Here is a 144,179-nt window from a genome sequence, read left to right on the forward strand (position 1 = left end):
TTCAGTTTTGATCACGCATCATGAACTATGAACAATCAGGTCAAATATGAATATTCGTTTGATTTTTATACTTGATTTATATGTGAATCCCACATTTCTCCCTTATTATTATTATTTTTTTTTTCCTATTTATCTCTGTGAGGGGCATCCGTGCTCCCTGCTGCCCAAGGGGTTAGAGTGCCCAGAGTTCCCCAGATTCCCTGCTGATTGACTAAGTGTCCCAGGACGCTTCCATCTGGCAGTGGGGTCCCTGTCCCTTTAAGACTTCCAAAAAGCACTTGCTTTTCTTTGTCCCCAGGATGCCAGCTGCGGGGACCCACTCACAGGTCTTACTGTCCTGTTTCCCTAGTATCCAGGACCCCACGCATGCACTGTGTCTGCGCTCTGGTGCGGACGGCTAGGGCTGGCTATTTAGCAGTCCTGGGCTCCGTCTCCCTCCCGCTCTGACTCCTCTCCTCCTGCCCGGAGCTCGGGTGTGGGGCACTCGGGTCCCGCCAGGCTGGGGCTTGTATCTTACCCCCTTCACAAGGCGCTGGGTTCTTGCAGGTGTGGATGTGGTCTGGATGTTGTCCTGTGTCTTCTGGTCTCTCTTTTAGGAAGAGTTGTCTTTGTTGTATTTTCAAAAATATATGTGGTTTTGGGAGGAGATTTCCACTGCTCTATTCACGCTGCCATCTTGGCTCCACCTTTCTTTTTGATGATTTTATAAAATAAATCCCATGAAAAAGGCCCAAGGAATTTTGAATCTCTAATGATAACTATTTTTAAATGGCTGGTATTTATTGAGACCTAACAACACTAAAACAATTTACAATGATCATCATATTTATTCTTCGTGCCCCTAAAAGTCAGTGCAACAAAGTAAGTCTTCCAGATGTTAAGTAATTTACTTTATGTCACACAGCTAAAAATTGATGGAACTGCAATGAATATGAAAGATAACTTGTTTTGACTTAAGATTTTAATAAGTATTACTTGGAACACTTGTTTTTTAAAAAAGCAGTTTCAGTCCAAGTTTTCCTACACAAAAATGAAAATGATAATAACAAATCAGCTATGTACTACAGGGATCAAATGAGACCATTTATGTTATAATAATTCATTCTGTTAACAGAAAAGCATGATAAGTGGGTAAGATCTCGCCCTCACTGTCATCATCACCATCACCATTCTTTGACCACCTGCTGACTTTGATTATGTCTTTTGATATGTTGCTGTTTGTAAAAAGGGGGTGATAATACTTCCCATCTTGTTGATATGACATATATTAAGCCCAGGAGAGTATCTGGCACTGGATAACCACTCAGTACAGAGCTATTGTTACTGCTACTGCCCTTGGCTTGTTCACACCATGGTTCTTTTCATTCCTGGACAACTTGCTACTCCCTGGTAGGCAGGAAGGCTCCTAACCAGGCCTTCAGAGTCTCCCTCTCTCAGCCATACCAAAGCTTTGGCCAAAGCCCCCAGTGGCAATGTCCTTGAGAGAAGGGCCTGGTGTCAATGACTTCAGGTTCCAGCAATGAGTCAACATATTTGCAACCTCAGCTTGCTCTCTCAAGGAATCTCTGAAGTCTTGAAGCATCGCAGCTCTGACTTCACTAATGTGAATAAAGTGAACCATGTATTTAAGGTGATGATCAATTTTTCTAAACACACAGTGCCTCACTGAGAGCCATATTCATTTTTATATAAACCAAGGGATATAACTTTAACTTTGTTTAGCTATTTTTGGTTATCTTTTGAGCCTTGAAACATTGAAATTATATTATCCTAACTAACAGCATCATTTTCACAGGAGATTTGGAAGCTACAAGGCCTCTCTAAATCACAGGCCATGGTCCTAAACACACACAGCACTTCTGAGCTCATATCAGCCGAAAGGGGCTGGCTGCCAGGCAGATTCTGCTGTGCCATCGACACACAGCCCTTGTTCCCAGCCAAGCCTATGCCTCAAAGGAAAGTGGCCTTCCAGACATAGTCCCCTGGCCATGCTCCACCTGCTCCTATGCCGAGGGAAGGGTGGACCATTACTCCTCAGGGCAATGGGATCCTTCAGCACAGATATGGCCCTGAGCGTAGCCAGGCTGGGGCAGCCCCATCCTGTCTGGGTGTCACCCCTGTCTACTCTGGGCCTGATGCCAGAAAGGCTGGAGGGCCTGCTTCCTGTCCCTGTGCCTCCCCTGCAGCACCTGCTTTTACAAAACACCATTGTCACTTGGCCGCTGGCTTCCTGGTGTACTCACCATTTCTGTTCCAAGGTTGCTCTATTTATTCACTTTAACAGCGTTCTCTATTGTGGTGACATTGGCAGCTTTTTCTCTATTTGGGAACTTGAATGAAGTCCCCAGGTCATTATCTTGGGGAAGCTGTTCAGCAAAGCACCATGCAGCAGCCCAGTCCTCTTCCTCCCACCATGTCGTCTGGGTTCTAAGGAGATGGTGTGCCCTCTGTAGGCTTCCAGCCCCAGCCAGGCCTTCTGCTTCACCAGAGCTCTTTTGCCAGGCAACCTCAGTTTCCCTCACTGGAGGCAAATGTGGTGAGTGGAGAAAGTCCTGGTTATAGTCTTTTTCCTTGAAATGCGGAGGTTTGACTGAATGCAGGACCCCCAGAGCCCCACTGACCATACATGGGTAAATTGACCCAATGGCCTTGGGTTCAGATAGTCAAAACACACAGATCTGCTATCAGGTGCTCACAAACTTGTTACAATCTCAAAACCCCAACAAGTAAATCTAAGAGCATAGTTGCAAGGACTGAGCATGGTTAGCGGCCCAAACTCCACCCCTCTTTCCCAGTGGAACCCCAAGGCCCCTGAAATGGCTCCATGAATGCAGTGGGGTTTATGGGTGTTTTTTAGAAAACTACCCTCTGCAATCACTTATTTTCAAAGATGATGCTTTCATTCATTCCCCATTCTGTCGGTGGCAGGAATGCAAGGGGTCTGTGAAGATATGTACAAACTTTGTTCATTGCAGGTGAGATATGAATCCTAGAGGTGATTTTGAACCAACTGGAGCATATGTTATCAAGATGCAAGCCCATTCTGAAGAAAACAGACATCTTTCCTAAAGACCTTTATAGTGAGAGACACTTGTTTACTAGGTGGTTTAAGACAAGTAGAGATTGCTTCATTTGACCTTCCAGTTTGACTGAACACAAATCCTTTAAGCTAATCAAACTCCCCCAAATCCTAGTAAATGGTCCCTCTTTGCATCCCTAAATATTCTCACTCAGTTTTTTGATAATGGTCTCTTTATTCACCACAGGCTTATGTATTGTTTCCCTTTATTTATTAGAATAAAGACACATTTACTAATTAGGATATCTGCATGCAGAATGACACCAAGAATTATAATAGCTCAGAGAGGACCTAAGGTCACATATATGAACCTTAGGAAAAGTGAAAGCAGGGAAACAATTAAACTAGTGCATTACATTTATCGTATATGTCACCATTTACAGGGCACTTTTCCATGTATGATCTATAATAATCCTAGTTCTTGGTGGCAAATAACAGAAGCTATTTCTGGCTAATTACAGCAGACAAGAACCAAGGGGAGCTGGTTCCATATGGCACAAGTCATGCCACAGTCACATCTGTCTGAAAGCTGTTGCAGGCTCTCCGAACACTGGCATTGTTCTCTGGGGCTGACCTCTAGTAGTTCCTGAATCATTGTGTCCATCCCTGGACTCAGAGTTCTAGGTGGACATATCTGATTGGCTACACCTATGCTTTAGCTGTGGTAGCGGGTGGGTGAGAAGAGAGAACATCCTCTTCCCTCCCCCCTCACCTCTTGGTGTTCAAGACTGAGTAAATGTATTAGTTTTTATTGCACATAATTAATTATCACAGTCTTAGCAGTTTAAAATAATATCAACTTATTGTCTCACAGTTTCTATAGGCCAGAAATCTGGCACAGCCTCAGCTGGGCTTTTGCTCAGCATCTCACAGGCTGTAATTAGATGTTGGTTGGACTGCATTCTCATCTGAAGGCTCAAATGGAAAAAGGATCTATTTATAAGATCCCTCAGGTGATGGGAGAGTTTTTCATTTGCAGCTGTGTGTCTGAGGTCCCTACTTTCTTGGTAGCTGTCAGCTAGGGACTGTTCTCAGCTCCTGGAGGCCACATTCAAGTTCTTGCCAGGTCCATAGGCTCATCCCTGCTCAGGCAGCTCACAGCAAAGCTGTTGGCTTCTTCACAGCCAGCAGAAGAATCTCTGTGTTCATAGCCCTCTACAGGTGGGCTCCAGTTCCTCTTTTAAGAGTTCACTTGACTAGGTCAGGCCTACCCAATATAATCTCCCTTTTGACTAACTACTAGTCAACTGATTAATAACCCATTCATAGGAGTGAAATCCCATCATATTCACAGGTCTCACCCACATTCAAGGGGAGGGAATTACACAAGGTATATAGACCAGGGGGTGGGAATCTTGAGGCCCATCTTTGAATTATGCCTATCACACTTACCAGAGAATGAGAAAAACCACACACTTTACCTAACTGGAGTAGCAAATCAGGTAGGAATTTCCCAGCTTTACAGAGTAAAAAAAACACAACTCCTGAGAAGTCAGGTAATTTGGTTGCAGCCAGAGTTAAGAAGTGGCTGTGCTAGAACTTGACATCAGTTTAACAGTACTCTTTCCAAAGGTAAATGGAAATAATAGCAAAAAACACAAACATTCATGAAAATAAATGATTTGACAATTGCTGCTATAGGTTCTGATGGAAATAGGAAAGGAAGAGTGAAGATGGAAAATTATGGCCAGTGAGCCCATGGCCTTCTGTGGGAGGCTCTTCCTGAGCTAAGGAGACAATTTCCCCAGAGCAACGAGGCTGTCTGCTCGATGTTGGACAGAATGACATGCATCTATGACATGACTGCTATTTTTTTTTCAGAAAGCATGTTATTTAAAGTCAGAACAAATATATATTAAGGCACAACAATATATCAATTTTTTTCAAACAAAAATCTTTGACATAGTATTGTTCTATATTTAAAGCAACTCCTTGCAAATTACATAATAATTTAACTTTCTTCAATAGAAAAATAAAACTTCTTAAGCCTCTAAACTCTTTCCCTGAACAAATGAAGGTTTTCCTGGTTCTAAAGAGGCTTCTCAAAGCAGTACTGAACTCCTGTATTATAATGTACATTTCCTTAAAAATCTAGTTTCCTCACTTACACACGTTTATTATGTTTAGAACATTAACCAATGTTAAACTTCCTTTGTAAGCAGAAGGCCTGGTCTTTGGTGTTCATATTGCTTAATGCATGCTGTAGATCATATAAAGACACAAGTACCAAAACTAGTGATTTATAAATCTAGTGTAACATTTATCAATTTTAAACTAGTCAGGATAGCCTAAGGCAACAGATTCAAAAACCCCTTTTTAAAAAGGATATAAAGATCACCCATGTATGTACATTTATGTACACTTTTTATACTTTCAATCTTGACATTATAGTAGTGCAAACAATGTACTGTATTACAGAGGAATAGTTGGTATTCTCTACAGGATATGTAAGATATTAATATTGTTTTCTTTCCAGGGAAAGTATGGGAACATCATCTTTAGGGCTTAAAAAATTCACATATTCATCTATTTCCCCCTATTTATGAAATAAACTATCTTTTAAATGAGGTATTTAAATACTAATCTAACCAAAATCATAAAAATTCCATTAAGCAAGCTTCATGCATCATATAAATCATGAACTGCATAAGTAAGAACACTTGAGCACTTTGCCTAGAAACACACAAAACTGGACTCCTACCCTCAGATTTCTTCATTCATATGGAGACCCATCGTCATGGTATCCTTGGCATCAATGATCTGACAGCCTCAGAAGCTCTGATGAATGGTTTATGGGACTGTGCAGAAGCACCGCTAAACTGCACAATGGTCCTGGATTAATTTTTCTCCACCCTTCTTATGAGCTACAGCTTCTGCCCCAGGGTGCCTTCTTCTGCTCAGACGAAGGAGCTAAGGTGCCCCCCCACAGGAATACTCAACTCAGGTCATGAGACATCAAGAGACAGTGCCACAGATGTGGATTAAAGATGGTGGCATGAGAGTAGAGACAGAGGCTTCCTCCTAAAACAAGATACAATTAGAAAATTTAATTGGTGCAACTAATCCTGAGAGAGCAACAGGAAAGAGGATGGCATCAGACTGCACACACCTGGAGAAAAGAGCAGACCTCACCGAATGGGGTAACGCACCAGAGCTGTGGCCTGGCAGAACCCGAGCCCCTCCCCCACCCCAGCTTACCGGCAGGAGGAAGAGAAAAGGAGCAGGGAGGGAGTGGAAGGCCTGGGACTGCTGAATACCTAGCTCTGGAGATCTGCTCTGGGAGCACAAACCTACATTTCATGGTGCTTTCATGAGACTCGTGTGACTACTGGGTTGGAAAGTTAATACAGGCAGAGTTCCTGGGAAGATGGGGATTCCGGCTGCTTGTGGAAAGCAGGGATCCATATCTGGCTGCTCTGGGACAAAAGCTTATACCTGTGTGCTGGGCCCACAGGCTCAGGCAGTGGAGACAGGCATGGGAGCCAGGAGGCGGGGAACAGCTCTTTCCTCCCACCAGGCACCAATACCGCTCCCCTGTGGCCCCCGACATTACTTCAGGGGATGAGCAGCTGCAGAGAGTAGAGCTTTTGGACACTAGAGGGCGCCATATACAAATATGAAATGCCAAAGGAACCTGGTCCAGAGTAAAATTAATATAACTCCGGAGAAAGATTTAAATGACATGGACCTTATGACTCTTCCTTGAAAGGGAGTTCAAAATAAAAATCATCAACATGCTAATGGAGGTACAGAGAGACACCCAAGAACTCAGGAATGAATTCAGGTCAGAGATCCAGTCATTGAAGAGCACAATGGAGGATATTAAAAGCAGATTGGATACGGTGGAGGAGACGTTAAATGAAATAGAAACTAGAGAAGAGTAATACAAAGAAGCTGAGGCACAGAGAGAAAAAAGGATCTCTAAGAATGAAAGAATATTGAGAGAACTGTGTGACCAATCCAAACAGAACTATATTCGCACTATAGGGATACCAGAAGAAGAGAGAGAGAAAAGGATGGAAAGTGTCTTTGAGGAGGTAATTGCTGAAAACTTCCCCAATCTGAGGAAGGAGATAGTCTCTCAGGCCATGGAGATCCACAGATCTCCCAGCACAAGAGACCCAAGGAAGACAACACCAAGACATACAGTAATAAAACTGGCAAAAATCAAGGATAAGGACAAACTATTAAAAGCAGCCAGAGAAAGAAATAAGATCACATACAAAGGAAAGCCCATCAGGCTATCATCAGACTTCTCAGAAGAAACCTTACAGGCCAGAAGGGAGCGGCATGATGTATTTAATGCAATGAAGCAGAAGGGCCTGGAACCAAGATTACTTTATCTGGCAATATTATCATTTAAATTTGAAGGAGGGATTAAACAATTTCCAGATAAACAAAAGCTGAGAGAATTTACCTCCCACAAACCATCTCTACAGTCTATTTTGGAGGGACTGCAATAGATGGAAGTGTTCCTAAGGTTTAATAGTTGTCACCAGAGGTAATGAAACCACAGTAAAGAAAGTAGAACAGCTAATTACTAATCAAATGTAAAATTAAATTAACTATCCCCAAAGTCAATCAAGGGATAGACAAAGAATACAGAATATGATACCTAATACATAAAGAATGGAGGAGGAAGGAAAAGGAGGAGAAAAAGAAAAGAACCTTTAGATTGTGTTTGCAATAGCATATTAAAGTGAGTTAAGTTAGACTCTTAGATAGTAAGGAAATTAACCTTGAGCCTTTGGTAACCACGAATCTAAAGCCTGCAATGGCAGTAAGTACATACCTATAGATAATCACCCTAAATGTTAATGGACTGAATGCACCAATCAAAAGACATAGAGTGACTGAATGGATAAAAACACAAGACCCATCTATATGCTGCCTACAAGAGACTCACTTTAAACCCAAAGACATACAAAGACTAAAAGTGAAGGGATGAAAAAAGATATTTCATGCAACTAACAGAGAGAAAAAAAGCAGGAGTTGCAGTACTAGTATCAGACAAAATAGACTTCAAAACATAGAAAGTAGCAAGAGACAATGAAGGACATCATATAATGATAAAGGGGTCAATACAACAAGAAGATATAACCATTATAAATATCTATGCTCTCAACACAGGAGCACCCACATATGTGAAACAAATACTAACAGAATTAAAATGGGAAATAGAATGCAATGCATTCATTATAGGACTGCCACACTCCACTCACTCTGAAGGACAGGTCAACCAGACAGAAGATAAGTAAGGAGACAGAGGCACTGAACAACACATTAGAACAGATGGAACTAACAGACATCTACAGAGCTCTACACCCAAAAGCAAGAGAATACACATTCTTCTCAAGTGCACATGGAACATTTTCAAGAATAGATCATATACTAGGCCACAAAAAGAGCCTCAGTAAATTCAAAAATATTGAAATTGTACCAACCAGTTTCTCAGATCACAAAGGTATGAAACTATAAATAAATTATGCAAAGAAAATGAAAAATCCCACAAACACATGGAGGCTTCACAACATGCTCCTAAATAATCAATGGATCAATGACCAAATACAAACAGAGATAAAGCAATATATGGAGACAAATGAAAATAATAATTCAACACCACAAAATCTGTGGGATGCAGACAAGGCGGTGCTAAGAGGAAAGTATATAGCAATACTAGCCTACTTCAAGAAAGAAGAACAATCCCATATAAGCAGTCTGAACTCACAATTAATGAAACTAGAAAAAGAACAACAAATGAGGCCCAAAGTCAGTAGAAGGAGGGACATAATAAAGATTAGAGCAGAAACAAATAAAATTGAGAAGAATAAAACAATACAAAGAATCAATGAAAGCAAGAGCTGATTCATCGAGAAAATAAACAAAATAGATAAACCCTTAGCCAGACTTATCAAGAAAAAACGAGAGTCTACACACATAAACAAAATCAGAAAAGAGAAAGGAAAAATCACTACAGACACCACAGAAATACAAAGAATTATTGGAGAATACTATGAAAAATTATATGCTAACAAACTGGATAACCTAGAAGAAATGGACAACTTTCTAGAAAAATACCACCTTTCAAGGCTGACCAAGGATGAAACAGAAAATCTGAGCAGACCAATTATTAGCAAAGAAATTGAACTGGTAATCAAAAACCTACCTAAGAACAAAACCCCTGGACCAGATGGCTTCACTGCTGAATTTTATCAAAAGTTTAGTGAAGACCTAATTCCCATTCTCCTTAAAGTTTTCCAAAAAGTAGAAGAGGAGGGAGTACTTCCAAACTCATTCTATGATGCTAGCATCACTCCAATACCAAAACCAGGCAAAGAAACCACAAAAAAAGAAAATTATTGACCAATATCCTTGATGAACATAGATGCAAAAATACTCAACAAAATATTAGCAAACCAAATTCAAAAATACATCAAAAAGATTATCCATCATGATCAACAAGGATTTTTCCAAGGATGCAAGGATGGTACAACATTTGAAAATCCATCAACATCATCCACCACATCAACAAAAAGGACAGAAACCACATAATCATCCCCATAGATGCTGAAAAAGCATTTGAAAAAATTCAACATCCATACATGATAAAAAATATCAACAAAATGGGTATAGAGGACAAGTACCTCAACATAATAAAGGCCATATATGACAAACCCACAGCCAACATTATACTTAACAGCAAGAAGCTGAAAGCTTTTCCTTTAAAACTGGGAACAAGACAAGAATGCCCACTCTCCCCACTTCTATTCAACTTAGTTCTGGAGGTCCTAGCGACGGCAATCAGACAACACAAAGAAATAAAAGGCATCCAGACTGGCAAGGAAGAAGTTAAACTCTCCCTGTTTGCAGATGACATGATATTGTACATAAAAAACCCTAAAGAATCCACTCCAAAACTACTAGATCTAATATCTGAATTCAGCAAAGTTGCAGGATACAAAATTAATACACAGAAATCTGTGGCATTCTTATACACTAACAATGAACTAGCAGAAAAACAATGAACTAACAATGATCCATTCACAATTTCATCAAAAAGAATAAAACACCTAGGAATAAACATAACCAAGGAAGTGAAAGACCTATACTCTGAAACTACAAGACACTCATGAGAGAAATTAAAGAAGATACCAATAAATGGAAACACATCCCATGCTCATGGATAGGAAGAATCAATATTGTCAAAATGGTCATCCTGCCCAAAGCAATCTATAGATTCAATGCAATTCCTGTCAAAATACCAACAGTATTCTTCAACGAACTAGAGAAAATCATCCTAAAATTCATATGGAACCACAAAAGACCTCAAATAGCCAAAACAATCCTAAGAAGGAAGAATGAAGCAGGGGGAATTACACTCCCCAACTTCAAGCTCTACTACAAAGCCACAGTAATCAAGACAATGTGTCACTGGCACAAGAACAGACCCATAGACCAATGGAACAGACTAGAGAGGAGCCCTGATATAAACCCAAACATTTTGGTCAATTAATATACGATAAAGGAGCCATGGACATACAATGGGAAAATGACAGCCACTTCAACAGCTGGTGTTGGCAAAACCGGACAGCTACATGCAAGAGAATGAAAGTGGACCATTGTCTAACCCCACACACAAAAGTAAATTCAAAATGGATTAAAGACTTGAATGTAAGTCATGAAACCATAAAACTCTTAGAAGACAACATAGGCAAACATCTCCTGAATATAAGCATGAGCAACTTCTTCCTGAACCCATCTCCTCAAGAAAGGGAAATGAAAGCAAAAATGGACTCATGGGACTACATCAAACTAAAAAGTTTTTGTACAGCAAAGGGCACCATCAACAAAACAAAAAGGCATCCTACAGTATGGGGGAATATATTTGTAAATGATGTATCTGACAAGGGGTTAACATCCAAAATATATAAAGAACTTACACACCTCAACACCCACAAAGTAAATAACCCAATTAACAAATGGGCAGAGGAGCTGAATAGACAGTTCTCCAAAGAAGAAATCCAGATGGCCAACAGGCACATGAAAAGATGCTCCACATCACTAATCATCAGAGAATTGCAAATTAAAACCACAATGAGATATCACCTCACACCAGTAAGGATGGCCAGCATCGAAAAGACAAACAACAACAAATGCTGGTGAGGATGTGGAGAAAGGGGAACCCTCCTACACTGCTGGTGGGAACGTAAGCTAGTTCAACCATTGTGGAAAGCAATATAGAAGTTCCTCAAAAAACTAAAAATAGAAATACAATTTGACCCTGGAATCCCACTTCTTGGAATATACCCAAAGAATACAACTTCTCAGATTCAAAAAGACATGTGCACCCCTATGTTCATCGCAGCACTTTTTACAATAGCCAAGATATGGAAGCAACCTAAGTGTCCATCAGAAGATGAATGGATAAAGAATATGTGGTACATATACACAATGGAATACTATTCAGCCATAAGAAGAAAACAAATCCTACCATTTACAACAACATGGATGGAGCTGGATGGCATTATGCTCAGTGAAATAATCCAGATGGAGAAAGACAAATGCTAAATGATTTCTCTCATTTGTGGAGAATAACAATGAAGCAAAACTGAAGGAACAAAATGGCAGCAGACTCAGAGAATCCAAGAATGAACTAAAACTAGTGGTTACCAAAGGGGAGGGGTGTGGGAGGGCGGTGGGGAGGGAGGGAAAAGGGGATTGAGGGGTACTATGTTTAGTACACATGGTGTTGGGGATCACGGGGAGAACAGTGTATCACAGAGAAGGGTCATAATGGATCTCTGGCAACTTGCTGGACAGTGACTGCATTGGGGTGTGGGTGGGATGGGCCTTGATAATATGCATAAATGTAGTAACCACACTGTTTTTTCATGTGAAACCTTCATAAGAATGTATATCAATCATAACTTAATAAAAAATTTTTAAAAAGAAAAAAGAGACAATGCCACTGTCACTGCAAGTGACACAGTATATGCACTTTGAAAACTGTTTCTGACTAGGCTCTCAGGAGGGAATCCTGCTCTCATGGGTTCAAATCACATTATGTTTTCTGAAGAGAACATTTTTTTCTGCCATTTCAGATCTGGACATGATTTACTCATCTGAATGCACTAATACTAGAAAAGCTACATCTGTGAATGAAGAGGGAATATTCTCTTCCACCCACTTCAAATCTTCATCAAAATTATCAGAAGTATCAGGTTTAGCTCTTCCATTGGAAACTGTTTTTGAAGCTCTTAATTTTATTCCTTCAGTTAAATTTTCAGACGTTACCATGAATTCCTCAATTTTATCATCAGAATCATCTATTAAGGGCATAAAGGCATACCTCTGATTATTTGCTGATGGTCTCCAATGTCTTAGTTGTTCATACCATAAACACTACAGAAGCCACTACAGCAAAGATCAGAGTATTTGTAAAGTGCCTGTATAACAAAAATTTCACTGTGTTCTTTCTTTGCCTTAGAGACTTCATATTTTGTGCCAAACTTATAAAACTCCACCAGCACAAGCCAGAGTCAAGGAGAGAGAGAGGGAGGCTGGCCAGAAGCACAAGATCAGAGTCATTTGCTCCAATGACTCTCATCACACCTTCAACAGCTGCAAAGAGGAAGTAAAGCACAGCCAGTCCAATCATGTGATGCATGACTGTTCCTCAACGAGGCTTCACGATATCGTAACCCAAGCTCACAATGATCACAAGCAGGCAGACCAAGGTCCTCTTAATCGCAGATATCAACTCCATGAATATCAATAAACCTCAAGTTGATAGCCCAGTGCTATTGATGTTTTGATATTCACTATAAAAAACTGCTTTTTCAAGCATTCCCAGGAAAATAACAGCTGCAATCCAGAACTGGATTCTTAATATATCTTTCCAATAACAGGCAGACCATGTCAGCCAGAGTATGGCATATAAAATATAGACGATACACATCACCATGTAAAAAATCATTAGAGGCCAAACTGATGCAGAAATATATCCAAGAGGCCCCATCATGGAAAGAGAAAACATTCAAATTACATCTTGCATTTGTTTTTTCTGTTCTAACAGTAAAGATATGAAACCCATCTATCTGTGTTATGGCTACAACATCCATTGATCCTGCCTGGTTTGAAATATTTCCGGTATCAGTAATTAGTACCTTACTATTCAATGGGGGAAACAGCTGTAAATCAGTGCTGAAAACTAAATTTTCGTTTTTTGTTGTCCAACACTTGGTGTTCTTGAAATAGTGGTCACAAAGGTCTTCAGCAACACTAAGTTCATGGTTTTGTGACAGCTCCTTTTCCAGCCTAGAATATTCATTTTGACAGGTATGATGTTTTAAATACCACTCTATGGTAAACTTCACAGGCCCGGAACAACTGAATGACTTAACAGAAAACTTGATCTCAGTAGAATTAAACATAGTTTTCCTAAATATCAAAGGCCCTGATCTCAAAGCCGTGATCTGGCAGGACCCAAACCCCCACCCCCACAGCACCCAGCCCATGGAGGAAGAGAAACTGAGCTGGGGGGCCAGTGGGGTGGAAGCCTGGGACTGCTGAATTCACATCCCAAAGGAGATCTGCTTTGGGAGCACAAACCTACATTGCATGGTGCTCTGAAGATAAGTGGGGTTGGAAAGCTGAGACAGGCAGAACACCTGGAGAGACTGAGATTCCACCTATTTGTGGAGGGCAGGTATCCACATCTGGCCACTGACATGACTGCTATTTTTAAAAGAAGCAATTCAGAGCAAGTCTCAATGGTGAATCTGCAAATTAGCAAATGTCTCCAGAAGGGGCCATGAAGGGATCAGAGAGATTGCCACTGAGGCCCTACAGTTTCCTCCAGCTCTATCCCTGTGCCTCCTGTTCACCGCTTCATGTCTCAGAGATCACCCTCTCTCCCAAGGAATCGGTCCTTTGGCAGGGCTGCTAAAGAGGACTTGAGCTTATGTCAAGCCAATCATATTATTTCCTTCATCATCATCCTGAAAATTCCCCAAAGAAGCTTGTGAAAAGCAGGATATAGAAAGATAAAAAGGGTAGGTTCTCAATGATAAAGTTTGATATTCTACAAATAACAAAATTTCCTTGTCTAGAACATGAAGTAAGGCTTACTAAGTCTTTGAACCTATGTCTGTACATGATAAACCTAAGTGTGCAGTAGAGAGAGCAGAATTTCACAAAATACATTCAGATGTGTCTGAACACATAATAATCTATTTCACTTCTATTCACATGCATGTCATACCTAGTAAGTAACAATAAAGTTACTGGAAACCCCTTGTGCCATTTCTGGCCCTGCTACCATCCAGCAATGTGACTTTGGAGATATAATGTAGCCTATCTAGCCCTTGATTTTCACATCCGTGAAACTAAGAAGTTAGAAAATTTGACTTCCCAAACTCTCCCACTTTTAAAATTTGGTAATTCCTCAGTGGAAGATAATATGCAATAGTCAATATTAAGGGAAGACCATTGTCCTTTCTCATCTTTAGATGGGAGGGCATTAGATTGCATTAATCACAGGCAACCATGAAGTTGATTGCCATTTGCCTCTGCCAGGCATTTGGAGGCCCTACCCCTCTGTAACCAATTCAAATTAAAGTCGTGGCTTCAAGTTTTCTAAGCCACTCCTAAGTTTTAAATTTAAGCTATACTTTTCCAGGACGCTGGTCTCTGTGTAGAACTGCTCGGGGACAGCTTGCATGTATGCACGTATGTGCATGTGTTTCCCTTCTTTTGTTCTGCTCAGCATTAGGACATCTCTGTTTTGGAACTGTTAGTTGAGGGGAGAGTGGCAGGTGGTTTTCCTTCTGCTTTACCTGCATCCTCAAGCTTCTTCCTTTGGGATTCTGTGTTAACACAGATGGATGTCTAATATTAGCAGGTCAACCCGGGGGCCTCTAAGCTTTGGCTGTGGAGCGTCCTACTCTGTGAGGTCTTCAAAACAGTAACACGAGTCCTTCCAATATGTGCTCAGGGCAAAAGGCTTTGGTTGCTTTTCTTGCCCTTATGGGCTGCTGCAGTCTCTTAGAACTTGGTCTGGTTATTCCTTATTACCTTGTCATTTCTTTGATGATTTTAAGGAAATTATGTTAATTCATTACTTTCAGTCAATTTCAAGAGGAATTGGATCAAATGGCCAAGCTCCTTGAAATAGAGGAAAATGAAATTAGGAATATTTTTTAACAATGTCCTCTCTATCATTTCTAAGTATAAAGGTAATCCCCTAAATTAGTAAGTTAAACTGTGTAAAAATTTTAAAAATCTGTATAACAAGAAAGTAAGGAAGGGAAATAAAAAAGAAAGCAATCATGAAGAAGACCCAACAAATAGGAAGGTATTTGGAATTCATATAAAGAAGCTGAATCTCAAGAGAAAGGGCTTATTTTCTTAATATATTTAGAGCTCCATACTATTATTGATTGATGCATAACAAACTACCCCAAAATTTAGCAGCTCAGAAAAACAAGCATTTATTATCTCAGTTTTGGAGGGTCAGGAACCTGGGAACAGCTTAGCCAGGTGGTTCTGGCTCAGAGTCTCTTGTGAGATAGAAGTCAAACTTTGAAGTTTGAAGGCTTAACAGGTCCTCTCTGGCCACTTGCTGGGGGCCTCAATTCCTTGCCACCTAGCCGCCTCCATCTGCATCTGGCTCACATGGCAACCGGTTTCCTCCAAACCAAGTGACTCAAGAGAGAAAGCTACCAAGAGGGAAGTCAAGTGATTTTACAAGGTAATCTCGAAAATGATGTGCTATCACTTCCACCATATACTATTGGTCACTCAGACCCATAGTACAACGTGGGAGGGGATCACAAATGGATGTGAGTTCCAGAAGCTAAGGGTCATCTGGCATATCTTGAAGGTTGCCTGCTATAAACTCCTACAGTTCAATAAGAAATAATAAAAAAAATCCAAAAATCGATAAAAGATATAAAAGCCTATTCACAGAAAATACATAGGAATAAGACATAGGAAGACACATTTAAACACGCAAAGGTGTTCAACTTAATTCATAATAAGAATAATGTAAATTAAAACTATATGACAGAGGATCAAAGCCTAAATTGGCTACACAGAGAATGAATTAAGATATGATATGAAGAAGAACTTCCAACATCAACATTCTCTGGAAGAGTCATTCCAGAAGATGGTCATCAAAAAACTTCAACAAGGATCCAGGTGATGCTGCAGTTGTAGCTGCATTCATCCCACCGGTTCCTGTACTTGCCATGGGAATGAGGAAGGAGATATCTAAGCTGGCCTGTGCATACAGTAAAACAACAAATTTGACTGGATCTTTACTGTTGGAACTCAACCAAGAATTAGGAGAAGTGCAAGTTGCAGTGCTTCAAAATCGTGTGACTATAGACTATCTACTGTTAAAAGAACATATGGGATGTGAACAGTTTCCAGGAATGTGTTGTTTTAATTTGTCTGATTTTTCTCAAACTATTCAAATTCAGTTAGAGAATATCCATCATATCATTGATAAGTTTTCACAAATGCCTAGGGTGCCTAACTGGTTTTCTTGGTTTCACTGGATATGGCTGGTCATTTTAGGTCTGCTTTTGTTATGTAGCTGTATTCCTATAATGTTAATGTCTGTATGCAATTTAATTAGTAGTTTAAAACCTATACACGCTTATGTTACTCTACAAGAAGATATGTCAAAGAAATAATCAATCTTCCCATGTTTTCTTCTGTCTGCTACTTCTATAGCTTTTCTTCTTCCTTCCTAATTATGACCCTTTAGTAGAATTCATGCCTCATATCGAAATTACCGAGTATCATAATTCTTCCAAGTGGTAAAGATACCTCAGGACAAATGCTGGACATAGAAGCCACAGGGCATAAATCTGCAAAGAAGTAAAAAGCTAACCTTTTCAAAGAATATTTCTTCTCTCTCACTTACCAACTTTACATTTCCCTGTATGGCCCCGGAAGATGACTGGTTAGCCAGAGACGGGTAAGATTCCTCAAGGGAGGAACAACCTAAGACAGGCACAGTCGCAGGGAGGCCATCAGGTGAAAAATTGGGGATCAACAGAGGTGAGGCTTAGAACCTCACCCCCCCTGTTCTGAGAGAAATCTTCTGCATCCGTGGATGTTTTGTTGCCCTTGTCTAGCTTGGATTAATACTTAGCCTATAGGCACACACCTGATCATCTACATTTGCCCTCTTACAGCACTAAACTATGTTTTCTACCTTTATCTTGCATCTACCTACCACCTCAGCATTTTATTTAAAATAATAATAATAATAATAATAAGGGAGAAATGTGGGATTCACATATTAACCAAGTATAAAAATCAAACTAATAATCATATTTGACCTGATTGTTTATAGTTCATGATGCGTGATCAAAACCGAAAGTCTCTGTGATGGCTGCCCTTGCACTGTTCACCATGTATGAACTTATTCACTATGTAAGAACCTGTTCACCATGTAAGAACTTGTTCTTTATGCTTCAGAAGATTGGAGACTGTTGAGAATTAGACTTGGGGTTGATTAATGATTGTGCATTGATTCCCCTATACAGAATTTTATTGTTGTTAACATCCATTTGATCAATAAATATGAGAGATGGCCTCTCAAAAAAAAACTATATGGAGATAACATTTCTATACATGAAATCTATAGCCCACTGTATTGTTGAGTATTTGGGAAAATAGGGTTTCACATTTTGTTAGTGAGCGTAGACACTGGAAAAACCTCTGTGAAGAGTAATTTGGCAATAACTATCAAAAGTAAAAATATGCATTTCCTTTGATCCAACAATTCCACTTCTAGGAATTTATCCCAAGTATATCCTGGCACATGTGCAAAATGATGTCTGTATGAAGATCTTTATTGCAGCATTGACTTATAATAGAAAAGATTGGAAACAATCTGAATCTCCATCAACACAGAACTGATTACATGAATTATGGTAATGTACATATAATAGAATTCTATGAATCTCTCGAAAGAGAATAAGGCAGCACTCTTTATGTGATTTAGGATTTCTCACCAAGGTGTACTAAGAGATGGGAAACCAAGGTATAGAACAGTGTGTCATCATTTGTGAAAGAAATATATTATAAATATACGATATACATATATGCTTGTACAGTACCTCTAGAAGCATATGCAAAAGACTGGAACTGTAGTTGCTTTTGTAGAGGGGAACTGAGAGGCTAGGGAATGCATTCACTATTGTACATTTTGAATTTTATAGCACATGCAGGTATTAACTACTCAGAAATAAATTTAAAAATATTTTTTAAAAAGCATATTGTGATAACCTGAAATGATGGTACTTTAAGCTAAGCTGGTCAACAGAAAGCAGCAGAAGTAGAATTGGCAGGATGCAGTGAATAACTGGATGGGTGGGTGGGAGAAGGAACAGTCCAGAATGGTGCTCAGATTCCCACTGCAGGCACCTGAGTGCATGAAGATAGAGAACCTAAGGGCCTATCTCTCAGAACAAAACTTACGTATTTGATAAAATAATTAAGATTTATAGAAAACCACATTTTTAGAAATTCAAGATTATTGCTTTTTACAATTAGGGAATGTATGTTATATTTCTGAAAAATGTGTTTTATCCTTTCAGAACGTGGGTTAAATATTTGCCCAGATATTTGCAGAGTGTGCGGATCAAAGAAATTGAAAATAAAATATCTTTTTGACTCTTTTTGTGAGGGTGAAGGGGCACAGGTGAAGAAGAGATGAAGCTCACATAGCGACTTGCTCACTGGATGGAACAAGGCGCAGGATTTCCCAAAACACAAGAGAGTATCTCTAAAAATAGGGAAGAGTCCATTTAGCCACCAGGGGGCGCTCATCATTCCATTTTACGGCAGGCCTAGAATTACTCATGACAGGAAGGAAAATGCGGCTGAAGACCAGGAGAGAGTGTGTTTCTCCCGCACCCCACTGCATTTATACCACCGTGGTGAGGACACCCTGCCAAGTCATCTTATCACAAGGCGCGAGAACTGAAACTCAGCAGATGTGCTTTAAATGCTGCTCCCCCGGAATGTCAGGGATGGCCTCCTTGTCTTTTGTGAATTGAAACACGAATTTCTGTCTCCTGCCCTGTAATGCAAGGACTGCTCAGGGGGTGTCTCCACAGTTGGGTGGCAAAGGGGAAGAAGATGGCATGTGCTGCTTCCCTTAATGTAAGCCTACCTAAAGTGGTGATGGTTTTGGAAATGTTAGCATTTTATGAAGACTTGGAGGGTTCTAAAAACTAGAATTAGCAGAGTCCATGGCATTTGCCATTTTTCATTGCCTTCTCCCATTTTCATTCTGTTGGGTCATATGCAATGCTCTCTTGTTTGTACTTCAAGCTAGGGAATAATTGGAACCCTCTAGTTGATTTTGTGAAGTCATGAAGACTGTAAGTTAGTGTCCCTCCCCTTAAAGTGTTCTGACCCCTTGTGCCCCAATCAGTGGTTCCATCCTCTGTGATTTAACACTAAATCTACCAAGATCACAAAGGATAACTTGTAAGTACCCCTCACTGGACTACTAGAGCTTCTGAGTTATGAGAACAGAGGAGCAAATAGAAGTTCATCAAGTGCCAGACCCTGGGCTGTGTTCTAGGTCCATTATATCTCACCCAAACACTGCAGTAACCCTAACACAAGGTAAGTATTGGACCCCCAATTTGTATAAGGGGGAAACCCGGCTCTGAAAGGCTGAATGAGTCATCCAAGATGGTAAATGCTGTGGAAATAGGACTAACTGAACTTTGCCTGCCTGCCATATCCTGTGGGCCTTCTTTACTCCCTGGCTACCAGCCTTTTCAGGAACTGTAGCTCATTGGTGGAGCTTTAAGGCAGTTCTATTGCCCCTGCAATGCCTACTGCAAGTGTGGCGCGTGGTTTAACAATGGTTACAGCCACATCACGAGGCCCCTCGCGAGGTGCGATAGGAAGGGGCGGGTAGGGAACCCCTGACCCTCCATCAACCACAGCGCAGGGGGCAGTAACGAGACCCTGGCTGACCTTTTGCAGTAACTGCCATGCTTTGGCCATGGCTGCTCTTCCCATTTCAGCTACTAATGGTCTCTGAGCCTGGAGCCGCCTGCAGGTAAATGCAGGTGAGGTTAATGGGCCACCAGACCCGTGACTGTGCTCCTTGCCACGGACGTTATATATTGATCATGTGCGTTGAGCTTGTACAGTGATGGGTCTTGTTCCCAGAAGGAGCAAGAGGTCAGGAGGGCATAAGCTCACGGATTTTCCCAGACGCCTTCACACCTCACCCAGGTGACATGAGGTTGGTCATAAAATCTCTAACCATGGGGCAGTGGCCTTCAGCACCCTGATTTGGAAGCCATGCCCAAGACCGTAGCCTCGGGAGCATCATTAACACCTGTGAAGGTGTGCCGCACACGAATCTGTGCTGTACAGACCCAGTCCTCCACAGAGCCTCGGTCTCTAAGGCAGAGCATTTCGAAACACCACGTCCCCTTCCAGTCATGTGTGGAACCATCTCAGAAGTTAATATTCAAAGCAACACTCATATATTAAGTTTCTTTCTGAAATCTGTTCCACTGAATGGGCTCATCCGTAAGAGGACAGACTGTTGTTTCCTTGATTGGATGATGTGGGATTTTGGGAGACTCTTGAATGAATGAAAGGAAGCAAGAGAGTTTGGCAAACGGAAGCAGAGGGTTTATTATAGGCCTGTGAGTCACAGGGGCTGCAGGCAAAGGATCTGGAGGGGGCGAGTGAGCGAAGGCAGGCGTGAAACAGCGCTGGGAGGCAGCCCCGGAGAAGGGAAGTGAGGCCCGGAAGAGGAAAATAGAGGAGTGTATTAGGGTTTTCGAGAGAAATAGAGCCAAGAGTGTGTGTGTGTGTGTGTGTGTGTGTGTGTGTGTGTGTGTGTGTGTGTGTGTGTGTGTGTGCAGATAGGTAAAGAGAGATTTTAAACAGTCTGGACCTTTCACCGCTATGGCGGTGCACTGAGGTGTGTAGGGAGATGTGACAACACCCAGCCAGAAAGCTCTGCAGAGGCCTCTGAACCGTTCCTGGAGCCCAGCCCTGCACTCTTCCTCAAAGTCACCTCGGGTGCTGTGTCCAAGGGGAGCAGGGAGTCAGTCATGCCACCAAATTTGCTGAGCAGTGGAATGCTGGACTCCAGAAGGCTGTTAGGAAAGAAGGCAACAGCTCTCCCGGGTGATGTTTAAAACGACCTGATATGCATTATATTTCATCACACTTTAGCTGCTGTGATATCCAAGGAAATTTCAAGGAGAATTCCCATGTATCAGTGTTTCCAACTTCAGCTGCCCGTTGGCATGACCTAGAGGTGCTTTTGCAACTCCCAATATCTCACGCATATCCCAGCCCAGTTCAGTGTCTGGAGGAGGGATCTGGGCATAAGTACCATGCAAAGCCCAGGGCTCCAAATGTGCAGGAAGGCGGCCTAACTGCCCCAGGCCCCGGCAGCGGCCCTTCAGCTTTCCTTGCTCTCCAGCTCACAGGGTCCCCTCAGTGTGTTCACTTGGCCCATTTCTAAGGCCATTCAAACTGCTAGGGTTCAGGAAAGAGAGTTTCCCCAATAATTTGGTGTTCTAAGACCTGTATCCTTCCTACATTGCTGAAGAAGGCTTAAAATGAAAATGCTTAAGCTTTGACTCCAAGGAACCAGAAGGAAGTCTTGATCTTGTAGACATCATGAAGAAAACAGAAGCAGACATTGGTAGAAATCAGACAGCATAAATCTGAGCTGACCAGGCTGGGCTCAGACTCCATTCTCAGATAATTCTTACTTGGGGAAATCCATCCAACTCACTGAGTTTCTATGTCCTTAACATGGGGATAATAATGTCACCTTTCAGGGACAGAGCGTGGAGTAGAGATTATGAATAGCGAATAAGTGTCTCTAGTAGGCATGCAATGAATGGTATAAACTATTGCTTGAGTTAGGACAGACAAATGAGAAGAATTAACAGCTGGAATTTGATATCCAATGACCTCTGACCCTGAAGTCCCCTCATTTGTAAAATAGAGATAATGTGTTAGATGAAACAGCATCCTCCAATATTTACATCCACCTGGAACATGAGAATGTGACCTTATTTGGAAATAGGATCTGTGCAGATGTGTTTAGCTAATTAGTCATCTTCAAAGTAACATAAATGAGAAACGATCATCGCCTCTAGTCTTGTAAACCAAGGGGTATACAACGAAAAGGGACTCAAGGCATCATGGAGGCCAGGAAACAGGTGGGCTTATGTGGCCCTGAGTTCCTGCCCTGGTTAGGGGCTGGTTTCCAGGCTGCCAGCGTGTCCTGGGAACAAACCTTCTTTTTGTTCCTCCAGCTGAGGAACCTGGTACAGAAAGCCATCCTTTCTCCTGCTTCCCTCATTGTGGGGGGAGGACTGGTGGCCCATCTACCTGCCAGGCAGGAAAAGGGATTATGTCCTTCGACCTCAGGTGCACAAGCACAGCACCTTGTCTCATACACACACAGACACATTCATGCTCAGATAGCTTAGTGCTCTTCTGGCTCTCATCCTGGAAGACCCTCCCTGGAGCTGTGCTTTCAGTCGCCTTCCCAACAGGCAACCAGAGAACCAAGATGCATGTGCCCATGGCATTTTCATTAAACCCACTGGAAGGCACAGCAAAGTCTCCCTTTATCACTGTTCATAGTCAGTAATTCCTGTGTTCCATGCCCAGGGTCTAATATGGCCCCCAGGTGAGGCTGTGAGTTGAGAGGACATTTTGCAACAGGTCCTTTCTCTCTCTTGATGTGAGGTTTACCCACAAGTACACACCACTGAGCAGGGAGCCTGTGACAGAATCACTTGCAGGCAGGTCTCCTGGCCTCTTCCTCTTAGTTTGGTGACATATGAGGACACTCAAAAGTCTTGATGGCAGGAAGCCTAGCAGAGGAGAATACAGGCAAGGCCAGTGTGATCTAACTTAAAATAAAAGTAATTTTATTGAACCACATGACTTTAAAACTTGGCCAAGTCGAGAGAATGCATATACAGAATATGACAACCTGGGTGCATTTCAGAAGGTAATTAGAAAAATCTTCAAATGGAATTAAACACACCTAAGTTGAGAGTTTTCAGAACCATGTGCCGGATTCCTGGCAAGGTCAAAATCATACAGTATTTTTGCCCAACTGTACATCATCTAACTTTATAATTTACATCTTAATAAAATTAAGTGTGGAGTGAAAACATATCCCTAAATTATAATCAAATGTATGTGCTCAGGCCAGACTTCAGCCTCAGTGGAAGGTTCTGTAAGATTTTGTAAGTGCTCGAGGCACCAGCACCTTTCCTCTTCTTCCTGTCAGCACCTCAGAGGAGCTGAGTCTCGCAGCACAGCTGCCCACGCACTGATATGGAGAAACAAGGCTTGGTTCTACATTTCCCGAAGGCGCTGCAGGATCAAAGGGTGCAAATCCCTGACGCCCGTGCAAATGGCCCAAGCCATGACCCTCATGCTCCATCACGCCTGATGATCATCATGACCTCAGGCCACCGCTTGCATGTGGCCAGCACCACACACATAGTAGGAAGTTTATAATTCCTTGTTCAGTGAATGAATGAATTCTTTAGTACAGTGGACTGTAATGTCATTCAACTTATTGGTTGTAGCCCCATTTTTGAATTAAGAAGTCAATTAACTGATCATAATATAGTTCACATAATAGAAAATGATCAGAAAATAAAGCAGTCTATTGCACATATTAAGAATGTAGGTGTGTTTGTTGTGTGTTTCTACTGGGTCATGATGTAAAATGTATTTCTGAAGGTATCAATCAGGAAAGATTAAAAGCCATGGTGGAGTGGAAATGATTGCAACATCTGGTCAGGTAGGTCTGGATTTGAGTCTTAATGCCACCATGAGATGCTGAACAAGCTGTGTCAATCCGCGGTCACATGTGTATTGACAGTCTGCTGTGTATTGTGCACTCTGCTCTGTGGCGGATGCAGTGGTGTGTAAGTCCTGCCTCCTTGCCCTCAGAGCAGCACACGGTGTGCCCTTAATGCATGTCGCCTCTTGTCAGCACTTCAGGGCCTCTGGGACTGACTGCTGTTTGGATAAGGAGGAATCTTGGGCAAGTTCAACCCTGGCTGAAGTTCTTCAGGAGCCAATGGACTCCAGATGTTTTCTTTGGTCTGTCTCTTCTCAAGATGGTGCTAACCCAACCACAACCTCTCTCCCCAGCCGTAAAGTGAGTTTCAGTTCCCCTAGTGCCAGCCAGACCATCAGGAAAGAGACACAAAGAGTGACACGTCCCAGCTGTGCCTCCTCTTTCCACTCCTCCAAAGGCGTGCAGAACTGCATTGGCCATTCAATGGCTGACGTCACTTCCCACTCTATGTGGGGGCCCGCTAACCATGGCTGAGCTCTCTGGAGGTGGGGTGGCAAGCCACGGCACACACCCAGTCACCTCTTGGCAATTCGCATGGTAAAACATTGGGAAGTAGGCCAGGTCTGTCCCCAGAGTAAGCAGCTGCCCTTTCTGTACCTGGTCCTTTTCTCACAACATCCCCCTTTTCCCTCTGCCAGGTGTGCCCCCTCCCATTAAAGCTGACTTTCAATCATCAAATACCTGTCATTAATAAGTGAACATGAATAAATGTAAGTCAATGGGTCAGCTCTCGCACATCCATATTAAATTTGTCTCAAATGAAATGCTTTTTCTGTGGTGAAGGATTGTTTTTTGTCCATTAGGAAGAGATCCTTGGGGTGCCGTTAGAGCAGAGAGCCTTCTCGAAGTGCCTGGGGCATCTCACCACAGGAGTGGCTGAAGCAGGGAGAGTCAGACTAAGCCAGGCCTTTGGGGCAAGCAGACACCATCTGTAAGGCAGGGGTGAGCACGGGCCAGAAGGAGAATAAATTTGTCTTTGGAGCCCCCCTGCCCCCACTTCTCTTATAAAGGTCAGTGTCCCTGACTTGGAGCCCAGTACCCCTAGGCTCTCTGGGGGTAGCCAGGGCGATCCAACCATCCTATCCGGAGCTCACCTGCACGCAGTCTTTATTCTCCAGGCCATTCCCCATCTCCTTTTCCTCTTTACAAGTTTATTCGTCCCTCGTCCCATTCTGTCAGTGTGCTTTCCACCAGCAGGTCACATGAAACTATAACCTGGGCACCACAGTTAATAGGATTCAGCATTAAAATGGAGAGCGTATTTCAAATGAAACAGGGAGCCTGATGTTAGGAATCTCAGCTTCTGGGCGAGGAGGAAGACATTTGGTGGTGAAGCCTATAGGATTAAGAAACAGTAATGAATCCTCAAGTCAGTCTGTATTTTCAGTGCTTTCTCATAGTGCAGTTCGGTCTCTTTGTGGATCCGGACACTGAGACCTGGCCCCTGGCCTCAGGGAGTCTGCAGCCAAGCAGAGTGGGATGAGCAATCCTGGATGGCTGACACTTGCACCCTCCACTTCAAATAATCATACTGAATCATGCTAAGTATTATCATATGACTGTAAGGAACCAAGGTGAGGGAAGGAAGTTATTTCCCCCAGGTTCTATATAAACAGTGAGTCAGGATCAGAATTCAGACCTGCTCTGGTTCTGAAGCTTATCCAGCATCACATACTGTCATGGGAGCAGAACCCAGTAGGTCAGATCAAGGAGAGAGGAAGGGATGTGCGTGGGGCTGGGGTGGTTGCTACAATGAGCCCAGTGCCCCCACAGAACTAAGGGAAAGCTATTTAGGAGGATGGGTGAGGGGCCCTGCAGGCAGGCCTGGAGCCATGAGAGACTGTGGCTGGAGGAAGAAGAAGGGTCTTCCCAATTAGCATGACCAGCTTAAGGAAAGGCTTGGGTGTAGGAACAACAGTGTAGGGAACCCGGAGGCGGGGACTTGGGTGGGGGGTACAGCAATACCTGACGGGCGGCCCTCTCCTTGACCTTGATTCAGCTGAGGGAGGACAGCCAACACAGGAGGTCTCCCTCCAAGGGCAGGAACTCAGCTCACCCAGCCTCCGCCCCTCCGCCGTTTCCCTCCCCACGGCCTTAACTGGAGCTCCTGCCTCCGAGGAGGATGTTCAGGGTCCCCAAGGCAAGGGGCCTCTTCTCAGAAGTCCCTGATGATGCAGGTTGCAGGCTTCTGGGGAGGAAGGATGGGGAAGCCAGGAGGTTCTGGAATCCTGGCCAGTTTCAATGCAACTACCGCAGCTTAATCTACAGAAACAGGAGGCAGGAGGCAGGTTCTTTCTCTTTTTTTTCTCTCCAAGACATGGAAACCTTTATTTTCTCCCTATACCACAAACTGGTGCTGTTAAATAATATTGGATAATTGCACCTGTCGCACTCCCCATATTGTGCTGAGGAAAAATAATTGCTGGTTTTCTGCTTTGCAGTTCAGCTGTGACTTCGTCATTTGACTCGGAGCATGTCATTTTCTCCCGTTTTAGACTGTGTACAGTCAAACCGTGTGAAAGGACTCACGGTTAGCAGCCCTGCGTGTGTGAGTAGGCGTGGGCCTCATTCAGTAACGATTTCTAATTTATACTGCATTGAAAATCCACAGCTATAAATAAACAGTTCTGTCTGGCTTTGCTGCTTACTCAAATGCTTTATCAAAAAAAGAAAAAAGAAAAAGAGCCACCCACTGCTTGAGGAAAGAAAACAACGTCGTGTATGGATTCTGGCCTCTGACACTTGGGTCTGGGAGTGGGGGACGCCAGACTTGGGATGGGTTCAGAGCTCTGCCACGGAGGCCCGGCCTCCCTGCTCCACCTTCAGCGCCTCCCGCTCCCCGCATGCAGGCGCAGTGTGTTTGGGGTTACGGTGCATAGAACTGACTTCCAGTTAAGGTGTTTCTCATGAGCAGGTGCAGAGGAGCTGAAAGTAGCCTGAGGAAGATGTGACCCTTTTTGGGGGAGGATGGGGCTATGGATTGTTTAGACAAACAATATAAGTCTTCTCCCACAATTCACAACTGGTGTCACATGCGAGTTAGCAACTCCAGAGCATTAGCTCAGGTGTGGACCAGTGCGTGAGCTGTGGCGTTACTCTTCCCTCTGCTTATATGGATGAGACTTCACCAGGTGGGGTCCCCTGACCACCTTCTTTTGTCCATATGTACAGCCATATTTTGCTTTTTAAAATGGATGGCTAATCTTTGGATGGCTAATTACTGCTTTGCTCTGTAATACAGAGGAAGGAAGGAGGGCTCAGGAATCAACCATCTGTGTCACTGTGGACCAGTCACTTCCCTCCTGTGAACCCAGTGGTGTGCTGGGTCCAGATTGTACAGGTTCCCGAGGGTCAAGTGGTTGTGCGTATCTCTTCCCAACTCTGCACTCAGGGGCATGTTGGTAGCTTGAAAAAGGTCACAGTGGGGTGTTAACACCATAGAAATGCGCACACACTATAAATCATGGCCCTAAATTATCTTCTTCTCCAGAAAGTTGGTTTTTAGACATTTATCAGTACACCAGTATCAGAAACTCATATTGCTCATTTCTAAAACGAGGACATAATACATTTTCTAGTGATAAGAGTTTTGTAGAAATAAAATAAGATCATGGAGGTGAACGTGGTTGTAAATTACATGACACTATGCAAATGTTATTGCTGGTTATCTCATCATTTGGCTTGTATTGTTGTTTTCTAACCATTAAAGACTTAACACAGCCTGCGTAGGCAGCAAATACCATATATCTTTTAATAAATGTTTAATCAGTGTTGATCACAGGTGTTTTGTAAGCCTCTGCAGCTTTCTTAAGAGACAGCAGCCCCAAGGAAGTGCTATGTGCTTAGGTATGTACTCAGAGGGAAATGGTGCTGAGGTGTTTCTGGGCTTGGAATAGATCCTGCCTGGTGACCAGTTATGCGACAATCAAGGTTTAATTTGGTCCCAGGTACAGTGAAGCCACAAATAGAAATCTGCAAGTCATCCCAGCCAAGAGCTAACTATGACTCTGAGAAGTATGCAGCCCGAGTCATCTCTGGGGTGTGGAAACTTGAGGCGATCCCACAGGCTTTATGTTCGGGGAATTTCCACTGTGACAACGGCTCTGGCCTCCTGCTGAGACCAGGCATGCAGAGCAGTCCAGAAGCGGCAGGTATAGGAAAAGAGGTGGTGTTCCCAGCTCGGTCCAAAAGGGCCGGAGGCTCATGTCTAGATACCAGTAGAGAGGAGGAGAGACAGGTGAGGTTTCTTGGTGTCTGTCCCTCTCTTCTCTTGGACTGCCTGCCCTACCGGGCTATTCTGCCTTTTTCCTTAACACTTCAAGATGGCTCTTGGTTTTTCTGATGTGGGGTAGTTATTTCACAGCAGCCCGTCATGCAGCAACCAAGGTCTAATTAGGTCTCAGGAACAGTTTTTACCAAATTTTACCCATTTTCACCAAATTGCTCCTGTACAATGTTAAGTTGGGAAGCCCAAGTACAATTAGTCCAGTGCCCATCACTCCCACACACTGACCCCCAGGGACCCAGTGACACACCAACAGACACCAATATGTTTGCCCACCACTAGACACCTGTCATTTGTGTTCTTTACAAAATGTGCCTGTAATTAAAGACCCAGGAAAATCTACCATGAAAATCAAAGCAGGGTTCCTTGTTAATCACCTGACAATCAGCTTTGTTAAACCATAAATTAACTTGACAAAGTTCTTTGTGCCAAAGCAATCTCAGCAGCCTCATGATCGTATCACTTTCCATGAAAAATATATATTTATTTGATGAATTAATCAATATTTGAACAGAAGAGATTTTGACAATATCACTATGTTCAATGTTTATACCTCCCTCAAATGCTTGCTCACAATAATTCTTACAGCTTACTCTCTCATTGTCCCAATTAATTTGTTCTTATACCAGGTAGACAACTTCAGCTGAAGCTATCTAGGTCAAGAGGAAAAAAATGGATGAGCGAGTCACTAAAATAACTAGTTTATGAAAATGCTTGTTTGGAAGAAATTTGGGATTATTCAAGAATAGCACAGGACTGGGAGTTGGAAGATCTGGGAGACAAAAGCTGTTGCCTTGGTTACGCACTACCTCTCTGGCTGTCTGCACGTGACTTCTCACCTGGGCCTTCAGCATCTTCGTCGGTCACATGAAGTGCTGAGATGACCATGAGTTCTCTTCGCTCTCAGACATTCTCTCACACCCAGTTTATGTGAGTTTCTTTGGCCTTTGGCCAGATTTTGACCAAAGGTAAAAAATTCTGAGACAGCAGGAGGTGTTAAATGCACGTCCAGTAAACCTCTCAAAAAACCACGAGTCCTCAAATTAAGCTACCTTCATCACCATATTATTAAATTTAAATAGCACTCCCAGTCCTTTCTACCTTCCTATGTCGCACCACCACGAATCTGCACCAGAAAGGAAGGAAGGAAGGAAGGAAGGAAGGAAGAAGAAAAACAGGAAGGAAGGAAGGAAGGAAGAAACTCTCTTCTTTTCTTCATCTTTAGCCTTTGGAAGACAGCATATAATTAGTTCCTCTTCTCCCTCAGCTGCTTCTTGTCACCTGTACAAACAAGAGCAGAGAGAGAGGTATCAGACTTCAGGGTTTCCCTAACAGATATTTTTGTGTGGCTAGACGTTCACCCTGACTTGAGTCAGTGGAAAGTCAAGGACACTTTTCCCAAGGCAAGAAGACGCACTTGAAGGGGTTCTGAAGGCTTATGACCACTGCTGCAGGGCGAGAAGCAACTCTGTTGTCTCCCATGGTACCTGCTCACAGTAGCCAGTTGACCGCCAGTGCCACTCGCCTTCACGTGGCTCTGCACACCTAACAGGATTACCATTGCTTTTGGCCACATGTTTGCCGGCTGCACACAATCCATCAACAAACTTTAAGACTTTGCAGATGGAGGTGAAGAGACCACCGCAAACAGAGGAAACAGAAGACCGAAGTTCACCTAATTAGGGGTCATTCCAGGAATCTCACAGAATCAGCTTACAGCCTGGATGGAAAAGTATTAGCATATTGATTCAGTGTTAGTAAGCTCATAGACGGGCTTTATTCTATTCAAATTATAGTATTAGATTCTGACTTGGATCAGCCAATGGGTTGGTAACTCCATACAGTCTGATCATGAATTTTTGCATAAGTTTTATATTTACTAAAACTTCATTAATGCATCATCCTTCCTGCCTGTTGTTAAATGTTATCAATCTTACTTTGAAAACTCTTCTCAAATCAGCCTTTTCTGGTCCATTCTAGAAGTGAGAGCCTAGTTAGCTTTGTGGCAGTATTGCCATCGCACTTTCGTTCCCCTAGTTCCATGTGTCACCCTTCAAACCCTGCCTCCTCCATCCGTTATGTCCTTAGCAGTAAACACTGAATATCTTCAACTCCCTATATTTTGCTAGAAGTCCCCTTCTCAGAGGCCTTAGTGACTGATGGCTTGAAGCCTCCCTTATCACACTGATTTTCTGGGATAGCCAGCTCCTCACCACACAGCCTTTGTGGCCATCTTTGTATTCATGTCTCTCAACACTTAAAGGACAGTCTTCTCCCTTTTTCTTCTTCTCCTCATCCATCCAGACTGCCCCCAGTCACTCCAGCAAAGCCTTGCTAGTTTATCCAGCTTGATAGACTTCAGATTGTTTTTCATTTATGCTTCCACTTATTTTTCATTTTTGATGTGAATTTTCTCCTCCCCACTTGGCCTTCTCTATATTAGGTCTATTGGTACAAACACAATACCTTCTCTTTTCTGACACATGCAGTTTGGGCCTTTAATGAAACATTTTTCAGCTAAATAACACATTAATCCCTCATGTCCAAGAGCATGTTCAGTACAAACTTCTCAGATTTGTTTCCCTGCAATCACTCTGAAGGGTCCTAAAACTTTCTTTATCATTGCTGTTTACCAGCCCCCAGCCCCTCGAGTCTGACTGTAGTCATAACCTCCCTCCATCAACCCCAGGTGCTGAGGACTAGAGACCCCTCCATTTCAGGAGCACAGCAGAACATGAAGGCTGAGAGAGAAGCAGCCTAGGAGCAGAGGAGTGGCAGGAAGATCATTTGGGGGAGGACAGCAGGTGGCTTCTTCTGCCGGATCCATCTCCCCACAACCAAAATCAAGCAGCCGGATGGAGCACTAAGAAATTCCCACCTGCCTAGCAATGCTTTAGAGAAGGCGCTGTCTGTAGGTTGGTCTGTGTGGAGCACCAACGGTCATTTCATTCTGTAGGTACTTACCTGGTATGAGCAGCACAGAAATCATATTTGTCTTTTTGTGTCTAGCAGGTGCTGGTCCGTCCTATGTCCTGAGCTCTCACAGAGCTGAACACTCTCTAGGTTCTCTGAGTCTTCAGAATTTATCTCTGACCATGCTCCCATAGGGCATGGCTGGAGATAAGGGGGCTGTTGACTCACTAATAGATCAAATTATCTTACCCAAACAAAATTCACAAAAAGGATTTCAAACTCTGATTGGGAAAAGGGGTTATTTGTTATCACTCTTTTCTCCATTCAAGGGAGTTTTGCCCAGTGGAATGTCTTCTAGTTGGCACTTAGGAAGTTAGGTCCACCCCGACTCATTTCTGTCCTTTCCTTGTCTGCTAGATTGTACCAAGGAGATATTTTAGGCTGAACATCAAATGTTCATCTTGTGAAAGATCCAAATGTTGTCTGCAGGCATGGTAAAGGAACCAATCTTTGAATCAACATCACTATGGATACCATAGGTAATTATATACCTTACTATTCCAATAGTCAGAGCACAGCATGAGTAAAACCCACTATTAACAAAGATTTACACCTATGTATCTACGATGACAGAAGCTCCTGCTAGACTCCGAAATGCAAATATGAAGAACATTTGCCTGGTTTCAGCAGATTGGCTTGGAAAAAGGTGAGAAGGCAGATGGCTGGGGGGTAGCAGGTGTGAGAAGAATGAGGCTTAAGCCCTGATAAGTGTGAGTCTCAGTGTAGAAGCCGCAGGAAGGAGATGGAGCTGAGGTTCTGGTGGAGAAACCCTGAGGGCAGAGAGACCTAGAAAGAGGGAGAGGCAGTGATGCAGAGTGTGCGCTATGCGGGCTGAGGGAGAGGCGGTCAGGCCAAGCACGGAGACGTGGTTTGTTGAGGACTAAGTGCTGCCCCAGTGGACCTGCTTCAGTCATACATGGGGGGTCATCTCAAGATTCTTTCATTCAGAAATGATCAGCGTCAATAAGCAAGACAGAAGGAACATAATAAATGTTTTCATGGACAAAACCCAAGAGGGAGGTTAGATGACTGCTACGCAGCTTTCAACAATAAAATCACCTTTTAAAAAAATCTGGTCTACAGAAAACAGTATTAAAGGAAGGTTTCAATGTCATTCTTTCCAAGGCACAGACACCAGGTCTCTTGGTTAGACTGGAACTTTTAGCTTATGAACTCTCCTTAGAAGAAAAGGACTTACGGTCTTGGAATCTGACAAAGGACAGCCAGACTCCCAGCATGTGTCCCTCGGGAACGTGAGGAGGGGGGTCGTGGGACATGGGCAAGCTGACTGCCTCTCCAGCCACACCTACATACAGGACGTCCTGCCACTTTGGCTTGGAGGCGCTTAGCCCTTTCTTTGCCTGATATATCTCGTGGGCTGGGTTTCTCTTCCTGATGGACTTGTGTCCATTGTGTCCTAATGTGTGAATCCTTGTGTGTTATCAAGAAAAGGAAAAAGAAAAGAAAAGAAAACTGAGGACTTAAATGACAGATAAGGGAGCCTCTCCTAGGTCTCTGACGGCTCCCTCTCCCACTCAGGGTGGGAGCCTTCTGTCTGGGGCATCCCTGCAGATTCAGACATGGTGGCCACGCTTACCATGATCTGCCACAGGCTGCTTCCCCTTGCCTGCTTCGACCACTTTTTGAAGTCACTGTCCCACCTAAGTGTGCCCAAAAAGTAGAATTGGAATCTCCCAGTGGGTGTCTGGTTCCAATGGCTGACTCCGTGTTCATCAGCCCTCTGTCCCATGACACTTAAAAGCCCACAGAGGGCACGGGGTAAGACAGTGACAGGAAGTCAGACAGGGTGGTGCTCTGGAACCTCCTGAGAGCTTCGTGAGCCACACCATCTTCTTAAACCAGCAGGCCTTCCTGAGGCTGCCAGCATTTGTCTTCCTGGTACATAGGCCAGCTCGCTGCATCTCCGCACTCCTGGAGAACGTCACATACTCTCCATTTTAGATTTGATTACTGGTTTCACTTCCTATTCCTGACCTCCTCTCTCTTCTTCATGTTCACCCGTTGACAGGGCACACAAGGAGGTAGAAAGCAGAAGACATTCAGCAGCTGTGGCCATCACTACTGACACCCTTCTCAGCCAGCAGCCACCTAGGGAGAGCGCCATGCTGGACAAGGACGCCTGCAGGCGTAACTGTCAAACCTGCTGGAGCCCAGGGTCCTGCAGCTTATAAGGCCTTGTGCCCACACCAGCAGCCTCACTGTTCCTGGGGCACACACTAGAAAGGCAGAATCCCAAGCTGTCCCCCAAATCTACTGAGTGACAATCTGCAATTTAACAAGATCCTCATTTTAACAAGATTTGGAGGCACATGTCAGTTTGAGAAGCGCTACTCTGTAACAGTGGCACTTGACCCTGACTGTAAACTGAAATACCTGTTGAGCTTTAAAAAATTCCCATTCCATGTACCTATCCCCTGAGGTATGTATTTAATTGGTCTGGGTGAGCGTGGGAATTATAATTTTTTAAACTCTCCATTCAAGGTTGAGAACTAGTTCCTAGAGAAATACCTGCTTAACAGGTGGGTCTTGGCTGATATTTGTCAAGCATTCGGTACTTGGCTGGTGACTCCCCAACAGGTCACACCATGTCTCAGGATTTCAGAAGCAGAGATTCCAATTAATTCTAGCCTCCATTAGCCTGACATCCTATTTCCCTCTATATATTGTTGAGGGACCACACCATCTCTGTCCATTTACATGTGATTAGGTGGTTGCTAATTTTAATTGCCTTCAGCTGGGGAAAGTAGAAACTAAGGCATCAAATCGAACAGAGGGATTGGAAAGCCCACATGGAAAAGGAGGTTACTGGGTTTTGCCTGGGGAGTATGAAATTAACAGCAAGAATAACTAACCCATGTGCCATGTCCCATTCCAGGCACTGAATACTTTGCAAGTGATTTAGGATCCTGGGAGGAGGACAGTATTGTTTCCATGTTGTGTAGGAGAAACTGGACCACAAAGACACTGTGTCCTGCCTGGTGTCACAGGTCTGGTAGGACCGAGGTAGGAAGCCCGGCAGTGCGGCACAGACCTTTCCTCCTGAGCGCTGCCTTCCTCTGCATCACCAGAGCCCTCCTTTGCATTTCTGCTCTCATCCAAGGAAGCTCCGGCTGCAGCAGGAGGTGGGAGGCTAGGGCGAGCCTGGATTTGGACGGATGGATGGCTACTTGCACGCTTCCACAGTTCCAGAACAGAAGGTTTGGAGAGGTGCTCACAGATAGTGGGACCACTCAATTGATTGTTCAAGTCTTAAGGAGGCTGAACTGTCTGCACACTGGCATAGCAGGCACTAACCAGGACTGTCCTAGGCAAATGGATGTATGTGGCCACCCTGTTTAGAGGTTATGGAATCACTAAAGCGTTGAAGTGTATTGACAGGAATTACAAGGTTGTTTTGTGGCCAGGTGAGGAACATCCCTTAGTTTCCTTGATTCCTCTTCCAATGTCCATCTCCCTGTTCCACTTGGCCTGCCCTAAAATGTGTCTCGTTTTCAAAAACTCTCCAACTAGTATACCATAGCATCGCCCTCCAGTGCACCTTGAACTCCCCGTCTAATACTTCAACCTCCAACCTTAGCTGATTATCTCCAGAACCATTTTATACCAAGTTGTGTTTAATGCCTAGAGCGAGGAGCCCTTGGATATCCTCTCTGCCTTGATTGATCCTTGGGTAAGCTCATGGAAATCGGGAATTCAAAGGTGCATATGACACACTCATAACCCTCACCAAACTCAGGGTGTAATGGAAAACCAAATCTCTGGGCAGACCCGGGAAGGCTTCCTGGGAGAAGTGTGTTGAAATGGATGAGTGGGTGTGAGACAGCCAAGGACGGGGTGTGAGAGCCAGAGGCCATGACAGAGCAACACCAACGTGTAGGGAAAACGAGCAGTCTGCCGCGGGGCGCACCTTCAGAAGGACAGCAAACGCCAGGGCAGGCCTGGGGCACCGAGACCCGTGTGTCATTCCAGGGATTGCGTTTTCATCTGTAAATCAGGGTGGGCTTAGTGTTTTAAGTGAAGTAGGACACGGGAGAGCGTGTTCACTAGCTCAGCTTAGTTTTAGGCAGTCTGAAAGTGTACACTGTCATTGGAATTTTAAGTGATCTAACTTCTTTTTTAATGTTATTAGACCATTTAGGATTAAGACCTGTTCAGAACTGAACACATTCATGATCCTATTCTGATGCTGTATGGGTCCTTTTCCCCATTGTCTTCTTAGGGAGTTAAAACTCTAGACAGAGGAGAGAGACATGTAGCCACTGAGAGTGGCCTCTCAGAACTCACATGAACATTTACGTATGTACGATGGAAATGAGGCCCCACATGTGGACGCCAGCCGATTTCCTCATTGGGACCTAATCATAGAGAAAAACTGCATATAGTGCTTAACTAATGAAGCTGGTTAGGCAGCTTTGTGTTGAAAATAGTAATCTCAATAATATTAAATGTAGGTAAAATTTTTTCTATTTTTCAATGGATGTTGAAAAGTCACCGCAGAGTAACAATGTAGACATTATTCAGTTTTGAACTTGATACAGTTGACTTAAAACATTATTGTTCTCTAATCTCTGAGTATTTAAGCTTTTCTCTGCGTGTGCCACCTCTGCCAAATTTCAAGTGGATTAGTTTGCTCCTTTTCTTCCTTTCTTGTTTTTTTTTTTTTTGTTTTTACATATAGATTTGGGGAAGGCATCAAAAATCTTCAAGGGAACTTCAAGGGGCCAAAACTAGTTTGAATTAAATATCAACACATCTGAAATGTCAACACATTATTTTTCCTGGATAATTTCCTGTGATTTGGAGTCCTGATTTGGGGAGTAATTTTTAGTATTCCATTTTTTAAGTGTTTGCTATCAAGGAGGCTATTGCCTTTGAGACTTTCTCACCCAGTTAAATTGTTCAAAAGTAGAAAACATGCAAAAACGCCACATTGCACAATTATTTCTGCAGGATCTCAATCCCTTCTCAGAAATATACACTGTTGGTTTTTTTCTTATACACAGGCTCATGTTTTCACACCAGTTCATAGACTGGGCAGAAGATGCCACTTCGGCCATTTCTATTTTGACAGAACAGAATGGCATGTGGGCGTGTGATGTGGGGGCTGAAGGTGGCTCTTGCTTTTTCTTATTTACAAAATCAGGGTGGAGCTCCTGTACTTCTGAGGTAGGATAAAAATCATGGGTGTTTTGATTTTGGGGGCAAACCTGATTTTTTGGTGGTTCCTTTTCCAACACCATAATATTTTGAGGCTGGGGAGGGTGGGGACAGCAAGGAAGAGAATACAGTCCTTCATTTTAAAATGATCAAAGTTAAGATAATTTTTTCTTATAAAGGCTCAACATGCTTCCACCCACCTATAATTAGAAAGCTTACTTTACTGACATATTTGCATTTTCCAACACCCTGTCCAAATGGGAGCTCTAATCTCAAGTATAGGATGTGATTTTCTCCAGTAAATGTTTTACTAAAGGTTGGGAAGGAACCTAAGAGGAGAAGGTGGGAACTCGTCGGGGAGGGCACTGCTGGGGAGGGCAGTGCCGGGGAAGGAAGGCACTGCTGGGTAAGGTGCTGCTGGGGAGGGCAGTGATGGGGAGGGCACTGCTGGGGAGGGCACTGCTAGGGAGGGCACAGCCGGGGAGGGCAGTGCCGGGGAAGGAAGGCACTGCTGGGTAAGGTGCTGCTGGGGAGGGCAGTGATGGGGAGGGCACTGCTGGGGAGGGCACTGCTAGGGAGGGCACAGCCGGGGAGGGCACTGCCGGGGAAGGAAGGCACTGCTGGGGAAGGTGCTGCTGGGGAGGGCAGTGATGGGGAGGGCACTGCTGGGGAGGGCACTGCCAGGGAGGGCACTGCCAGCGTTGGCACTGCCGGGGAAGGCACTGATGAGGAAGGCCCTGCTGGGGAGGGCACAGCTGGGGAGGGCACAGCCGGGGAGGGCACTGCCAGGGAGGTACAGCTGGGGAGGGCACTGATGGGGAGGGCATAAGAGGTCATCTAGACCCACATCCTTCAAAGGAAACCTGGGCAGTTACGGCTGGTGTCCTTCAATGTATCAGTGAAAAGAGGGGGGCCCTGAGTCCACGTTTTTCATGCTGGGGAAGGCGACACTTTGCTTTCTGTGTCCTGAGCTCTCTAAAGAGATTATATTCAGCCTTAAAGTTAAATGAGGTGCTGTTTGGAGGAGGAGGGGAGATAATTTGATGCAGTCCTTTGAAAAAGTGCAAACTTCCCCCAGACGTTCCCTCTGCCTACTTTGGTAGCAACTGCTTGAGTCCCTCGGACAGAGACATTAAGCATCACTGACCTGCTTGAGAGCCATTCCTCCCGTTACCAGGAGGAGTGGAGAGAAGGAAAGGAAGACATGGCTCTGTAGGTAAAAGGGAAATGAACTGACCCCATTTCCAGTGGTTGAGCTTCTCTCCAAGTAGGTAGCTGCCAGCAGCGACGGGGTAGATGAGGGAGAAGAAGACTGCGAGACCCGCCGGGCTGAGTTTGGCAAACACGGGATACGCCCAGGTACCCGTCTCAGAGTAGATCCATAGGACCCTGTGGAAAATGACAAGCCACAGTGATTAGGACAGCTGGGGATCGTGGGGGAGGCCGTGTTATCCTTAAGATCAGTGGGGTCCTGGAGCCCAAGCAGATGAAAAGGAGCAATGGGGGATGCCTGTGGACAGCTGAGGTATTCCACACACAGGAGGGAGTCTTGCCTGGATGAATGGACTTGATTCAATGAGACATCCTATTCCATGGGCTGGGCTTCGCTGTTTTACCTAATCCATTAAAATTCAATGTTGGTGAAAGAATATGGGAGAAATTCAACACAACTTCAGCCAAAGACAGTGTGTGCAAACATGAATTACTCCTACCCCCGAGAGGTGGGGTTTGCTTTTCTGTACCTAAGAGTCAGGTGTGGCTTTTCATCAGCTCTCCCAAGTCCCTTGTGGTAAGAGGGGCAGATATCAAGCATTAATGCTCCAATACAGTACCCCTGGGGTTTGCCTTTCGGCCTGATTTCAGCTCCCAGATGCTGCATGGCTAGGGTGGGAAGGAGGAACGGCCTGGTTGACAGGAAGCTCAGATCTAGCTCGTGGGAGGATGGAGTACAAGCCCCTTCTGTAAGCTGGGGGGAGGAGAAGGCGTGCCAGGAGAGAGCTGTGGTGTCTAAGTGAGGCCTAAAAATGCAGTTTGTGGGAAACCAACTACTCTGAAAGATGCCAAAATCTGAAATAACTTTTAACATTAAATAAGGGGAAGATGACCAATCAGCTACAGTTTATAACTGGTTGACAGGACAAAACCTGGAACCAGGCATTTGTGATTCAAATCCTAGTTCTGTCACCTGTTCACCATGTTACCTTCAGAAATTTATTCTACGTTTCTGTCCCCTGCCCTCATGTGTAACGTGGGGGTGCAAATAGCATACATCTTCTAAAGCTGTTGTCAGGATTAAGGGTGATGCAAAATAGAACAGTGCTTGGAATATTGTAATGACTTAAGTTCATTTTTGCTTATTTACGAGTAAGAGTTAAGAAGCGTCTCTCTTCAGAGGGATGGCGCAGTGGGAGTTTTCTCAGCAACCTTTCTCAGAGGCTCCTCGTCTCTTGTAACAGTTAGGATAGACTAGGTTATGCTTCAGAAGCAGCATTCAAATTTGATACCCCAGGTTATAAAGAGAATTCAGATGGAAGAATGAAATTCTGTGTTTAATTAAAAGCCTTCAGAAACCCAAGTGTGATCTTGGTTGCTTCAAAGACATTAAGTTCAAGCTAATGCTTGTGCAAAATCAGGGCCAGGCCTAGGGGTGAGGCAAGGGAGGCGTCTGTGGTGTGAAATGTAAGGGGCCATCACTGTACATCAAAGGACACAATCAGTGGAGTGAGGGGCAACCTGGGGGTATGGGAAGAACATTAGCAAATCATATATCTGATAAGGGATTTATGCCTAGAATACGTAAATACTGCAAGTCAAAAAGGCAAGCAACCCAATTAAAAATGAACAAAGAACTTGAACTGCTATTTCTCCAAAGAAGACATATAAATGGACAACAAAAACTTGAAGAGATATTAAACATCTCTAATTATTACGGAAATGCAAATCAGAACTACAATAAGATACCACCTCACACCTATTAGGATGGCTCCTAATAAAATGAAAAACAGAAAATGTCAAGTGTTGGAGAAGATGGGGAGCAATTGGAACTCCTGGGTACTATTGATGGGTATGTAAAATAATACAATTTCTATGAAAAACAGTGTGTCAGTTGCTCAAAAAATTAAACATAGAATTATGATATGATCCAGCAATTGCACTTCTAGGCATATACACAAAAGCATCAAAAGTAAGGACTTAAAAAGATATACCTATATTCATAGCAGCATTATTCATAATAGCTCAAACATGGAAGCAACTCCAGTGTCTGTCTATGGATGAACAGATGAGTAAAATGTGGTATACACACAGAATGGAATATTATTCAGCTTCAAAAAGAACATTCTGACACATGGCTCCAACATGAATAAACATTGGGGATATTATGTTAAGTGAAATTAGCCAGTCACAAAAGGACAGATGTCATATGATTCCGTTTAGATGAGGTCCCTAGGGCCATAGAATCGTAGAGACACAAAGTAGAATTGTGGCTGTCAGAGCCCTGGGACGGGGGGAATAGGGACTTCATGCTTGATGGGGACAGAGTTTCAGCAGTGTGAATGTACCTGATGCCATAGAATTGTACAATTAAAAATGGTTGAAATGGTAACTTTTGTTATGTTTTTTTTTGCCAAAATAAAGAAATATTTTAAAGCGGCATCACTCTGAGGCTCAGACAAATGTAGGTTTGGCCATTGGCCGCCCTACTGGCCCCTAGTGTCAATCCGCTGTCTCAGACTTGTCTAGATGCTCTTCTCATGTAACCAAAACTTTACTAGACTGAAAAAAAATAATAAAAATTTTTCTTGAGGAGGAATTTTCCTCTACCCTTCAAGGATCTTTAGGCAGGTCTAAGACTTAAATTGACATGAGGCAGACAGGAGAAAATCACATTTAGTTATACACGTAAAGGGGCTCCCGAAGAATCTGAGACCCAAGGGCAGTCAGGCAGTTGAGACTTAGATGCTCTCAAGAGCTAAGGAGAAGTGGGTAGGGGTCTAGCCCTTCAAAGGAAAGGAAGACCATTCACAGGAAGAGGAGAAGGAATAAATGTTTAGTAAACAAATGCTTGCTAGGCCACAGAGACACCACAGAACAGTGAGAGGAATTCCCACCCACAGACTACTAGGTTCCTTCCCATCTACCACCCCTAGTTCATATTACAGTATAGTTATCTATGGAGATAGCTCCCTTCCTGGAGCAGGGCCTGTATTTAAGTTCCTTTTAGGAACTTAGGGGGAAGGTCAAAGTTTATTAAGGTCTCAGCCTTCTGTGTCTTGAAAATAATCAGCTTAAAGTAATCCACATGCCAAAGAGACACATTTGGGGTGGCAAATTTTACTGCCCTGCATTATCACTGTTACCAATACTTGGTTCTTTGAGATGCTGGATGGGTCATTAGAAGGATACACACGGCACTGCTTTCCTGCCTGGCTGCTCCTGGTGACAGGCCAGAGAGGGTGTAAGGCACAGAGAGTAGATGCCCCCAAGCAGCTCAGCCTAGGAGTCTGGAGTCAACAAAGAGCTCTCCGAACACACGCCAGATGAGCTGCTGCATTTAGTTCACTTTGTTTACTGACATCCTTGAAATCAGGGCTTCCCAGTTCCCATGCACATTATGTAAGATAGTCCACAAATAAGGACATTCCCCCAGAGGCTTGGAAAATTTCCATTTATTGGCTTCACTTTTGTTTCAGTGCAAGGCTTCATAAAGGGAAGTTCCTGAGTAAGCGAATGAATCTGTACTTTCCCAGAGAAAGTACAAAGAAAGGCAGAGGTGTGCTGACAGTGAGAAAAGAAATGAAAATACAAATAGAGTCTCAGGCAAGGTTGCGTGTATGGTATGGAGGGCAGTCACCAGGCCTGAGCGAGGAGATGGTCAGACCCAGTTGGCGTCACTTCCTTATGGCTTCGTAGGTATATGTTAAAGAGAGAGAGAAAAGGAAGGAAAGACGCAGCAGGCCCATGACTGAATCTGTCGGTGTCCTCCGCCCCAGTCAGCGGCAGCGCGTCCCTGACCCCCACGTCAGAGCCCAGCGCCCGGGAAGTCCTAGGTAATGCTTCCCAGGTCCTTGCGCTCATTTCCTGAGCTCAGTCCAGGCTCCTTCGCCTTGTCTGGGCTTTTGCTCCCTGCAATCAGCTTTCCACACCAGAGGACCCCGTCCGTCTTTCTAAAACTGAAATCTGTCCATGGGCTCCCTCCCTGCCTCCAGTGATCCCTAATGCTTTAGGAAATACCCCAGCTCCTTCACCCCACCTTGCACTGTCCCCCACAGCCCAGCCCCCTCAAGTCTGCAGTCCATCCATGTGGACCCTTTGCTGCTCCTTGAATGAAGCAGGCTTGGAGTTTCTGGGCCTTCACCCATGATGTGTCTCTGCTAGGAACACCCATGACCTGTTTGTTTCCTGGGCCACACTTATCCCTGCTCTGTTCCTGGCTGAATTGTACTCATCTTCAAGTCTCAGCTTAAGAGTCAGTTTCTCTAGAAGAGACCTCCTTGATGTCCTGTAACCGTTTGGTTAGGTTCTCAGGCCGTATGCTGCCCTTACCATTCACTTACTCTTGTTGCTCATCTGACAATCGTTCTCACTATCCTGGAATGGGAGAGGGATGGTATCTATCATGCACTTCCATTTTGCACATGGTGGGAACATAGCAAGTTCCTTATTTTCATGAGTGAATGCAGCCCCTGCAGTTGTCTTTCACTGCTATTCTCTGCAGCCGCTGTAGGTAACAATCTGCTTCCTGGCCCACCAAGAACTTGGCAGCCTCTGAAAACCGAAAAATGTACCCAGTGGCCTTCCAAACTGTAGTCAATCTAATGCCCACATTATTAACACTTTGAAGAGGCCAGTAATTCTGACTGTCAGTTCACAGCACAAAACTGTGTTCTCTGGAACTGCCTACTATGTGAATCTACGTGAGTCAGGCTGGCCAGGCACAAACTGGTAAACAAGAATTCATTTCTTATCATCTCTTCATCCTAAATCTTGTAGTATCCAATGATTATCATGAAATTTTTATTTTTTGCATCTTATCAGTAGGGAAATAAATAGTGGAAGTCTGTGAGTTAGAGATTAGAAGATAACCAGGGCTTTTGTGCACTTTAGGCATATACCTCTTAAAGTGTTAACTCTCATGACATAACTTTCTACACCAGCAGAATAAATAGAATAAAAGGATCCTCTGGCCCCGTATTTTCATACCACCTTCGTACATAGACATGTGAGAGGGTGACGGTAGCATCTGATACCAGGAGGCAAGCACAACCTGTGTTTATATTCTGCAAAGGAATCCAAGAAGTTAGCAGGAGACTTCCTATAAGGAAAATGTCCCTGAGAGGGGATGGGACCTGGTGATTCCTTAGGTGGGATATTAGCTTTCGCTGCCTTTGAAACCCACCCCCTAGTCACACCCAGTTCACCTGCCTTCTCAGGCTTCCTACTAATCAAGTATGAATGATGACTTATTAAAAACATCCTCTGGCTTTAACAAGCTACAGAAATTAAATCCGCTTTTTAATATTAAGTTGTGAATCTCTACTATCCTTTAAAAAATTCCTATTATGATTTACTTACAAATAAATTTTAGGTAAAGCAGTGAATAAGAAAGTAAATAAATAAATAAATAGACTGAAGAGAAATTGTGAAGGTGAAGTCTTAGGTAAATAGTTTGCCAAGATGTTGGAAAAATCAGCAATAACCAGAGCTGTTGGGATGGCAACCTCTTCATGGCATTTAAACTGCTGCCCACCCCTCCCTGGAAAACCCCCTCTGGCTCAGAACTTCGTCCCCACTTCAGGGACCATAGGGTTCTGGGACATGCCTGGCTTTCTACTATCCGACCAGTCTTTGCAGCTTTGCTGACCCCTTTTCCTTCCTGTCCCTCAGATGAGGCTTTTCCCCAGCACACACTTCCCACTTCTCTCCTCTTTCTCTCTATAGCCGTCTCATCCCACCTGGATGGCTCACTCCCTGGGTGTCCAAGGTCCCACCTCTCTTGAAAAGGCCAGGTCTGAATTTCCAAATGGAAGCTCTTCTAGGTGAGTGATTCTCAACCTTGGCTGAAGATTAGAATTGTCCTGAGGGCTTTAAAAATTCTGGTGCTCAGGATATATCCTAAACCAATTAAACCAGAAGTTTTTGGAATGAGATGCAGATATGAGATTTTAAACTGAACATTTTACTTATACCTAAAATAATTTCTTTCCTCCCTTCTCTGCAACTGTAGTGGAATCCCTGTTTTCCTCATCAATGGCCTTAAATTCTTAGAGTTACCCTTGGGTTTTCCTTCTCATTTGCCTGCTACATGCCAATTAATCCACAGTACCCATTCTGTTACTGTAATAATGTAGCTCAGGTATGTCCCTGACTGCACAGATTCTGGCTGTTAATATTTCTAATTTCTGTGAACAGGTATTTTGGCTGAGCAGGAGCTGGGGTTGGGCAGGAAGGATGGGAAGTATAGATAACCATTTCCTCTCCTAGTTCTCCTCCTCCAGCCCTTTTCAGTTTGCATCCTGGCAGGCCTGGACTCCATATGTTGACAATAAGGGGAGTTGTGAGGCATCTTAATATTTCTTTTCAGATGTTAATTTACATGTGGGCTAAGGAGTCCTTCTGTGGAAAATGGGGCTGAGATTCTGGTCCTAAGATTCAGGGTTATAAAACTATGGTGCATCTAGAAGTTTCCAGAAAGAGGTCATATTTCAGGAAAGGATATTGGTGCCCCTGGGAGGGAATTCACCGTAATGCACTCGTGGCAGTAAGGGCACACTTTTTTTTTTTTTTAATCTGTTTAGTAATCAACAAGTTGTCCACTTGAGACTGGATGAAGAGTGAAGTCAGATGTTGTACTTATAAAGCTGATCATTACCATGAATCACTGCATTATATACCCTTGACTTTCAAATATGCCTTACAAAAAGCCTAAATGCAGAACACACAAGTGCTCCCTTTTGCAAGGTACTGTTCAGGAGCAGTGTGTCAAAAGCAGTCCATGCAGCTGCCAGACAGCAAATGGAATACAGCTCCACCATGTGCTGATGTGGGTTCACCACATCTTTAACCTCTACAGCACTGTCCCCTGTCCACAAAGTGTAGATAGTAGTGATATCTACCTCAAAAAGGGTCTGAATCAACGAGATAATGTTTGCAAAGCTCTTGACACAGAACTTGGCATGTCACAAGCACTCAACAAATAAGAGCTGTTACTATTTTTCAGTTTATTAAATGGCTCCTTTAAAGACTCAAAACTCTTTATGAATGTTTTTTTTTTTGTAAAAGAGGACCCAGTTAGGGTGCTATTTATTTACAAACTCTAAGGAAGATTAGGAAAAGTTACATGTAAAACAGTACTTTTTATTTGGGCCATTGGTGTTTTCCCACATTGGAGGAGTTATATTTTAGTATATGTGGGACTTTCACAAAATGTCCTCATTTTTTTTTTTTTCCCATGCAAGAGACTTTATTATCTGAAGGAGAGAGTGGCTGCCCCAGAGGGGGGTGGGGGTGGGAGAGAGAGGGAGCAGCAGAGAGAGCAGCAGAAAAGAGAGACAGAGACAAAGAGAGGGCATTGAGAGAGAGAGACAGAGACACAGAGAGAGAGAGAGCAGCAGAGTGAGAGAGACAGAGAGGGAGAGCAGTGAATCTTTTTTTTTTTTTTTTTGAGAGGGCATCTTTCATATTTATTGATCAAATGGTTGTTAACAACAATAAAATTCTGTTTAGGGGAGTCAATGCTCAATGTACAATCATTAATTCACCCCAAGCCTAATTTTCATCAGTCTCCAATCTTCTGAAGCATAACGAACAAGTTCTTATATGGTGAACAAATTCTTACATAGTGAATATGTTCTTACATGGTGAACAGTACAAGGGCAGCCATCACAGAAACTTTCAGTTTTGATCACACATTATGAACTATAAATAATCAGTTCAAATATGAATATTCATTTGATTTTTATACTTGATTTATATGTGGATACCACATTTCTCCCTTTATTATTATTATTTTTTTAAATAAAATGCTGAAGTGGTAGGTAGATGCAAGATAAAGGTAGAAAACATAGTTTAGTGTTGTAAGAGAGCAAATGTAGATGATCAGGTGTGTGCCTGTAGACTATGTGTTAATCCAAGCTAGACAACGGCAATAAAACATCCACGTATGCAGAAGATTTCTCTCAGAAGGTGGGGGTGAGGTTCTAAGCCTCACCTCTGTTGATCCCCAATTTCTCACCTGATGGCCCCCCTGCGACTGTGCCTGTCTTAGGTTGTTCCTCCCTTGAGGAATCTTACCCGTCTCTGGCTAACCAGTCATCTTCCGGGGCCATACAGGGAAATGTAAAGTTGGTAAGTGAGAGAGAAGCAATATTGTTTGAAAAGGTTAGCTTTTTACTTTGCAGATTTATGCCCTGTGGCTTCTATGCCCAGCATTTGTCTTGAGGTATCTTTACCACTTGGAGGAATTAGGATACTCGGTAAATTCGATATGAGGCACCAATTCTATTTAAAGGTTGTAATTAGGAAGGAAGAAGAAAAGCTATAGAAGTAGCAGGCGAAGAAAACATGGGAAGATTATTTCTTTGACATATCTTCTTGTAGAGTAACTTAAGCATGTATAGGTTTTAAACTACTAATTAAATTGCACACACACATTAACCTAATAGGAATACAGTTATATAACCAAAGCAGATCTATAATTACCAGCCATCTCCACTGAAACCAAGAAAACCAGTTAGGCACCCTAGGCATTTGTGAAAATTTATCTATGATATGATGGATATTGTCCAACTGTACTTGAACAGTCTGAGAGAAATCAGACAAATTAAAACAACCCATTCCTGGGAACTGTTCACATCCCCTATGTTCTTTTAACAGTAAATAGTCTGTAGTTGTAAGATTTTGGAGCACTACAACTTGCACTTCTCCTAATTCTTGGTTGAGTTCCAACAGTATAGATCCAGTCCAATTTGTTGTTTTACTGTATGCACAGGCCAGCTTAGATATCTCCTTCCTCATTCCCACGGCAAGTCCAGGAACTGGTGGGATGAGTGCATCTACAGCTGTAGCAGTGCGTGGATCTTTGTTGGGGTTTTTGATGATCATCTTCTGGCATGAGTCTTCCAGAGAGTGCTGATGTTGGAAGTTCTTCTTCATATCGTATCTTAGTTCATTTTCTCGGTAGCCCAATTAGGCTTTGATCCTCTGTATAAACACAAACAGACCCTTTGCCTATACTTTGACATGTAAGGGCACACTTTTGATGCGGGAATAGCAAGGTAACTGAGCTCGGAGCTCAGCGTAGGGCAGCGCTCTGCAGGTTTTTATTGTGTTCCAGGGGTAAGATGTCTATATGTGTGAGAGTGTGTAAATGGGTGCAAGAGTTAAGAGGAGGAAATTTAGAATTTCCCAGCAGGATCAGGCAGTTTTGCTGTAAGACCTCACCTGAGTGAGTCTAGCACAGAAAAAAGGAGTCCTCTCTCTTGCCTCATTGGAGCTGCTATTGAGAAACGACTTTACAAATATCTCCCCCAAGGCTGGGTTATAGCTGTATGTGTGTACAATGCCTGCACTGAGCATGCAAGAGCTAACACACTTGCAGAAACACTTATGGCATCAGCAGATTTCTGGTCTACCAAGAGCAAGGAGGTGGTGTGCTCCAGGCCAGCCAGGACTGTCGCCATGGCTAGCAGCACAGGGGAAGATGGGCAACAGCAGGTTGGCACTGCCAGTGGTGGGATCGGCATGCTAACCTTAAAGCTGAGCCAGGTGGAGATGTCAGGGCCAAGAGGCTAGACATTGCACCTTTACGATCTCTGGGGGAGATGCACTTGGGGGGTAAGTGTACAGCAGGGGCATGTGTGTGCACTCATTGGATTATTAGGACTCTTCAGAGATGGAGGTCGTGGAGAACTGCATCGCCTGCAGCTGGAAGGAGAGTGCTCTGAGTGCTGGAACCATGGCATAGCCGTGGTGAAGAACAAGACATTGTGATGAAATCAGATGCCAAGAAATTCTGGCAAACTTTTATTTGCATTTGTTTTTATTCTGTTTTGCTTCCTAGGCCATGCCACTCTAATCCATATTAAGCATGATTGGCAAGAAAGTCTTTTTAAAATGTAATTCTCTGGCTGTGTTACTAATTCTTCCCACCTTTGTGCCATGGAAGGAAATAAACAGCAGCAGCACGCAAATCTCACACTGTCTACACTGTATCCGACTTCCTCTCATCTCCCATCTGCAAGCCTTCATGGGCGGGCATCTCCAGAAAGCGTTCCTATTAGTCTCTTTCAGTAGTAAATCCAGCTGCAGCGAGCTGCTGGCCATTGCTCCCACTTGTTCTGACCCCTTTTGGCCTTTGCATCCTGCCATGTCGTTCAGTTTCTCCCATTTTTGGGGATTCCAATCCAGCTGTTCTTCAGAGCCCAGCCCCAGCCCACTGTTCATGCAGCCCTTCCCGCACTGCCCAGCCAGACATACCTGCTTCCCCTGTGTTCCCAGGCTCCTCGGACTTGCCCTGGCCCTTTATCACTTTCCACCTTGTGTTCTTATGATTTGTGATCACAGTTCATCTCCACTAGTTAAGTGCAAAGCCCCTGCAGGCTGGGGCTCGGCCTTGTCTAACTGTGCCTTTCCCAGCAGGATCAGCCCTCTGTTGAGGGAAATATTTGTTCGATAAAGGAATGAATAGGAGCCAGCGGCAGGGACGTCTCTGTTTTTCTGATCCTCGCCCCTGCCTCGCAGAGTGAGCGAGCCAGCCAAGTGAGCTGTTTCCGAGTGGGAGAGAAGCAGGATTTTATGAGCTACCGTATTTGCAGGTGACTAATGCAATCCAAAGGAAATGAAAGATTTATAGTTGTTACTACTTTGCAAAGCTTTATTTTCCCACTTACAGGCCAGCCCTCCAATTTTGCAATCTGAAAAATAACGAAAAGCCAGTGCCACATAGGACGCAGTCCCCACAGTCTGAGAGGCTATTTTTAGGTCATTGTAACATGACTTCAGCAGTGAAATGCCTCTCCAGCTCAGCATTATTGCCATTTTTCTGACTCATGTGTGTTTCTCACGCTCTCTCTGGCCTGAGCCCACATCCTCTGGCTCATTCTTGCTTTGCCATTTCCCTATTTGACCATCCAAACTATCACACCTAACAGCTGGCCCACAGCCACTTCCCGGAAACATCTCCATGGATAGCCACAGCTTGTGGACCTTGCTGGTGGCCTCTGCGGCCACGAGAGCCACGGACTCTAGAGCACTGAGCTAGGGTCGGTCCATAAGCAGCAGAGTGTGTGCTCCCCTGTGGGGGTAGAGGGAGAGGTGGGGAAGCTCGGTCAGAGGACCCGCATGAAAGGCCTGCGTGCAGGTGGATCTGCTTCATTCTCGCAGCAATGGGTCCTAATGGGACAAATGCTGACTTGGTACTTCATTAATGAGAAGGAAGTCTGAAACCAGAACACGTCAGCTCCTGCTGGGCCACCCAGTCACAGTCCTGCTGGTGATGGCCCCAGGCCTTCCTCCACTTGCTCCACTGCATCACCCCAACGTCCAATCCCAGCGCAGAGCTGGGAACAAGGACAGCACAGCAGCTGCTCCACTGCCGGAACAAGGGGAGGCTTTTCTGCCTGCCCACCCCTCCAGCATTTAGCAGAGCATTCTGCACAAACAGGGAGCTGACCAAACACCTGGCCATGTGAATACAGTGGAGAAAGGACTGGGTTTGGAAATCAGAGACTTCGGTTTAGGTCCCAGCCATGTGATCCTGGGCATGTCATTTAACCCACCGAGGCTTCAGGTCCTCACTGCTGGCTGGTGTCCAAGTCACCTTCCACCACCCACTCTCTCTGATACTATTTGAAGATTGACTGATACTGTCATTAGCTGGATAATATCAATTCTCCTGAGTTACCACAAATGCCAGCAACTGGTCTCCCCATCTTCTTCCTCTTTAATTTCCACACAGAAGGCAGAGTCACCTTTCTTACATGAGCTGTACCACTGCACTCCTCTGCTTAAAACTTTTCTGTGGGAAATCCCTCGGTTGAGAAGTCCAGGCTGATCAATGTGACTCAGGATCTAGTTTTTTCGCCATCAAGCCATACCTCAGCTCCTCCAGCCCTTCACAGATGCTCTTCCCTCTGCGCAAAAGTCTTTTCCATGTTTCTTTTGACTTGGTCCTGCTCATTCTTTGGGTCTCAGCTTAGACATCAATTCCCTTAAGAAGCCAGCCCTCAGCATCCATGCCTGGTGCCCACAGAGCCTGTGTGTACCCGGTTAAAGTCTCATCACCCTGTCTTCCCGCTCTCTTGCACTATGCTTTCCCCGACACAGCCCCTACAGGCAGCGTGGTGTCTTGTGTATTGGTGTATCCTCACGTCAGAGCGCAGTGCCTGGCACTGGTGAATAATTGAATGGACAGATAGGTGCTCACACCTGGCCCCCATTCTATTGCACCTCGTTCGCCAAACCCCAATTACCTGCATGGTCTGAACATATGGCTGGGCCCCAACAAGCCAAGCCCTTTTTACCACTGCTTCTTATCTCTCCATCAACCAGTGGCCTTAGGTGCCCTTCTACCTTCTTGGTCTCTGAAGATAAAAGAGCAAGGGTTAGATGTGAGGACTCGTCAACTTCTAAGTTGCTGGGTAGGAAAAGTTAATAGTTCAGAAGTGCTACCTTATATATGAACTCCAAAAGTGACACTTGGCAAGAAAGACTTAACCAGATTTAAGCCTAACAACAGCAAAAGGGGATGGAAGTTCATGTGCAGAATTGGACAGCTCACCCTGGTTCTCCACGCGATACAGCAGAGAAAAGTGCCTTGATGTGTATATTGTCTTACCCCACCTCAGGTGCCAGATATTCCATCTTTAGGGATTTATCCCTTTGGGTTAAGCCAGAGATGGCGAATACACAGCACACACCCTACTACTCGCCGGTCCATGCTATTGGTAATATTTCTAAATGATACCAAAACTCATTTTTTGTGGGTCTCAGAATCCATCTCAACACAATGCCCAAGACCTCACCTACCAGTAGGCCCCAACTTAAGCCCTATTCTCTAAAAGTATCCTTTGTTAGATGCAAAGGCCCCAGGCTGGAGAACAGCACAGAACCCAGTGGAGTCTCGGGGTAGATTTATGGACAAAGTGCTTTTTGGAGCCATGAGAAGCAAGAAAGACTTTGAGCATTCAGGGAAGAGGGTTGCAGAGAGGTTAAGAGGACCATACTTTGATAAAAGGGAGGGAAAGCTGGGAGGGAAGCTCGCCTGAGTTCTGGGCACTAAGGTTCCTGGCTGTAAGACAAAGGTGGGAGAAGCCCAGGAAACAGGCACTTCTAGAGCCCCAGTCCGTTGCAGTGGGCTCTCTTTCTGGCCTCTTGTCTGGCAGATCACTGCACTGAATTAACGTCCCCCACATAGGGATGGGGGGCATTACTCCGATTGTCAGACAGGAGGAGCTCATGTGAGCCTATACCAGAGGAAGAACATTGTAGTGAGCTTCCAATCTGCGGGTAATATGCGTGGCAAGCCCCTTTCAGTAGGGCAAAAGCATGGCAATGGGTGAGAAGCCACCAGAACAGGAAGGAGGTTTTCTAGTCACTGCGTTGAAGGCCAAGCACTTTCCCTTGATTACAGATCACTGGGCAGCACTTCGGAGACTGAGTGTTGCCAAGTGGTTGAATGATGAAATCTAGACCAACTATTTATCTCCCTTGCCTCCAGCTAGGCCCTTCTGCAACCCTGGGGCAATCGCCCCAATGCCCTCTAGGAGCCCTTGTGCCAGATGTTGAAGCAAATAAGCCCATCATTATGTAGGCAGCAGGAATGGACTAGACCTAGCGTGCTCAATCCATTAAATGCCTGTTTAGATGGAATATAGTTAAATGCCTTGAATCATTCAGTCATACAAACATTTTAAATGCCAGTGGAACCAAAAATCAACATTTTCTTGGGGAAAGTAACGCATAGCTTTGAGATGATGAATTCTTTGTAACAGAGAGAAATTCATAACTTGCTGCCTGTGTTTACCCACACCTGTGCATCTATGTGGTACCAAGACTATTAAAACTGAACAAGAAGAATCTTTCTTACCTGAAAATGTAAAGATGGTTAAGTCCCTGCTAACCCAAGATGAAGGCATTGCTACAGAACAATATGCTTCTGTTGGAATGTCCCTCAGAGTCTTGAATGACAAGGCGAAGTGATTTTCTTTCTGCAATTCTTACCGGCCGAGATATGCAATGCTGAAAGCAGTCAGTATGGTGAGTCCTGTCTTCCTCAGCGGGTAGCTGTGCGGCCCGAGGGTGACTTCAGTCAGTGAGAGGGGAAACACAACTGTGTGCTGTAGGAGAGAAGACGACAGACCACAATGCCGCGGCGCACTGGCTGCCCACAGTGCCCCTGATCCTTTCGTCCCCCTACTATCTACCTTCTTCTGTAACTAGCAGATGAAAGTTTCCAAAACATGGCTTAGATTATGCTCCTTAGCTGCCAAACACCTACAGAGGCTCCCTATTACCTACCATACTGGCCCAAACACTCATCTGGCTATCAAGGCTTTTGGTAATGTTCTGTCATCCTCTCTGGTTCTGCTTATGACCTGCTATTCCCCTGTCCAAACACATACACAAACTCACACACATACACGTGCACACCATGCACAATCTCTCTCTCACACTCACACACACACACACACACACACACACACACACACACACACACACACACCTCCACTAGAACAAAGCCGTTTCCTTCCTTCTCCTTTGCCCTCCTCCTGCTTGCTCTCACCCTCACGCCTGGTTCATGGCCCTGCATTCCCCATTGCACTTGGCACCATGGCAGCGTCCTGTTGGTGGGTGGTGGTGGGCACCCCCCCAAAACTCTATGCTCTCCCACTCCTCCCAGCTTCACCCTCTTCTTCATAACTATGTTTCTTCACATCTTTCAAACCTTAACTCTAGATATTTTTAGCGACACAATCAAGTAAACAGCCTTTAGGCATAGTGGTGTTTCTAGGTGTGAAAACTCCTGAGTCCTCCTCTCTTGGTGACAGGGACCGATGTGGAAAGGGTGACTGGGTCTGTGTGCAGTTTCCTTTCATATGTATTCCTCAGCCGTGCTCTGTGCTTCCATCCCACCACTTGGAAGCACCCAATAGTGCTCGGATTTTATGCTTTTTATCTTTACAGCTCTCTCCTCCCTGCTCCCTGACTGCCTCAGCTCCTGGCAGCCTCTGGCATCCGTGGCCACTGTCTGCAAGCTCCACTCCATCCCGTTCCTGAGCCCTGAGGCAACGGCGGCAGCCCCTCTGTTGCAATAGTCCCTGGAGCTTGGGCATGTCTCGTTGCCCATGTCTCCATGCTCCCATGCCCAGCCAACCTGCTGAAGCCCTGGGCACTGTTCTCTTGTGCTTGAAGGCATCCCCAGGAGGCAGTAGCTTCTTCTTGCTCTACCTGAGCTAGCTAGGGTGCAATCAGGAGGCCAAGCCCTCTGATGACAAGAAATGTGACAAGGATTGAAGGGGCAGCAGTGGGGTGAGAAGGAACAAGTCCTCAGAGGAGGGTGTCCCCTGATGGGGTCCCAGCAAGATCACATTTGGGTGGCACAGAGGAAAGGCCCTGGGTTCTCACACCTGAATAGCAAAGCCTAGAGGAACAGCACTGGAGCCAAAGCACAGCTTTTACAGGCTTTTCCAGGGCTCGTTCTGAACATGCTGACTGGTGGGCTGGACTGATGGAAAACCTTCTAGGCCCACTGCCAGGCCCTGCATCTTTCATCGGCTGATTTTAGGCTATCGCTTCTGTGTCTCTCCTCTGATAGGGGAGCATGGTGTTCACGGGCACACGCCTTCAAATCTGACCTTGGGCTGGTTACTGAATCTGACCAAACTTTAACTTCCTCAGTTATAAAATGGGCAACAAATAGTGCGCATTATAGGTAGAAGTGCTGCTGTGAGGACTGGGAAAAGCACATGTCAAGCAAGGGCTTAGTCCATGGCTCACAAGAGCGTCCAGTGAGCATGAACGGTGACCATCACTATTAACGTTGTGATTGTCATCCTCTGTCTCAGTGGTGGCCCAGTGTGCAGTGGGGTGGCAAGTTCTGGGCTATCTACCCCACCAGCACTTGGATGCACCCTGGCTTGTGGCATGCAAGCAACTGGCGGTAGCAGAGCCACCCTGTGGCCACCCTGTGCTCCCTCTGCAGCCCAGAGCTGGTGCTGATGCTCCCAGTCGTGGCCACGCAGCAGCCCTGGCAATGCTGTTTCTGACCAGGATGCTCTTTTCACCAAGGGACTGCCTCGGGAGGCAGGAGATGGGGCTGTCTGCCCAGCACAGCCACCTGCCTATCTGTCCGACTTTCCTCTGCCACAGCCAGGAAGATCCAACTTTTATTAGGAACCATTAACAGTTCCATTATGCCGGCCATTGATCTGACAGATTTTATTAACCTTGCCCACAGTCATCAGCTTCCATTCTCTACATTAAGGATCATTTGGAACAGAATTCCTGTGGAACAATGTGGTGCATTTGCATTAGGAGCAAATGAGTTCACAGTGATTAACGCTTACACAACAAATAACTCAGGAATGCATGACATTCTAGTAGCCTGCCCTTTGCAAGTGACAGTCAATTGGATTTCCAAATGAGTTCTTCCTGATGACTTCTGGGAAGTTTACTTCAGTGATGTCATTAGTGACGGGCCATATACTGTGGCTTAATACCAGCTAAAAGGTCTTTCAAAGAATCACATTTTTTGGTCAAGGCTGGGGGTGGGAATGAGGAAAGGAAGAACGCTGCATTCTGTGAGCTTTCTAAATACTGAGCTACTGTGAAGAGCCAAGTGTGACACAATAAACCTCCTGGTATTGCAAAAGTACGGGTATTTCACCTCATGTTGATATAAATTATATAACGTTTGTCAGGCAGCACATACATATTAAAAAAAGGAAGAAAAAATTCAGTAAGAGAAAAATCAAATATGCTCTCTTCTTCCAAAAAATCTAATCATTAGGCTGGGATTGACACAAATTAGAATGCTGCCAAAACCTACTGAAAACAGTGACTCATTCTGTATTTCAATTAACAGTTTCTCAGTTTCCCTTATAAACGGCAAAGCTGACAAAAATTAATTATCTCAGAGGAGGTAAATATTTCCTTCCAGAATAAACAAAACATCATAGACTGAAACAATAGTATGTGTAAACAGAGAGGATGGAGTGAAGTTAACTTTCCTTGTCAATTAAGCCATCATTTTGGTAGATTTTCCTTTAAATATCTCATTCCAGAAGCATTGGTTAAAAGGACAGTATTGCTCTTTCGCCACCCTTGTCTACTAACTTCTGCCTTTTCCTCTTCCTTGGTGTAGTACCTACTTCCATCTGAATAACTTGGAGACAGAACTATAAGCATTAAGTACCGATTTAAGTTTAGTATAATAATTCGAATTTAGATTCTCTGGTTGCAAAATAGCCTTGTAGATAAACATGGACATTTGCCAGCCCACAGAGAATTTTTACAAGGTTACATGAGTGGCAAATGGAAAACAAGCACTGATTTTTACTCACTTCATGCCAGTAGATAAGTAGCTGTTTTAAACAGTTTCCCTGCATATGAGGTTAAAAGTGCACTAGGATTCATCTGCCTGACTTGCAGAAAAGGCAAGCCTTCATCAGTGAGATAACCCATGCAGCCCACAGTCCTTCATCACTGCCCTGCAGGCTCCAAAGATGCATCCCGAAGGCTGGGACAGTCACACACTTAACTCCAAGATTCTTGGGAGACCAAGAGCACTTAATGTTCTCCAGTGACAGAAATTCAGGGATCCTACACATTTTAAAAATCAGTTAATAACGTTTTAAAATATGATCTCTGCCTCTTTCCTTGATTTCATTTTCTTGTTTGACTAGCTCTTGTGTTGAGTTGAGTTGACCAAAGAAAACAAGCCAGTTTCTACTTTCTCAGACAGGTCATTCAGTGACTTTCTCTTACAGAGGCTGTTTTTAATGATGAGCTGATGTAATATTGCATGCTTCCCATGAGCCTCCATCTTCTCCTCCCTCCCACTGTTCAGGCAACACTTGGATCCACGAACTAATTGCTGACATTAACTCTTCCTCAGCGGAGGTCCTTTCCCCCAAGTCTCCAAGATCATGTCTTCAGTTGGCTTATGATGCTAATGGATAGATATTTTTCAGGGAAGTTTTATTGCACTGACAAGATCTCATTTCAGGGTGCATTTAAGAGGATATGTTTGCTTACTGTATATTAAATAATTTCTTTAAATGAAAGCCTTCAAAAAAATCTTGTCAGGGACAAACACGTGGCCAAAACATCAGTTAAACCTTAAGTCTAAATACAATGAACATAGAAATAGAGGCAAAACAGAACCATAATAGAATGCCAGCATACCCATGCTTGTTATTACACTGCTGGATCATGTTATTTAAGCTTGAAAACTACGTGCAGTAAAAACACACAGTATTAATTGTTTTGTAAATCCTGGTAAGGCAATCTCCGATTTTGATGATACCATCCATTTGCCATTTAAAAGCTTTTACCTCATTCCTTACCAATTTTCCTACTGCAGTTTCTCCTTTAACTTCTGGAGATTGGAACAAAGGCAGTGGTCTTTCTGGGAATATTTTATATGGAAAAGCAGTGACCGTATGTATACTCTATGGAACCTATGTTTCTAATGGTGTAATTTTGCTTTAAGTTGATGTGATAGACAGAAATCTGAAAACATTGACATAGGCTTTATTGATTGCATCCCTAAGGAATAACTTGTTTCTTTTCTTATTTTTAACTTCTCCACCTACACCACCTGCAGGAGTCTTTTCAGTCTCAATAGTAGAGTTTAGAAGATAATTGAATTTGTAAATATTCCCTTTTCTACTTTCTAGAAACTCAAGTACACAGGTGAGGCACCACTGTAATTAAAGAGTTGGTGTTCAAATGCCTTGGGAGGAGGGACCCGGAAGATACACCACCCAGAGAAAGAGCCACAGGCTTCCCTTTGGTCTCCACAGGCTACCTAGGTGGGCTGACCCAGGCTTGCCTGGTGAAAAATCAGAAAACAGAAGTTAAAAATGAAGTCTTATTTACAGTGGAATAGTAGTAATGTTTGCAATTCACTCTGAAATGCACCAAAAAAAATGAATTGACAGATGGATAGATGCACAGATTTGAGATAAAGCAAATACAGTAAACTATTAATAGTCGAATCTAAGTGGCAGGTAATACAGGTGTTCCCTGTAAAACTCTTTCAACTCTGCTTTATGTTTCAAAATTCTCATAATAAGATGGTGGGAGAAATGCAAATGGTCCTCACTGATGTGGGAAAAGAAACAGATGCTCCATGGGGCCAAGGGAGAGAAGCCTGTCATTGTTTAGGAACTCCCATGTGAACTGAACAGGTGGTTCAGGGATAACTTCCTGAATCCTCTAAGGAGGGTTTCTGATTCTTTTTTTTTTTACTTACTGCATTGTTGTCCTTTGGGTTAATAGATAGTTTGGCCAACATCTAAAAGTAGACGCTTCTGCAAGAAAGCCAGTGGGCTTTGACGGTGTCCAGCATGCTAAAGAAGTGTCCATGTAGGTTCTCCCCAGTTAAGGGGAAGACAAAGAAAGACCTGGGATTCTAGGACCCTACAATCAGGAATATATCTGCCTCCTTCTGTTCTTCTCCTCTCTCTCCTTTCCTCTCCAAGGCACCCAATCCATTCCTCTAATGTAACTCTGGCAAATGATAACACCCCAGATGCCTGTTTGTAATCACTGGTTCCTTCTTTACTTCTCAGAGCCAAACTTGATTCATTTTCCCCCTCAAATGCTTCCTATAGCTGCCGACTTTTTATCATCCCCAGTGTCACCTCCCTAGCTTCCCCCTGCTTTGGCACATACTCAGAATTGCAGTCAGACCAACCGTCCTGCAGTAACTTCCTGCTCAAAAACCTCCTGTGGCTCACTTGTGCCTGGGCCCCTGTCCACTCCTTCCCTGATCTCATCTGTCATTTTCTACAGTATTTCAACAGGCTCCCTTCCTTCCACTCAAACCTGTCTCCTCATTATCCTTATGTTTGATTCAGTTTGCTTCCCTGGAGTTCCTCCTGCTTTATTTACTGAACTATATATTCTCTTTAGTTCTTGTCTCCTAACCCGCCCTACATGTCTTTGAGATGCATTACAACCAAAAGCACACACATCCATGTCACAAGAGGAAATCAGGACCCAGGAGAACACTGACACAGGAATGCACCAACCAGAGGCTTGCTGGGATGTGATGACGGAGATTCAAATTTAGCAATAGGATTCCAGAGTAAAAAGAGAGAGATGGGATGTATAGTTTCCTTTTCTTTTTTTAAGAGGAAATTACACTTTCCCACTTGCATACAGCTCCAAAGAATGTCTACTTTTACATTTAATTTAGGGGCACTGAGCAATGGTAGGCAGTGCTGAAGACAGTGTCCCCAAAGCAAACAGCTCAAAGATCTGGGTTCCATAACCTGATGAAGTCTGAAGGCAAAATAATAAAACATAATCTACAGAAGGGGATTCTGCCAGTAAGGAGACAATGTAGTATAATTAGTTAGCCTTCTGATGGTCAGAGAGGTAGATGGAGTCCAGAAATCCCACTTCCCTTACAGGTGTTTTTATTTATTTTTGTTCCAATTATGAGTCAGACAACAGCCAGTATTTTATTCTGTTTAGAGCCTGGAGTGTAGGTATCATACGCTGTTGATGACAAAGAGCTCTAAGTGCGTGGAGGAATTCAGAGAGTCAATGGCAATGCTGACACCCTTTTATTACAAATAAAGAACCTCACCAAGGACACGATCCCACCTCTGGAGCTGAGCACCCCACGTTTCACTGGCTGCTTGGATCTGAGGCTGGGCCAGGCAGGAGCACCAGGTTTTGTAAAACATCTTCTGTATAGTGCCCTCCTCTGCAACAATCTTCAGCCCGCCCTTCCTCCCATGCCTCTGTGCCTGGCTCGTAGAACACACATGGAGACTTGCTTTTAAGACATAGACAGATGGGCTGCTCTCTAGAAATCTGCTTCAAGTTGGAGGAAGGGGACTGTTCTCTTCCAGAAAGAGAACATTTCAGAAGCATGCAGATCCTGTCTTGTTGTAAGGTCTCTGTCTCTCGGGGCACCATCCCTGCCTCTCAGCTATCTCATCATGGTGCCAATAAAGGACTCAGAATGTGTAGGCAGCTGGTTTCCCTGGGAGATGACAGTGATTCCGAAAAGTACCCTGTACGCACAAGCGCAGGGGCAAACTTCCAAAGTCCCCGCGTGAATGATCCCATGATGGACCCACTTCCCCCGTTTCCCCTTCCTGCCTCCAGCTTTCCCTCACTGGCATATCAGGGTCTTCCTAACAGGACGCCCCAGCTGTTCTGCAAGAACAGCAGTTATTTCACTGTTGACTCTCCCAAACACAAGCAAGCAGTTCATTCAGGGTTCATCTGTATGTGGTGAGGAGGGACACGTAAGCTCCCTGAGGGAGGCAGGGAGTCTTAACAGTAGAGGAGGGCGTAGCTGAGAGTGGGCATAGAGGCAAAAGAAAAAGGGAAGTTTACTTGGGAAATGCCCACATTCAGTATCCTTTAAATATCTCATGGGGAGCAGTTATGATTCAGCACTAGGCAATTGAAAGGTTTATAAGATATCTTTGAAATCAAAGAAATCATAATGCGTTTCAAGTTATATTTACTGTAACCCTACAGCATCATGCTAGGACTAGGCTAGTTCTAAAGTATTATGCAGTGGAGTTTGTGAACGTGTTAGACGATGGTAGGTAGCACTGGGTTGAGCCCTTAGAGTCCTCAATGAAAGAGAATGAGTCCAAGTTAAAAGCAAAAACTTCATTCTCTTTTGCAACGCTCACCAGGTAAAAATCTATCTCTTCCTAAAAGGCTAAAGGGTTTCCCTTCAACACCATTTGTAGCATCCAAACTGCATTTTATTATTTCATGAAGGGTCACTAAGTTGTGTTTTGTTGTTTCAAAATAACAGTTCATTGTAATTCCCTTTTATTAAAAACAGATAACTATGTATCACAGACTAATTTTTCACTTAGGAACATTTTTTTCTTCCTGAGATTGAAAAAAGGCAAACCAAAACAGAAACCAAAGGGCTGTCTGTAGGTTAGCAAACTGAAAATGTTCAGTCAGGTGGTGATATATGAGTTTAGTGCTCAAAAGAGAAATCTAGCTGGAGACAAAGATTCGAGAACCATCAGAACGTTTATATATTTATCTTCGTGGCAGCAGATGAGATGACCCAAAGACCAAAGAGATGACCCCAAGAGAGTATATGAGTGAGAGGAATAAAGGATCTAGAAGTAAACACCATGGAACAGCAGTAATTAAGCCAGGGTTTCCCAACCACTGTGTGGCTGAGATTGTAGAACAGAGAATTGTTGCAGAGGGTTGCCTGCGAATTGTGGGGTCTTTAGAAGCATCCTTGGCTTCTACTCCTGAGGTGCCAGGAGCACTCGGCCATCCCCAGTTGTGACAAAGCTGTCTCCAGACATTGTCAAGTGTCCCCTGGAGAGCATAATCAATGACAGGTGAGAATCCCTGATGTAAGTGGTGAGCAAAGGAGGAGCATCTTGCAAAGGCAGTTGACAACGAGTTGTCAGAAGGTCTGGAAGTAAGGTAAGGAAGGAGAGACAATATTGAGATAAAGGTGCGGTCAAATGTGTCAAACGTGGAAGAAGCTACGAGAACATGAGCCCCGCTCCCCGTGGCTCAGGGGCATGGAGGCTGCAGTGAGCGTGGGAGAACGTGCTCTTCGCGCCCCCACCTGGCTCCTGCTCCCTCCCGGGCTTCCTCCAGGTCCCTCACCCAGTCTCTGTGCCTTTGGGTTGCAGCCCCCTGCTCATACATTCTTGGCTATGGACCTTGGAGCCCCTGAAGGAAAGGTTAGCATGGAGACGTCTCCGCTGCGGTCATTGCCGTCTGCTCTACAAACCCCGAGGGTGGGTGGAAATCTGGACAAGTTTGTAAATGTAAAATTTGAGAACCCACATGCGGGACAAATTGACGATCAAGTCGGGCTGCTCAGAACCCTCTGGCCCCTGGGAACACAAGCCTGGGGCATTGAGGCAATCTTCCAACTGCCAAGAAATTTGGCTCACTTCCTTATCATGGTCTTCTTAGAAAAAACAAAACATTTCTCAAAAAGTCATAAAATTCCTTCTCACCACAGAATAGAAAATGTGGTTCTTATGAATTCCTAGATATATTCAGAGAGAGATGCCCAAACTACACAAGCCTGTATTCCTAACCAGTTTGTGCCAGGAGAGTATCCCCCTGAAATGATCATGTACTTTTTGGTTTACAAACTCAGAGAAAAAAAGCATGAGGGTTTTTGCTTTGTTTTCTTTTGTTTATCTTTCAAATATGCATTTTCACTGATAAACTCTGTTCCTATGAAGGGAAATGACATGTGAACTTTCCCCTCCCTATAGGCTTTTTTTTTTTAATTTCCTTTCAAAATTAAAAGACTCTTACTTTCTATTGAGATGTTAGAAGCTTAGGTTCCACAGCAGCCACCAAAGACTTTGTCCTATGCCTGTTGGTGGGGCACCACATACTGCCAGCACTCCACTACCAGCCTCTTTGCCCATCAGGAGAAAACCTTGGTTGGCTGCTGTCAAGAATGTCTGTCAGGGCCAGTGCCAGCCCTGCAGTACAGAGAATGGGGATATTGGCCCACTTTCACAGGGACAGAAAGAGGCTGTTTTTCAACCCACTCTCCTCCTTTCTCCTCTGACTACCTTTTTTCACCTGGTCACCTCCGTGGTCTTGTCTTCATTTCTCCTCTTAATTGCAGCCTCTGCCTCTTTTCCTTCCTGATTAAATGGCTTCTTCCAACTCAGTTACCTAGTTCACATCAGCGAATGGTGGTCGCAGAGGGGAGTGTAAGCCTGAAGATGGCTCTCCGGGAGAACCCATCTGTGAGCCACAGTCCTAATCGGAGCAGGCGTCATCTCAGCTCTCATTCAATAACATACACGCAGGACTATGACTCTGTGCATCCCTGAACATAGATCAGTCATTAATATACCATATATCTCAGAAACAATAACCAAAACCCTATAGGTATTTCAAGGTACCAGTAATCTCACTAGAATTTTGCTAACAATTTTCTGTACAAACAAACAAAAAATACCTCCAAGTTTTGAAGTCTAAAGGCAGGGCTACTAAAAACTGCCTTTCTTTCTCAAATGCCCCTGATTCCCAGCACACCCCGCTCCGTCCCTAAGGGAGAATTCTGGGGCTTGTCAAGGGCATGAAGAGGCTACCAGAGGAAGAAGTGAAGACTTCATGCATTCTTTCATGCAACAACCTTCATTAAGTGCCCACTCCATATGGGCACTTTGTGAGGTGCTGGCAATCAAATGGTAAATGAATATGGTCCTTGCCTTTGGAGATCTTACAGTCTAATGAGCAATATTTTCCATACACAAGTAAAAGAACATGTAGATACCAATCACAATTTGTGCTATGAAGGAGACAAAAACTAGTCTATGCATCAGAAGAAAGAAATGACCACAAAGGTAATCAGATGAAAAAGGTGATCAAGGGATTTGATCCCCAAAAGTGGAGAATTGATCTCCAAAAGTGGAGAATTGCCTCTAATGGCAGGAAAAAAGGTGAAGAGATGTGCTCTAAATAAGGTAGTCAGGGAAGACCATCCTGAGAAGGTCATTTTAAAGCTGGGGCTTAAATTGTAAAAGGGAAAAGTAAATGGAGAACATTTCAGGAAAGAGGGATAGCATGTGCAAAGGTCCTGGTGCAGGAGAGCTCCAAGGGTTGCAGGGCCAGAGTTCAGTGGAAAGTCACTGAAGAGTATCAGGAAGAGGGATGCTATTTTCCAACCTATGTTGCTGCTGTGTGGAGAAGGTTGGGAATGGAAGCAGGAAGAGCACTTTGGGGGTACTATGTGGTTCAGATGAAAGTGAAGGTGGACACCACACCACAAGGTATTGGCAGTGGAGCTAGAAAGTGAATGGATTTGCTATATATTTTGCAAGTAGCTGGATCAGATCAGCTAGTGGATTGGACATGAGGGTGGCAGGATGGAGGGAGGTGGCAAGGTCAGTGCTGGTTTCCATCTTCAGCAAATGGGAGCATGCGGCTCTGTTTCCTGAGTTGGAGGAGCCCAGGACAGGTCAGGCAATATAATATGCATAACATGTCCTCCTCAGGGTGCATTGACTCAGAGACATCTGTGCCAAACCTACAGGTGCATCTGTAGCTGCAACATCAGGTGGACAGTTAGAAATGTGAAAGTCTGAGCTGGAGACTCAGCCCGTGGGAAGAATTAAAGCCGTGGGGATGGATGTGGTTACTAGGGAAAGGGTTCTGGCAGAGAGCAGGGCCCGGGGCAAGCTGGAAGATCACCATCATTTAGAGGCCAGGGGTTGGGGGGACACCAGCAGAGACTTAGGAGGCAGGAGGAAAACTAGTCCATGTGGTGTCAACAGAGCCAAAAAAAAAGCAGTTTCCAGGAGGGAGAAGCTTACTGTGCCGACCGCTGTTGAGAAGTAAGCTGGGGGCAAATGCAGTTGCCTGGATCTGGCGGCGTGGAGAGGGCTGGAGACGGAACGAGAAGAGTGAGCAGAACAAGTATGGACGACCCCTCTTAGGGGTCTGGGCAAGTCTTCTCGGCTCTGTTCCATTTGGAGAGACATACCAGCTTCTCTTCTATGTGGCTCTAATGGCGATGTCTGTCCTGAAAGAAGCTCCTGGTTTGCCGACCCCACCACAGCACAGATCCTGGTGAAAATCATGGTGGGGCCCAGGAAAATGAAGCTCTAACTTGAGGTTTGTTCTGTTTCAGGTGGAAGGAAGAGGGGATGTTCTTCTCCAGGTCTGTACTTTTATCTTCTCATAGAGGGGACAGTTTGAAAGAGGACACAGGGAACAGGTGTCAGAAAAAGAAATGGCAGAGCAGCAGGCCACCACCCCACTTTCAGTGAAGCCTAAAGCTGAAAGGACTAGATGGCCCGATCTTGCAAGAATAGAAGGGAATATTGAGAAATTGGAGAAGAGGCCAGTGTGGTGTTGGTAGTCTTCATGAGGAGGCACTAGGCAGCAGAGGAGGTGTGAGTGCTGGGAGGGAGGTTCAATCGCTCAGTGGGGTACCCGGCTTACAGAAAGTTCCTGCATTTCACCCCTCTCCTGGTGGGTAGGCCTAAGTTCTGTAGGTGTGTGTGCAGAACTTCCATACTGATGCTAACGAGAAAAGAAGCCAAGTCATCCGGAGGACATTAAAAACCAACCCTGCAACTTTAATTATACGCAAACTAAACAAACAGCATCCACCAGAACATAAAGACAAACCTGTGCTTCATTGTTACACTGCCTAGCATGGAAGGCAGGCAATCTGATCACCTCCAGAGATCACTTTACGATCAAGAGCTTTTTCTTAATTGCCAGAAAACCCCAAGGGCCTTCCCTCCAGGGAGAGTTGCCAAGATTAGAAAGACTTCACCACATGCATCTATAATCAGAATTTAGTATTATTAAATAGCAGCCTGTGGAATAAGCCTTAGGGAGCTGAGCTCTGATCTCTGATAGAGGGATGAACAATGGATTACTTAATCATTAGCTCCTTTTCTTGTTTATGCTTCCCCTTTAAAAGGAGGACTTTAGAAACTGCATTTTCCTCTCAAATGTATTTGGACCTCCCCATTTTGCCACCCGACTCCCCATGTCAGACCATATGATTAACTGGAATGGCTCAGTTAGGGGCTAGTTGCATAAATCAGAGATTTGTGCCTTGAAGAACAGTAGAAATGCTTCGGGGGGAGGTAAGTTAATCTGCACTAAAGGCCTTGCCCCCATAAGCCACTTCCTGTATTGCAGTGTTCATGGTTTGGGGCTACCCCACACCGAGTCCTGTTCCCTCTCTTTTCTCTACACCTCAGAACAGCCTCTGACCATGGATTCAAATTCTCATCAGTGTATTTATTTTCCTATTCAGTTTTCCCGTTCTACTGACACAGAAGTCAGACACTCCACCTCTATGTGGATATTTTAGGCATTTAACACACTTATTAACATAGTAATGGCTAATATAAGTCTTTCTCTCTAGCCCCTTTCCACCAGCCATTCAAGGAGGCCTTAGAATGCCTTAAGTCCAATCATCTCTCTCCAAACTTACATTCTGTTTTCATCCAGTATTTTAAGTCATCTTTCACCCAGTATTTAAGTCATTATTTCTTAAAATCACCATAAGCTGACCAAAATTGCTTAACCTTGTGTTTGGTATCTTGGACATCCCTTCTGAGATCACTTTCCTGCTTCCTGAAGTACATACTTATCATTTCTCCTTACCGAGGGCCTGGGTGATACAATCTGATTTGGTGTATCTGAAAATATCTTTAGTTTGCCTCTGTTTGGGAAGATACTTTCAGTGAGTAGAGGCTGGCAGGTTCTTCTTCAGCACTTATCAGCACTTATTCCACAGTTTACTGGCTTCTTTGCTGCAGTTGAGAAATCTGTTATCAGTCTAACATATTTGTTTTTGGGAAATTCATCTTATTGATCTGGCTGCTTCTAGGATCTTCTTTTGGTCTGGGGTGTCTGCAGTGTTGTGCAAGTGACTAGATGTCTGTCCTTTGTGCTGTGACATACTTTTGCTGCTTCTTGAGTCCGAGGATTAATTTTTCATAAATTCCAGGAAATATCTAATGACTCTCTCTTCAAATATTGCCTGCACCTCATTCTCTTTGTTAGCTCCTTTTCTGTTTTATTCTAGCTTTGTGGAAATTCCATGATTTTTTGGGCCATAAGACAAACATTTAAAAATATTTTAAAACATATTTTGTTCAATATTTTTGGCATCCTGTAATGTCTGTTTGAGGCTCCTGTTATACTCTACACCCAGGACTTTCTTTCCCTTGAATGGATAACTTTCTCTTCATGTTAAGGATTCTAGGCTGGATTATGCTCCTCTATCAGCCTGGATCTCATCAGGAACACAGAAGCCCATGGAGGGATTCCACAGAGAAAGGGTTGAGAGGCTCAGGCAGCTGTTGGAAAGGGTAGTCGAGTAAAAGTAAGGGAAATGTCTGCTAGAAGGGGGTGATTGAAGGGGCTGGCCAAGAAGCGGTGGCAAATCCCAAAGTCTCTGGGAGCTACCACCATTGGTCTCAGCTGCGTGTGGTATAAAGTATACGATTCCTAGGTGCTTGTTCAGCAACTGTGCCTAGCCCCATGCCTGCAATTGTCCCACAATGCTGTTCTCAGCTGCCAGTAGAGACAAAGGGCTTTTTCTCCTCCACATCTCACGAGAATGCCTCTCATTGGCCAGCTCTCTCCTAGAACCATATAGCGAGGGCCTCTATGAACTGTGTGTGGTTCCAGGCTTATACCTGCCATGGAGAGCAGAATGGAGAATGACTGATGGTGATTCCAAGTTCACAACGATTTGGCATAAGTCATTATGTATCCCTGGTAGCAGTTTATGTGCACATATATTATTTTATATGTTCCTAACAACATCACCAAGAATTAAGAACAGCAAATGCACCTGTTTTAAGGAATCCGATACTCAGAAAGGTCTGTTAACTTTTCCAGAACCAAACAGCATTACAATGGCAGAAATGGGGCCAAAATTGAGGTTTTTCTGGTACTTATGTCATTCTTTTCATGACATAAAAAATTAACTTGCAGAAAACTTCTGAGATTAATCCTTTCTGCGATTTAGACTCAGAGCTAGGAAATTTTGCTTCCCCTCATCCCAGTCTTTTATGGCTCAAGCTCTAGCACCTTTCTTCCTAATAATTTATCCCTTCCAATCTTTTTGGCCCAAAAAGAAATTTAACAGACGTGAAAGGACATTTGTGAAGATAGAATATGATTCTCTAGTTGGTCCATTTCCTGATGACTTGTGCCTGGTGGTTTCTTGGATTAGATAATACTCTAGTGTTCCATGCTCTTAATGTCATTATGTCAAAAAAAGCCACAAAGATTAAGTGTCATTCCCACTGGACATTAATCTCAATATTCCAGTTGTCAAATATCAGTCAGCAAATATTATTAAGCACCTTTTTTTGCCAGGCTTACAATACTATGATTATCATGATATTTTAATGCTACTAAGTCTGACATTATAAGGTTAGTAAAGTTTTAAAAATATGTCAGTAAAATATGCATATTAATTAAAATGTTCCCACATACAAGTTTTAAACAAACCTGTCTGGGCTGATTGGAGACAAAAGACTTTTATTAAATACTATTTGATAGGTTAAGTATTTTAGTTGTCTGCCAATCTTTGCTACAAAAGAATACTGTCAGGCATGAAATGGGTAAAAAAGGGAAATGTCACCATATTATTTTGGGTTACAGTCATATGTCCTAAGACAATAGCAAAAACAGCATTTTCAAGCAATGGCCCACTCTCTTGCCCCTGATTGGCAGGCCTATTATTGAACATAATGTTTTCATTCTGTTTCTAAACATTCATAATTAGATAGCTGATTCTTTGAATGGATGAATGCACAGTGTGCCAACATGCTAGTAGATTTTTGTTAGTGGAGGTGCCCTTTAATGGCATCCAAGGCACTTCCAGTTGTCAGTCCACTGTTAAAACCCTGTAAGTATACACACGGCACTCAGTGTCGAATCGCTGGACATAAAAACAGGATCCCACTTTGAGCAAACCTCCTCGCCAACCTCCCCAGACTGGCAATCACCCCTGCCTGTCATGGCTCATCAGGCATGAGCTTCCCAGAGAAAGAGCTCTGCCTTGTCCCCAGGTTCTCATTCCTCTTTAGCTTTGCTCTAGTGCAAAGTTTTAGAGAAAATGAATGAATCTAGTGAATACGTGAAGGTGATAGAGGATGAAGCTGGTAAGAAGGACTAGTGGCAGGTTGGAAGAGCTGGTGAGATTTAGGAAGGATGTAGCAAAGCAAATACTTACACTGACCCTTGAACAATGTGGAGGGGGTTTGGGACACTGACCCTCCCAGCAGTTGAATATTCACCTCGTAGTTTTGACTCCTCCAATACTTATTTATAGCCTCCTGCTGACCAGGAGCCTTACTGATAAAATAAAGAGTTGATTAACACATATGTTGTATGTTGCATGTATCATATACTGTATTCTTAAAATAAATTCAGCCAGAGAAAGGAAAATGGTTTTGCAAATTATTGCAGATCTCCTAAAAATTTCCAATATATTCATTGAAAGCAGTCTTCATATAGGTGGACCCCATGCAGTTTAGAGCCTGTGTTGTTTAAGGTAGAGCTGTATATATAAATAAATGTCCTATTGAATTGGGAGAGGAGGAGGAAGGACAGGGCTGAGAATTTAAAACTCAGGACTTATAAAACCTGAGAGCTGGGTATCTGTGTGGTGGGTGTGCCATAGGTGCACAAGTAGAATCACCATGAAGAAGACTAGATAATGACCCACAAACACATTCTACTGGCAGGTAACTGAGGGACATGGAGGTAAGAGGCAGATAGTTTGAACCAACTTGAATTCCCAGTTAGGCACAAGTGAGCACTTCGTAGGCAGAGAAAATAGAGATTAGAGAAAGCGATGCGGCTGGTTGGGAGCCTGTTCAAAGCAAGGATGGGCCTCCGCCACTGTCATAGTGTCTGCCCATGGGGTTATGAAACAACTAGGAACACCCGGGGGGCTTTTCTGGGCTGGCTTCTCATCAGGAAGGGGTTGTCCGTTCAAATCCGACGGCGAAGGCTCTCACCCACCCACGGCTGCTCTCGGACATTTTCACTTCTGTTCTAAGATTGTGGGAGTTCAGCTCTTTTCTACCCACTTAGATTTTGTTTCTTTCTCTTGATATTTCAGAGGGTTTTAGGAGCTCCTGTTATGAGTTTCTCCATCCTGGTTATTCTCCAGCATAAAGTCATTCTTCCTGTTGGTAGCATTACACATGGTTGCCATGGAAGTGAGGATTAATCACATCACACAGGAGGGAGGCCCACTAGCAAATCCTCAAGGACACTGAATGATGTCATTTATCCCAATCCCTAGTAACTTCTTAAGACATGTATATTTTTTTGATCATTAAAAACCTTTGACTTTGATTTTAAAATCAGGATGTATTTTGTACTGGTATTCTTCTATTTAGAAAGCAGCCTGTTGATAGAGAACCACTGCATAATAGAATTGTAAAGGCAGGCATTCTTCTGTCCAAAATGGAAGTTCTCTGAATTGGGAATTAAAAAAAGAAAAAGATGTACTTTTCACCATTCTGGTTCCTGCTCTCAAGAGATGAAGAAAGCAGGCACCGTGATTGCTTGGTTCTGGTTATATGAAACCCTAAGTGGACTGTAATCCTTTGGCAGTTCATTATGAGAATCTCCGCTGTTTACGTTAAGGCTTCCTGAGGGCTGTGTTGTTCTTATTGAGCTAACTGTGCTTCCTAATCCCAGTTTAGTTCTGATTTCACTGTTGAGCTTTAAGCATTCATTTATCTTCTCAGAATTTCCCAGGTGAAGCCATTGGAGAGTCTAACCTACCTGACATCAGGAAGGTTATGCAGTGAAGAGAGAGATGGCTGCAAAGTGTCTTAAAGCAAGAGGATAGCTCATAAATAACACTGTAGTGAGGAAACTGTAAAACAGCCAAGTAAATGTCAAGGTGTGGCAAAAGATTCCATTTTCATTCTTGCTCAGGAGCTTTAGAACAATGCCCTGGAGAAGAACACCGTTGATACCTCTGTTCACTGGCTTGACTACTATGACCTACTTTCCCTAGGGTCCCATGACAAATCATTTCCCAGGGCCATTTTCTGGTCACTGTTGGCAGTCATGTTTTTCCTTTCTAATGTGGAACCAGTCTAGAGCAGAAAATTGCCAGTGAAGAATTTAGAATTTAATGGCCCACAAGATTTGAAGGAGGAGGAAGATGCCAGGAACTGAGGGATGTAGGCAAACTATAGGTGGAAAAGGCAAGGAAACAGATTCTCCTCTAGAATCCCCAGGAAAATACAGCTCGGCAGATACCCACGTTAATGTCTAAGACGTATTTTGAACTTCTGACCTTCAGAAATATAAGTTAATTTGTGTTTAAAGGTGTTAAGTCTGGAGTTTAACATTGCCAAACTCCATGGAAAATTCTGACTCAAGTCATCTTTCAAGGTCATCTTACTTGACTTCTCAGCAGATTTTGACATAAAATACTTCCTCTTTCTTGTAAGATTTTTGTACTTGACTTCCAAGAGACCGAACTTACACTGGGATTCCTCCTAAGTCCTCGTCCCCTTTTTTTCAGTCTCCTTTGAATTCTCCTGCTTTTCCTTCCAAGCGCTGATAGTTGGAATGTTCCAAGGTTTAGGCTGGGGCCGTCTCCTTGAACCACCCTTAGTCCCCAGGTGTTACCCACTAGCCTTCTTGCTGCTTCCTAAAGATGCCAGTATTTCCTCTCTGGGTCTTTGCTCTTTTATCTGCCTGAGTCTGCTTCTGCCAGGGCTTCCTGTGACTGCCTCCTTCATTTTATCCAAATTTCTGTTAAAATATTAGCTCATCTTAGAGGCACTCCCTTGCCATCCTGATTGCCCTATACCCTATTAAACCTACTAGCTCTATACACACACACACACACACACACACACACACACACACACACACACCAACTCTGTCCCCTTACCCTGTTTTATTTTTATTTTTAGCACGTTCACTCTCTGGTATTGTTATACATTTATTGTTTATACATATATTGCTTGTCCTCCACACCAGGATTATGTAGTCTCTGTAAGGACAGATATTTTTGGTGGTCTTGTTTATTTTTTCGTCCTCAGCTCCTAGAAGAGTGCCTGGCACATAGTAGGCACTCTATAAATGCTTGTTATTACTTCCTTATGTTAAAGTCAAATGTCTTACTGTTATATACATTAGCTAGAATAAAATAAATATGTATCATAAGGCAGAGTCCCTATAGTGAGATAATATTTTATAAAAGTGGTGTCAATCAAGGTGTGGCTTGCAAAGATATTATTGAGGAGGGTTACTTTCCAGCCATCTCACTGTACAAGAGCCACATGGTTTGCATTAACTTTGGACCATGCTTCAAGTACCCTCCATAGAATCTCTCTTACCGACCTCTGAGTGACAAGGGCTGGAGGGCTGTATTAGCAGAACAGCTCTGGCTGATGATGTCTTAGACCACATGGAAACGATGTGAATGGGAGACAGAGTTCCCCAAAGGAATCCTGACCAGGTCCCTTTCTTTCAGATGACATGGACTTTCTGGGGAATAATAAGGGTTCTTGGTTGTTGATTTTATTTTATTTTTTTAACTATAGCCAATATTCTCCTGAAGACACTACAGAACACTGCTTCTGCTTTTAGCAGGTTACAAGGATGGGTCGGAATATACTTATATAATTAGACATATATCTACTCTAGGCTACTGGAGGTTCGAAACCGCATCTCATATTTCTCTTGTCACTCCATAGAGATGATAACAGCACTAAACATACAATAATGACTTTTAAAGATGAATAATTCTTGATACTGTCTTTTTTATTTGAACTTAGCATTAAAAACTATCTGGGGGCCCTCTTTTCAAGTACATGTTCATCTGGCCAGAAATCATAACCTGAGGCTTATAAATGGTATTTTGAGTTCTAAACCTTCTAAAACTGTACACAAAATGCTATGGGTATTTGTGTTTTCCTTGGATAAAGAACCATAGATTTCCTCAGATTCACAAAGGGATCTATTCCCTGAAGGTCAAAAACCTCTAAGCTACCAGGAGGTACCTGGATTATGGGTCTCCTCTGCCTAGAGGAAAGGCTGGGTGAGGAACCAGGAAGACGTGGCAGAGGGGTTTGTAATATTTGAGGAGAGAGGGCGGCCATTTGGTGCTGACGTACCCACAATTGACCTTTACAAATCAGGACTCACCTCCCTTACTTAGCTGCCTCATAGTTTCATACCAAGCGTATGGATGCAAGAAGAACATATGAGCTTGCATCTGAATCCAGTGACAGACAGCATCTCACATGCTCTGAGTGAGGAAGAAACTGGGAGGTTTGGAGTTTCACTCCCTTGACGTTTTGACTCCCCGGAACACCCCCAGAGAGGACTCAGAGGCCTTCAAGATTGTTCAGTAATCACACACATGTCAGTTACAGTCAGAACAGGACACACAAGGCATAGAAGCCCTCCTGTCTGTGTGGCCCATCTGGCAGTAATCACATGGTGCAGAATGACCCCACCTAATCATGAGTTTTGTTGGTATTAACCGTTACTTTATTATTTCAACTTTGGGTGTGTATCCTAGGCTCAACCAGATTTAAGGGTGCTAAAAGTCAAAACTCTTGTCAAATATCAGTCATAGTGTTACACACATAGTAGGTGCTTAATATTTTTTTCAAGTAAATAAAGGAGAACATATACAATAACTAAGTAGCTGGGTTTGTTACAAATCCAGAGCCAAGGTAAATTCTTACTCTGAAGAGAAGATGGTTTTGAAACCTCCATGAATATCAATGAAGCCTTTTGGTTCTAAAACTCAATAATCATGGATTGAGAGTTTTACATAATAACATATTCATGAAGTCCTTCAAGTTTAAAAAGTGCTTGCACACACATTCTCAATAATTGTGTACTATTTTGGAACAGAGAGGGGCTCTTGGGGGCTCTCTGGTCTACTTCACCTCTCCTTTGGGGAAACCTGAACAATTTAGGTTGATTCCAGAGAAATAAGTTCCCCATCTTCCTTCAGGTTGGGATCTGGTAGTTGCCTCAGTTACAGTCCTTTTCCTGCTATTCAATCCGTGTGCACTCATTTTATCTTTAGTCGTCATTTAGAGGAGACTTGAGGAGTTAATGCTCTCCTGGCAAAACCTGGGACAATACGTTGCTGTTCCTTCCCTTATTTCCTGAAGACTAGAGAACTGCTGAGCAATAAAACAGTCAGGTTGATCTACATTAAATAAGGTCACCTGGCTTAAATAGGAGTTCCCAGGGCACCTGTGCATGGCAGCCTGTCTATGATCAATGCAGATCAGATGGCTCACTGATGTTACTATTTGATTTGAGTGTAAAACGAGGGTAGAAGACTGTCCACCAGAGGTAATAGTCAGCTTTGATTGGTTCTGCTGCAATGACAAGTCCCCAGTGAGTTAGAAGGTTTGGGCTGGGAGCATTCCAACGACTTGATGAATGGTGAAGGTTTTAGAACCACACTGTGTTAAAGGAGAAAGTGGTATTTCTTAATTTGACAAATACTGCTCATAAAACCCAGGGCAAAATCACAAATGGCAACAGGGAAAATATTCCAAAGCTAAGGCTAGAAAAGCAAGCATAAAGACTACTGTGAAATGAAAGAACCTTTCAGGAAAGCATAACGCTGGCTATATACAGCAGTAATCCTTACACCGTGGGAGAGAAAAAGGAGCCATACAGAGGCAACCAGCACCAAATGACCATCCTGACTGCCCATCCTCACTCTGGCTGCTGCATCGATGGTTTCTGGGTATTTACCCCTTTGGGTTGTCATGGAAGAACACTGTGAACATGTAGGAAGTGTTAACGAAGTGACCTGGTAACAGCCATTTCCATATTTGTTCATACTAGCATTTAAGAAGTTCACAGAAAACGTTCCTTGGGCAATAGAACAGGAGAAGTTAATAGAAATCGTCCTGAGTAAGGGACTGAAGGGATGAGATGCAATCTGGGCGCTGGGTTTGGAGCAGACTTCAAAAGGCATCATGGAAGTTTAGGAGTGACATCAGGGAACCCCCAATGCTGATTTTGCTGATGCCATCATTTTCCCTAGAAATGGCTCTGTTGGGAGTTTCTCCAATTAACAGAAACACAGAGGAGTCTGTCTGACCCCAGGGAGGCTGCCTCCTCCTCTTCCTCCTTTGTCACCATTGTCCCTCCTCCTTTGACCTCAGCCCTTTCTCTCCAAGGGCTTCAGGTTACTTGATTGATCAAAGGGCAAGGAACAGAAAGCCCCAGGTCAGGAAGGCACAAAGGTATTTTAGGATCTCTGTGATACTGTGTCTGCCATGCCAATTAGCTTACAGATACGATGTACATTATTCAGCTGTCTACTTCCAAAATTACCAAAATCCATATGGTTGTTTAGCAAGGTCACAAATGCTGGGCATCACCATCATAACTATTTGGAAGAAATCCAACCTCATTTCCATGTGGAAAATGACACCCTAAAGAAGTAGGCAGTTTCTAATAAGGAAATTACCACATAAGCTCACAAAGCCTTGAAAAGGTGTTTGGTGTATATGATGGACTCCAAAATTAGCCACTTTGAAGACTGTGCCTTTTTATTTTGGTAACACGAAGCTCAGTCAGTTGTCCTAAATCACTTCATTTTCTAAAGCTGACTTTTGACTTACTAGCATGCAGATGAGGACTCTGGATTTTTTTTTAAAGTGAGAATTCCTACTTTGCTATGCTAATCAAGCAAACTGACATCCATTGACTGCCCCGGGAATTATGAAACCCAGATGGAACCCCAAATTTTGCATTTACTGTAGTAAAAGGCAATGAAAAGTGAATTCGCCTTGGATTTAAATACAGCCGTCCCACTTAGGAGCTTGGCGGCCCCAGGCAAATCAGTTAACCTCTCTGGGCTTTCTTTTCCTTTTTTTTTTTTTTTAATTTGTAAAACTCGGGATTATAGCTGCTATCTAAAGAAGGTTGTGAGAATTCAATGAGTTCATACTTGAGGAGCAGACTTAGTACAGTATACAGGGCCATAAAAAGCAGGAATATTCCCTACATGGGTGTCTCAGACAAACATGCAGAGAAATTGGAAGGTCAAGTACTGGCCTGACAAAAAGAAGGTGGTAGGAGAGGTCCCTCAGAGGTGGGACTTATTTCATATGCAGTTTTTGGTCCTGGACTCTACTTAGATCAGAACTTGTGTCTCTTAAGTCAATTAATAATCAGTATCTCACTGAGTACATGTTTCAAGTGAAAGTACATTTTTATGGGGGGCAGGGTATGTGGAGGGGCTGTCATTGAATGACTTTCTTTTCCCATTTGGTAATCATGTAGGTTTAAGACAATGGAAGTGTTAGAAGAAAGCCTGTGAACTTGAGGGGACTCGGTATGCTTCGCCCCTGTAGTTTCCCCATTTTTGTAATGTAATTTGCTTTGCAGAAGCAGACCTCCTTCTGAACTCCTAATGTGGAAATCCATCTGTATGTATTGAGAACTGAGTAGTCCTTTGAATGATTGTTCTGTGCATGTACTGCTGACAACTCAGACCCCCTTCTTCACCCAAAACCTGGGCTGCCTCGCTCTGGCTCTGCCCTTCAGGCTACCAATACCGGTACTCAGACACCGGTGATCTGAATATATCAGAAAAGATTTTTTTTACTATTCGGCCCCTCAAAAATAAATGGGTAAATAAAAAAATCAAATGGAAATGTATTCATCGAAATGTGAGAATAATTCCATTTGTGAGGAATAGTCCTGATCAGGTGTTAGCTAAGAAATTGCTGCCGAGCTGTGAGATAGTCTTGGGATGCTGGGGTGGATTTTTTTTAAACTTGCTTGATTCCATTCCTAGGTCAGAATTTAACTACATGTTATTTTTTGTTGAAGTCACTTCTCCCAGGACGGCAGCCACCAAGAAGTTGCCTACCCTTACGCTTGCATGTCTTTTCAATGACTTCATAAACAACTTGTCAGAGAGTCTTGCCTGGACATCCGCTCTGCTCTCAGTGACTGAGATCACAGTGTCAGTTTTTGTTCATTTTGTATCCTCAGTGTGCTCTTTAAATAGTGACAGGATGGAAAGGGAGGCGTGAACAGGGTGTTGGGGGTTGAGGAGAAGTTTTGCAACATAAATACAGCACTTTGGAGTTCTCAGAACAGAGAGTATTGCTTTTGTATATTCACTATATTTCCCCATCACTCACCGTTGCATGAAGGTACCACTTTGGAAAGACATCGTCTAGGTCCTTAGGGAAAAGGAGTTCTTGGTCATAGAAAAAGAGGATCCAGAAGGTCACAAATACAAACTGGGAAATGAAACACAAACATAGCACCGTTAAGTTTGGTTCCAATCAGCTTTCTAAGATAACCAAGAAAACACATAATAAAAATAGATACTAGCTTTAGAGTTATCTTCGGTATACATTACAGAAATGTAAAATGAAAGGAAAAATGCCTTATTGTAGAATTGCTACACCCTGTGCGGGAATGCCGGAGAGTTAGGGACAAATTATTTGTCATCGTGGCAGGCAGAGAATATAGATAAACGGAATTTGCAGACCATTAAGTCATTTCGCTGTAACCAATGACTTCTCTCTTCTTCAAGCGCTCACCAAGAGTGCTGACAGCTGCCACGTGGAGCGGCCTGAGTCTTATACTTTCCTTGGCCACCCTCGGAACAGGCATGACAAGGAGAAGCAGGAAGGCTAGGAGAGAGGAAAGGTGACAAGCTCCTGGGACGATTCCCTGGGCAGTTCCCCAAGAGTTGAGTCTCTCCATTGCTCAGAGCTTTGGATTGATCTTCAGGTACCTCTTGGCTATCTTTTCAAAGTGCCCATCCTCTACGTTACAAAATCAGTATAAAGATGGGGAAAAAATACTATTAATATCCTGAACTTCATACCTTCTTAAATTCCAAAGGCCCAATATCTAAACCTTCAAAAAATGACAAAATTCCATTGTTATTAAAAACTTGGCCTTTAGGTTTATGAGGGTGGAGGGGGAGATGTCCTGCAAAAGTGAAACTGAAACTCCAGGACCTGCTCTGTTACCTGACACTCATTGGTGTTTGGAGGGATTCATTTATCATTTAAAGTTGAAGTCTCAGTATTATAGGAAGCAGGACAATGACAGGTGGAAGGAGGCAGTCATTTCTAATTATAGGGCTAGTGGGCAGCCGGCAGGCTTGATCTCAGTTTATTTCCATTCTAACTAATGAATGAAAACCTAAGCAATGTCATAGGAATGGGACAGTATCAGCAAGCATCACAAACTTAATGACTCCTTGTACATATCTTGCTTCTTCCCGATGTCCATTCATTCAACAAAATGAATGAGACATCCGCTGGGTGCCCTCAACCAAGTATTTTTGCCTTCATTGATTTCTTCCATGGGTCAACTTTGAAAGCTCTCATACATTTTTTTTTCATGGTTTCTACTTGCAGAAGTAACATTTGCTTATTGTAGCAAGAGAAACAAGATGTATAAAAAGGAAAACTAGTCATCTCTCTCCCCAGCACCCTCTATTCCCATCACCCCGATGGCACCAAAGTTATCTCAGTTGTATTTTGATCAAGAAATTTCCTTCAACTTCCCCACTAGACAGCAGTAAGGATCTTGTACCACACAGTCACAATGTGGTGAAGGCTAATGATAAATCTGGTCAGTAATGTGTCCTATTTCCAGAAGACACTGGGCAAGGCAGGGCAGTCCTCAGGCAACACATCATGCAAGTGCACTCGCTCTGGTTTGCAATATCGGCTCATGGCCAGCTGTGCTCCCCAGGAGGAGTGTTTGTCCATGTGTCCCTGTGTATTACATCACGTGCACATCTTTGTAACTTACTGTGGATATCGGAAAGGCCAGGGTGGTAAAAAGGAGGTCTCTGAAGGCAGTTACAAACGTAATGCTTTTTTTTCTTTCAATTCTCTTCAGCACATCTTCCAGGCAGGCGACCCCGTAGAAAATGACCTGCAAGAGCTAAATTCATTACAACAAATGAGGGCATTTTCATTTGCTTTAATTAATACATTCTTCACTGACGTAAAGTTCCATCCCTCTGGGAGCAGAGTTGATTAGAGGAGGAGGGGGCTGTTGGCTGTTTTGCTTGAGAGCCAATTCAAGGGCTGGTCTTCCAGCTCACTGGTCCCTGGCCTTGCTCACTAAAACTGATTGAGTAAAGTCGTTTGGGGGATAATAATGTGTACAGTATTTAGTGTAATGGACTTGAGCTGACATGGAAACAAAATAAAGAGTCAGCTTAAAAGGAGATGTAATGAGAGAGATACCTTGGCATACAGAGGTGGGCAGAAAAAGAAATGAACAACACAAGGTCACAGAGCCAGACATAGCAGTGGGCATATTCTCACCTCTTCCTCAGAAGAAAACATTTTTAAAGACCTAGTGCTGCAATCTTGCTGGGAAGCCAGAATCACGGACAGCAGCATCATGGAGGAGTTCTGTGTTTCCTTAGGAAGATGCACAAAATGGCATCAGGCTTATCTGAGGGAATAACCCCTCATTAAAAGGGGGGTGCCTGAAGTACATACAAAGAAAATATGGCTGAGGGTGTGTGGATAAAGTGAGAATTCCTGTGGCCAGGATTCTCACCTGGCCCTGGTTGACTAGCTCACTGCACACCTGCGGGCAACACATGGCTGTTGACTCTATATAAAGAGCTCTGCCCAGTGCTCTGCGGGTGACACAGTGTCAGGGCTGCAAGGCTGCAGGACAGCAAAGCAGAGGCTGCAGTGGTGGCGCGCCGAGGACAGAGACCCAGAGGACGGCTGTGTGGGACGACTGTGCTGGATGGCTGTGTAGGCAGAGAGGCCCAGAGGATGGCTGTGCGGGACAGCTGTGTGGACAGAGGGGCCCAGAGGATGGCTGTGCAGACAGAGGGGCCCAGAGGCAGAGACCGGCTTGCTGCATGCAGACTTGCTCTGAGTGAATGGAATTTTAGTGACTGACCTGCCACCTGGAAATAAAGTTGGGTATAACCCTTTCACCCCAAGAACGTTTTGCTGTCAATTTCTGTGGTCACACTGAATCCACAGCGAACTTGCCCAGGGCTGAAACCCATTGGCAAGACAGGGAGGAAGACAGATGCAAACTCACCCTATCCTTACTGTTTTGCATGAACCTGTGGCTTCTAATCTAAGGCCTATTGGATCACAACAGTGAAGAGCTGCGGACGGTTTTAAGTTATGCTTGCATCAGAACCCATCTTATTCCTCGAAAGTGCTGGTTGGGTACAAAATGAGCCATTTAGGCTCTGCTCTGAGAGTGGGAGGCAGGAATGTTCCAGAACCCGGGGAGATGGGCTAATGATCAATCAAGCTGGCCTTGGGGAACAAGCTCTGAGGTCAGAATGCTAGGAAAGCTCTAGCAGAATCGCCCTCCTGGCACCACTTGGGCTGCAGGGTGGGAGAGAGAGGGGATGCAGAAGTGGAGCCCAATGGGGCCCTTGGACCAGAGCAGAGACACACCCAGAAGCCTGCTAGAAATGCAGGACCTCAGCATCCCCCTCCCCACCCAGACTATGTGATCAGCATCTCTGGCAATGGGTCTCAGGAACTTGTTTTGTAGCAAACGCTCCAGGTGATCCTTACCTGTGCTAAAGTTCTAGAACCCCTGGATTAGACATACATTTATCACTTTAAAAATCCTACCACCTACTCAGAGCTATAATAGCTGACTTTCATTGGCCTCTTATTATGTGTCAGGCACTTTTCTAGGCGTTTAATTTCTCATAACAATCTTCTGAGGTAAGTCCTATTATTATGACCTCTCCCAATTCATTTTACAGGTGAGGAAACTCAGGCACAGAGAGCTAAACAAACTTACCTAGTCTTATGGTTGGTAAATGTCAAGGCCCAGATTTGAAACCCAGAATCTGGTGTTTGAGTCAGACTTAAAAAAAAAAGGGTTTCTAAGAATAGTTCAAATAAAGCACTGTGGGAGGCCAGAAGAGAGATAATTATATCCAGGTGGAAGAATTAAAATACACAGAAGCCTGATTTCTACCCCCTTACCGCCAACCCCCACCCCCCTGATATTCTAATTTAATGGGTCTGGGGGTATGGCTGAGGCTTCAGGACTTCAAAATAGTCTCCCATTTTAAAAATATTTAAAAATATCTTAAAATAGAACACTCCCAGTTGACTCTAATCAGGACAGCTAAGGTTGAGGACCTCTTGTCTAGAGGGGTTTCCATTTGGAAATTCAGACCTGGATTTCTCGAGAGAAGTGGGGCTTCTGAGAGGAGGAAGTGAGCCCTCCAGGTGGGATGAGATTTCTGTGTAAAGAGGAGAGAAGTGGGAAGTGCATTCTGGGGAAATGCCCTCATCTAAGGGACCGGGGTAGATAAAGGGGCAGTAAAACAGCAAAGAGTGGTCAGATGCTAGAAAACCAGGGATGTCCCAGAACCCCGTGGTCCCTGAGAGGGGGAGGAAGTTCTGAGCCAGAGGGGGTTTTCCAGGGAGAGGGGGGCAACGGTTTAAATGCCATGGAGAGGTTACCACCCATACTTGTCATCTATTTCTGACATTCAGCCCCTTGGGCCATAGGCTTTGGAGCGCAGCCTTTTGCACATGGTTGTCAGAAGCTGTCCGCACACCCCCTCCAGCAGCTCCCTCTGGCCCCTGGTTTCACCTCCTGCTGTTCAGGCCACAGCAGGCAGCTGTGTCAGTTAGGAAGGGCAGGCACGGGGCCTGGGGCCGGGTGAGGAGGCCTGCACTGTCCTATCAACACAGCAATTCATCTCGGGCTGAGCACTGAGCGGCTGCCAGGTTTTCCCTCTTCGGGGAGAGGCCGCCCCCACCCGGCGTGTGCAGCCCATGTGACCGCTTTCCGGAGCGAGTGCTTCCCAGAGTCATCACGAGTCAAGCTCTTGACTTTCTCCTGCTTTCCCGGTCACACAGTGTGGAAACTGGATTGAGGGAAAGAACACTTTACTCAGTCTCCGTGGCTTCTCCAGCAATAAAAGTTTGCTCCCCACCGCACAGTTGCCAATCACTTCCCCCTCCCTGCCCCCAGCTCACACGTCACTCCACAGGCATATGCCCCACTGTAAAGATGCCAGCTGTGTGTGTGAAGCAGCTCTGTCCCCACTGATCTTAATCTGTGCTGACATGCCATCATCTGTATCAACAAGAATATTTAAGGAGCCCCATGTAGGCGCTCAGGAGGGAGGCACCGGGTGTTGCCAAGGGAAATAAACAGGCAGGACCAGCGCACAGAGGCGCTCCAGGCAGAGCGGGGGGCGAGGAGAGGGAGGCGCCGCGAGCTCCACCCACACGGGGGCTTCCTGGGAAGGTTTGGATCGGCCCCCAGGTGGGACAACAGTCTGCTCATTTTCTAATGACAATGCGATGCTCATAAAACACAGACAGCAAGAACAATTAAGGGAGAAAATGGTAGCTGTTACGGACTGAAAATGTCCCCCCGCGACTTCACGTGTTGAAGTTACAGCCCTCAGGACCTCAGAAGGTGGCTGTATTTAGTCTTCAAAAAGGTGATTACATTAAAATGAAATAATGGGGTGTGCCCTAATCCAATCCAACTGGTGTTCTTAAAAGAAGAGATTAGGACACAGACACGCATGAAGGGACAGCCACGTGAGGCTTGACATCTGCACGCCAAGGAGCCGCAGAAGTGAACAGCCCGGCTGACACCTTGACCTGGACTTGGAGCCCCCAGAGCTGTGAGATGCCACTTGCTGTAGCATAAGCCGCCCCGTCTGTGGTGCTTTGTTCCCGCAGTCAGAACAGGCCGACACAGAGACAGCGACAAATGGGCTCCTTTTAAGAATCTCACAGCAAAATCACTGTTGTTTACATTTCTCAGCTATTTTGGCTGCCCAAGAAACAGAGCTAATGGTATCTTCCTGATCAAGGTTTACTTCAGAGCTGTTGCTGCTCTGATTTATCTTTTCTACCCATTCTTACCGAATTCCATTTGTTCTTTTATGTCTTTTTCTGAAAAGCTGCTGTTCTAAGCTTGTTAGCTGTCTTCCTTTTTTGTTGTCAGCTGACAAATTTACCACCTGGAAGAGCTGAATTACATTCCTTCTAACTAGTGCAATTTCAGAAACTGACTTAATTTCTGCATTCACAAACTTTCCCAAAATTTACAAAAATCCTGAAATCACAGAAACTTAGCCTTTCTAAACTCAACAAGTTGATTTCTTTGCGTTTAGGTCAGAACCCTCCTTAAAGTATCCCAGGAAAAGAGAATTTCTTCCTTTAAAAAAATAATTCCCAAGAGGGAGATTCCACAAGTTTTCTCAGTAAGACATAACCCCTCTTAATGGATGAGTCAAGTAATTCAGTGCCCAGCTCAGCACAATTGCCTGAGTCGGACAGGCTGGGACTTTCTTAGGTCTCGCCTTCGTGATGACGCAATACGTGCAGCTAGAGACGATTCCAGAATAGAACAGCAAGTGGAGACTAACTGTGATGAGTATTTTATATGACTGTGGTGGTGAGAGTAGCGGCATTTGCAGCTCGAAGAGGAAGCTTTTGCCAAAGACTTCTGCATTGCATGTGATATTCAATCATCATTCATGTGCTTGTAGCTTAAGAGAGAAACTGGGATAAGAGAATGAGGTAAAGGACATGAGAGAAGAAATGGTAGGAAGAACACAAGCTGGAATGGTGATAGGAAAGAAGAGAAGGAGGCAAGAACCGTGAAGGACAAGCTGGGAAGCATTGTGAGAATGCTTGGCCACTGTTACACAGCTGATGACAACTGGCTTCAGTGTGGCACTAGATGGTTGTGGGGTGGACTATCTTACAGGTGGATGGGGTCCCTAGGAAGTGCCTCTTACCGTTAGAACCGTTTTTTGGTCATTCATTCATGCAACCCACTTTCACAGAGTGCCTGTTAGGTGCCAAAATGGTATTAGACATAATACAGGCCAGGGAGGGCTCTGTGTTAACACGCCTTGGGGAGAAAAAGAGAGAGAAGGAGGGGGAGGAATCGCTTCTGTTCGTTTACTATTTTACATTATGTAGGTCAGGTTCCTTGGGAAAGAGAAGCTGTGTTTCTGAGCTCCACTCGCAGAGCGTTCATTGAGGAGCTCTCAGAACATCTGTAGGAGGGAGAGGCGAGGGAGGCAGTGGGACTGAGCATCAGCAAAACAGGCAGTGCAGCTGCACGGAGCAGACGCCCGCAGGAGCTCCAGAGCTGGGCTGGCCCTTGGAGCTGTTCTGGGGCCAGTCAGGGGATACAGTGACCCCAGGGAGGGCCCTACGCCATGTCTAGGCAGCTCCCTTCTGCTGAGGGTGAGTCTGGGGCAGTTCAGCTGTGAGTCATCCACTGTCAGCACTCCTCCCAGGGCCCGGGAGTGCGTACCTCGATGCTGCAGGAGAGGTGGGGCCTCTGCCGGCCACGCCACAGTATCCGCAACATGGGAGGAAACAGGCACAGAGAAGTCAGGCAACTCACCTGAGATCACACAGCAGGCAAACGGCAGAGTCAGCTCTCATGTCCAGGCAGTCTGGCTCCAGAAGCCGACCTTCAATCACTAATGTCTATGCTATGTGAAAAGAGTCTAGCAAAGTGCTGTCATGGTTGCTCAGATAAATGACAGCTACTTTATTTGGGGCACTGCTGATGACTGTTCCTCTCTACCAGCCCTCATCCTTTTATCTGAGAGCTAACAGCGTGGCCTTAAGCATTTGTGTGGAATAGGCAGGTGAGTGTACTTCTGACCCTGTTGAACTCAAGAGTCCCACAGATTTACATATTAACCCGATGGCAGGACTCCAAGGCTGGCCCCAGGTGTTGAGGTGGGTGCTGTAACATGAATGAGGCCCAGCTCCTCATTATTCACGGGCTGGAGTTGTACCAACAGTGGGTCCTCAAGGGTCTCTGCTCCCGGGCCCTTCTCTGCCGACCCCAGGACCTGCGGGCGGAGGCTGCTGTCGTCACTGTGGCAGCGTGAGGGTCAGGAGGCCAGGGCTGCCTGAGGCTGGGACAGATTTATGCAGAGAGGATAGAAAGGCTGTGCCTCTGCTCATTATGGGAGGTGGGGGAATGGGGAGGAGGTCCCCAGAACCCCCCAGAGATCCCACTTATGTGGCACCTCTAACAGTGTTTCAGAAGCAAATCGATGTTTAAGAGGAAAGCCCAGCAAACTGTATGAACTCGGCAGCCAAACTGAGCTGAGAGTCCCCTCCATGCCCCAGCCCCCAGCTTGCATTCCTTGGCGTCAGGGACAGTCCCTGGATGAGAGTGGGGTGGATGGAGAAGCGGGGACACAACGTTTGTGGAAGACCCAGGCTCTGGAAGCCTGGGCTGCCGTGCGCACGCCGAGGACGCCCACCGCGCTGCCCTGTCTCAGGCCCAGCACTCGCCGCCCTCCGCTTGAGCCTGCGACTCTCCCTCCGCCCTGCGCCCAAGCAGAGGGCGGCCCCCGGGCAGCTGCAGCCGGCAAGCCGGGGTCCTCCTCCAGCTGGAGGCTGGCGCCTGCAGCCTATAGAGGGAGACGCGTGCGCCATGAGACGGGTGGGTGACCCTCGTCTGGCTCATGACCCACCACCCATGGTGCTCAGTGAGGGGGCTAATGTCCCGCTAACCGTCCTCCTCTCTGCACTACCTTTAAATACAGATGAGGTGACCAGAAGCTCGCCCTGCCCTCCCATCTTCTCTCTCCATTCTCCACTGCTGACACACTTTCTGAGGCTTCCTACATATCAGGCCATTTATCCCGCCTGGGCACTCTGTGGTGTGCTGATGCACTGTTTTTATTTCTATATCACAGATTGGGAAATGGAAGACACAAAGAAATACCCAGCCCAGGGTCACAGAGCCAGTAGGTGGTGAGCTAAGTTACCATCCAGAGAGCACATGACTCTAGAGCACCTGCATGTAACCACTAGACACGGCCTCTCCCTGCCAGCAGGGAATTGGCTGCCTCTTCTCTGGAGTCAGTTCAGGCCCTCATTGTGCAGAGAGTCACTTCTCCCTCTCCTTCCTTTACTCTCCTTGGGCACTAGGCGGGCATTAGTCTCTGTGAACAATTCACAGTGGTACCCCCCACCCCAACTCCCCCCCTGCCACCAATCCTCTGTCCCCCCTTGGAATCCCCTGGGACAGCTTCAGGAGGAAATAGGGCACACTGAGAATGCTGACTTGCAAGCAGGTGGACTTTGGCTTTTAAAAGGGACCATAACTGATACTCAGCCACCTAGACATTCAAACTGTTTAAAGGGGAGGGGTGTCAATATCTTAGAAAGCAGAATGGGGTACTAACTTCAACAAGCTAACATAAAATAAATTTAGGAATGTTATAGCAAATTATGGGACCTCTATGACTTTATAAACACAACCACTAACTAATTGTTAGCGCTAATTAATCTTTAGGAAACAACCATTAGTCAGGCCACAAGACCTCAAGAGACAGAAATTGTAAGGCCCAATATTTCACCTGAAGTAACATACTGGAACTCTATCCTTAAATTGAGCCTCTGAAACACATTCAATCCATCTTCATCAATGGGAAAACAGCATTAAGTTACACCTTCAAGATGATACCTAATAGTGTGCAGAAAGGCAACAGCCACAGGTAAGTCCCTCTCTGCTTATTTCAAGGATCAGAAAAGACTACGCTGCTCAGGGATACAGAAAAAGCTGGGGACAAGTCCAGTCAACACACCAAGTCACCCTGTTTTCATTATGGAGGTGCTCTGTGCCAGACACGGTAGTAAATACAATATAGGATCTGAGAACATTAGGGCTGGCAAGGTCCTGGAAACAAAACTCTTGTTTTGGAGCCATTTCCAATTGACTAGAATGTTAAGACTTACATGTGGCTGGAAATTAGAAAACAATATTGTACATAACTAAGCAGAGACCAGGAGAAGCTGTAAGATCTCAGGGAAAGGAGAAACATACCTTGGCTGGATTTGCTCAGCAGAGGTTTTAAGAACAATGAGAGATTGGGGGTGGTCGTGTAAGGGAGCAAAGTGGTGGAGAGGCAGGAGGACTTTCATTCAAGAAGAGTGTGAATATGGCAAGAGCAGTGACAGCAAGAAGCCTAGGGACCAACCCTGGAAAAAGCACAGGCCTTCGTCGAGAGAGATCAGCCTTTCGGGGGGTGCTGGTGGTGGGGCAGCAGACCTGAGCCTGGGTAAGCAGGTGTGCACTTAAGTCAGGAGCTTGGAATTGGGCCCATAGGCTAGGAGGGAGCCACCGTAGCGTCTTGAGTAGCAGATCATACTTCTCAAGCAGGCGAATGATGTTTAAAACCAAACCAAAGCAAAACGTGATAAGGGAAGGAGGGATGAACCCGCTACAAGGAAAACATAGGATTTGGTGGCTGATTAGGCAGGGAAGCAACAGGGGATTAACATCAGGAGATAATAGTATCTTTGACAAGGTAAGTGGGTTTTTTCCATACCTGCAAGTATGAGGGACCTGTGGCTTGTAACTGAGCTAGAATTAAGCTGGGGAGCCAGTTTGTGGGAATAGGTGGTAGATCTGTTCTTAGCCAAGCCTTGTGTGAGGTGGGACGTCCACACTGGAATTTGGATTCGATTTGACCATCAGTTCTGACCTGGCACCCCTCTCTGTCAGTTGACCCTCTTTAACATAAAGCCAATAGATAGACAAAGGTGAGGTTCTTGATGCATTATTCTAGTTACAGAAAAGCATTTGTTGTTATTGATTTCTGGTTGTTCAAAAAATTTTATGATTGAAACAAGTAGTCACCTTGCTATCTTCAAGCACACTACAGCTGGGCTCAGGCTCACGTCTTTTAGACCAAAACCAAAGGCCAGCAAGTGACCAAGGAGGAGGAGACAGAACCCCCAGGCCTCTCTGACTTGAACTCTCCAGACTTCGCCTCCGCATTTCAGAAGTGTGACTGTCTCTGAACATTCATAACCTCTGTTTAAGATTATGATTCCAAAAGGTTGGAATATTTTGTCTTATTTCTGAAATCAAATGTTTATATGGCATCATACATTTTAGTTAAAAATCTCAAACATTACCTAGCATCCTCCCAAAGTGCATCATTTTTAACTTTTAACTCTAAAAATATTTTTACCTATTCCGAAAACATTTTAAAAAATCTGTTTTTTGCTCATTCATTCATTAGAATGTGTTTAGTCATGCTACAAAGAAGGGATCAATTCATGTGACTGGTTTGTAAATAGTTGAAAATGTGTATTTGCCATTCTGTTGGGTGATTTGCCTTTAAGAAGGAGCCTGAGCCTATTAAGAATTGAGGTGGGATCTGAACATGGCAAATGTGCTCGCTTCTCTTAGATGGATCTGTCAGCCTGTGTGTGCTATGAAATCACATTATTCCTCATTGGGAATTGTACTTCCCACGCAACACACGCTATTCTACCTCTCCTTCCAGACTTCCCCAACAATAGTTCAAAATCCCTCCTGCATTTATACTCAGTCCCATAGTGAAACCAATGATTTAGTCCCCACTTGAGCTCATCTGAGAAGAGCTCCAAGAGAAGGCTATTTTCAAAAGAGCTTTTAACAATTAGCCGACACAAAATATTGCTACAGATAACTTGCAATTTGGGCTTCTCGGAGCAAACTGTCCAGCCAAAGACAAAGCCAAAACTCACAAAGAATGAAGAAGGGAGGCAAATAATGGAAACTTTATATTTAAAGAAATTCAAAGGTGATATGTATAGAAGCACCAATATTATAGACAAATAGATCAATTCCTGGTACGGCCAGATGAACTTACCATATTAATAAATGTCAAGTACTTCCATGGGCCGCCATTAAGAAAGATTTCAGAGTTCTGCGGATCCTCTCCTAGTACAGGGATGTCATAATTGAGGAAAATATACCAGCTCAAAACAAGGAAGTGGTATATGCATGTAGAAGTCCCTGTCATGGCTCGCGCTGGCCAGGGAGCTGTGAACGTCTCAAGTGACTTTCCTCTGGTGCCCTTCTGTGTGTCACGGCTGAAGTCCTATGGCAGACAGGGACGCCGAAAAACACCCCTGTGGGATTGAGAGTTCCAATAGGGCTGAATGTTGCCTCTCTCATAGGCTCTCTTCCTGATGAACTTGGGAAACAGGATTATTACTAGTTTTCAGATGCCTTCAGATAAGAGCAGGTAATCCACAGATTTGTATAAGTGTTAACCTTTAGGCTTGGAAGAGGGCAGAGAGCAATGTGAATGCTGCACTTTGCACTGTGTGGCTGGGGTGGTGGCATGGTTAAGTGACTTATTATACCGATAAGATCTAATGGAATATCAATAAACTCCAGTGAAACACCTTCATGGCTGTGTTCTCCTTTCTTTCCATTTCACTGGGGCAGAGCAAGGAAGTTGCAATAATATCTCTTGAAAGAATGAAGAGCAGGTTGAAAAACCAGGAAGAAGGGATTGTGAGCATGTTTAAGGCACAAAGGGAGGTAAGTAGAAAGAGAAAGGGTGTTGTAATCTTTCTCCTGAGGTCTCGGGGGCCCTATAAAATCTAAAATAACCTTTGGGCCTCCAGGGACCAACTCCAAGAGTATTTTTTTAGTGTTCTACCTATTCCCTAGAGAACCAAGGGCTACCCAGGGCTGTCTCAGACACTCCGTTTCATGAGTTTCTGTGCCCTGGGAGGGAAGAAGCACAGCAAGAGGTCTGTGGTCAAGGAAGCATAGGAAGACGGATGTGGCCATGACCCCAACATACCCGAGTGTAGAGTAGACATTGCTGGGACAGGGTGAGGGTCTCTGCATTGCCTTGGAGAGGACAAGAATGTGCTTAAGCTGGGCAGTTTACGCAACTCGGGCCCGCCTCACACTTAACAGAAGGGACCTGAGAGAAAGCTGGAAGTGTGATACCTTGTGACTTCACCAGCTTGCTTCCCTAGGCACCCACAGAGGGTTCTGAGCAAGTCCCAAGGGAAGTGCTCCCGACTTACAGTCAGTTAAGTCTGTAAGTGGTGCTACTGGAAGATTTAGCCAGGGCTGACAAGTACTGGAAGAAGTAACTGCAGGCCGCACATGGAGGACAAAACTAAACAAACCCACCTCCTGAGAGTCATCCACCCAAGCTTCAGGATTGAAAGTGAGAGAGCGCAAACCTGAGCCGGCAGTAGAGGGCCTGCACTGTAACCATTCCCAGGGGAGTGAATGACCTGGGAAATGGCGGCCCAACACTGTACCAACTCCATGGCCTAGGTTAAAATTGCAAATAACAATAGCAGCTAAGGCTTTTAGAGTCCTCACTATGTGACAGGTGTTGTTCCAAATGCTTTACACATATTAGCTCATTCTACACTCTTAAAACACCACTATGGATTAAGTACCATTATGATCCTCATTTTCAGATGAAGAACGTGAACCCTGAACTCTAAAAGGATGCATTTAAAAGTGAACAAGAGGCAGAGCTGCCATCTGTACTCTAACCAGTGTGCCTGACCACAAAGAATCAATGTTCACTCATCACACCTGCAGACTTTCTTTGCAGTATTTCTCCACTCCCTGCTGAGCCCCTTTGATTCCTCTATCTCTCCCCTCAGAAAATTTCCCTCAGACAAGCATCAGCCATGCTTTGAATTTGGTGCACTTATGCGTTATTGTGCTATGTCTCCTGGGGTATTTCATAGTAAACGTCACTGTAGACTTAAGGGTTTATCCCTTTGTGAGCATTAGTTTGCAGATGAGTAAGGATTTGCGCAAAAGTGGAAAACAGATGGAAGACAAAAACTGAAATTTCTGAAATGTGTGTGTCCAAACCTGGAGACTGGCTTTTTAACACTTGGATTTTTTTCCCTGCATTAGCCTCAGTGCCCACAGATAAAGCCTTTCATAAATATTGGTACAATCATTTAAATTTATTTGTGAATTTTAATGTTTAACAATCCAATTGTTAGCATTTTAATGAATGATACATGTAACATAAATACGTGAAGTTGTACATATAGAAAATATGTAATTTCTGAATTCAATATCTTTCCTTGTAAAATTTTCCACAAAGGTATTGCCTAAAGGAAATTCTACATTTTGACCATATTCACATGATAATTTGTATCCCTAGTTGAATAAAGAGACACATTTTCCTGAAGCATTTTGGCCATCTGTCTCCTGCTCTAAGACCAGGTGGAGATTTGGGGAACAAATGACAGTGTCACCATTTAGCTACACAATATTACAAACTAATACACACTAAGTCTGCTAGTAACCTGCCTGTCTCCACTCTCCAAGTATCTGGAGACCTCTTGGCAGATACAGAAGAAGTAGGAGAGATTTGTTCACTGACTTGAAACATAATTTGTAGAAATTTAAATTTTTTACTTAGGAAATGCTAAAAATGTAAAACAAACTTCTTTTATACTTTGAATTGAATAATATACAGAGAACTTGATTATTCAAAGTGACATTGAAATTCTTATCATCTGGGAATTTGGAATACCAGTCTTTAATTTCACAAGCCCTTATTGAGTTATTATTAAATGCCAGGTGCTTTCTAGAAATAAGAGAGATTCAATCCCTCATGGAGCCTATATTCTAGCAGGGGAAACAAATTAAACAATACTACAATCAAGTGTTAACTTATAATTAGGTGGCTTCATGAAGGCAAACATAGGGGACATATCAGAGGGGATAACAGAGGTGGACCTGGGGTGGTCAGGAGGTCAGGAAAGCTGACACTGAGGAAGGCATGTGTGAGCAGGACTTGAGCTCCCAACACTTAAAAAATGTGCTAACTCTCCTTTTAAGTCTCTTTTATGAGCTCCTCTTTCTCTGGCAGAGCCCTGAGCATCGGTGTTTCCCAGGGAGCCGGCCCAGTCCTCTGCCCATCTCACTCTATGTTCTCACCCTTGCTGTTCTGCCTACCATCACGGTTTCCACCACTGCTTTCTAGTTAATGACCACAAATTATATACATCTAGCCCCAACCCTCTCCTTATCTTCTTCAAAGCTTCAAACATATCTTTGATTACTTTTTGTACATTTTCTGACTGAGTCAGATGCACCTCAAACTCAAGATATCTAAAACGATCTCATAACTTTTTGCCCAGACCTGACCTGTAATCTTTATTCTCTGTCTTGTGAGGAGGGCCCCACCATCCACCTGAGAGTTTTCCTTGTCTTCTCTCTCTCCCTTCCAAATCCAAGTAATCACCAAGTGCTGATACATTTATCTACCAAATCAAGCTCAAGACAGTCCTTTTCTTTCCTTCCCTTCTATGACTGCCCTAATTCACATCCTCTTCATCTCCTTCCAATGCTATGGCAACTATCTTCTAACTGGTTTTCCTGATTCTAGTCCTATCCCCCAATTCTGTTCTGCTCAAGGTCAGGGAGTGATTCTATCTAAAATACCAGCTGTACCATATCTCCAACCCCAGCTTAAGTCCCTTTACTGTGTCACTATCATCTAAAGGACAACTTCCAAGCTCCATAACTTTCAATAAACTGTCCATTCCTAAGTGGCTTTGGTACTCTCTCCTGCCTCATCTTTTGTCTCATACCTGATTTCCTCTAACAACATCAAGCTGGCAGTTTCCCAACCGTACCTGGCTTTGTCATGTAAAGTAATGCCTTTAAAGTAAAGAGTAATCTTACTGTTTCCTGTCCCTGATAGCCTCCCTTCAACGTGTCCTTGACTGGTTATCTCATAACCATCCTCTAAAATGTTGCTCAGAAGTTTCCTTCACTAGGAACCCTTCCCTGAACCTCTCAATCAGGCCACATTAAACAGCCCCCTCTCGTCTTTCTTATACCCTGTACATCTCTGCAAATTGCCTGATGATTAGTGTCTTAGTCCATTCAGGATGTTGTCACAAAAATACCATAGACTGAGTGGCTTGTAAACAACAGAAAACTATTCCCTACAGTTCCAGAAGCTAGACCAGCCAATTCAGTGTCCGGTGAGAAATCACTTCTAGATTGTTGTCTTCTTGTTGTGGCCTCACATGTAGTAGGAGCAAGGATCTCTCTGGGATCTCTTTTGTAAAGGCACTAATTCCACTCTTATGGAGTTTTCCACCCATGAAAACTCCTAAATTACCACAACTTTAGGGGTTAGGATTTTAAAAATAGGTATTTTGGAGAAACATAAACATTCAGTCCATAGCAATTAGGAATCAATGTTTTTTTATGCGCTATTATCTCGCAGAGTTCATAGATGGTGTGTTTGGATTCTCAGAGCTTAGATTAGTGCTGGGTACACAGTAAGAAATTAATAAATATCTACTGAATAAATGAATATGTGTATACTAGGCATACTTGTCTACTGAGACTTATTATGAAGCTGGCTCACTTGCAAAAAATCTGCTATGTTCAAAGTGTTCAACTGCTGAGTTCTAGGGAGAAGGTAGAATACTCAGGTGAGTAATACATAGCCTAAGCCCTGGGGGAACTCACCGTCAAGTGGCAAAGAACAGATATGTAAACAAAAATTATAGCATGATACAATAAGTGCTGTAATAAAGGTATGCATAACTTACTAATGCAACCAATTTATCCTGCACATTATTCTGTCATCCTAAATATACAGAAGATTGAGTTAAAGATGAATGCATTGAGTAAATTATGGGAAACTCCAGGCACCGTGTAGAAGATACAGATTAAAGAAATTGCACAGAACGATGTAGTCATGGCCACCAGCATGGACAACAGTTTTGCTTGGGAGAGATTATAACCCATTCTTAGGCCAAATGCGGGATGATGAGCTACAAAGAGCAGGGACTCAGCGTGAGTCTACTGCATGACCTTGGGCTGGTCAGCTGTCAGCCTCACTGGGACATTAGTACCCTCATGAGTGATATGGGCTCAAGCATTTTGGAATGGTGTTTGTCTTGCTTCCTAAAGACAGAGAATCTACTGGGCTATGGAAGCAATTGACCTGGGCTGGCCTCTGAGGAGATTAGAAGGAAACCCTAAGCCCACAGACACACACCCACGCATACCATGGAGCCAATCGTGGTGGAGGTGTCAGAAGACTCTGCACGGTGATGGTGCAGGCAGCACGGCGGTGAGATGGAAATAGGGATTGGAGATCAGAATTCCTGAGGTGACGGTGAGAGAGCTGAGGGGGTGTGGTTGCATTAGGGCACAAGGGGGAGGCCCTTCCAGCTGATGGTGCCAAACAAGCAACTAACTGACAAATCTCAATCATGTTAACCTTCAAGACATGTAGGTAGGATTTCTCTGTAATCCTCTTTCCCTCTTAACCTGCACAGAGCCATTTTGAGGTGGCTAATTTCCTTTAAAGCACATACATACCTCCACAGGTACATTTTGGTGCCCCTGGAGCCCTTATAGGCTCCCTTAACTGTGCCCACCCTATGGCAAACAGTTCCATTAATAAATTCCCACCTGAGTGGGCTACCTTTCCTGATGGAACCATAACTGTGGTTACATACAGCCAATCAGACTGTGAGATCCCCTAGAAGTGTCTGATATGCATCTAGACCCTCAGCACTATTCATGGTAGCAGGTAGATTCTAGATGCTAATAAAGGTGTGTCTGCATGGATTGGTATTGCAGCAGTTCTGGTATTACAGTATTCTTAATATCTACCCGGGGGTTCTCTACCTCTTGGATTTACAGATCATTACCAACCTCATCATCCAGTGCAATTTTTATTTTCCTATGAACTTGGCTGCCTCTGAACCAATATCACCCACACTGTCTTCTAAAAGACCTCTCCCCAGTGAAAAGTAGGTGATTATGGAAATAATTAAATGTGCATGTGATGCCCAGTTGAAGCCAAGTGAGAGGAGACTACAATCTTCCTTTCAATGAACTTTGCATCCCTAGAAGCCTTTGTTCATTTGCTGTACGTGCAGCTAAGAATTGAGTTAGAATAAAGTGTTTCACACATTCTTAAAAACTAGGACATTCCTAAAAGACCCCCTTCTGAAGTCTCTTTTGGTGCTAACATGTGTGTGTTTTGGGCCACCAAACCCAGCCAACTCGAGCCTATGAAAACTTTCCTGTCCCACTACTGTGCCTGTTACATTGGGAAACCTGATTCAGATTTGCCTTACTCTTTGATCTTCAGTTTTGCTTGCACAGTGGAATGCAGTGTTCTGTGCCCATCTCAGTTTCACTCAGAGGAGCAGAGTTCTCTGTTGGTAGTTCTGAAGGTGCCCTTTGAATTGGGAGGCCTTAAAGAACTCTTCCTGTTTACAAGCATGAGATTGACTCATATTGTCTTAAACATTTAGAGCAGAAAAGAACCATTTGAGGTCAGTTAATTTAACCTGTTATTTTTCAGATGAGAAAATTAAAGCTCAGAGAGGGTAAAAGACTTGCCCCAAGTCACACAGCTATCAATGGGGGAGCAATGAACACAACACAAATCTCTTAACAATCAGGCCAGTGAGCTTTCACTGTTTTTTGAATTACTTTGTTCCTAAGTTCTAGAATTTTCAGTTGAATTTCTCCCCCTTCTTTTGTGTGTCACTGGATTATGTGAGGTCTGATGAAATTATTAAAGAGAAATTGTTGAACTAGGAATGTCTTTTTTAGCTTCTGTACCAGATTTCACATGTTTTGCAAATACTGTTAACCAAAAATGTACTTGTTTTCTCACAAGAGAACTCAGATATTTCAGAGAGATTTTTATATCCTGAATTAATGAGCAAGTTAAGAAACATAATGCTGACCATTCAGTACATTCCAGTTTCAATCTTTTGTAACTTGGGAAATTCACCACAAGAAGATCAGCAGTTAAGCTCTGAAAAATATTTTAGAAATCTGTATAGAAATATGTATGGATCATGTATACTTATATACATGAACTGCATTTTGATTTGCTGAATTTCTGTCTAATAATTATATCATTGGCTGAAGGGGGTGAGTGTTGAAGTCTGTAACAGTAGTTATGGATTAGTCTATTTCTTCTTTTAGCTCTGTCACTTTTTGCTTCATGTATTTGAGTCTCTGTTGTTTGGTACATAGCATCTTTAGGATTGTTATGTCTTCCTGGTGATTAATTCTTTTATCAATATGTGATGTCTCCCTTTGTAGAAAGTTTCTGTGCTCAGATAAAGTCTACCTTACCTAATATTAATATATTGCTCTTCCTTTTTTAAATTAATGCTTACATGATACCTTTTATTCAGTCCTTCTAACACTCAATCTACCTATTTTGTAGAAATTAAAGTGAGTTTCTTGTAAATAACATAGATGGTCATGGTTTGTTGTGGTTTTTTTTAACCCATTGTGCCAATCTCTGTCTTTTAATTGGTGTATTTAGACCACTTACATTTAAAATAGTCTTCCATTTAATTATTTATTTTCTTCGTGTTTATTTCTATTTCTGTTCTTCCTTTATTGCCTTACTGTGCATTAATTGAACACTTTTTAGGATTCCATCTTGATTTAATTATAGTGTTTTTGAGTGCATCTCTTTGTATAGCTTTCTTAGTTGTTGCTCCAAGCATGACAATATTCATATGTGACTTTTTACAGTCTAGTAACATTAACATTTCACCATTCGAATAAAGTGTGGCCTCTTTAGTTCCATTTCAGTCCCTTTTCTATTCCCACTTTACATGTCATTGTCTTGATCATCAGATTGTGTTATAAATTTTGTTCTACTCATTAATATGATCTATAAAAGTCATGAGAAGAGGTAGTCCACTGTATGCCCATATTTCTGCTCTTTACTTTGTCCTTTCATCCTTTTGAATGCTTCAAGTTTCCTTGTTTTATAATGTCATTCAGTGTGAATTACTTTGTTTAGCCGTTTTTTTAAGGGCAAGTTGGGTAACAACAAAATTCATTTCAGTTCTCCTTTATCTGAGAATGTGCCTATTTCTTTTTTGTTTCTTGAGAATAGTTTAGTAAGATATAGAATTCACTGTTGACAATTCTTTTTTTTAGCACTTGGAAAATGTTGTGCAACTTCCTATTGGCCTCCATTGTTTCAGAAATGTGTTTTTATTTGAATCATGTTCCCTTAGAGTTAATGTGACATTTTTTTCTGATTGCTTTGTAGCCTTTCTCTTTAGTTTTTGGAAGTTTAATTATGATGTGCTGTGGCATGAATTTCTTTGGACTTATTGTATTTGAAGACTTCAATTTCTTAAATCTATAGAATTGTCTTTCAACAAATTGGAGAAATGTCCAACCATTATTTTTTTTTTAAATACCCTTTCAATCCAACTCTTTTTCTACTCTCCTTCTGAGATTCCATTGATAGGAATTTTGGATATTTTGTTATTGTCCCACAGTTCTTTGAGGCTCTGTTCTTTTTTTTTTTAAGCCCATTTTGTCTCTGTTTTTTAAATTGAGTAAATTCTGTTACTTTATTCTTTTATTCTATCCTCTGTTGTGTCCATTCCACTCCTGAGCCCATCCAATGAGATGTTTTTGTTAATATTTTCTATTTTTCTATAATAATTGCCTTAAAATGTTTTTACCGGTAATTCTAATACCCGATTCATCCCTGTTCTGGTGTCAATTGACGGTCTTTTCAGTCAAGTTGTGATTTTCCTGGTTCTTGGTATGACCAGTGGTTTTCAGTTATATCCTAGACAGTTTGATCATTATCTTAAGAGTCTCTGAGTCCTATCTGTATCTTTCATTTTAGCAACAATCACCCTGGTTAAGTTTAACACAAGGGTCCTGACCTGACTTTTGTATAGTTCCAATGATAATTTAATTTCCTGAGTCTTTGTGCTACTACTTTGATCTGTTTTGTTTATTTGGTGCCACTGGGATCCCACTATGACAGCCAAAAATTATATCCAGACATTACTAAAAAGTGCCCTGTGGAGAAATCACTCCCAGTTTGGGACCATTGCTCTACACAAACGAGAAGAATTCAATGTCCCCCGTGCGAGGCAGGCCATGAAAGCCTTATGGAAGGCCTTTAGGATCCCAGGCTGTGTTTGTGTGCACGGACTCCCTCGGCCTGGTAGGGGGCAAAGGCTTCCTTGCTTCTTACTCGATCTGCCCATCCTTGTACTCAGGGAGGACACTGATAATGCCTCCTACAGTGGCACAGGAGATGATTTCCTGTATAACCCAGCTCAGAGACTAATCTAACTCTTGACAAACAAGTGGTGTTTATTAAGGAATTGCAGGTAACAAGTTTCAAGGTGAAATCCTCTCAGCATCACTAAGATACACATGCTTATTTATACATTCTGCTTTAAGATACACTGCTAAAGATTGTTGTCAGATACATCTTTTTTGCTTGTTAAAAGGTTTTCTTCTTATTTCTACATTGCTAAAATGACATCATATGACTTTTTGAAAGTTTTTGCTTTTCTGCTAGGATGTAGGGCAGTGCTTCATAAAAGTAAAGCTGTAATGTTTTAAAAAAAATCCCTTTAATGTGAGTGAATGTTGTAACCACAATGTTGTTCATGGAAAACCTTCATAAGATGGTATATGAATGACATCTTAATAATAAAAAAATCTCTTTAACAAAAACACAAAACCAAACAAAAAGAGAGCTGCTGCCAGACTGTTTATTGCAGAGTTGATTCATTTGGCCAAAAAGTTGTTTCAGTTAATCATTTACTCAGATGCCCTCTGAGTGGAAATGCTATCCTTGTACTTTATGAAAATGAATGAATCTCACAGAATGCTTGTTTGCAAAATGGCTGAAGTTTAAGGTCAAATATGTTGGCCTCCTTGTCATTTTCTGCCTGCCAAGCAAGTCTGAATCATTACCTATTAATTATTCATCTGGAATTGCTTCACATTATCTCATTGGTTGAGGTGCTTCCAGGATCACTAAGCACTTTCCACCTCTCTTCTCTAGAACATTCATGATATTTTTCGTTGCTCAAAGTGATTCCAGCTTTTGTTGTACCTAAAATAAACCACACACCAGTACAGAATAGTCAGCATCTCCCCCTTACCTTTCAAAAAAGTAGATTTCTTTGGAACTTGGCCTTCTCACGATAAGGATGTTCCACAAATTATGAGCTGCTAAAGACAGAAGTACAGCTGGTGACCAGCCAGTTAGAGGAAATGTCTCCTTCTGACCCTCTACAACCCTTTGTACACTTGTCTTCACAGACGTCAGAACTTTTGTCCATGACATTCTGCTTTTCCCCCTCCTCTGTCCCACCTTCTAAAATGCAAAGGGAGTTCTGTTAGAATGATTTGGGAAGGTCCTGCATGGGGCACAGATGAAGCACAGCCACTTGTTTTCAAGGCTGTCCTCAAACCACCAGGCCTCTTTACCAATGAACTCACTTGAAGTGCTGGAGACCTGATATTTTTTTCTGTTTGGGCAAACAACAATTAGTTCACTGCAGACCTAATGACAACCTCAGTCACCACTGTAGTAACAAAGCAGTTTTCATTCAGTTTTCGGCTCTTGCGTGGCATTAGTGTGAACATCCCTGGTTCTATCAATCTGCAAGAACTTTCAGAATGAGCACTGGCTCAGGAGCTAAGAGAGAATATACTGGCTTAGAAGCCGATGGGCTTAGTGGCCAAGTAGGAAGATCCAGGCCTCAGCTATGGCACTAACATTGCTCAAAGCTCTGCTATCTACCATCAGTAACATCACTGTGGGGACACTAAGAGTAAGGGGAAGACTGAGGAAATGTTTGCAAGCTGCTGGATGATGGGAACTGCTCTCAAATTGTTGTCTGCTGTTTTGATGAGGCTGCCTGCCTGCAGTTAAATGTTGGCTTCCTAAGAAATACGCACTCTAGAGTGAATTGAGATAAAACCTCTTCACGGTGGCCACAATTACGGACTCTAAAGTCAGCATGCCCTACTTCAAATCCTGGTTTCACTGCTTCCCACCTTTATGTCTGTGAGAAAGTTAATAAACCTCTCTGTATCTCAGTTTCCACTGTGTAGTGAGGATAACTGCAGTGCCAACTCAGCTTACTGTGCAGTTTGAATGAGAGCATACGTGAAGTGCAAAGGATGCAGCCTATAAGGTAGTAAATGTTCAGTAGCTTTTAGGATGGGAAGTTCTTGGGGAATATGTGCCCTCAGAGCCACCACCTCATCAGAAAGTGCATCTGCCCCAAAAAGTACCTCACCACTAGAAAGTATGTTTGCAGGAACAACTTTTGCAGTGTATCTTTGGTGAATGGCATGGTGGAGGTGCACATTCTATCAGTAAGTTCTCCATTGCAAGCAGCCAACATTGTTTCCAGAAAGTATTGATGGGAAACATTTTCAAACATATTTCATGGTGTCTTAAGGTCAACATTAGCTGTTAAACTGAAGACAAGTTGACCTGGGGCTTTCCATTAAGACTGTAATGATCCAGAATTTCCCAATGTCCCCTGCTAAGTTTCTTAGGCATTGAAAAGAGCCACTGAAATTGACCTAAAGCCCCAGGTTTGTGACTGATCATCACCTCTTTCTTTGAGAGAGGCAGAGAGAGAGAGAATGTGTGTGTGCTGGGGGCAAGTTCATATGGGCAAAGGTGGGTAGGAGGCAAAGCAAACTCTCAGGACTGAGTTGGTGTCTTTGTTTTGATTAAGGGGGATGATAAGTGATAATAAGAAGTATCTTTTGGTAGCAGAGAAAAATGTGGAAAAATTCAAGTGTCATCAACTATTTACCAAATTTTGAAGCATCAGAAATCTGATTTTGAATGCATAGCCCAAATATTGTCTCATTTCTCCTAAAGAAATCAGATAGTAGGAATGTCCTTAGAGGTAGATATACATGGCTCTAGTGGCCCACAGAGAGGCCTGGGAATCCTGGTCTCTGTGTTTGAGAAGTAGAGAAACAGCCCAGTACCGCAGAGATGATTGAAAGGGAAGAAGTTTCTTGGGCCCCCAGCTTCTCTCCCTTCCACCCACCATCCATCCCCAACTGGAAGCACAGCAGAAAGACAATAGGAAGCTCATAGAAGAGGGAGTCCCGGCACCCAGGCCCAGAGCCCCAGAGGGAGTGCTCTGTGAGCCACTCCGGAGCCCCCACTGAACAGACCAGAACAGAACATTTCAGCGTCTCAGCCCGGACAGGTTCCATGGACTGAACGCGTGTGTCCTCTCCAACCTCACACACTGAAACACTAATCCTCAAGTTTGGTGTCATTTGGAGAGGGGGCCTCTGGGACATAATTAGGTCATGAGGGTGGAGCCCTTGTGATGGGATCAGCGCCCTGGTAAGGAGACAGGAGAGAGTTTGCGCCCTCTGCTTTCGGCCACGCGAGGACACCGGGGGAAGACAGCCGCCTGTAAGTACGTGGGCGCTCACCAGACACGGGGGCTGCAGGACCCTTGGTCTTGGGCTTCCAGAACTGTGCGGAATACGTTTCTACTGTTTAGGCGACCCAGGCTGTGGTACTTCTGTTGCAGCAGCCTGAACTCTCTGAGGAGATGGGTATTCCCACTCCATCCTCCTGGCCTTTCTTTAGGTGGGAGACGCTTGTTGACAATGTGAGACCAAATGATGGGGGACCCATTTGCACTGGTGTGGACTGAGCCTGGGTGAAGGGGGGAGCTAAGAGCTCCTCCAGTTGCCCAAGAGAAGGAGTAAGATAAGGAAGGAGATGGAACTTATCCTTTCAAAAGCTGAAACTATAATGATTCGACATTGGCCATTTAAAATTATTGCCATGTATTATTTTCATTAATTTATTGCTGCAACCATATAATCCATATAAATAACAGTAAATGCTAGTGTTTATCAAGCACATCAATGGCCCAGGCATGTACAGAGCTCTTTACACATCCTCTCATTCTTTTCACCTGCAATCCTTTAAAGCGAGGCTTACTGCGCCATTTCACAAATGAGGAAGCCACATCTGAGGAGCTGAGCGGCTGAACAGCCTGTCCAAAGGCACGATAACAAACAGCAGAACTGGGACGTGAAGCCATTGCTCCCTGACTCCGAATCAGGATATATAGGGACTAGTGTACTGTCCTCGCAACTGTTCTATAAGTCTAAAATCATTCCAAAAGAAAAAGGCTATTTAAAAAAAAAATTTTCTAAATTGCTTTACTATGCTACTTTTCCAAATAACTTAGCAGGGTTTTGTTTTGTTTACCTGCTAAATATCCTGAAAATTTTCAAAATACTGCATTCTGTTTTCACCTGGGGATCCTTCCAGCATGTATACTCCCCAAGTACTGTCTGGTACTTCTTCATGTAAAGCATTTAGAACAGAGCTTGCCACCCGGAGAGCCCCCAGTAAATGTTAGTTGTCTTCATCACCATCATCATTACCTTCAGAAATGGTGGTTTGTCACAGTGTAAGAATACTCCACCTGCACTAGACTAAATGACTCTAGAGTAGAGACCGTAGCAGCTGTGCAATAAAATTTTATAAAACACACGCATCCCCCGCTCAATTAGATCCTTCAGCAACGAATCTTCAAACCGACAGGCACTTGGTTCCTGTTTCTATTTCTGACTTGCCTTTGCCCTGGAGGAAGTGGGATGTTGCCAAAACGCTGTCGTCTCCGTGACTTCTAGCCACTTTGTAAGAGGAGAAGTCCCGTGGCTCCATCCAACTGATGCTTGGGGTAGGGATGCGATCAACTGAAAGCCACATATTGTTCATCCAGGGAAAAAGCTACAAATGGGAAGAACAAAATCAATGTGGCCACAGTTTGAAAGGGGTCAGATCATCTTTTCTTGCTGTCCTATTCAATGTCTCTTATGCCAAGTCCCAGTTTCCACCAAATGCCAACAACTATTTATAAACTCCTGGGATCTAGGAAGATCGAGAGCATAGTTCCAGAAGCCTGATGCATCAGGAAATACGGCTCTGGAAAACAAACATTTTCACTGTGGCCTTGCTGAGCTAGCATACTCTTGTGTTCTCTGAGAGAGCAGGTCCCACTGCACGAGTTTGCCCAAACAACTGGCGATTTCTGACTAGGGTACTGTTTTAAATATGCTCATTCTACATAATTGTAGAAAATACACTAAAACTCAGCACTATCCAGCAGAACCCACAGATTTTTTATTTCTGCACTGTTCAAGAAGGTAGAGTGGGGAAGGGCGATCACCAGAGCAACCTCAGTACTGGGTAAAACAATCTTGACTTTATTACATGGTGGCCACTGCTCAGAAGCATAATTGCAGAATTGCTAAGAATGGGAATCAGAGAGAGGGCTTGTGGTGGGGGAGTAGATGCATGCAGATGCAATCCCAGGTTTCTGTCTATGAAGCTACACACTTGGCATTGGTTTCCCTTTTCCCTCTCAAAGAGGAGGCTTGTTTTTAATTTATCTGTTTACAGAAAGTTAAACAATCCTTTGGAAATTACACCTTTGCAATCTTATTCCTCCAAATAATTATTTGTAAACTCATGTCTCATTAACAACTGTGCCTTTTCTGCCCCCTCAAAAGCCAATTGTTTAAAATGGAGATCTTGGTTCACAGTTAACAATGAAACTTGGATCAGGTATGAATCATGGCTCCAAGCCAGCTCTACTCCTGGGGCACCGAAAGAACACTAGCATCAAGGACAGACATCCGACCCGGACCCTGAGATTTCACACTAGAACTGGGATTGAGCAGACAGCGGGCAACAATTTCCTGGCACACAGAGCAGATGTTCAGACACCCAAGTTGCAGTTCTGAGAAGCTACACAAATGCCTCTCCACGGCCCCTCACCCTCCTGGCACCCTCGGCACCTGTTCATTCTCACACAGTGATGAGCCCAGATGCCGATTCTAACGTGTGTGGAACTCATCCTGCGGGGCTGGAGTCACTCAAGAAGAGAAATGGCAGAGCCTCGAGACCAAGCCCAGCTTCCCGCGCACAGGGGATATCCTGGCCCAGAGCTCAGCCCTGCTGGGACCTGCTCCGTCTGTCATGTGCGAATGAGCAGCCCCCTGGCCCCCTCGCCTGCCCTTGCAACCACCTCTCCATGCAAGCCAGCCATCAGGCTGGGATATCAGTGACCTGAGGGCCTTTTACCTTAAGCTTTGGCCTCACCATGCATGCTTTCGGCAGCATAGCTGTCTTCCTGAACAGTCACCGCGACTGGGGGTGATGAGGAGGCAAGATTTCCCTCTCAGACTGGTGGTAACTCAGTTTGTTGATTGAAAAGTAACAAGAGAGGCAGCTCTGCCTTGGAGAGCCTCAGAGGCTGGCGATGAAATGCTGTCAAAGGTGAGCAGGCAGCATACCTGTCTGATGAATGGTGACAGTCCTGACTGCCAGGAAGTGTGGGCGTGGTTGCTGGAAAAGCCACTTCTTTTTTTTTTTGTGAGTGGGAGTTCAGAGGCAACTCCCTCCAGAGCTGGTATGGTCCTGCTGGAGTAGGGATGTGCAAGAACAGGGTGATGGAGAGCATGTGTGTGTGACGGTGTGTGTGTGCAAACGTAACGGGTTTCCATCAATGAAGCTGCGAATTGATTTTCCTTTTTTGAAAAAAAATAGCTTTATTGAGGTATAAACGATGTACAAAGAACGGCACATATTTAATGCGTACCGTGTGTATGGCAGTGTGTGTGTGAAAACATAATGGGTTTCCATCAATGAAGCTGAGAACTGATTTTCCTTTTCTGAAAAAAAAATAGCTCTACTGAGGTATAAATGATTACAAAGAATGGCACATATTTAATGAGTACAATTTGGTGAGTTTGGACACATGCAAACACTTGTGATACCATCTCCTCAATTAAGGTAAGAGACATCTGACACCTCCCAAAGTTTCCTGGTGTCCCTTAGGCTTTTTTATTGCTGTTTTGTTTTCTATTGGAAACACACTTGGCATGAAATCTACCCTCTGAACAGATTTTTAAACCCACAATACCATATTGCTAACTATAGGCACTATGTGGTAGAGCAGATCTTTAAAATTTTTTCATTTCACATAATGAGACTTTATGTCCACTGAACAACATCTTCCCATTTAGAACTGATTTTCCTACACCTAAATCTCTATCGTACAAGGAGTTACAAGAGGTTTGCAATTTTCTTCCATGAAGCAGTGTGATGTAGCAGTGGTTTTCTAACATTTTTTAGAGTAATAGAGCCTCTTTTTTTCCTACACCTGAACCCCAAGTTACAAAATGATCAAAGCCAAGCTGCTCCGGCTGCAGTGTGTGCTGCCCTGAGACCCAAACCCTCTACAGATGCTTCTGTCTGTGGCCAGGAAGGCCCCAGAGCCACCCCCACGGAGGCCCCAAAGCTCCCCAGGACAAACTTTAACTAACCTGTGGGCCAGCAGGAAGAGCAGACCTAGGTTTGATCCTGACCTTTGCTGTGAGCCGCCTGGGGTGTGAGCGTGCACCCTGGCTCACTGGCTTGGACGTGGCTACTCTCAGGTTAGTTGGAGCTGCCACAGTTCAGGCCTTGGCTTGTCATGTTGCCCCATTAAACCCAGAACCTGTTCCCCGGGCTTCTGCCCGAAGAAGGGGACATGTCAGGAACTGTCATCTCAGGGCTTGTCCTTGGGATTTCAAATAAGACCAGCTCTAGGGCAGGGCCCACGGAATGCTGCGGCCTATGTTACCACCCCTTTGGCCGCTTCAGCTGTTGCTCTAAGTTTTAACTGAAGGGGCAATCACCGTACCCCTCTATACAGCGGTCATCGGGAGCATCTTGAAGTTCTTTACCTCTGGTCTATTCCACTGCAGCCCTTTTAGCAATGGTGTTGTTTTACATTCCAAACTGGACAAAACTTGGTGAGGCGAGCAAACTCCCTTCAGCCAAGGAAAGGACACCCCTGGGGGATGGGAGCACCTGCCCACTCCCCTGGGATGACCTCACTTCACAGCTGCCTTTACACACAAATGCTTGTCCTCTTCCGCGCCAGCCTCCTGGGCCCCAAACTTTTCTCTTAAGGAGGGAATTGAATTTGATTTTGTTCTTCTGCCTAATTCCTGCTTTATCACTCCACAGCCTAAATTTAGTTCCACACACCATCTTTGTAGGACAGATTTCCAACGCGCCATCCGAAGCAGAAGTATGAGTGGGAGGCACTGGGAGAGGGGCGGGGGAGGGGGAGAAACAGAGCTGGATTCCGACAGGCCCAGGCTCCCTCAGGCGCAGAGCAGACCCGGGTGCCCCGGGGTCACTTGGCTGGGCTGAAGGGAGGCACAAGGCTGCCTGCAAAGCGATGCTAATCAGCCCTTCCCTTCGTGCAGCCATCCAGCAGTGTGGCGTGTTGGCACAACGCACGGTACTTGTTAACCACTCCAGGAAAAGAAAGAGCCACTCGCTCTGATTAGCTGTCAGAACTAATTTTCAGCCATGTTATTAAATGGTAAAGAGGAAAACGGAAATTCAAGGAAACTGTGCTTAAGGCCAGTGCCTAATCAGGTTGTTTCCCCTTCATCTGTTTCATACAAAAGCTGCCTGGAATCACTGGTGTGAGCCATTAGGTTCCTCTCTGCAAGTGTTAATTAAATGTGATATTTTAAAATATACACTCCCCTCTCCAGGTAGAGCAAACCGAGCCCTTTGTGATGTGCTCACTGCCCATGGGTCCCCCTCATCGCCTTGCACTTTCCCTTCCCCTGTTGGGCCCCAACTCCAGCAGCAATAAGTATAGAGTAATTATTTCTGCCAGAAATGTTCCCCCTGAAAAGGGCTTGCCTTACTTTGGTTGTGTGTTTGTGTGTGCTTGAAAGGAAGTCATGTTAGAATACCAGGCCTCTTTGTTTTCCCTCTTTGAATACCCACTGGTTCTCCAAGATGTCATTGGCAAACAACACCATTTGCTTTTGTTCCCTTTACAAATATTTCCCACTTGCGCCCTATTTCTTACTTCTAACTGCTGAGTGTCTCGCTAGGGGAAGCAACTGTTCCAGAGTAGTCGACTGAATGAACACAGCCTGTGCGGTTTTGATTTAGGAAATATTTACTAAACTTTGGGTCTGAAACACCTCAGAATCTGGAGCAACATACAGTCTCTTGTGGCCTTGAAGGCAACTCAAATGATAGGTATGTGCATGTAAAATAAGAGCTGGGGGCAGATGGCAGACTTGGAAAACCCAATTAATTAGTCTGTGACATTAGTCCCAATCATGCAATTATCCACTCAACAGTTGCTGACTGCCTACTATGCGTTTGCTACACTGTGCAAGTTGGGAGCCAACTTTGTGTTCACAATACGAAATGAATAGATTTTGCATTATGTCAACAGACAAGTCACATTTTTGTCTCTTACTCCAATAAAGCTGCCAGGTAGTGCTGAGCACCCAGCTCTGTTTTTGCTAGAGCTCACTGTAACAGTATCTTTGAAAAGGTTCCTTCTGTCCAGGTTAGGGTCATTCCACAATTTCTGATCTACGTTAAGCTGTGGCAGCAAGGAGCTAGGTGACTGGGAGTCACACGTCTGAACAGCATCCTCAGGATCCTGCCTTCTTCAGCCAAGCCTCCCCCACTCCCCAGGGAGCTGCCAGTTTTAATCAGACCATGCAACCATGCTACCATGACTCACTCCCCGGGGAGAGTGATCCGTCCATCACCCCAACCTGGGTGCAACCAGCCGTTCCTTTTTAAAGCATTCTAACAAGTCAAGTGGTGATTCCTTAGTTTATTCCCATTAAGCTCTTGATAAGTTTAGGCAAACTACTCAGGACTCTCAGAAGTGTGTGCCTAGGTAGACTTTTGGGAGCTCCATCCTAATGGGATTCTCATTCCAAGCACGCATCTAAGTAATCAAGACTTGGGGGGAAGTGCTGAAGGGCAAGCTTTTCCCATGCAGCCCACCATGCCTAGTGTAGTGCTGGCAGTGGAGGACAGAGGATGTTTGCTATAGGGTAACATGCTGTAGGGATGCTCCCCTAGCTGGCAGTGCCAACTGATTCTGTCACTCCAGGAGTGATGAGTGACTCTGGTCCTTCTCTGGTCAGGAATGTGTTTGATCCATTGAATAGGAATGTACCTCTAAAACAGGGGGACTATCAACATCTCAGATATCCCACCCTTTATATTCTTAAAGTGATATCATAATATTTCTCCTCCCATTTTAAACAGTTCGAGTGCCATGCAAGATGACTTTTAAAAGGTACTATGGTAGATTATGCTTTCAAAGGTGTCTACAATGCTCTCTCTCATTCTACTGCTCTTTTGTGCTATGATCTCTCTCATAAACAGGTGGCACCTGTTCCCTGTTCCCCTCCTTGGATCTAGGCTGGCCCAGTGACCTCGTTTGACTCTTATCATGCTGCAGAATTACCCAGTGTTCCCCCAAGGCGAGGTCTTAACTTTTTCTTGCCTTTACTTTTTGGAAGGCTTCTTGGAAGTGAGTGAATCACCGTACTGTTAAGAAGCCCAGGTAAACACACGGACAGGCCCAGATGGAGGGAACGGGAGCCCCGAGTCCAGCTGAGCTCCCAGGCAGCCACAGCGTCAGCTACCGGACATGGGACTGAGGCCCCTTTGAACCTCGAAGCTGCCCCAGCACCCCAGCCAACACCATGCGAAGGGGAACCTCCCAAACTGTGAGAAATAGTGAATCACCTTATCTTTATAACCCACCAAGTATGGGGGGTGATGGGTTACATAACAGTAGCTAAAATAGGTCCTTTAAGAGCCTAGGACCCCCACCCCAGATTACATGTGCATGCACATTTGCATCTGTCTGTGTGCGTGTATGTCCTGGTGCTTTCAAAAATTCTGTTCTCATGTGCTGCATTTGTCTAATCTGTTATGTGTACCACTGACTTGATAATTTCTAGTAAATCACACAGCTTGTGTAGGGAGAGAAATATCATTCATTGTGAGGTTGAAACCTGCCTCTTAAATCATCTCTTCTGCTCTACTTTTACACTGCTTCAAGAGTGATCTTACTAAAATACAGATCAAATCGTATCAGTCCCTGTTATAAAACAGCTAAATGTTTCACACTAACTGCATTATAAACTCTTTACCTCAACAAATGCTTTAATTATTGAATCAAAGTTCAATTTTCCAATACAAAATTGTTGTTTAGAGATTTGCTAGAACAAAATAATCATCAATGAGGAGATCTTGGGTTGCTGGTCCCAGAAACAGAACTAGAAATCAAAAGCCAGAAGAGAAAATTAATCTTCAGGTCAACATAAAAGACTTGGAATCTTGTAACTTCACAAGTCACAAGTGGATTAGGTCACAGTAGATTAGGGTTCGTAGAGGCCAAGTTGGACTAGAGTCTACACATTTTGTGGTTAGAGGTGGTATATTTGTTTTAGTACAGAAAAAGGTGAAATAATACACGTGGGGCTCAAACTTACATACGACTCATCAAATTAAACATCCACAGTATGAAAAGGATGATGCTAAAAATCATCACACACATGTCTTCTAACAATACAGAGTTTTCCAAGTGGCCTGAATCCCGCTGTGAATCCCAAATGTGGCAGCCTGAGAAGACTCACCTCTGGGCCCTAAGCTAGGTCTCACTGGGCCCAGGGTGGTGAAGATGGGAATTAGAAACAGGAGTCATTTCATCATGAAGAGTCTGGATTTCTGATTCCCAGTGGCCAAAACACACAGTTTAAGCTTGGAGACTAAAATCTTTTCCCAAAGTCCTTACATATGTGAATGGAACCCAGAGCTTTGAATCAACCACCCCAAGATTTCAAGAATATGGATGAGCAGAAATGTTGATTGATGGAATTCCTGGCCTTGGACGCAGATGATGGTAGGGGTGTGAGATGCATTTTAAAGAATTGGAATTTCCCAGTTTCTCAAATCATGTCATTTGGTCTCCTGACTTCCATGGGAAATTGGGAAGGCGAAAAGAATCTGTAAATATTTTTGTTTGGCTAATAACATCTTAAAGAGAGGCCCTAACTGGCCTTTTCAACCCTCTTTTAATGGGCAGGGGGAAAAGTATGAGACAGCTTTCTTTCCTGCTCCCCTAGGGGTCTTTGTGGCCCTCTGCTCCCAACTGCTCCCCATAAACTGCGATTACTAGTTATCTTTTGTTCAAGCAAAAATTAATATTGCTTGTTGATGAATATCTCCAATACTGTTCAAGCTAAATGGGCCTTCTCGGGCTAAATAGAGACCAACTAGCACTCTGACATTAACAGGAGCTATGAACACATTTTCATTAGGGACCTTCAAAAAGATTCACATGAAAACAATGCCTTTACTCCCAAGAGGTATTGAGATCCATCTGTCCCATAGGAGTTGCGATTCTGTTGCACTAGAAATGGAAGAGCTAGAGGGATTTAAATTTGGGGATTAACTACAAATGAATAGTACAAAATAAGAGTGAGCTTGCATAATAGTCCTCCCAGGGACACATCCATTGCCTGAGGTCACTCTGCATTTGGGGCCTCAGCTGAAATTCCCCTTGGCTGGAGTACTTCTCCCCCTTCAATGCACGTACACAAAACCTGGGATCTAGATAAAATGCAGGTTCAGTAGGTCTGGCGGAGGGGGTGGCTAAGATTCTGCATGTCTACTGAACTGCCAGATGACGCTGGTGTTGCTGGTCCGTGGAACATGCTTTGAGTCCTCCACTGCCAATGCGCCAAAAGGGAGGGGCCGGTCCAAGTTCTACCCAACTTCGTACAAGTTACTTAACCTCATTAAAATTCTGATTTTTCTTCTATAAGATGACAAGTAATATCTTCCCTGAACTATTGTTTTAAGAGTTCAGAGCGATAACCAGTAAAGCACTTTATAAGTCTACACTGGGTGGTGATCTTGAGGGTTGCAGATTCTCCACCGAGCGTGCTTGGGTAGCTGTGGGCTTTTCACAGCAGAGCTGAGAAGGGGGAGGTGGGGGGAGCCCAGGTTCTCAGTGACTGACAGTCCCCGTGGCGTGGCTGCTCCCCCTGGTCTGAGTAGAGAGGAAAGCCAAACTCGTCCCGGTGACACCACCAGGGTCAGTGGAGACCTCGGCCCCTGGGGAGTGCGCGGATGGGCGTGTCCCCTCCTCATTTCTCAAGGAGAGCCAATCACATGCGTTTCCCTTCTGACTCTATTTCTTATTTAAAAGAATGGATGGAAAATACAAAATGCCTCTTTTACTGAGATATATGACCAATGATTTATTGGACAGATGGAGGAATTCTCTCCTAGGATTAGAAGTGGTAACTCAGGTCAAAGGCCTTTGAAATGTCTGATGCTCATTATAGTTCCAAGGCTCTATTATCGTGGAGTTTTATTATTGAAAACGACCTCCTAGGCCACATGATGATCGTGTTGAATTGGTCAACATCTTATAATTCATCCACGTGGAAGTGGCTTGCGTGGGTCCTGCCTGGTTAAGTGGGGTTATAGCTAAGCGTGAGGACTATCAAAGAGAGAAACTGCTTGGAAAAAGGCCAGACAACAATCACATTCCCTTAAATAATTATCAAACTTCGAAACCAAATTCAGATTAAGCCCTTACGATGTTCTGTAAAGTTTCTCCAAATCCTTTTTTACCTTGGTCTTCAGCCAGAAACGGGTGCAGATGCCTCAGCTACCTCACAAGGAAAACCTGTCCTCACAAGTTTTATCCCACCGTTTGGCAGGGAAACAGGCAAGGGCAGAGGCTGAGAACTTTCCCATAGATCCAGGAAGTTTGGGAATTCAGCCATCTTGACCTGCTGACCACCACTGAAAAGAAACTTAGGCAAACTCTGAGGTCCAGGATCTAAGATTTCCCTAATCAGGAAAGGAGAAAACCCTACAGGATCTAGCTTTCTCTTTGGGAAATTCCATAGATTGTCACAAAGACAGGCCATTTCAGAGCTCAGGGTAGCGAGGAGCTCAAGGTGGCCATGCCCTTCCCCCCTCATCGCTCCCTCACCCCTCTCCTTCTAACCTTCACTGGCTCTGAGCAAGTTCCCTCGGGGTCTGTAACCCCGGGACAATGTCAAACTGGTGCTAGAAGGGAGGAGGAGGAGGACAGAATGGGGAGTAGGAAGAGGAATTACTTTTGTTGGAGCATTTTTGAAGTCCAACAGAAATATGAGATGGGCTCATTCTAATTAAAGAATAAACAATGAAGATCATAGGATATGAACTGGGAATCTATTGAGAATGTCTTCACATTACTCACAAGTTAATAATTCCCCCAAGAGTGGGAGTTCCTTGAGGATGTTTGCAATTTGTTTTTAAGCCTCTTAGAGCTTTAGAATAACACTTGCAGTTTCTCTTTTACTATTTTCACGGTATTCAAACACTTCAAACCCAGCATTTTTGAGCTCACCCACTTTCAAAGAGGTAGACAAATTAGAAACATATAGAGACTTCTCAAAGTCATTACAGAGCTTATTTGGAACATGTGAATTATATCTATATGTATATGTATATTCAATACTGTGTGATCTTCATGGGACACAGTATGTCGATTCCATTGCAAATTTGAAATGGTAGCACATTTACTGTATATAATCTACAGCATTGTCCTCAAGCTATCACCATGGCTTACGTTAAGTCACTTTTCATAACTGATGGTGTTGAACATATAAGTCAAGGGAAATTTTCTGAGAACCTTTTAGGTAGATGCCACTGCACTTGAACTGGTTGGGAAATATGCCATCAGAAGATGTTGCCCTCCCTGTCTGCTGGAGGAGCCTTCTGGAAATTTATAAAGGGAGAGAAAAATCAGTCATGTATTTGGCTCTCATTCAAATATTCCCATGTTCCCAGGTTACTCAAAGGGAACATAAACCATGGGACTTGCTTACCATTTGTGGATATCACAGATAATTTTATTCCAAGTGCTATTAGGCCTAATGGGCACACAAAGATGAGCATGTGACGTGATGAAACGAATCTAAATCAATGAAGTCTAGTAAAGCAAGGCACATAGTAAGAGCATAACAAATGTTAGCTCTTACCGTCATCATCATCCTTATCATCCTTATCACTACTTTTGTCACAGACCTCTACACCTAGTAGGATAAATGTCATGCACATTATTCTAATAGAAGGCAGACAGCATACAGATTATATTGCTGGTACAGCTAAAATTCTGTGGGAATCCAAGGAAAGGAAAAATAATTTCAGACTGGGGACATGAGTTTAAGACATGTACTAGTGAGGAGCTCAATACTCTCCTCCCCTCAGTATCATGTGTCTGGGAAGGCCATAAAGTAAGGTTTTTGCAAGAAGTCTGGTAATTTGCCTTTCAGCACAGAACCCCAAGTGTTCCTGGCTTCCTTAAGAATATATGGCGGCTCTGTGCACCATTAATTGATTCCAGTCCTTCTACAATGCATTCATATCTTTAATCATATGATCACTGGATGAGGGGTTCTTGCTGCTTGCCAAACATCTTTAGGTGGTCACTCTATTTTTAGCCTCATAATTTTACAAATTTTCATGGTATTTTTTTTATCAGCCTTTCTGTAATCTGAATAAATTCTAGTATGTCAATTGTTTTTCCTAAAAGAATGCATCCCATTGCTTACTCTTTGAAATGCCTTCCTGCAGGTCTCTAGCGTCCTCAGGCATCATTTTTAAGGTAGGACAAAAGAATGGCAGACAGAATTCTTCAGATAGATCCTGGTTGGGCTCAAGAATGTGATGCTGTTTCAATCCTATGACTAAAAACCAACCCCACGTTAGCATGAGCTAGGGGACCATCTTTAGTTGATAGGGAACTGAATGTGTCATAGGTCATGGAGCATTAGTTGTTACCAAGGTTACAAAAAGAAGCAATATTCAGTTACAAACTGGTGATGGTTTCTTGTGATGGTGCCTAAAAAGCAGATGACATAATCTGATTAATTTCTCATACATTGTTTTTACACTGTGTACTTGGGAACACGTCAGTCAAATTATTTATTGAGCTCATCATTGTGCAAGGCACTACAAGAGTTACCATAGAAGCACGTGGTGGGTCTTCTGTCATTTAGAAGTTTAAAATCTACCTGAAACAATATGAAACATAAGAGGAGAACACAGGACCCAATAAAATCTATACTAGATGTTCTGCAGCGAGCTTCAGGCAGAAAGAGCTTTTAAGGGTTCAGAGCGAAGAGATGAATGTTAACCAGAATAGTGAGGTTTGGGGTGTGTTTGGGGGCTAAGAAGAGCTCTTCCAGTCTGCATCAGAGGATGGATATGGTCTGTCAAAGCCCCCAGTACACAAGGGCCTTTGGAAATAAAAATCACAAGTGGGCTCCTTGTCTCCTGAACATACCGTGTACTTGTGTGTTTTCAAAGGAGGCAGCCATGTGGAATGGACCCCAGTGAGGGCTGGTCTACACTCCACATCACTCTTGGCAGAACCAAATGATCGATTGCTTTGCCACAAGAAAAGTGTCTGAGCTACCTTGTCCGGAGAGATAAAAGTTTGCTGTCATCCTCATACATGCTGCAAAGGAGGGAGGACTATTTCTCAGCTGAAAGGGAACATGTCTGGTCAAATCCTCAGCAGTGCTGGACGTCACAACAATAGCAGCCTTATGTCTTCCCCTCGCTGAGAACATGCCCTGATGGAATGCCACACAAGTGCCAGTTTCACCAAATCAGTAACCAGGTGTCTTCTCTGTCAGAAATCAGCCTGTGCTCCCAGGCAAACTAGACAAATTAAAATGCGTGTCAGGCTGATCCAAAGGCGAGCATCTTGGATTCAAACTTCGAAGTCTCTTCCCGCACTCGGTCTCCTGGGGCCTTCCCTGGTCACAGGCACTGCCCCATGTCACTGCCCCCCTGGAGGATGGTTTTGTGACTGAAAACACATGACCTGTACATCACTGAGCATTCATGGAAAATTTCTCCTTTGCTCGCTGTGGCAGACACAGGGCTGTGGGACTGTGTGTGGCCAGCATGAACACCCAGGCAAAAAAACCTGGATCAAAACCTGGGGTCAAGTCGAAGCCTCTGTCACACACTCTGGGCTCATTCATCCAACCATACAACCACCCCTGGCTGAACACCTATGTGCTGCTGACGGCCTCTCTAGGAACCACTCGTGCAAAGACAAATAAAGCCTCACTTCTGAGCTCTAAGTCCAGGAAGAGCTAGACATGGAAATACATCATCACAATACAGTATGGAAAGAGCTATCATAGAGTTATTAACTAAGTGTCATTGATCTCAGAGGAAGGTGTGACTAATTCTAAATGAGGTGTGACAGTCAAGACAACTTTTGAACAGCTGCATCGTGAAGGGAAAGTTGGAGTTCTGGTGGAAAAATGGAGGAGGAATTGCAAATAGTCTTGTACAGATGGAGTGCAGGTTGACTTGGGGAGCTGGTGAGAAGTGATGTAGAGAAAGCTGGAGAGATCGGCTGAACACAGACGCTTAAAAGGGTCTTTAATGTTATACCCAACTTTGCAATCTAATGGAGGATCTTTGGAGGTTTGTTTCTGGGAGAATAACATGAGTGAGGTGTCTCTTTTAGACTCTTCACCTTGAGGCAAGGGAGTAGCAGGCAAAGAGTTATTAGGTATTAGCTCTCAATCTGGAGAGCGTGTGAGGCAGAGCTTATGCTCCAGGTTTGAAGGACCAGTCCCATCAGCATGGGAAACCTACCAGCCAGCTCTCACTGTCACCAGAGAGGTAAATTTTATCTGGTTCTTCTCATTCCCTCCATCAGTCACTAAGTCACTCCAATATTTACAAGTATATCTCAGAGATACCAGGCCTTCCATTCCAAAGCACCATAAAAGAGCGAATATAGCAATAAAGGGAGTCAAATGAATTTTTTGTTTTCCCAGTGCACACAAAAGTTTTGTTTATACATTATACTCTAGTCTATTAAGTGTAAAATAGCATTAGGTCTAAAAAAAATCAATGTACCTTCCTTTATTTAAAAATATTTTATTGCTAAGAATTGCTAACTATCATCTGAGCTTTAAACAAGCTGTAATCTTCTCGATGGTTGAGGAACTTGTCTCAATGCTGATGGCTGCTGACCGCTCAGGGTGTTGGTTGCTGAAGGTTGGGGTGGCTGTGGCCCCTCCTCAAAATAAGACAACAGTGAAGTTTGCTGCACTGATTTGCTTCCTTTCAAGAATGATTTCCCTGTAGCATGGGATGCTGTTGGACAGCCTTTTACCCAAAATAGAACTTTTCTGAAAATTGGAGTTAATCTTTTCAAGCCCTACCACTGCTTTATGAACAAACTTACATAATATTCTAAATCTTCTGTTGTCATTTCAACAGTCTGCACAGAATGCTCACCAGGAGTAGGTTCCAGCTCAAGAAACCACTTTCTTTGTTCATCCATAAGAAGCAATTCCTCATCCACTAATGTTTAATCATGAGATTGCAGCAATTCAGTTGCATATTTAGGATCCACTTCTAATTCTAGTTTTTTTGCTATTTCTAGCACATCTGCAGTTATATCCTCCACTGAAGTCTTGAAACCCTGCCAAAATCATCCATGGGGATTGGAATCAACTCTTCCAGATTCCTGTTAATGTTGATATTCTGACCTCTTCCCATGAATCATGTAAGTTCTTGATGGCATCTAGAATGGTGAATCCTTTCCTGAAGGTTTGCAATTTGCTTTGTCCAGATGAATCAGAGGAACTGCTATGGCAGCTAGAGCCTTATTAAATGTATGTCTTAAATAATAGGACTTGAAAGTCAAAAATACTTCCTGATCTATGGGCTGCAGATTGGATGTTGTGTTAGTAGGCATGGAAACATTAATCTCATTGTGTATCTCTATCAGAGCTCTTGGGTGACAAGGTGCATTGTCAATGAGCAATATTTGTTTGAAAGAAATCTTTTTTTTCTGAGCAGTAGAACTCAGTGTGGGCTTAAAATATACAACAAACCATGTTGTAATCAGATTCGCTGACATCCAAACTTTGTTGTTCCATTTATGGAACACAGGCAGAGTAGATTTAGCATAATTCTAAAAGGCCGTAGGATTTTTGGAATGATAAATGAGCATTGGCTTCTACTTACTGTCACCAGCTGCATTAGCTCCTAACAGAAGAGTCAGCCTGTCCTTTGAAGCTTTGAAACCAGGCATTGACTTCTCCTCAGCAGCTATAAAAGTCCTAGGTGTTATCTTCTTCCAACAGAAGGCTGTTTGGTTTACATAAAAAATCTGTTGTTTAGTGTAGCCACCTTCATGAATTATCTTGGAAGTATTTGGATGTGGGATTGAGAAAACCTACTATGCTACCAGCTCTTATATCTTAGCTGGGGAAGTTGATCAAGTTCCTTAAGCTCTCTGAGTCTCAGTTGACTTCTGGATGACTTGCTGCAGCTTCTCCATCAGCACTTGCTGCTTCACCTGTATTACCTGCTATGGAGATGGCTTCTTTCCTCAAATCTAATGAACTAACTTCCACTGGCTTCAAATTTTTCTTCTGCGCTTTCCTGAGTTCTTTCAGCCTTGATAAAATTGAAGAGAGTTAGGGCCTTGCTCTGGATTAACTTTGGCTTATGGGAATGTTACGGCTTGTCTGATTTTCTATTCAGACCACTAAAACTTTTTTTATACCATTCTCTATACCCAAATAAGGCTGTTTCACTTCCTTATCATTCATTTGTCATTTGGAGCAGCACTTTTAATTTCCTCAAAGTACTCTTCCTTTGCATTCACAACTTGACTAACTAGTGCAACACAACAACTTGCCTAACTGGTGCAAGAGGTCTCAGTGTATTTCAGCTTTCAGCCCATCTTCCTCACTAAGCTTAAACATTTCTAGCTTTTGATTTAAAGTGAGAAATGTGTGACTCTTTTTTCACTTGAGCACTTAGAGGCCATTGTAGGGTTGGCCTGATTTCAATTGTTTGGCTTAATTTCAATATTGTTGTGTCTCAGGGAACAGGGAAGCCTGAGGGGAGGGAGCAAGATGGGAGAATGGCTGGTCGGTGGAGTAGTCAGAAGGCACAAAACATTTCACAAGTTTACTGTCTTATATGGTCACAGTTCACAGTGTCTCAAAACAGGTAGAATAGTAGCATCAAAGATCACTGATCACAGATCACCATAACAAATATAATTATAATAACAAAACAAACATGGTTCTACCTGCTTGAAGTTTAGACACTAATGGAGATGACAATTAAAACCAATTATAATCAGGTTTAATTTTAACTGGACCCAAGTTAAATGCAACATGTAAAATCCCACAGTTTAAGACATCTTAAAATATGCCTTCAGTTCCCTTATGAATTACCTAAATTCTAGCCCCTAGTTATTTGTTGAATGAAGGGATAAATAAATGAATGAATGCAAAGAAGAGATTAATTCCAACCCTCAGGTTAGGTGCACACTGGACCTTCTCTGACTATAGTGCTCCTATCCCTCCATCTTAGTTCACAGGGAGAGATAGTCTAATATAGTGGAAGTATTTGGATGTGAGATTGAGAAAACCTACTTTGCTACCAGCTCTTATACCTTAGCTGGGGAAGTTGATCAAGTTCCTTAACCTCTCTGAGTCTCAGTTTCCTTATCTTAAAAATAGGGATGATAGAATCTACCTTGCAAGGATAATATATAAAGGACCAAAAGGATTTAAGTGTGAATATTAAATAAAATGATATATTTTAGGTCCAGCCAAAAGGGAACACAGCTAAGAGGTAGGAGTTAAGACTCTTTTGGGTCCCCCCGTGAACTTTCAACCTATAGAGAACTTGAAAGATCTGTAGGGTAAATCCCTCATCATGCCACTTTTCTGTCTAAAGTCTTAAATGAGTCCTTATTGCCTTTTATCTTGGTATAGCATTTCAGGCCCACCACAACTGAGTCCCAGTCTATCTTTCCAGTGTCATTTCCCTTGCCAACTTGACATCACTACCACTGCTCCTAGGGCCTCTGCATTCCAGAGAAGCCAAGGCTTACATTTCCCCAATCCCTTACTACATATTGCTCCAGGTTAGAATTTGCCAGTGAGAGTTATTTGCACACAATTTGAAAGGGAGAAGGAAAAGCCATTATTCCATGGAGGCAGTTGCAATCTGACTGTGGCAGTTTGGTTTCTGTGGTCACATATTCATTCTCCACCAATAGAAACCCAGGAGCTGGTTTTCACAAGGGGGATTGCAATTAGTTGGCAGAAGAGGGCACAGCTACTCATCCAAATCTTACAAGTCTTCATAGGGATTCTCCTTCAAGGCTTTCAAAGCATCTTGAACACTTCATTCACCCTCCTACTTACTAGATCTAAACACTCAAGTTGTAGAACAGTTTATGTAGTACCTGGGCCTGTTGCAGATCCTTATCCTGCTCTGACCTCTTGCAAAACTGTCTGGCTAAAAGATAACTTGGTAAATTGAATGGAACAACATACTTAACTGTGACATGTGCTGCCTCCAGAATCCAAAGGGTCCCATCAGCCTTGTGCCTCTTTATCACAGCCTTGTGATAGGAGATGCTAGAAGAGGAAACTTTGGCTTTATTTTATATCACAAGGAATACCTCAACACTCCCCAGTCCACTGGCTCCCTAGAAACTTTACTAACTGGCAGACCTGTAAGCAGAACAAACAAAGTTGTGGTTATAAACCTCTGAGATGTGAAGGTTATTTGTTATCACAGCAAAAGCTAACTGATACACCATATACCTTTATGTCAGCCCAGTGTAACATGCACTTTAATGCATGCCCCATTCCTTCCATTGCCATTTCTTGACTGTCAAATTAAAATGCTCATTTCATCTTTCTGTGTCTCACTCTCCAGTTTTCAATTCAGAAACCAGTTCTTTGACAGTCCCCATCTGGAAATAGTTCTCCAGGTTTAACACCCAAAACACTTTAGTTGTCTCTTTTATGGTTCAACATTTTCTTTTATAATTTATTTACACCCATGTAGCTGATCTTCTGGTTGATTTTCTAATATCTACTCCATCTGAAATGGTTGGTCCAAATATAATAATTTCGTCTTTTTATTAGTGACAGTTTTAGCAACGGTTTTGGAACCAAATCCTAGTTCATGAAAAACTAGGGGAAAGGTCTGAGGATTTCTAAGAAAAATTTATTCTTATATGCTGCTATGAAGAAAAAGTGGAGGTTGGGGGAGTGGCTGAAAAAGAGATAGGGGCCGCCTCTCCCCCATTCTTTCCTTCTCGATTTTGCTAACACTGTGTGGGTCAAGCAAACAGAAGAGGGAGACCACGCTGAAACCAACACAGCGCGCGAGGGTCCTGCATGGCCTGGGGCTGGTGCTGCCGCCCTGGGAGGCTCTGCATCTGTGTGCCAACTGCAGGCCTTGCCCCCAGAGAGACACTGAAATAATTTATTATGTGAATAAATAAAAATAAAGGCTTTTAGGTTATTTAAGTCTGGGATATTTGAGTAAAGTATAAGACAATGGTGATTACTGCAGCCTGGAAAATTGGAGGAGAAACTACTTAATCAAAGTACTCATGCATATGTTTTAAAAAGCTTTTAAGGGAATAAGAATCAATGAGATGAAAAAAATAGGGAAAGAACTTTCTGGAATAAAACTTCCATAATCTATCTTTCTGAGGTCTTTGTAAAGTAGACCAAAGATTATATAGATTTACATGGACACATTAAGTCCAGGTTTAATTCTACTCATAGGGTTCCCGTAAGTGTGGCCAAACTAAGTAAGGATGGGACTCAGAATTCACTAGTGTTGCTGACCAAAGGGCACACTTACAAAATAGTACTTTACTATATAAAATAAAATTGACAGATGTTTCCAGTACTCATAAATCAATGTGTAAAAGTTTCACATCATCTTTTAAAGAAAAATTAAGTGACAATCACCACAATTCAGAGTAGCCATTTTCCCCTTGCTGGTGACAGCTTCACAGAGAGGTCTGATTGCTACCTCCAAGCTATGTTTTGACTATTTTTATATTGAACAAAATAGGATGAGACACATTTTTCTGGACTCCCCCCACCCCAGGACTGTGAGTCTGTCACCTTCAGTCTCCAAAATAGGAACAATCTTTTGGAGACGTGAGGAAATTGTTTCAACTCCTCAGAATTGTTCAACTTCTTATGGAATAATTAAAGCTACCATTAAATGAATGTTTTAATCAGGTGAACAGGGTTCTCTAGATTTTTTTCTTTCGTCTCTAGACACAGTAGAGGATGCTGGTGTCATTTCTTTAAAATTTTTTTATTGAAGAATTGATATACAGTCTTATATTGGTTTCAAATATACAACACAGTGGTTCAACAGTTACCTCTATTATGAAATCCTCACCCCAACTAGTGCATTTACTATCTGTCAACATAGGAGGATGTTACAGAATCACTGGCTATATTCCCATGTTCTACTACTATCCCCATGACCAACTTTTATTATGATCAAGAATTTTTGTGCCATTTTTTCTCCCTCATCCTCCCCCACAACTGCCGCAAACCCTCCCCTTTGGTAACCAGCAGTCCCTTCTGAGTGTCTATGACTACTGCTGCTTTGTTCATTCTGTTTTGCTTTGTTTTTATATTCCACAAATAAGTGAAATCATATGGTATTTGTCTTTCTCTGCCTGGCATATTTCACTTGATGCTGGTGTTGTTACATAGGAAGGGGCAGTTGAGCTTTCAATCCTTAGAAGAAAAAGAACAATTACAAAACACATTATATATTATTAATTTGTGGCCTCTTTCACCCTGGAGAATAGGAAAAGGTCAGTTTTCCCCCAATCTGTGATCCTTCCCCACACACCCACTTTAGATTCTTAATGCGTAAATATTACTGGGGAGAATTATAGAAACAGGGCTGACATGGTTACTGCTAAATTAAAAACATACGTTCTCATTTAAGTAACTAATATACTAAGAGCAGAATGTCCTGTAGATGTTATTTTTTCCTCTGCAATACTGAAAAAAATTGCTTTATTCAAGTGAAATGATATATCTAATATGATAGACCACTAAGGAATCAATACTCAGTTTCAAAAGTACAATTATTTATCCTGTCACACACGCACAATGCATGATTCTCAGGCATTGATGTTCTCAGCCTGTAGAAGACGTACCATCTCAAGGCAGTGATCAAGTGTGTTGCAGGATTAGAAAATCTAATGTAAGATTTCTGACTTCACTATCAACACACAAGGAAATGCAAAAATAAAGTCATTCCTTAAATTGTGACTTAGTTTATTTCTTTTGAAAATGAACACATTATATTACAAAAATCTGAGTGCTAAGTGTTGAAAAATGCAAACCAGATGTTCTCCTTTAGACTTTCCTTTATTAAAAAATCTTTGACTTTTGACTCATCAGTACTCATCTTGCAAAAAGTATGTTCTTAAACACATGTGCTATTGTGTTTAATAGCATCTTCATGAACACAAGTGTGAATCTGTGGATGGAAGATCTCCTTTGAAAACTAAATTGAGAACAAGTGGTTTTGCTTGATTTTCTGGGATAGATGCTAAGAAACAGCCTGTGCGGTAACCTTGACAGGACATCTATGTGGGAAGAGGACGAGAATGGAAGAGAAGAGGCAAGCTGGGGTCTCAGCTGATTCAAGGCTGGTCACTAACGGGATCAATGGGCAGCAGAACAGAGAGCGGGTTCTTTGTCTTCTTCACTGATCCTGTCTATTAAAGATATGAAATCATTTTATGAGATAGTGATAATGTGTTAGACATTTAAGACAAAAGATTAATCTTCTACCAATTCTAAGTTGCTTTAATTATGGCTTATTACAATCGCTTGACTTCCTTAAGTACTTTATGGATATTCAAATAGTTGACTAGAGACTGCAGAAGACAGTTTTCAGATTTCATTTCCTCCTTTTATTTGCATTCACTCTTTATATAAAATATTGAGTTGGAAGCTGCAAATAGACATGAGAGATGAAGTAGCTGTGAAAAGTGACTCTCGGGCCTTGGCTGCAGGCAGGATGACTGATCAAGTGCCTCAGCTTTGCTCTCTGAGAAACACCGCCACGTTGGCATCAAGGCCGCGCTGCCTCCTACGGCTGCCCCAGCCGGTGACTGGGTGTGATGGGATTACAAGGCAGGCGCCCTCCTGCAGGGAAGGACTCCTCTGACGGGCTTCACCGGCTCAGGGACTCCCCGCGAGCTGTGCTGATGCTTTCTAAACGGTGCAGCAGTCTAAGACGCTTCCCCTCAACCACCCTTCCTTCCCTATCTTCTCCAAGGCTGAATGGCTCTTTCGACCTCTTCTGCCTCCCCATCTTTCTCCAAAGTCATTTCCCCTAATAAATCCAGGCTAACACAGAGTAAAGGAAGAAAACTAGTCACTTGTTGGCTGATATCTACTTACCCAATAATATTCACTTTTAATCCATTCATTTGACATGTATTGGTTGTCTATTATGTCTGTTACATCCCAAGCACTGTGGTAATGTAATGGCAACAGAGACAAAAACTCGAGGTCTACAGAGATTCAAAGATCACACTGTGTTGACTGCATTTCCAACCTTATCTTTAAGACGCAGAGATTATTGTGGTTTGATCAGCGAAGAGGCAGCAGGTGACCTAGAGAGGTCAGCAGGACATTTAGGCAGACCACGAAGGCTGGGTTTTCCCTGGCATTGTCCCCTCTACAGTTTGATCCATGAGCTCACCTTCTCAGTGCCTCAGAGTTGATTATCTTCGTAAGAACTGATTCACATACGTAAACACATTCGCGGTCACCAGTGACCTCCATGTCGCTGAATCTAACGGTCAGTCCTCAGTCCTCTTCGTGCTGAGCTCTCAGGAGCCCTTGGCAGGCACTTCTTCTCCCTAGAAACATCATCACCTGGCTTCCAAGTACCCCACCGCCCTGGGTTTCCTTTTACCTCACTGACCACTCGTTCTTAGTCTCTTTGCCTGGTTCTTCTTCACGCATTTCACCTCTTATCTTGCAGTGATCCAGACCTTTACCACAGGACATTTTTCTCTCTCTCTCTCTCCATTCCTTCCCCTCAGCAGTTTTTGCAGCCTCTTGTGTTTAATAGCATCTATATAATAACGTCTCCAATGACTCTGCCGCCCACACCTCTTCCCCAAACTCCAGACTCACATTCAAATGCCTTCCTGACATCTCGATTTAGGTACCTAATAGGCATCTTACTCTTAGTATGTCCCAAACACAACTCCCGATCTTCTCACCCCAGTGTGCTTGTCCCTTAATCTGCTCCTCTCTGATAAAGGCAACGGCACCCTTCCAGCTACTACGGTCAAAAGCCCCAACATTATTCTTGAACTTTTCTCTTTTGCAACCCACACTCAATTCAAAAGTAATTTCCCTCAGCTCAACTTTTCAAATATTTCAAAGTACAAACTCTTGTTACCACCTCAACCATACTGTCTCCTTGGACTGAGACACCTGAATTGTTGCAAAAGCCTTCTTACACCCTTGCATCCTACACTACAGCTCTGCAATCTGTTCTCATCACAGCAGCCCCGTGATCATGTTAGAAATCTACGTGATGGGCTATGAACTGAACCTGCAACCCTCCTGCCAATTCACCTATTGAAGCTCTTACCTCAAGTACCTGAAAAAGTGGCTATATTTGGAAATAGGGTATCAAAAATGTAATTATCTGTCAGATGACAGAGGCAGGCTTAAACCAATATTACTCGTGTCCTTATAGGAAGAGGAGATTAGAACACAGACACACAAGGATGACCATTGATGACACAGGGAGAGGATGGCCCCCTGCAAACCAAGAAGAGGGGCCTCAGGAGAAACCAGCCCTGCTGTCACCTTGATCTGGGACTTCCAACCTCCAGAATTGTGAGAAAATACATTTCTGCAGTTTAAACCACCCAGGCTATGATATTTTGTGATGGCAGCCCTAAAAAACTAAGATGGATTTTGGTGCCTAGAAGCAGGATGCTACTGTAACAAAAAAGTGGAAAGTTGGGAGAAGCTGGGAGAGTTTTGAGGCACATATTAGAAAAATCCTAGACTACCTTGAAGAGATTGTTAGTAGAATCAAGGATGTTAAAAATGCTTCTGGTAATTAAATGTTAAAAAAAAGTTAAAACAAAACAAAACAAAACAAAACAAAAAACACTTCTGGTAAGGACGTCAGTATCTCTGCTCTTCAATTGGACAGATATTTTGTCTTTGTAAGGTGGCATTTGCAAGATGATCTCATCCATTATTTGCTAATTTTCAACTTTAATCCTCATAATCCTGAAACCCCACATCTCTCCCAGTTTATCACCATTTTCTCTCTTTTTCTCCTCATATTCAAATTTCTTGAGTTAGCTCTGCTCTCTATCGCCACTTATTTTAGGTTGCCTATGACACTTGTTGCTTGTACTAGTCCGCTAGGGATGCCACAACAAAACCCATGGGCTAAGTGGCTTCAACACCAGCAATTTATTTGCTCACAATTCAGGAGGCTGGCAGCCCAAGGTAAGGCGCTGGCAGGGCTGGTGTCCCCTGAGGCCCTCTCTCTTGGCTTGTGGATGCCGCCTTCTCCCTGTGTCCTCACAGGGTCCTCCTAAATGTGTGGGACCCCCTGATAACTCTGCCTTTTTTTATAAGGACATTAATCATCTTGGGTTAATCATAGTGGACCTCATTTAACCTTAATTATCTCCTTAAAAGCTCTATCTCTAAAAACTGTTTCATAGTATGTTAGGGCATCAACATACGAATTTTGGGAGTCATAATGCAGCCCATAATATCCTAAATAATTTTTTCCTTTACTTATTTTACTTGCCCTTACATGAGAATTCAAGAGTATTGTTCACACTTGTTGAAACCATCTTCTCTGGGTTTTTGCAACCTTCATCCCTGCATGTAACACCCTGACACTCCTAATTTTTCTCCCTTTTTCTGATCACTTTTTGGAGTCCTGTTTTCAAGCTCGTGGTTTACTCTCTAGCTAATGTCAGCGTTCCTTAAGACCTTGACCTTGACTCCTTCTCTTTCCTCCACTGTTTCTACATGAGCTCATCCTTCCACACTAATACAGAGAAGACTCTCCGTTTTCTCTCTGCAGCCAGAATTGTTGGCTTGACCTCCCCATGCATTTGCCCCTGCCTGAATTATAACTGATACTGAGAAGAACACAGCTCTATTTATTTTCCTGCTCAGGATGATTGTTGCACTGCAATACATTTACTCCATAAGATCACTTCTCATTCCACTCACACGCATAGAAGGGAATTTCCAGGGTGATCTCAGATGAACTTCTGTAGCCCTTTGCAGGGCTGACCCACACATGGAGCTCCTCTTGACATCAAGGTGATGGGGGGAGGGGGGGACTTCCAAGCTGCAGAGTGCATGACAATAATTTGTTTAAAGTTGACAGATAACCACCTATACTGCAAGCATTCTGTGACTGCCATTCTATGATTAAGGACTCTGATGCTTTTACCTACCACACACCGCCAGAGTCAAAGAGGGGGATTTTTTAAGTTCAAGCTGAGCTGTTTCCTTTGCTGGGTTATGGTTTCAAGATATTAAAACTCAATAGATTTGAGAAGTAATTAACCAATTTCCGAGATAATACATAGTAATTATCACTAACTGAAAGTGACAGGGGTAAAATCAAATCACGGACAAGCCATCGACATCTTTGAGCATCTGTACTAGGTACTAAGCACTGTGTTAATAAGCAAGGGAGGGGTCAGGATGAGGGAAGATGGGAAGTTCCCAAAAACAAGCTCCTCCAGCTCCCCAGTGTCATGACTGCGCTGGGCCAGCCTGTCCACCTCATTCAGAATCCCTCCAGGTGTATCTTGAACACACGTGCCTTAGCTCGCCAGCCGCAGAACAGACCCGACACATGTTTGCCCTGAGGAAGCCTAGCCCCACTTTTGATTTAGATTTGTAGTTCTGACCATTCACACTCCTTTCTCCAGGAATTATTTTATTACATGCACTCTGTTTGCCCTGAAGTAAATTAGCCTAAGTGATACTTGTATCAACACCTCCAACTGAATTTTGCTCAAGGGCATCTAACTAATCATAAGCCACATAGTTAACATGTGTATACTTACATATGTATATTCTTACAAAGGCTCTAACTCAAAGTAGTTCCAGTGGGTATCCACTGACTTTTTCTTGGATTTTTTGTTTCTCTCTTTCTCTTTAACCAGTTTAATTCTACTAAAAAAAAAAAAAATCAATCTTCTTTTAAAATCTGCCTTTTCTTAGGTGCTTGAGTTCCCTTATGTCAAAGCCATCCACCATGAGTGATGTAACCTCAGCCAATCTTATCTAAAACTTTAGGACAAGGATAAATGGGATTTCTGCACAAGCACCCAAACCAGAAAAGAAAAAAAAAACCTTTAACCATTAGTAACAATGGAGCAACAGATACCTACGTAACTTATCTTTGAAGAAAAAGACTTCACCCCATGTCAAGTGGAGTGAAATGGGCTGCAGTGAAATGGAGGTTGTGCTGGAATGATCTGTCCCTTCCATGCTGCCCTTTTTTCGGTAAATGCCTGTGTGTTTTTCCTATTTAGGGGGCCCTCTACATTCAAAAGGCACTCGGGGAAGTGAAGACTTCCAAAGCAAGAGGAAATGAGATGGGGTGAAAAAAGAATTCCCGATTTCAGCTGAGCTCACCCAGATGGCAGAAAGAAAAGAGTGACAACGTCTCCAGAAAGTATAATCTTAACAAAAGTCAACTCGAGCTCAACTCCAATTTCCTCTCTGAGGGCTAAATAAATGTTAAATTACTTTGCAAATATTTTTAAATGAGTGGTTTTGGAGTGGGAACCATGAAGAAAGAAAGGGGGGAGAAAAGGTTAACTGCCACACATAAAATAACCAGCTCTTACAGCCTATGGCCAATTTTTACAGCTGGATTTTTATAAACTCCTTGAAGAGCTGGGCAAGGGATGTGTTTATGGTGTTACCATGGCAAGTACTGTAGCTTTTTGACAAATATTGTGACACTGTAGCGGATGTATTATGGGTAGGTAGGCATAGAGTTTGGAACAAGTATGAAGGAATTTAAGACCCTCACTAAATATTTCAGCCAAGAATGTCTTACCGAACTGTCCCTGGATTTAATTAGCTGTAGGGTGAAACGTGAAGGGTCAATCGAAGGTCAGTGTGAGGGAAAATGATGCCTGTGACACATGCAGCTATTTGATATTTGCTGAATGCCACACTCTAGTCAATTAGAGTAGTAAATTAGCACAGGGCGGGGAAAGAAGAGGCACTTTATTTCCTTAAGTCAATTTGAAATGATGGTGTTCCATTATTTAATTTCCATATGTGTTCCCCCAGATTCCTTCTGTCAATCCAGTAATCTCTTCTGAAGTGCTGGAAGTGACCGCCAAGTAAATAAGAAGCATTCTCTGATTTTGAAGTGAGAAACAATTTGATTGAACTCAATTAAAAACAATTGAATTTTAGTTAATAGCATTTGGTGTCTATATTTGCCTGTTTATACTACTTAATTACTCTTTTCTAAATAAGAAAAACTGTTGGACTGACTTTTCTTCCCACCAAATCCATAACAAGCTTGTTTGTTTGAGTATAACAAATTCTGTAACTCTGTAGAGAAGGAGGATCTGTTAGACATACTGAGCACCTCAAGCATCCATTAACCAATTCAACAAATATTCTTTGAGTGTCTGTTATGAGCCAGGCATTGTTGATGCGAGGCCCACTAATCAACAGGACAGTGTCCTTGTCTTCACAGAGCCCTGTGGGCTGGGACCTGCACAGTGGGATTTCCTCGGAGCAAAGTTCCCAGGTGGGCAGCACTTCGTCTACCAACCAGAAGAATGATCAAATGGTTTAGTCTTCTTCACGACAAACCTGCTGTGCAGAGAGGCTAACAGATTTGCCAAAGATAACCAGCTATTTTAGCATATATAGACATAATGAATAGTTCTCTGATCTCTAATCTGTGATTAAACCATGAGATAGATTCTCCACAGTATTTCTCAAATAAATTCCTCACATATAATTTTAAATAATATTAGACATGTTTTGATTTTTTTCATTTTTCAGGATTTGTACTATATAACTTTATATACACAAGCAAAAGTGAGTAGTTAATCTGGTTTGAGTGGTGTGAATGAGCAGATATCTCCTATTCAACACTAATGTGCAGGGAAGAGAGAGGAAAAGCAACTGACTAACAAGGTCACAGAATAGTAAACTTCCAAGAAGGTCTTGAGTAATATTAACTTAAAAGAAGGCATGAGCCAACATTTAACCACATTATCATATAAGGCACAGATATCAGTACAAGCCAAGGTACACCCCAGCTTCAGCCAAGTCACCCCACTTGTAGCAGGAAGCTCTGGGCAACTCTAACTGCACTGGTATCTACAAATGATAGAAGCAACTGCATTCAGCAGTGGGTTTAGAGGGAATGGGCAAAGATTAAGTATAAGCCTCGGTGAACACTGCAGCCTCCACCAGCTGCCCTTCCAACGCTGACCTTGGAGCTTAAGAGCATTATAGCTATGAATTTTAGCAGTTGTGGAAATAAGATACTGGAGTTTCTTTACTCTATCCTAACAACTCATACAATCCATCCAGTTCAAATCTGTTTACTAAATGCCTGTTTTTCAGTAGGCATTGTACTGGCTGCTGAGGATACAGTCCTGGACAAGAAAGACACTGTACTTGTGTGGTTCGGTAGAATCAGTGGTGTGGGAGTGTGAGTGGTTGATAATATTTCACTAAACTGACTTCCTAATTGCATTGAGCTGAGTGACACTTGCCTTGGTACTGCTGGTGATCTCTTTTATCCAGACAGACACAAGCACAAGGGTTTCAACTCGATGAAGATCAGGTATGGCTGACGCAAAGGGGAAGGTATCTTGGAGGTCCCTGCCTACCCGGAGTTCTGCACATGGCAGGTCACATAAGGATGTGGTCAGAGTTCACAGCATCTCTGTACTCAGTGGGTCTTCACTACCCTCACAGCAACTACTCAGAGCTGTTCAATCGGTTCAGCCTAACTGGCCCTGGTATTTACATTCTATGCCTCTTAATTGCTCAAAGCCAAACACTGCTTGGGAGTCATTCCCTTCTACAAGTGGGGAGTAAAAATCCATTGACATATATGTCTATGTCTGAAAGAGACATTTCCAAGTAGAAGAACAGGGGAGATGGTATTCATGGCTCAATGACATACAGTTTCATGGGATTCTTAGTTGATTGCCTCAGAGATTCTCAAACAAAACTGACACTGATCACTCCAGTGACTCATGGATGTTCATCTTCCACTCAAGGAGTAGACCCATTTAATTTTTAATAATTAAAAACAAAACATTACAAAATTCTGTTTAAAAATATTGACTATCTTTGTTAAATATTTCTTAAAACTAGGTTTGGAAACTTGGAAAAGGAGTTTTTTACTCCAAGAAAAGAAAGGATATAGGACACTAGTTGAGAAGCATATATATTTCTGCAATGTGAAAAATCAATAGCATAGTTAATGTGTCTCATCGGCCCTGGTTAACCAAACAATTATCAGAAAAATCCTCCCTTGCACCCTGTTAGTAGAAAAAAGGAGTTTCATGAACTCTTCTTATAAAGTCAAGTAAAATGACTGTTTGAATATGCTTAGTCTCTTTTAAAATCATAAATGCTAATTCAGCATAAAAGAAAAACAATTTAAGAAAAGGCTGACCCTGAAACTCCAAGATTTCTCCTTGAAATCTCTGGAAGAAGAAAACAAAGGTAAAGTCGAATTTGTATTTCCTGTTGGGGAATCAAATAGTAACTAAGGGTTACCACTAAATTCTGCTATGTTGCTTATCACTTAGATTTCTTAGCTGAATTCTTCATAACTGCTTCAGCAAACATGTACTGAGTACCTTCTAAGGGTAGACCCTGTCCTAAGATATTGTCATGATACAATTCTTTGTGAAGATTAGATACATAGTGAGTAAATTTTTTTTTTGAGAGGGCATATCTTATATTTATTGATCAAATGGTTGTTAACAACAATAAAATTCTGTATAGGGGACTCAATGCACAATCATTAATCAACCCCAAGCCTAATTCTCAACAATCTCCACTCTTCTAAAGTATAATGAACAAGTTCTTACATGGTGAACAAATTCTTACATAGTGAATAAGTTCTTACATGGTGAACAGTGCAAGGGCAGTCATCACAGAAACTTTCGGTTTTGATCACGCATTATGAACCATAAACAATCAGGTCAAATATGAATATTCGTTTGATTTTTATACTTGACTTATATGTGGATCCCACATTTCTCTCTTTATTATTATTATTATTTTTTTAAATAAAATGCTGAAGTGGTAGGTAGATGTAAGATAAAGATAGAAAACTTAGTTTAGTGTTATAAGAGAGCAAATGTAGATGATCAGGTGTGTGCCTGTAGACTGTGTGTTAATCCAAGCTAGACAAGGGCAACAAAACATCCACGGATGCAGAAGATTTCTCTCAGGACAGGTGGGGTGAGGTTCTAAGCCTCACGTCTGTTGATCCCCAATTTCTCACCTGATGGCCCCCCTGCGACTGTGCCTGTCTTAGGTTGTTCCTCCCTTGAGGAATCTTACCCGTCTGTGGCTAACCAGTCATCTTCCGGGGCCATACAGGGAAATGTAGAGATGGTAAGTGAGAGAGAAGCCATATTGTTTGAAAAGGTTAGCTTATTACTTCTATGCAGATTTATGCCCTGTGGCTTCTATGCCCAGCATTTGTCTTGAGGTATCTTTAGCACTTGGAGGAATTATGATACTTGGTAAATTCGATATGAGGCACAAATTCTATTTAAGGGTTGTAATTAGGAAGGAAGAAGAAAAGCTATAGAGGTAGCAGACAGAAAAAAACATGGGGAGATTATTTCTTTGACATATCTTCTTGTAGAGTAACTTCAGCATGTATAGGGTTTAAACTACTAATTAAATTGCACACACACATTAACATAACAGGAATACAGTTACATAGCCAAAGCAGATCTATAATTACCAGCCATCTCCAGTGAGGCCAAGAAAACCAGTTAGGCATCCTAGGCATTTGTGAAAATTTGTCTATGATATGATGGATATTGTCCAACTGTACTTGAACAGTCTGAGAGAAATCAGACAAATTAAAACAGCCCATTCCTGGGAATTGTTCACATCCCATATGTTCTTTTAACAGTAGATAGTCTATAGTCACAAGATTTTGGAGTGCAGCAACTTGCACTTCTCCTAATTCTTGGTTGAGTTCCGACAGTATAGATCCAGTCAAATTTGTTGTTTTACTGTATGCACAGGACAGCTTAGGTATCTCCTTCTTTATTCCCATGGCAAGTCCAGAAACTGGTGGGATGAATGCAGCTACAACTGCAGCATCACCTGGATCTTCACTGAGGCTTTTTGATGATCATCTTCTGGTATGACTCTTCCAGAGAGTGTTGATGTTAGAAGTTCTTCTTCATATCCTATCTTAGTTCATTTTCTGGGTAGCCAAATTAGGCTTTGATCCTCTGTATAAATACAAACAGACCCTTTGCCCACAGTTTGATCTGCCCTTTATACCATTGTGTAGAACTCATTGGATGTAACCACACAGGAACTGCTTTTTTTTTTAAGAGAAAAGAATATTATCAGAAAAGTGTATCTCCATAGCCGATCATCTGACACGCTTTAAGTGATCAAAGTTAAGGATATTTAAAGCATGCATTAATCTTTGATTTACAGTTAGTTTTATCCTATCATGGAGTAATACACGTTTTCTTTCTTTTTTTTTGTTATCTTTAATCTACACTTACATGAAGAATATTATGTTTACTAGGCTCTCCCCTATACCAGGTCCCCGCTATAAACCCCTTTACAGTCACTGTCCATCAGCATAGCAAAATGTTGTAGAATCACTACTTGTCTTCTCTGTGTTGTACAGCCCTCCCCTTTCTCCCACACCCCCTATGCATGCTGACCTTAATATCCCCTTTCTTCCTCCCCCCCTTTATCCCTCCCCTCCCACCCATCCTCCCCAGTCCCTTTCCCTTTGGTACCTGTTAGTCCATTCTTGGGTTCTGTGATTCCGCTGCTGTTTTGTTCCTTCAGTTTTTCCTTTGTTCTTATACTCCACAGATGAGTGAAATCATTTGGTATTTCTCTTTCTCTGCTTGGCTTATTTCACTGAGCATAATACCCTCCAGCTCCATCCATGTTGCTGTAAATGGTAGGATTTGCCCTCTTCTTATGACTGAGTAGTATTCCATTGTGTATATCTACCACATCTTCTTTATCCATTCATCTACCGATGGACATTTAGGTTGTTTCCAATTCTTGGCTATTGTAAATAGCGCTGCAATAAACATAGGGGTGCATTGGTCTTTCTCAAACTTGATTGCTGCGTCCTTAGGGTAAATTCCTAGGAGTGGAATTCCTGGGTCAAATGGTAAGTCTCTTTTGAGCATTTTGATGAACCTCCATACTGCTTTCCACAATGGTTGAACTAGTTTACATTCCCACCAGCAGTGTAGGAGGGTTCCCCTTTCTCCACAGCCTCGCCAACATTTGTTGTTGTTTGTCTTTTGGATGGCAGCCATCCTTACTGGTGTGAGGTGATACCTCATTGTAGTTTTAATTTGCATTTCTCTGATAATTAGCGATGTGGAGCATCTTTTCATGTGTCTGTTGGCCATCTGTATTTCTTTTTTGGAGAACTGCTTGTTCAGTTCCTCTGCCCATTTTTTAATTGGGTTATTTGTTTTTTGTTTGTTGAGGCATGTGAGCTCTTTATATATTCTGGATGTCAAGCCTTTATCGGATCTATCATTTCCAAATATATTCTCCCATACTGTCGGGTTCCTTTTTGTCCTATTGATGGTGTCTTTTGCTGTACAGAAGCTTTTCAGCTTAATATAGTCCCACTTGTTCATTTTTGCTGGTTCATTTTTGCTGTTGTTTTCCTTGCCCGGGGAGATATGTTCAAGAAGAGGTTGCTCATGTTTATGTCTAAGAGGTTTTTGCCTATGTTTTTTTCCATGAGTTTAATGGTTTCATGTCTTACATTCAGGTCTTTGATCCATTTTGAATTTGCTTTTGTATATGGGGTTAGACAATGGTCCAGTTTCATTCCCCTACATGTAGCTGTCCAGTTTTGCCAGCATCATCTGTTGAAGAGACTGTCATTTCGCCATTGTATGTCCATGGCTCCTTTATCAAATATTAATTGACCATATATGTTTGCTTAATGTCTGGAGTCTCTAGAATGTTCCACTGGTCTGTGGCTCTGTTCTTGTGCCAGTACCAAATTGTCTTGATTACTATGGCTTTATAGTAGAGCTTGAAATTGGGGAGTGAGATCCCCCCTACTTTATTCTTCTTTCTCAGGATTGCTTTGGCTATTCGGGGTCTTTGGTGTTTCCATATGAATTTTTGAATTATTTGTTCCAGTTCATTGAAGAATGTTGCTGGTAGTTTCATAGGGATTGCATCAAATCTGTATATTGCTTTGGGCAGGATGGCCATTTTGACGATATTAATTCTTCCTAGCCAGGAGCATGGGATGAGTTTCCATTTGTTAGTGTCCCCTTTAATTTTGTAGTTTTCAGAGTATAGGTCATTCACTTCTTTGGTTAGATTTATTTCTAGGTATTTTATTCTTACTGATGCAATTGTGAATGGAATTGTTTTCCTGATTTCTCTTTCTATTGGTTCATTGTTAGTGTATAGGAAAGCTACAGATTTATGTGTGTTAATTTTGTATCCTGCAACTTTGCTGTATTCCGATATCAGTTCTAGTAGTTTTGGGGTGGAGTCTTTAGGGTTTTTTTATGTACAATATCATGTCATCTGCAAATAGTGACAGTTTAACTTCTTCTTTACCAATCTGGATTCCTTGTATTTCTTTGTTTTGTCTGAATGCCGTGGCTAGGACCTCCAGTACTATGTTAAATAGCAGTGGGTAGAGTGGGCATCCCTATCTAGTTCCCGATCTCAGAGGAAAAGCTTTCAGCTTCTCGCTGTTCAATATAGTGTTGGCTTTGGGTTTATCATAGATGGCCTTTATTATGTTGAGGTACTTGCCCTCCATTCCCATTTTGCTGAGAGTTTTTAGCATGAATGGATGCTGAAATTTGTCAAATGCTTTTTCAGCATCTATGGAGATAATCATGTGGTTTTTTTCTTTTTGTTGATGTGGTGGATGATGTTGATGGATTTTTGAATGTTGTACCATCCTTGCATCCCTGGGATGAATCCCACTTGGTCATGGTGTATGATCCTTTTGATATACTTTTGTATTCGGTTTGCTAATATTTTATTAAGTATTTTTGCATCTACATTCATCAGGGATATTGGCCTGTAATTTTCTTTTTTGGCGGGGTCTTTGCCTGGTTTTTGTATTGGGGTGATGTTGGTTTCATAGAATGAGTTTGGGAGTATTCCCTCCTCTTCTATTTTTTGGAAAACTTTAAGGAGAATGGGTATTATGTCTTCTCTGTGTGTCTGATAAAATTCTGAGGTAAATCCATCTGGCCCGGGGGTTTTGTTCTTGGGTAGTTTTTTGATTACCGTTTCAATTTCTTTGCTCGTAATTGGTTTGTTTAACTTTTTTGTTTCTTCTTTGGTCAGTCTTGGAAGGTTGTATTTTTCTAGGAAGTTGTCCATTTCTTCTAGGTTTTCTAGCTTGTTGGCATATAGATTTTCATAGTAGTCTTTAATAATTCTTTGTATTTCTGTGGAGCCTGTCGTGATTTTTCCATTCTCATTTCTGATTCTGTTGATTTGTGTTGATTCTCTTTTTCTCTTAATAAGTTTGGCTAGAGACTTATCTATTTTGTTTATTTTCTCAAAGAACCAGCTCTTGGTTTCATTGATTTTTGCTATTGTTTTATTCTTCTCCATTTTGTTTATTTCTTCTCTGATCTTTATTATGTCCCTCCTTCTGCTGACTTTAGGCCTCATTTGTTCTTCTTTTTCCAATTTCGATAATTGTGATGTTAGACTATTCATTTGGGATTGTTCTTGCGTCTTCAAGTGTGCCTGGATCACTATATACTTTCCTCTTAAGACTGCTTTCACTGTGTCCCACAGAAGTTGGGGCTTTGTGTTATTGTTGTCATTTGTTTCTATATATTCCTTGACCTCTATTTTAATTTGTTCGTTGATCCATTGATTATTTAGGAGCATGTTGTTAAGCCTCCATGTGTTTGTGAGCCTTTTTTGTTTTCTTTGTAGAATTTATTTCTAGTTTTATACCTTTGCGGTCTGAAAAGTTGGTTGGAAGAATTTCAATATTTTGGATTTTGCTAAGGCTCTTTTTGTGGCCTAGTATGTGGTCTATTCTGGAAAATGTTCCATGTGCACTTGAGAAGAATGTATATCCTGTTGCTTTTGGATGTAGATTCTATAGATGTCTATTAGGTCCATCTGCTCTACTGTGTTGTTCAGTGCTTCCGTGTCCTTACTTATTTTCTGCCCAGTGGATCTATCCTTTGGGGTGAGTGGTGTGTTGAAGTCTCCTAGAATGAATGCATTGCAGTCTATTTCCCCCTGTAGTTCTGTTAATATTTGTTTCACATATGCTGGTGCTCCTGTGTTGGGTGCATATATATTTAGAATGGTTATAGCCTCTTGTTGGACTGAGCCCTTTATCATTATGTACTGTCCTTCTTTATCTCTTGTTACTTTCTTTGTTTTGAAGTCTATTTTCTCTGATATTAGTACTGCAACCCCTGCTTTCTTCTCGCTGTTGTTTGCCTGAAATATGTTTTTCCATCCCTTGACTTTTAGTCTGTACACGTCTTTGGGTTTGAGGTGAGTTTCTTGTAAGCAGCATATAGGTGGGTCTTGCTTTTTTATCCATTCTATTACTCTGTATCTTTTGATTGGTGCATTCAGTTCATTTACATTTAGGGTGACTATTGAAAGATATGTACTTATTGCCATTGCAGGCTTTAAATTCGTGGTTACCAAAGGTTCAAGGTTAGCCTCTTTACTATCTTACTGCCTAACTTAGCGTGCTTATTGAGCTGTTATATACACTGTCTGGAGATTCTTTTCTTCTCTCCCTTCTTATTCCTCCTCCTCCATTCTTCATATGTTGGGTGTTTTGTTCTGTGCTCTTTCTAGGAGTGCTCCCATCTGGAGCAATCCCTGTAAGATGTCCTGTAGAGGTGGTTTGTGGGAAGCAAATTCCCTCAGCTTTTCTTTGTCTGGGAATTGTTTAATCCCACCATCATATTTAAATGATAGTCGTGCTGGATACAGTATCCTTGGTTCAAGGCCCTTCTGTTTCATTGCATTAAATATATCATGCCGTTCTCTTCTGGCCTGTAGGGTTTCTGTCGAGAAGTCTGATGTTAGCCTGATGGGTTTTCCTTTATAGGTGACCTTTTTCTCTCTAGCTGCCTTTAAAACTCTTTCCTTGTCCTTGATCTTCGCCATTTTAATTATTATGTGTCTTGGTGTTGCCCTTCTTGGATCCTTTCTGTTGGGGGTTCTGTGTGTTTCTGTGGTCTGTTCGATTATTTCCTCCCCCAGTTTGGGGAAGTTTTCAGCAATTATTTCTTCCAAGATACTTTCCATCCCTTTTCCTCTCTCTTCTTCTTCTGGAACCCCTATAATGTGGATATTGTTCCTTTTGGATTGGTCACACAGTTCTCTTAATATTGTTTCGTTCCTGGAGATCCTTTTATCTCTCTCTATGTCAGCTTCTATGCATTCCTGTTCTCTGGTTTCAATTCCATCAATGGCCTCTTGCATCCTATCCATTCTGCTCATAAACCCTTCCAGAGTTTGTTTCATTTCTGCGATCTCCTTTCTGGAATCTGTGATCTCCTTCCGGACTTCATCCCAGTTCTCTTGCGTATTTCTCTGCATCTCTGTCAGCATGTTTATGATTCTTATTTTGAATTCTTTTTCAGGAAGACTGGTTAGGTCTGTCTCCTTCTCTGGTGTTGTCTCTGTGATCTTTGTCTGCCTGTAGCTTTGCCTTTTCATGGTGATAGGAATAGTCTGCAGAACTGGGACGAGTGACGGCTGGAAGGACTTCCTTTCTTGTTGGTTTGTTGCCCTCCTCTCCTGGGAGAACAGCGACCTCTAGTGGCTTGTGCTGGGCAGCTGCACGCAGACGTGGCTTCTGCTTCCTGCCCGGTTGCTATGGAGTTAATCTCCGCTGTTGCTGTGGGCGTGGCCTGGCTTTGGCAGCTACTCCAAAATGGTGGAGTCGCGTTGGAGCAGGAGCTGCTGGGAGGCTATTTATCTCCGTAAGGGTCCTCCCTGCTCCCTGCAGCCCAGGGGTCAGGGTGCCCAGAGATCCCGGATTCCCTACCTCTGGATTAAGTGTCCCTCCCTTCCCCTTTAAGACTTCCAAAAAGGCACCGCCAAAACAAAACAACGACCACCAAAAAAAAATAATAATAATAAATAAATAAATAAATAAATAATGGCCACTCGTTTTTCTTTATTCTCCGGTGCCAGCCTCAGGCATCTGCTCACCAGTCCTGTTGCCCTGTTTCCCTAGTATTGGGGTCCCTATCCCTTTAAGACTTCCAAAAAGCACTCGCCAAAACAAAACAGCAAAAAAAAAAAAAAAAAAATGGCCACTTGCTTTTCTTATGTCCTCCGGCGCCAGGCCTCCAGTGCCCGCTTACTGTTCTTGCTGCCCTGTTCCCCCAGTATCCAGGGCCCCACACATGCACTGTGTCTGCACTCTGGCCCGGACGGCGGGGGCTGGGTGCTCGGCAGTCCTGGGCTCCGTCTCCCTCCCGCTCTGCCTGCTCTTCTCCCGCCGGGAGCTGGGGGGAGGGGCGCTCGCCTCCCGCGGGGCCGGGGCTTGTATCTTACCCCCTTCGCGAGGCGCTGGGTTCTCTCAGGTGCGGATGTGGTCTGGATATTGTCCTGTGTCCTCTGGTCTCTATACTAGGAAGAGTTGTCTTTGTTATATTTTCATAGATATATGTGGTTTTGGGAGGAGATTTCTGCTGCTCTACTCACGCAGCCATCTTGGCTCCACCCCCATAGTGAGTAAATCTTATTCACAAAAGTAGGGGTATAAATAGAGTTTGGGCTTGTAGGTACAGACATTTCTCTCTATGGTTTGGTCTTCTTTCCTGCAAATGTCCATAGTGGGAGAAAGAGTGCCAATTAAAACCCCCACATCGTTGTATATTCACACATTTTTCAAAAGGCTCTAGCAACAAAAATTTTCCAACTGCAATCAAGAGATAACCAAAGTAGAGGGCATTATGCTAAGTCAGACTGGAAAGACAGATACCATATGATCGTACTTACATGTGGAATCTAAAACAAAACTTACAGACACAGAGACCAGATTGGTGGTTGCCAGAGGCAGGGGTTGGAAGATGGGCAAAGTGGTTGAAGGTGGTCAAAAGGCACAAACTTCCAATTATGAAGATACAATGTACAGAATGGTGATAGAGTTAACAATACTATATTGTATATTTGAAAATTGCTAGGAGAGTAGATTCTGAAAGTTCTCATCACAAGAAAAAAACATTTGTAACTCTGTGGTGATGGATGCTAACTAGACTTACTGTGGTAATTATTGTGCAATATATACAAATATTAAATTATTCTGAAACTAATAATGTCGTATGTCAATTATCTCTCAAAAAAGGGAAAGAAAACAAATAAATAAAAGGTACTGGAGTCACCTTCCTTTTCGGCTGACTTTAGAAAGACCCTTGAAGGCAACTGCTGAAGCTCTCCCTTGGGTATGGGTGCTGTTTTGTTTTAATGCCAGTCACGAGAATGACTCTTTGCCGTGGTTTTGAATGACTTAAACTTGCTTTAGCACTGGGCAGCTGAGCTTAACCAGGCATGACCATGGTGTAGCACACACATGCACACGTGTACACACCTAACATACGGCTGCACAGTGCATATCCCAGCTGGGCTTCTTCCAGTTTGCATGATAGGGAGGCCTTTTGGGGGCAGGTAAATGCTAAGCTCTTCACGGTAGTAGGAAAGCTACTGGTCTGGGGTACCAGCCAGTGGATCAAGTAAAGCGTCCCATACAATCAGGAAGATGCCAACACAGCGGCAGTAGGCAGAGAGTAATCATGGGGGGCATGGAGGTTTGGGGGAGCATCAAACACCAAAACTGGGATTTTTGAGGGTAAAGTGGAATTTCTGAAATTGATTTTTATTAAAAGCTATCGTCCTTCTACATGGAGAAGGAGAGTGGAGCAGCATTCATTTTCCCTCTTGTGGTTGGACCATTCACTGATAGAGAGGGAAGCAGGTGCTGGGGCCCGGACCTCAGGCTACTGACTGGTCACCTTTCACCCCAGTCTCTCAGCGTGGCTTCTTAAGAGCAGAGAAACATTAGCAGAGCTTGGCTCAGTTCCCAGTTCAATCAGAGTCATCACCGACTTGGCACAGGGGATTATCTCTAGCCTTCATGGTTATTTTATCCATCTATAAATAAAGTTAGTGCTTATGAGGAGCTACCAGAAGATTTTGCAATGTGGGTTGGTTTAATTATTTAATGGAGTTGATAAAAATGGCCTCAGATGATAGCAAGAATTATGCTTGCAGTTCTTCTGATCCTTCAACAGTGGAAAGTCCTTTGAACCTGATAAGACCAGCCTGCAAGTGGAAAAAGCCAGTAAGAAGAAAATCATGGTGCCCGCAAAGCAGCCTCTATCATTTTCTGTATCTCTGAAGAGAATGGTCACCTGAAATACCTCCAAAATCAAGGTCCCTTAGAAAGATGTGAAAAGAAGGACTCAGTGTTAGAACATTGATGTGAAAGTTATTTATGGCAGATTCCCAGCTGCTGCCAGAATCCACTTTCTTAAAATAACCAACAGGTGGGTGATCTAGCCTTTGCAGACATGGTGTCAGAGCACATATAGGAAGGATACATGACTGCTTTCTTTCTCTTCTTGCTTAGTTACATTTTTTTTTTTACCTCTCAATCCATTTTAATTTTGTAATTCACACATCAGAAAAACTAGTAGTATGGTGACTTTCACACAGATATTTAAAGAATGTCTGCATAACCAAAGAATTGGTTTAAAAACTCCTGGAAAATAGAGAGAGAGAGAGAGAGAGAGAGAGAGAGAGAGGGAGGGAGAATGTGTGTGTGTGTGTGTGTGTGTGTATACAGAGATTATGGTTTTCCAACAGTACTTGTTCTGTATAGGTCAATAAGATCATCCATTATTTTTCTAGCCTTTGTTCTACAGCAATGCCATTAAAATCTCAAGAGATGCATGATAACACAAAAGTAATGTATGGTGAGAAAACAACTCCCCTAACTGGTTCTTCAGCAACCTTGCTTTGCATTGAGCCTGGATGACGAGGTGTACTTATCTGTTTTCGGCTGTGAAGAAAACAGACAGTAAAGGAAATGAGGTTTCCAGAGGCCAGTACAGAGGTCCTCCAGCAAGGGAGGTGCAGAGTGAGTGCTGAGTGATCCGAAGATGCAGTGATAAATTTAAGGATAGGCAAGGAAATCCTCTTTCCTCTCCAGGCAGGGGTGAGAAACCAGAACAGACAGAGACGGAGGTCACTTTGGAATGTGTACAGCTTAAAGACGAATGGTATACCCCACCCTGCGGGGGTACCAAGGTGAAGGAAAGAGGGAACCTGATTCCCACGCTCCGGGGATCAGAAAATCTGAATGCTGGTCTTGGCCGGCTCCAACCAGCTGTGGGTTATTGGCCAAAATATTTTATCCTGTTTGAGCTTCAATTCCCTCATCCCCAAAGTGTGGGCACTAGATCAAATGATCTTCTAAAAGTGCCTGTCATTTTTTATTATTATATGCCTGAGAGAAGTTGTCATTTTAATTTGGCTCTATTAGGGTCATATTTTTTAAAGCTTGACAGCAAGGAAAGTTTGTATGATGAAGTGTGCTTATCTGTTTTAGAATTACTGTTTCCTCTAATGTTTCCCATTACCCTCTCTGCCTAGGTTCATTACATCTGCCATATGCAATGGACCTAGGCATTCCAATCCTGATATGATAAGACTGATGAGGAGAGCTGGGCCTGGTTGGGCAAACCAAGTTGGTTATCATCTCATTCTTCAATGCCTGTGGCATGACACCAGAGAACACATGGTTATCATTCACTCGAGCAAAGCTCTTACATCAGATTTCCAAGAAAGTTACAGGTGGGGTGCAGCAGTGGTCAGTGGCCAAGAAATAGTTTCACTAAAATACTAGACACTGAAAGCTATCCCTTGGAAATATTCAAAGACAACTGCATTTTGGACCTTAGACTTAAGGGTTAGTTTGGATATTAGAAAAACACTTTGGTATAAAAGTATAAAACTGATAAAAACCACAAAAGTCACCTATTCTGCCCTCATTTTTTGGCAGAAAGGGAAACTGAAGCTCAGAAAAGTTCAGTGAATTCTTCAGAGACACATAATTGGCTAAGCAGATAAATTTAGGGCATTTGCTTCCCAACCCAATACTTTTACTCTTTTCCCAGTGAGTTTCTTATGAACAGAACTGGCCCTATTTGTAGATGAAAACACCACTCTCCTAAAGTAGCAGGCGTCAAACCTACACACTCCCCACTCCCCTGTGCCCCACAGTGTCCCCCAAGCAGTCTGACCCAAAAACCCAGAAGCTCCCCACAGCACTGCGGGTGCCCTGTCACAGCCCTCACCACGTGGACTGTCTTTCTCTGTTTGGAAGTCTATTTCCAAGTCCGCTTAATGAGGGCCCAGACGCGCTCCTCTCGTCCTCAGTTGCATTTCCAGTTGTAGTACAATGACTGGCACATAGTCAACCCTTAATGGATATTCATTGAATCAATGAACAAAAACATGAAGGACACAGTAAAGAATGAATAAACAGGAACCCAAGATCTCCGTCATTAGAGTCATTCCTATGGGTTAAAATGCCCGGGCCAGAATGACATGAAAAGTATCCCAGCATTTCAATTTGCTTTGAAGAATCAAGAGATAAGAAACTTTAAAGGGAATCAGGGACAAGGGAGTCAGGGTGGGGAACGAGGGGGGGATACTGCTATGTTTGTGTTTGGTGGGGAGGAATGGAGAAAAGTGGTTCTCATTAGGAAGCCTACGGGAAGTGTGACCCGGAATAAGGCCTCCTTACTTCCCTCTGCCTAGGCTGGAGCTACCTGTAGGCATTCCACCATCCAGAATGGGTTTCTTCATTATCATACAATCATACAGACACAAAAACATATGGCGGTGCATCCTTCCTGACTGTGTATCAATTACAATTGTCCAGAGAATCATCACATCTTTGCCTTGTATAATTTCTCTGCACTTTTGAAAGACCTGGGGCAGATGGTATTATCTCCATTAGTACTGAGAACACCGGGGGCAGGGAAGCTGGTCTTCAGCCTCGCAATCCTGTGCTTTAACCACTAGAGAAAACTGTGTTTTTCTTCCATTTGTTGAGACTAATGCTGGGTTTTGAAAAATATTTTATCTAGTCTAGGCCAACGTTTTTCTGGAAATGGTCTCACTTTCTATTAATGGACATTGACTGTAACAGTCTTGCAAACCCATCTTGCAGTCTGAACGCCTGCTGTCTAACATATAACTGTCAATCTGGCTGACAGAGTCCCTCCTGGACTTTCCCACAGGCTGAAAAGGAAAGGAAAAGAGAGAGCCACACATTAATTATTGAAGGAATTCAATTATGACAATATATGCAGTTTATATTTTCTACCTGAAATGAAACAATACATCTGTACGAGGGAGATCCACGGCAAAAGAGTACCAGTAGGATGCTAATGGAAAAGTTGGTGGTGGTGTTTGCTGTACTTCTGCAAGTTAATTTTTTTTATTCTTTGCACTGACTTAGATATTTGTGACAGGTTCGTGGAAATGCCATCGTTTTACATGCAAACTGATGATTGATTTATCACCATCAACTTCCTCCTTTTTCCAAATATGCAATAGATGGAAGTCATTATAGAAGGTTAGAAGACAGAGTTGGAAACAGTTCTTCCTTGAAAGCTTTTTTCAAGATCAAAGTCAGAACCCACCCTTTTAAGGAACAGCCCTGAATTTAATTTCCATTCTTTTGTTCTCAGTTTTAATTTCCCCCCAAACTGCACTTGATCTTCCAATGTTCTTTGCCATTTAATGCCCATGATTCACACTTCTGTTATCCCTTCTATCTGGGAAGTCAGAAGGCCACCTGGAACTTCCTTAGATGGACTTCAGAGCGGTGCTCTGACAGATGAGCCCTTTGATGACCTTCTTGTCATTATGTGAGCAAAAGCAGAGTTTGTAATAACAGAAATCACTTCTGGAGTCTAGGCTCAGGTGATTTCACATAGTGGCTGGACTTGAGTGGATCAGAGTGGTCAATAGGGGTCATGGGGATAACGGATGAGGAGAGAAGGGTCCATGAAGTCTTACGTGCCGTCAATGGCATGACCTCCTTCTAAGAAAAAAATGGTCCTAAGTCCTCTGTCCTGTCTCAGTAGTTCTGACTTGCACAGGATGCTTAGCTTGGGAGGTAAAATCGGCTGCCACATTTACTGCGGACACAGCTAATTGGAATTGGATGTGAACTGGTGTCCTAGCCAATGTCACTAGGCTTGAGAGGTATCTTCCATATCATACGTAGGTGGTTTGCAGCAACTAGCCAATAAGTAGTTGACACAGATCATCTAATCAGATTATTTTTGGGATTGGAGTTCAAGTGTAAAATGAACAAAGAAAGGTTTAGTAATTTGACCTTGGAAGCCTGAGACATTGTGTTGATAGAATCTAAGGTGTTCACTTTAAAAAGAAACAATATTATATTGCAACCCTTCATCACTGATGCAGGTGACTTCTCTTATCTGTCCCCAGGGCTGCGACTGTCCTTGGCAAAGAAAGCCTGATGAGGCAATACACCAGCAGCAGAGCAGGAAGTAAGGTTTGAAGATCCTGGGCCCGGACTTCCGCTCTCCCTTGGAGATGACAGGTTCTGATACCAGATCATTTATAGCAAGAACATCTTAGGTTAACAATCGGGAGGGGCCTGGGGGGAAGTGAGGGAAGTGTCACATTCCTCCCTCCCCAAACCTGGATAATTCTTTGTATTAGAAGACCAAGCTTGTTTCTTCCCAGGTGTCTTAAGGAAATAAAAGAAAGGAAATTCCGTGATTGCTCTCCGTTTTGCAGAGAGCACAGGGAAATACCATTACATGCATAGTGTTTCCTGGTCCCACAAGAAGGCCCCAACATCCCACGGGTAATCTGGGTAATTCCTGGTACCACACTCTGATGCTGGATCCTCACATTATTTCTTGGCCCTCCAGGGGCTGAAATCTCCAGCAGCATGGCCAGCTCCTGGGTCTCCTCAGTTATGACATCTCCGTCAGGCAGGTGGGCTGATATCTTCGAGATGGGTTTTCTTTCCCCTCAGGAACAGTTGCCAGAGCATGGGGTATGGAACACCTATTGATTCACCCCATCTGCTTGAGGCGCAGTGCCCCACAGAGCTGTGCCAGGCACTGTCTCTATGCGGGCCCTCTCAGAACAATGCACCCTTCTCTCTCCTGCAGTTGTTTCTGTTTTTTTTGTTTTTTCTTTTGACTACATGTAGTTGATATCCTGCTTCCAGGAGCAGTTGTCAAAGGAGACTTTCTGGAACTCACCTGAAATTGGCCTGACCATGAAGGGTTAGTTCAGTTTTTTTAATTTTTTTAATTTTGGTATCATTAATATACACAAACATGAGTAACATTGTGGTTACTAGATTCCCTCCATTATCAAGTCCCCACCACACACCCCATTACAGTCACTGTCCACCAGCATAGTAAGATGCTATAGATACTTGTCTTCTCTGTGCTATACTGCCTTCCCTGTGCCCACCACCACTACATTATGTGTGCTAATCATAATGCCCCCTTTTCCCCCTTATCCCTCCCTTCCCACCCATCCTCCCCAGTCCCTTTCACTTTGGTAACTGTTAGTCATTCTTGGGCTCTGTGAGTCTGCTGCTGTTTTGTTCCTTCCATTTTTTCTTTGTTCTTATACTCCACAGATAAATGAAATCATTTGATACTTGTATTTCTCTGCCTGGCTTATTTCACTGAGCATAATATCCTCTAACTGCATCCATGTTGTTGCAAATGATAGGATCTGTTTTCTTCTTATGGCTGAATAATATTCCATTGTGTATATGTACCACCTCTTCTTTATCCATTCATCTACTGATAGACACTTAGGTTGCTTCCATTTTTCTTGGCTATTGTAAACAGTGCTGCTATAAACATAGGGGTGCATATGTCTTTTTCAAACTGGGGTCCTGCATTCTTAGGGTAAATTCCTAGGAGGGGAATTCCTGGTTCAAATGGTATTTCTATTTTGTGTTTTTTGAGGAACCTCCATACTGTTTTCCATAATAGTTGAACTAGTTTATATTCCTAGCAGCAGTGTAAGGTGGTTCCCCTCTCTCCACATCCTTGTCAACATTTGTTGTTGTTTGTCTTTTGGATGTTGGCCATCCTAACTGGTGTGAGGTGATATCTCATTGTGGTTTTAATTTGAATTTCTCTGATGATTAGCTATGTGGAGTATCTTTTCATGTGCCTGTTGGTCATCTGAATTTCTTCTTTGGA

The 144,179-nt window shown here is 43.3% G+C and overlaps 1 protein-coding gene and 1 pseudogene across 1 annotated transcript; both read right to left on the reverse strand.

Moving 5' to 3' along the window:
• Nucleotides 1-12,174: 12,174 nt before the first annotated feature.
• LOC118928499 (transmembrane protein 87B-like) lies at nt 12,175-13,105 on the reverse strand (annotated as a pseudogene).
• Nucleotides 13,106-28,756: 15,651 nt separating this feature from the next.
• On the reverse strand, nt 28,757-87,058 carry ADTRP (androgen-dependent TFPI-regulating protein). Its single transcript, XM_057493968.1, has 6 exons — nt 86,837-87,058; nt 76,966-77,100; nt 75,327-75,428; nt 51,652-51,767; nt 37,670-37,821; nt 28,757-29,562 (listed from the first exon to the last, which is right to left on the reverse strand). Exons 1-6 carry the CDS (start codon nt 86,987-86,989, stop codon nt 29,528-29,530), a joined length of 693 nt encoding a protein of 230 aa, XP_057349951.1. The 5' UTR covers nt 86,990-87,058; the 3' UTR covers nt 28,757-29,527.
• Between the last annotated feature and the right edge of the window lie 57,121 nt (nt 87,059-144,179).

Source organism: Manis pentadactyla, chromosome 16 (genome assembly GCF_030020395.1).
Source record: "Manis pentadactyla isolate mManPen7 chromosome 16, mManPen7.hap1, whole genome shotgun sequence".
Classification (NCBI taxonomy): Eukaryota; Metazoa; Chordata; class Mammalia; order Pholidota; family Manidae; genus Manis; species Manis pentadactyla.

Bases quoted from the DNA above. Each gene is read 5' to 3' on its own strand.
- ADTRP (XM_057493968.1), bottom strand. From the start codon at position 86,989: ATGACAGGGACTTCTACATGCATATACCACTTCCTTGTTTTGAGCTGG. The intron at 77,101-86,836 runs GTAAGTTCATCT...TAATGAATTTAG, and splicing joins ACTTGACATTTATTAATATG to CTCTTGCAGGTCATTTTCTA. The intron at 37,822-51,651 runs GTAAGAATTGCA...CATTTTCCACAG, and splicing joins AGCATTGCATATCTCGGCCG to GGTCCTATGGATCTACTCTG.